This window comes from Nyctereutes procyonoides, unplaced genomic scaffold (assembly GCF_905146905.1).
Source record: "Nyctereutes procyonoides isolate TBG_1078 unplaced genomic scaffold, NYPRO_anot_genome, whole genome shotgun sequence".
NCBI lineage: Eukaryota > Metazoa > Chordata > Mammalia > Carnivora > Canidae > Nyctereutes > Nyctereutes procyonoides.
In genome coordinates, this window is record NW_026575047.1 from 54399034 (window position 1) to 54541239 (window position 142206).

General features: G+C 49.1%; 2 protein-coding genes and 2 long non-coding RNA genes across 6 annotated transcripts; 1 reads left to right on the forward strand and 3 right to left on the reverse strand.

Moving 5' to 3' along the window:
• The first annotated feature begins 31597 nt into the window (after nucleotides 1–31597).
• On the forward strand, nucleotides 31598–75353 carry KLF13 (KLF transcription factor 13). Its single transcript, XM_055326594.1, has 2 exons — nucleotides 31598–32310; nucleotides 73394–75353. Exons 1-2 carry the CDS (start codon nucleotides 31719–31721, stop codon nucleotides 73681–73683), a joined length of 882 nt encoding a protein of 293 aa, XP_055182569.1. The 5' UTR covers nucleotides 31598–31718; the 3' UTR covers nucleotides 73684–75353.
• Nucleotides 52446–57684, reverse strand: LOC129510433 (uncharacterized). Of its 2 annotated transcripts, none has more exons than XR_008664590.1 (3): nucleotides 57305–57684; nucleotides 53484–53612; nucleotides 52446–52631 (listed from the first exon to the last, which is right to left on the reverse strand). It is a non-coding gene; the product is annotated as an uncharacterized LOC129510433 (long non-coding RNA). The 2 variants fall into 2 exon arrangements; XR_008664591.1 differs by having other exon boundaries at nucleotides 52446–52672.
• On the reverse strand, nucleotides 62899–67835 carry LOC129510432 (uncharacterized). The gene is made up of 4 exons (XM_055326595.1): nucleotides 66930–67835; nucleotides 64529–64632; nucleotides 63716–63852; nucleotides 62899–63269 (listed from the first exon to the last, which is right to left on the reverse strand). The coding sequence occupies exons 1-4, from the start codon at nucleotides 67280–67282 to the stop codon at nucleotides 63171–63173; spliced, it is 693 nt and encodes a 230-aa protein (XP_055182570.1). The 5' UTR covers nucleotides 67283–67835; the 3' UTR covers nucleotides 62899–63170.
• Nucleotides 75354–75405: 52 nt separating the features above from the next.
• Nucleotides 75406–83028, reverse strand: LOC129510604 (uncharacterized). 2 transcript variants are annotated; one of them, XR_008664617.1, is made up of 3 exons: nucleotides 82925–83028; nucleotides 82290–82501; nucleotides 75406–80842 (listed from the first exon to the last, which is right to left on the reverse strand). It is a non-coding gene; the product is annotated as an uncharacterized LOC129510604 (long non-coding RNA). The 2 variants fall into 2 exon arrangements; XR_008664618.1 differs by having other exon boundaries at nucleotides 81834–82501.
• Nucleotides 83029–142206: the final 59178 nt, after the last annotated feature.

Below are 142206 nucleotides of genomic sequence, written 5' to 3' on the forward strand. Positions count from 1 at the left end.
TCTCCTCTTTCTTTGCTTCTGCTTGCTTTTCATGTGTTTTCCTCTACTTTGTCACTTTACTAAGGTAGAAACTTAGATTTTTGATGTGAATATTTTTCTTTTCTAATAAAAGCATTAAGTGCTATAAGATTTCCTCTAACCAGTGCTTTAAGTGTATCTTCCAAATTTGAACATATTGTATTTTCAATTTCTTTAAAAAATATTTTTCTAATTTCCCTTGAGACATTTTCTTGTCACCTGGATTATTTAGAAGTGTTAATTTATAAGTGTTTGTTGATTTTCCAGTTATATTTTTGTTACTGATTTCCATTTTAATTCCATTTTTGTCAGAGAATATGCTTTGAATTATTTAAATTCTTTTAAATTTGTTAAGGTTATCTTATGACACAGGACATGCTCTATTTTGGTGAATGTCCCAAGTGCACATAAAAATAAGAATTTGTGTTCTGATATTGCTGGAGTATTCTATAAATATCATTTAGATATCTTTGCTAAATAGTGGTGTTTAATTCTTCTAAACGCTTACTGATTTTCTGTTCTTCTTGTTCTATTGATTATTGAGAAAGGAGTGTTGAACTCTCAAATTATAATTGTGTATGGCCATTTTTCGCTTCATTTATTCAAAGTTCTCTTGTTAGATGCATACATAGTTAAGACTCATATTTTCTTGCTGTAATGATCTTTTATCATTGCTATGATGTCTACTTTCCTGATATTTGTATATACACTCCAATTTTATTATTAGCATTTGCATAGTAGATCATTTTGCATCCATTTACTTTTATCTTACTATAGTATCATATTTAAAGAGGGTTTCTTGTTGGCAGCATATGGTTCTTTTTTTTATTCCATTCTTATAATCTCTTAATTTATATGTTTAGACCATTTACATTTAATGGAATTTTAATAAGCTTATATTTAGGCCTACTATTTCATTATTTATTTTATCTTGTTCCTTTTTTTTGGTATTTCTCCTTTTCTACTTTCATTTGGATTATTTGAATGTATTTTAGTATTTAATATTTCATTTTAATTGAGTTTTTTACTTCATCTCTTTGAACTTTTATATAATGGTTTGCACTATGTATTACAATGTGCATTCTTAACTTTTCAATGTATACATAGAATTAATATTTTATCAATTGAGTGGAATTTTAAAATCTTACCATCATGTAGGTTCTTTACCTTTCTCCTTAATGCTATAGTTACCATATGTATTACATCTACCTACTTAAAAATTTCATAAGACAGTGTTACATCCTATATGCTCAGTGGTTATGCATGTTTTAAAGAATTTAAAGACATTAAACTAGTCTTTTATATTTACTCAGATATTTGCTGCTTCTGTGTTTTTCCTTAATTCCTGATCCTTCAGGTGTTCCCCAGCATCATTTCTGTCCCATTTAAAAATTTTCCTTCAGAATTTTTTCTTTTTTAAAGGCAGGTCTATTGGTAACAAATGTTCTTAGTCTTCCTTTACTTTGCAATGTTTTTATTTCACTTTTGTTCTTGTGTTCTTGAAGGATATTTTCATTAGATATAGAATTCTGGGTGAACAGCTTTTTTTTTTTTTTCAGTACTGTACCACATCCTTCTATTCTCTGTGGTTTCTTTTTTTTTTTTAAGATTTTATTTATTTATTCATGAGAGAGAGAGAGGCAGAGACATAGGCAGAGGGAGAAACAGGCTCCACGCAGAGAGCCTGTAAGAACTTTTTTAAAATTACTGACTGCTGGGAATCCTGGATGGTTCAGTCAGTTAAGTATCTGCCTTCAGCTCAGGTCATGATCCCAGGGTCCTGAGATCAAGCCCCACATCGGGCTCCCTGCTCAGTGGAAAGCCTTTTTTCTCCCTCTCCCTCTGCTGCTCACCCTAGTTATGCACTTGTGCACTCTCTCTCCGTGTCAAATAAATAAAATCTTAAAAAAAAAAACCTATGACTGCTAATTCTATCATCTCTGTTATTTCTTAGTCTGTTGCTATTGAATCATTTTTCTTTTGGTTACAGGTTATATTTCCCCACCTTTTTGCATGTCTAATAAATTTTATTTAATGGTAGACTTGAGATTATTATATTATTTAATATCTGGATTTTGTCGTCTTCCTTCATAGAGCGTTGCATTTTGTTTTGATAAGCATTTAGTTCCTTTGTATACCAACTTGAATCTTTTAAGACTTGTTTTTAAACTTTGCTAAGCCTTTACCCAGGATTATTTCTGCTGTATTCTTAAGATGTGGCCTTTCTGGGGTTTCTATTGAATAATTTGGTGTTCAGTTAAAGACTCCCCACTCTTAACTGGACAGAACTGAAGTGCCTCCCAACTCTGTGTGAGCTCTGGCAACTGTACCTGTACTTCTTCTCTCTTAGTCCTATTCACCTTTGCAGGTCATACTGGTGTTCATCCAAAAACTTTCCTGCTTGGATCCCTCCTACCAAGTTTTCTACCCCCACAAAGTCTAGCTTCCTCAGCCTCCAAAACCACAATTTTGTTTCCTCAGCTCAATGAGACTGCTATTCTCTGCTGGGGTTCCCTCTCTGCACTAGGGTCCAGTAAATGTCTGCAGGCAGGAAGTCAGGTAGATTACAGGGCTCATGTTATTTATTTAGCTTCTCTGTGAGATCACATTGCTACATTGCCTGTTGTCCAATATCTGCAAATAGTCATTTCATTTTTTTCCCCTGGTTTTCAACATGTTTACAGCAGGAGGTCTCAGCTACTGCCTGTTGCTCTGTCATATCAGGAAGTGCAAGCCTGCTTATTTCCATTGGGATTATTGAATTATCTGACTGCTTGACATCATGTAAACAAAGCTTTAGCCAGTTTTTAAAAATGGGACCCGTTAAAGGAGACAGTCTCAGAAACTTGACTATAGTAATTTTTGTGTAGTTGGATTGCATTTTAAGATAGATTTCTGGCATATCCATGTGAAAGTGTTTTATGAAGGTACAGCAAAACTTTTGATTAGGAAAAAGCTACCATACGCTAAGAAACTGCTCTATGATAGTATTTGCAAAGGGGATTAAAAGTAAACTTGTATTTCTATTGTTATTACAAAAGTAATACTCATCATGAAAATTTAGAATATAATGACAAGTAAAAAAAAGTCATCCATAATCCTCATCATTTAGCAATTGTCTTCATTATTATTGTAGTAAATAAGCACATGTATTTTATTATGTATATATTTGTACAAATAATTTTATATGAAAATTGATTCCTAATGTATGACTTGTGCAAACATTATTTTTGAGTTTCCCTAGGAGGATGAATCTGATGGGAGTATTCAGGAGAAGCTTGTCAACAATGCAAATCTACAATGAGCTATCTGCTGCACTGATCTGAGGGGGCTGTCCTTGCATCTGGATGGTGGCTAGATGTATGTCAAGAGTGAATGGATTGATTGAGAAGCCACCAAGGATGGAGGTCATCGGGGATGGCAGGGAGGTGTCTGTTGTCTGCCCTGGGCATGTGGTGAGGTATAGAGAGAATCCATAATCATGTCAGCCCCATCCCCATCCATATCCCCTCAGAGGCAGGAAGGCAGACAGGGACATTAGGGACCATCTGTCCCATTAGTCCGCAGAATCCTCTGGATTCACTCATTTGCAATAAATTTATATTCATTTCACCTTAAAAATAATAATGTGAAGCCAGCAAATAAAAGACACAAATTCAAGAAAGCTATATTGCTCAGATAATTTTTTTAAAGACAAGTTATAAAAGGACAGAATAACTATACTAAGAAATTTTAGACAAAAAATAGTTGCTGTAAATAAGTTTAATTATTTCAATTTGACTTTCTTGGTAGCCAGGGCAAAAAAGGAAAATAAGGTATATTGCAAAGCTCTTGCTTTCTAACACAGTCCCATGATTCCTTATCAGAAGGCCTGAGGGGAGGATGTTTTCCTGAATTCAGAATATTTGAATTTTAGGCCATTAGTAATGTGTATATACTGTATATTAAGTAATATTCTAACAGGATCGGCGGCAGCAAACCATTACCAACCATATTCATTTTTCTGTGGTGAAATATATAAATATTCACTCTGAGATTTTAATTATTCTTATATCTGCCTGGGTCAGGTTTTACCACCAAATGACTTTGCCACTAACTTATGGAAAAAGACTTGGTTTTCAGAAATATTTAGATTTCTGGAATAGTGCATAAGAGACTGTAAGCCTGTAATAGAAGCTGTTAATTAATCTCAAGAGGGAGAGAAATGTTTTCCTAGTTCAGAAATCTAATACCTCATGGACCTTAAGGATATTGCACAACAAAACAGGCAGGTTCACCCATGGATGTTTTATAAGAAATGCGTTGTTTCAGCCAACTCTGTTGAACACTCTGGATATATCTGGTCTGCAGCCAGCACATGGGGGCAGGGGGGCAGGGGGAGCATGGCACTGGGTAAGAGATAACCCTCACCCTCCAGAGATACATGGTGGGGTGCTGAGTGTAACATGGTGGACTAACCCTGGTAGGGCCTGGGGGAACTCTGCAGGGGGTGAGAGGTGCACTTGGCTACGAGTGGCAAAGACCCAAGGCTCAAGCAGCACGGAGCAGCTGGAACAGAGCAGCTCATGACAGAAAGTGCAGGGAGAAGCAAGGGTCACAGCAAGTGCCATATGCCCTGCACAGCCCTCCTCAGGTTGTGGCTTCACCCTCACCTGATAAAAGATGTGACATCCTGACATGGCAAAGTTCAGCAAGAGCTGGTGCTAGAGCATTTCTTTCTATGGGTCTATTTTATCAGGGAGGAAGTCTTACCCAGGGACTCCCAGCAGATTTTTGTTCACCTTTCTTTTTTTTTTTTTTAAATTTTATTTATTTATGATAGTCATCACAGAGAGAGAGGCAGAGACACAGGCAGAGGGAGAAGCAGGCTCCATGCAGGGAGCCCGACGTGGGATCCGATCCCGGGTCTCCAGGATCGCGCCCCGGGCCAAAGGCAGGCGCCAAACCACTGCGCCACCCAGGGATCCCTTGTTCACCTTTCATTAGCAAGACAGGTCACCAGCCCCTGGCAAGGGAGGTGAGGGTAGAATGGCTGGACTGATTCCTGAGTCCTTGGTGAGAGGAGGAGGAGGACCTAAATCAAAATAGACCTCAAACAGCAAGGAAAGAGCAAATGTCAAGGGGTGAGCAACCTATTCTGCTCTCCAGAGGTGGGTAGAAGGGAGAGGTGGGGACAAAGAGAGGAGGTCCCTTCTCAAACCTGGAGGAAGTGGGGGAGTGTAAGGGGACAAGGTGAGGACCACCAAGGGAAATTAATGTGCCTTGCAAATAAGGGGAACAACACAAGGAGGGTTCAGGAGATGCGAGCCAGTTCCTGAGGTTCCTCACTGGAGCTGATCTGTCAGCAGGCACACAGAACCTCGGACAAGCGGCAGGGCCTGACCTCCACCTTAGCACAAGTAGAAGGAGGCAGGGAGACTCATGGCCCCCAGCTCAGGCAGTAATGCCAGTGGAGGGGACAGATCTGAAATCTATGGGGCTAGAGTACCCTTCAGGCCTGCAAGGTGGAGCATCAGGAAGCATCTACCTCTCTGCATCCTCATGGGGGAAAGTGATGAGTCAAGCTGGACACTTTGCTGATGAAACACTTCTATCTATTCACTGTGACTCCCTCGCATCTTCAGTCACCCTGGACCCAGGCTCAGATGGAGCACCCTACACTCCCCTGTAAGCCCAAGGAAGTAACCCTGGCCCAGGCCCCGCTGCTCCCTTTGCTCCCACTCCCCACCACAGAGAAGAGGTGTGCAGTGTGCAGAGGCCCAGGAAGGCACAGGAAGCAGGTGGGGGCATTTGGCAGGGAACTGCCCCATACCTAGTGCCACAAGGCCTAGAAGGGGCAGAGGCTCTGAATGAGTGTGTGAGTGTGTCCCCTGGGCCTACAGACTGCTAGCCTGTGGGGAGGGCCACAGGAGTTTGGGAAGGAGAGGAACACAATGACGGGCATACACACCAGGTCTGGGGCAGAGCCTCTGCTTTCTTGTTTGAATATTTTTTTGTTGTTTGGTTTTTTAGTTTGTGAGGGTCTTCTAGCAGGTCTGTGGGCTCCGGGAAGGAGTTCGTGGACATGGGCAGAGCCTTCTTGCTCTTTTCTGTTTTGTGTAAAAGCCACACGCTTGATGCTCACCTGTGGGTGGCTAAACTCAGGAGTTCAGGGGCTCCCTTTCCTCCCTGCAGCCGGGCAGGCCCAGGCTGGAAGCCGGATGTCAGAACCTTCTTGTGGACTGGGAAGGAAAGGGGAGTGTGTGGGGGCAGGCCCTGGTCGTGGCTCTGCCCCAGTGGGCACCTTAGCTAGAGAGAGCCAAAGCTCCTCTCTGTGCCTTCAGGCCAAGGCTCTGTGAATGCTGGGCTCAGAGGCCCTCTCGGGGAGAAGAGGCCAGTGACAGGGATAAAAGTTGGGGCCTAGGTGCCAGGCAGACCCCAGAAGGAGCCCAGTTCGAGCATGCTGGGTGGACAAGAGACCTTCGCTTGTTTTACAACTCTGTTTTCTTCTGTTTCCATGATCCCCCAAACCCTGGCTGGCCAGGCTCCAGCTGCATGGAGCCCGATGTGAGGATGCAGAGTCCCGATCAGAAGGAAGGCGTCGGGGCACACCCTCCGCTGTCACGTGCTTGTCTGCTGGCGGAGGTCCACAAGGCAGCTCTGTGCAGTAGCTGGCTCGGCACACCCGCGTGCATCTGGGGCAGGCCTGGCCAGCCAGCCATGCTGGCCATGGAGGCCAGAGATGTCTGAGACGGACGATGCACCCTGAACAGCCCCCAGAGCCCCGGGGCCAGGGGCTCTCCAAGAAACACCTAGGCTGGCCCAGCTGCTTCTGATGAAACCTGGGACTGGGAACAAGAGACTGGCTGCCAGACCCCCCTCACTAGCAGGGCCTGCAGGGTGCCCTGGCATCACTAGTCCTCTCTGCCGCCTGACCAACCCAGCCTGCCTATGGGGCCCCTCACAGAGCCCCTGATGTCCATAAAATAAGAAGCCAAGGGCAGCCTGGTCAATTTTTATGAAGCTGAATGTATCCAGTTTTTTTAATATAAGGCTTTTTTTCAGACATAAAAACATCCTTTTTTTTTTTTTTAAATGAAATGATGATAGTAGATAGAGGTTGTTTGGGGGCAACACCCTTAAATGACAAAATGAAATATGGATGTCCCTATTTTCATCCCTTTTCAAAATAAAGTTTGGTTTGTGGAGCCCCAGATCCTGACATTACGACACTGACTGGGGCTGGCGGGGGCCTCGTCAAAGAGCAGGTGGTCAGCAGTCAGGCCCTTGTCATGTGAGATGCGCCAGAGTTTCCAGAAGCTGGTACTGGAGAAGGGGTTTGCCTTCACCCAGGGCCATCTTCCTTCTGGGCCAGGGAAGCATTGCCCGTGGCGGCTCCTCGCTATGACCGAATCACTGAGCAAGGTACAGATGAAATGTGTGCCCAGGAGGGAAGATGCATGTTCTACCTCTCACTCTTACCCCTGGCAGCCTCCAGAACACAGGCCTTCTGCACAGCCTGCTCCCCTTCAGCCCCTGTGAGGCAGAACATGGGGGTTGGGCCAGAGTCAGGAGCCAGGATTTGTTGCAACCCTGGGCAGGGCGACCCTCCTCAGTTCTTCCCTTGGAGGATGAGGTGCTGGGGGACACCTGTGATCACAGTTGCCTGAGCATCCTCTTCAAGTAGAGCACCAGGCGAAGGGAGATGCTTCTCCTCTGAGTAACTTGGCCTGATCAGTGAGAAGCAGAGGCCCCTCAGCCTGAAGGAACTGACCATCCCCTGCCTGGTGGGGGTCGCCACACTGCGTGGACAGGAGGGGACAGCCCATCTGCTGCCACCGCCCAGCTGCACAATTCTTCTGGGACCTTGCAGCCGGAGACCCTGCACTCACATGGTCCGTAGGGACTTGACTGACCTCCAGACCCACTAGGAGATGCTATCAGGCATTCAGCTGGTCCCTACCAGATGAGGCCTTTTGGAGGGAACATCCAGAGCCTGGGGTTATCCATGAAAAGGCCTAATAGGAGCATTTCCTTCATTCACTCAAGTATTCAAGAAACAAATCCTGAGGGATGTCTGTTTTGCTTCTTCTTTTCAATTGACACAGCAATTTAATTAATTAATTTAGGGAAAAGTACTCTCAGATAAGTTTTCTTTTTGAGTTGGATTTACATTAAACTGTTAAAAAAAAAAATGGCAAAAGGCCTTTTTAACCGGGCCTGATCCTCCCAAGACTTTTTTTCTTTTTTTTAAGATTTTACTTATTTATTCATGAGAGACACAGAGAGAGAGGCAGAGACATAGGCAGAGGGAGAAGCAGGCTCCCTGCGGGGAGCCCGATGTGGGACTCAATCCCAGGACCTTGGGATCATGACCTCAGCCAAAGGCAGCCACTCAATCACTGAGCCACCCAGGTGCCCCTGAATCTCCCAAGATTTTAACACGTTTCAGTTCTGTGGATGAGTGGGTGGGAATCATGGCTGAGGTGGACTTGCCTAGAGTGCTGCAGAAAGGCCTCCACCCAGCTCTGAGGACTCCTGACACTCAGCCTCTTATCACGGCTCCACAGGAACTCTCGGGGCTACCTCCCTATTCTCAGGGAAAGGTAAGTGAGGAACAGCTTCTGGGCTTGGAAATCATCTGCCCACCCCTACCTCCTCCCCACTGCCCGGTCTGGGTCTTTCTGTGGGCTTGATGGGAGGGTGGGGGGCACCGTGGGGCAGAGGCAGTGGGCAGACCCTCACCAGATGCTGTGAGCTCTCTGCTGGGTCTCTTGTGCCCAGTGTGGCTCCCAAGAAGTCCATAGCCTTAATAGGAAGCTGGTTGGGCAAATGAAAAAAAAAAAACAGCTCTGCAGGACTGCACAGGTTGCTGGGAGACCAGGAAGGCCAAGCAAGCACCCAGGAAAGAAAAATGATGTCCAGGGGGTGTGTCATGGGCCCAGGCCAGGGAACAGGGTGTGTGAAGGCTGGGAGAAGTGGTACATCATGCCAAGTGCAGCATGCAGTCTCACTGGAGGTCGCTCAATGATCCTGAACCCAGCCTTGAGTCCAGCTCACCAGGAATGAGTTCTGCAGAGCAGGACACCGTGACTCTTCCCCAGAGAAGGGAAGTTATAGTATCAGGTGAGGTCACTTGAGTATCTGGAGGCCAGAGGAAAGGTTGGAGTCAATAGCAGGGAAGTGGCCAGGGAAGCCACCTGTCATCTCTCTGGGCCACTGTTCTTTCTCATCTGTCCAGTGGAGGCTGCTGGGGGAGAAAAGCAGGGTCATGCACAAAGCACTCAAGGTGCAGAGCTCCCTATGCCAGTGGAGTCACTGGCTCTTCTCTAGGAGTGTGAGGCAGCCTGGCCACCCACCAGGAGGAGGTGGGTGGGGTGCTGGACACTGAGTGGGCAGGGGAGCAGTGGCAGGACAGGATTTTGACCAGCCTCGAAGTGGCCAGGCCATGCATGCCAGGGTGGCCATAGCCTCCTCAGCCCAGTTCAGAGTTGGTATTCCTGCCTGGTCCCTGGTGCAGAGGTGAGATGGAGCACACTCATTTCTGGGCCCTGTTGCTGTGGGGTCCCAGGGATTTCTCTGTCAGATGCGAGTGGAGAGGCTTCTGGCACCTTGTTCCCTCTACAATGCCCACTGTCAAAGCAAAATCAGAAGGCCTAGAGCATCATTAGCCCTAGGACTCAGGTGAGAGACAGAACCTGGGGGTGGAGGAAAGACATCAAGAAATGGAGGAAATTCTCCAAGGCTAGTTGGGCATATGGAGCTGGAAGCATCTAGCTGAGCAGGGGTCTCAGCCTGTTCCCTTCGATCTCACACAAGGCCACCGAAACCTGGTTGCACATTTCTCCCAAAAGCTTCAAAGTGCCCGCAGGAGAACAGTGAGAGGGGACACTGAGGATGAAAGAAACATAATCCTTAAACAGGTTCAACCTAAAAATAGAATTGATATCTAAATGACAGAGGCTTAATTTCTTACAATATTTCTGTCATTAGGCCAGGCCAGATATTCTTGGTTTGCTCAAGACCACAGGGGATATATTTGGGATTACTATACAGCATAGAGAGGCCATACCCCTAACATGACTGTAGGCAGCCCCTAAGTCAGGTCCACAGGAATCACTGTGCCGAGGGCTGGCTTATGCCAGGGCCCCAGGGCTCGCACCTTGCCCAGACCCATCTGGCTGGAAGAGGGGCTTTAGAGAATAAGTAGGGGACCTCAGGCTCCTCCAGAGCCTCCCCACTCAAAACCACTCTGCCCAACCCTGAAATCCCTTGGCAGAAGACAAAAGTATGTCTGCGGTGACTGGGGATCATGTGCTAGCACAGGTGTTTGTGCTTGGGGATGCCAATTCACACTATGGGGGGATCTCAGACTTTTCCCCAAACCCACCACCCTCCAAATACCTGAGAGCAAATAAGATCCAAGAGGGCATCCTGCCAACCCACCTGCATAAGGTTCATTTACCTAGAATGTCACATGGGTTTTCTATGCTATTCATCATCCTCTTGTACTTAACCGTTTTTTAAAGGTGCTTTAAAGTAGTGACTGCTGCATACTGAGTGCAGCTCATCCTCCCTGCCCTCCTGCTCCCAGTCTGAGAACTAAGCTGCTGACCACCGGAGCCGGCTTGTCCTAACTGCAGCCCCTAGCACTTGCAGGAGCGCAGCAAGGCAGAGAGAGTGGGGTCTTGAGGGGAAGTGGGGACAGGCCTGATGAGTAAGTTGAGGGGTGTTGGTGAGATTGTGGTAAGGAAGGGGGTGTCGGGGACCACCACCTGGAGTCAGCCTGGCCTGCCCCCTGCCAGGCAGCAAATGAGGAGGAAGCTTAGACAGAGGCCCTTCTGGGCTCCTCCCCTCCACAAAGCTCGCCACCATCCCTGCCTGCTCTTGCTCCCTGTATCCATCTGTAGGCCAGTCTCAACAGGGAAAAAGGAGCCTTGTGCATCCTAGACAGGGGACATGGGGGTTATGGGGGGTGGAGGCCCGCTGGGCTGGGATTGCCACACTTGGATGTCAGGGATCACTTGCTGCCCCTCCTGGCATGGTCAAGTCTGGATGGTGCTGAGCCCACCCAGCGTAGCCACAGATGGCCCTTGGGACCTTGGTTTCACACCCTGAGGCAAGGCCAGTGGTCTGGGCGGTGCCTTCCTGGGGGAGACAGGGGTGGTAGGATGACTGCAGTTTCTGGAAGGGCTGGGGGAGGGGAGCAGGGGCAAGAAGCTTGGAAAGCAGGGGACTGGCACCTGTGTTCTTAAAGAGGACCCCCTGGACCGCTTTCCTGCCCAAAGGAAACACAATCTGCCTTCTTCCTCTTCTGTAGTCATTATTTATCTGGAAGATACTTTGGTGGTAGAAATTCAGAGCTGCACACAGCCGACTCTAAGGAGGGCAATGGTGAACAGAGAGGGGACAGAGCTGTCTCTCTGGGCCTGCTGTGGGAGGCTAACAGCCTTTGCATCAGTAGAGCCCTGGGCCCACACTAGAGCGTGTTGTGCTCCTACCCAGCCTTTTACTCTTTCTCTCCTCCCAGGCATAGAGGTGCAGGTGTGTCTTCATTTTACAGATGGGGAGACTGAGGCCCAGGACTCAAGGGATGGGGCCAAGGACACTCCCAGGGCTACAGAGCTCTGGCCCCAAGGCAGCCCTGCAGGGGGCCTGTAGTTTTTCCCTGGTGTGCTAGGTGCAGCTGCCTTCTGCAAATTACAACTGCTGCTTGTTGCTATGGTGACTGGTTGTGTTACTCCAGCACTGCTGAGCTGTGTAAACCACCTCCCTCTAAGCTGGGTTCGTTTTTTTTTTTTTTTTTTTTTTTTTGCAAGAGTGAATGTCTGCCTCCAGGTGTGTGTGTATGTGTGCATAACTGCCACCACCTGGGGCCCTGCACACCACTCTTCTTGGCACACCTGCCTTTTCCCTGGGCCCAGTGCAGCCGGGGTTCCTGCTCCACTCAACCCCACTCCTTTCCTAGGGTGCTGCTGTGCAGGGTGCCTGGTCCACCCCTCCCAGGCCCTGTGCAGTCCCCAGGATCGGTACATGGGAGCACCCACATTCGTGTTTAAGCTGAGGAGGACTCTGTTATATGCATGGACCATACAACCAACCCTTGCAAATGGACAGTTGGGCCGTTTCTAACCTCTGGCTGCTACAAACAAATCTTTGAAGAATAAGCTTGAACATATGTCATTTTGCACATGGGAGAATATTTGTAGAATAAATCCCTAGAAATAGCATTATTGGGAAATGAGTGTGTGAGTTTATAAGCTTGGTAAATGTTGCCAAACTGCTGTCCATCATCATTACCCATTGCATGCCTATAATGTGCCAGCCTTGACCTGACATCGTGTCTGGATTATCTTGTTTGTCTCTCCACAACCCTGTGCGGGAGGTTATTACTCTCTTCCTTCTGATGAAGTTTTGGAATAAAGGTGAGGTTTGATGGCGTGAGGTGCGGAGCCGAGCCGACGACCAAGAAAGAATTCTTGAGACACATTTGATGCAAAATCATGGTTTTATTAAAGCCCCGGGACAGGACCCATGGGTAGGAAAAGCTGCTGCTCTGGGCCTGTGAGGGGTGGCTGATTATATACCTGGGAGTTGGGAGGGGTTTGGGGATAGCTTACTCTCTAAGTAATTTTGGAAGCAAGGTTTCCAGGACCTTGAGGGGGCTAGCTATTGTTGGGAAAAGGTCACTTATTACCGGCTAATAAAACCTGAGTCATGAGACCCTTCAGATGTATATCGGTAGGCCATGTGCTTGGGGGATGATTGCCAACATGGATCTTGGTGGGTAGAGATAAAGGAAATTTCTAAAGGAATTTTTAAACGTTAAAGTAGGGGCTAAGATTGCCTTTTGCCCTCAGCAAAGTATTAACATCCAGGCAGTTGAGACCATAGAGTAATGTCACTCTGCCTGTTTCAAGGACTTGTCAATGTGCTTTGTCCTCAGCTAGTCCTCTGTTCCCCCTTCACTTCTATGCACGAGGAAACTGAGGCTTGGAGAAATTTGGAAATCTGCCAAATCACTGTAGCATCTGTCTTTTGGGCAGGCAGGTGCAGCCCCGGAACCCCCTTCAAGCTCTGGGTGCCCGTGAACTCAGGGATGGGCCCTCCTCACACCAGCCAGCCTGCCCCTGGAACCAGGGGACCCACAGTCCCTCTGCCACCAAGTCTGTCCAGTCCAGACACTGTCCCCAGCTTGGCCAGCTCAGCCTGAGTGGCGCCTGCTCAGAGGGGCCTCTCCCAGCTGCCTGGTCTCATTCTTCCCGGCTGGTTGCACAAATTGAGGTAATGTCCTTCTGCCTCTGCTTCTTTTCTTTGGTCCTGTCACCTCCTGGCTGGACTGAGAGTCCCCATGAGAGCTGAGTCTAGGCCCACACAGCCCAGGCAGGCTCACCCGGGTTGGTGGGGAGGAGCAGAATGAGTTCTGGGAGGGTGGGTGGGGGCCTGGAGACCTTACTTCATCTGCATCACAAACAGTTAGCAGAGTGGGGGGGGGGAGATTGCTGGGAACCTCCTCCTTTGTTTGCATAACAAAAGCAGTTGCCCCAAGCCTCTCCGCAGCAGCTACCGGCTGCTTTGTTGAGCACTCTCAGCCGCGCTGGGCGAGTCCCAGGAATTGTCCCTAGCACCGATCCTTCCCGGGCTCCACTGCCACCCGGGCTGACAAAAGCCACATTGTGGGGCGAGCAGCAGCTGCCGGCATCTGCTCCCCGTGCCACCGCCCAGGGGCCTTGAGGCTGCTCGGTGCAAATGCTGCCCTTGCTGGGGCCACAGCCAGAGTCACGGTCAGACTCGGATTCCCTGGGGTCTCATGTGGAGGGAGAGGACTGACCTTACCTGATGAAATGAGGTCTCCAGGTCACCTGGTGACTAACGGCGACCCCAGATTTGAAGGAGGGAAGATAACTGCCATGGTATGCGCACCTGCCACGTGGCAGATGCCATACCCACATGGAAATAGCACATTATCTGATGCTCCGCTCACAGCAGGTGTTTTTGCGCTGTTTAGATGGTGAAGCAGCCTCAGAGAGGTTCATGAGATTGCCTAGCATCACACAGCAGAGCCTGGGCTTGAAGGATCCATCCCCTCAAGGTGTGTTTCTCTAGGCCATCCCTGAGGTTCCTCCCACTCCTCACTCCTTTTCCCCTTGCCCTTTCTGAGCATCTCAACCTTCTTTCTCCCTCCTGTGCCCCCTCTGCACCAGGGTCAGCACATCTAGCTGCCTGGGTCAGCACACCGACTCCCCTGGGAGCCCTCCACTCAGGCTCTTGCCTTTGCACCTGTGGCCAGCGTAACAAGACTGCCTGCCGTTGCCCCACTTGGGGCCCATGCCATCAGCAAGCATCAGGTGGGTCCTGGAGCACCATCCTCCACTTGGGAGCACACCTTGCTGATCTTGGGCTGCCTCTCCTATCACACCTGAATTCCCTCTGTCCCCAAGGGGACCCACAAACTCCCACTAACCCTACAAACTCAGCCTTGCACACACCTCAGCTTCCCTGAATGCCCCTTCATGCTCTTCCAAATTTTGCTGTCTTCTGTCTGCACAGGGTTTGGCATTCCAGCCATGAGTTCCTTCTGCATTTTGGCCCCCTGGGTACTTAGCCCAGAAGCACAATCAACCACCTCCATGCCTACAATCAACCAACACTCCTGGACCTAAATTAACTTTATGACTGTACTGCACATGAGAACACTGCAGCTTCTCTGGCTTTCAGGAGAGATGTTCAACTCTGTATGTGTCTCCAGCTAACCTGAAGGGATCTGGGTTACACTGGTCACAAAGGCAAGGGTGCCCACATGCCCACAGGGAGTGGCTGGTGAGGCCTTGATGTGATATGAGCAGCGTAGGGAAACCACAAGGTAAACCAACAGGACAGTAAGAGCACGTGAGGAGCTGGGTGTGCGGGGCTGTGCCTTGAACCAGGAAACAACTATGTACAAAGAGCTTCCCTCTAAGTGATGGCCTGCTTTAGGGTGATCCTATGCAGGACCATTCATCTTAGTGGGATAAGCTAGAAGCATAGGGCATAGCTGGAGGGAGGACCAGAGGGTGTTCTCCCTTTAGTTCCAGGGGATCCCCTGTCTGCCCTGTAAGAAGGCTCTGTGGGGTTACAGCTGCCTCATCCAAGCTCATGGTAAACTTGACAATGCCCGGTCCCCAACAGCTCTCTGACGAACAAGCCAGCAACCTTCATCAAGAAAACCCTGGAAATAAGGGAGAAGAAATGGGTAGGAAATATCAGAAAGAGAGACAGAACATGAAGACTCCTAACTCTGGGAAACGAACTAGGGGTGGTGGAAGGGGAGGAGGGCGGGGGGTGGGGGTGAATGGGTGTCAGGCACTGAGGGGGGCACTTGACAGGATGAGCACTGGGTGTTATTCTGTATGTTGGCAAATTGAACACCAATAAAAAATAAATTTATTATTATTAAAAAAAAAAAAGAAAACCCTGGAAATCTGGAGGAGGGCAGAGGTGGGGATTTGGGAACATTTCATTCTCTACCCCTTCCCACTAGGAAAATAAGCACCCACATATCAGAGCATGCTCATTTGTTAGGTATCCAATTAAACCTCGCAGAGGATGGCAAATTTGAATGAGCTCCCCCGACTGTCCCAAGTTGGCAAACACTCTGAATCAGAAAACAGGATCTGTAACAAGAGGCTGGGGCTGGCTGACGCTGGGCATCCTGGGCCCCTGTCCCAGGCTGCCTCCTGCCACAAGAACAGGGAAGTCAGAGACTTGCTTCCTCAGTCTCCCCTATTGTTGATGCAGCTGAGTAAAGTGAAGCAGAAGTCTTCTGGGAAAGTTGCTACACAGAGAAAACGAGTCATGTGCTCCCAACACCCTCCCCCGGCTTCTAGCCCTAACTGCGGACCTGAAGCTGTAGCCATTGTCTCTACAGTAGAACACCAAAATTGAAGGAGGGCAGACGGTCAGGGAGAAGGAGCTGGGCCCTTGTCAGCACCCTTGAGCGGCTTCTCCCAGCCCTGGGAAAGCCAACCTCCTGGCATCTTGTTGTAGGAGACCTCTATTCTATGTGACTGTTGGCTGGGTTTTGTTACCTGCAGCCTAAGGCTTTCTAACTTTATAAACTGGTCTTGGAATCTGAACAGGGCTCTAACCTAGGCCCTGGATGTGGCCTTCGTGTGGCCCACTGTACCGCTCAGAGATGCCTTCCCCCTGTGCGATGGGGTAATGATTCCAGCATCACAGGGAATCTCAGGCAGCTCTGACTGCTATAACCAAATACCATCAACTGGGTGGTTCAAACAACAGACACTTATTTCTCACTGTTCTGGAAGCTGGAAGTCCGAGATCTAGGTGTTGGTGTCTCATGAGAATTCTCTTCCTGGCTTATAGATGGCCACCTTCTTGCTGTGGTAGTCAGAGTCAAAAAGAACTCTCTGCGATTTCTTCCTCTTCTTCTAAGGGCACTAATCCAACTATAGTCCTTCCCCAGGACTTGCCCCCCACCCCCACCCAGGCCTCCCAAGGGCTCTGCTTCCTTGCAGACAGGCCGTGCCTGGTCCAGGAATCACACTGGAGTGAGTCTGTGTGTCCCAGAAAACTCAACTCAGACTGCTTCAGGAAGAGAAGAGCTCCATTTCCTCTCATAAAAGCAGCTCAGAAGTAAGTAGATATGGGGGCTCCTCAAGCTTTTGGCAGATTCTAAAGAAGGCGACAAGGGTTCACCTGTCCCTGTGTGGGGGTTTCTTGGCCATGGTAGTTCTCTCCATGGGTCCTAAGATCCCATTGGTCCCAATGGAGTCATGAGGCATGCCCAGCACCAGGGGAGGCTGGGAAAGTCAGAGATTTTAGGATTCTTCCCCCCACCTCTGCATCAGAGGCCCTTGGGGTACATTTCCAGGGGGAGCAAGGCTCTGAGTGGGGGTCACTTTCAGCACCTCACTCGGGAAGGGCCATGCAATCTTAGGAGCCAATTCTTCAACCACAGCAATCCCTCCCCTGATGGGCCCAGTTCCACACAGCCCATGTTCTGTAGGGGAAGCATATCTCACCTTGGCACTTGTAAAATTACAGCTTATCTTGAAAAAGAACAAAAATATCCCTTTTTCAAAAAGAACTTTGGTTTCCTGAAAGGAAGGAAGGGGATTGAGCCATGGCATTTCAGGCCTCTCCCATGGCCTGTGAACTGTGGTAGAATGAGATACCTTCTAATTTTAGCAGTGAAGGGCCTCAGGCACACATACTCTCTGTGGTGGGTTGTACTTCCTAAAGAATGCCATGGTAATGTCTCCCATTCCATGTGTTCTTCTAGAACCTTTCTACTTCCCCATCAATAAGTGGAGTCCATGTCTCCTCCTCTTGAATCTGAGTAGGCCTTCTGATTGCCCCAATCCATGGACTCTGGTTGGGAAGTATTGCTGTCTGACTCTGGATGCCAGGTCATAAAAATGAAGGTGACTTGGCTTGTTGAATGAAGTGAGGGTCCTGTGGGGGCGGACCTGGACCTCTGACATGGTGGCAGATTCAGAGCTCCTCTGGTGCAGCCTCTCTCTCCCACAATGGAGCACAGCCACTTCCCATTCCCCGAAGCCCTCCTCCCTAGGCAGAAATCAGCACATTGTTACCTATTCCCAGAGGCCACAGGTGAGTAGATCAGGAGAGGGCCCAGACTTCAAATTTCCCCATCCTTAGGTGACCTATGGCTTAGTCTGACATGAGAGGCTGTGCCTAAATGGATTATTTTGATTATCTGAATCAATCAGTTCCTTCAGCAACTTAACTTACAGATACCAAGAAGGCCACCCAATTTGCAGAAGAACATGTAAGAGGAGGGCCCAGAAATACAATGATGCAAGCCAGGCTTGAAGAAAGAACAATAATGAATTTATTGGTTATGGTCTGTGTTCATCTGTTAGTAAACCTGGCATAAATATCAAGAACTGCTAGTTCCCCTCCCTATAAAATAAGTTCAGCATTAGACAATTTGAGTAAATTATGGGAGGTTCCATGATTGTCACTAGGGATTCAAGTTCCATTTAGTTTTCTCTTTGATTTGTAACATATGGCTTCCAGCATTGGGGTTGGCTCATATTCATAAAATGGCTGCTAGAGCACAAACCATCACATTTACATCCCCAGCAGTCAGCAGGAGGAAGAGGCATAAGGCAAATGCCATCTGTTTCTTCCTATTCTTACAAAACTTTTGGCAAGTCTCACCCAACAACTTCTACTTCCATCTAACTAATCTCCATTCGCTTCAGGGGAGGGTCAGAAATGCCCTCTTTTAGCCAGTTATCTTGCTGCTTAGCATAAAATTGCAGGATGTCCTCAAATTTTTGGACATTTCTCCCTTCAATAGATAGAGCTTAATCTCCACCACCCCTACCCCTCTCCCTTTGACTCTGGGCCCAACATAGCAAGTCTCAGAAGAGCCAATGATCTGGAGATGGCAGAAGGGACTTCAGACAAAGGCTAGCTGTCACTTGGCTCTCGCTCTAGACCCCATGCTCCAGGTTGGGGAAGCTGGCTGCCATGCTGTCAGGAAACTCTGGCAGCCCATGGAAAGGACCCAGTGGGAAGGAACAGACAACTGTTACCGACGTGCCAGCCATGTGGGCAAACCGCTATGAGGCAGATTCTCCAGCCCCAGTCAGGTCTTCAGATGACTGTGGTCCCAACGTTGTGACTACAGTCTCATGAGAGAGACCCCCAGCCAGAACCTCCCAGCTTAGCCATTCCCAAATCCACAGAAACCATGAGTCATAGCAAATGTTCATTGTTATACTAAGTCACCAAGTTTGGGGCTACCTTGTTTCACAGCAAGAGCTGATCAATACAGTAAATAATTAGCAACAGCTGTCACAAGAAGTAAATGTCTGTAGAGGCAAGCATTGGCAGAAGAGCAAAGAAATGGTTCTTTTCCTGGAGAGAATATCAATAATCAACTTTATGGTGTTTTTCAAATTAAATAATGTTATGAGAGGGAAGCTGTGGAAGCATGGAATTTTGGAGAATGTGTCAGAGAGGCCAGGCCTAGGAAGGTCATACTCCCAGTCATTCAGGAGGAGGCTGGACTTCAAGGATCCTAAATGACTCAAGTTCCAGATCGAAGGGTGGCATGGAAACAAGCATCCAGAACAATGGCCTGCACCCATTTTGTCAGGGGAGGCTCTGAGGAGGCAAAGAACTCACCACTTGGGGTCCCTGAATGCACCCACTAGGCAGCTGTGAGCACCAGGCAAGTCTCAAGTGAGCCCCTCAAACATGGAATAAGTCCCATTTTACCATGGAAAACCCTTTACCCTTTACCCTTACCCATAGTCCAGACCTCAGACCTAAGGCTACCATCATTGGTTTCCTCTTTCCCAGGATTGAAAGAGATCATTTTTCTTTGGGCACTAGGTGAGTCATTTCTTAGGTTAAAGAAACCATGCTTGTTCCAGTTACTATTGCTGTGTGACAAACAACCCCCAACATAATGCTCTAAAGCAACAACCATTGCTTTTGTGGGTAAGAATTTTGATGGGTCCTGGAAGGGATGGTTTCTTTCTGCTTCACCAATGTTTGGGGTCTTGGCTGGAAGGTCTGGAAGGTTAGAGGACCTGGGGGTCAGCTGCCAAGATGCTTCTTCACTGACATGCCTGGCACTGTGGTGGGAATCACCCACAGGTCAGGGCAGATGGATTTCTTCTATGGAAGCTGAGGGCTCTAAGAGGGAGCATAGGAAAGTCTTCTTCAAGAGAGCCAAGGTAGAAGCTGACTGGCTTTTATATCTGGCATCAGAAGACACAAAGCTTCCCTTCCACCCTATTCTATGCATTAAAGTAGTCAAGAGCTGGCCAGATCCAATGAGAGGGGTGTCAAAAACTTTGAGGCCATTAAAAAAAAACACAACTACACTCTTGTTGCAATAATATTTAAAACAGCTTTGCAATACTGCAACAATTTCTGCTTTCAAGTGTCAGCTGCCTTTAGCTTGGCTCTGTCCTGGAGGCTCAGGGCATCCCTGGTCCCTCCTGGCTGGCACTGTAGTCCTCTGCAAGAGCAGAGGCAGCTCCTGCACCACGTGGACCTTCGTGTCACCAGCATGCAGTACAGGTGCTGTGGGTAGAAGTGTGTGTGCATCTCTGGAATGGGTCTGCAAATGGGCTGCCTCTCCCACTCTTGGCCAGCCTGGGAGTATGGACTGCAGCACTAGAGCCCAGATTTCTCAGTCCCACAGTTACTGCCTCCCAATGGCATTGAGGCAGATAAAGGTCATTAAGGGGGGACTTCAAGGCAACAACAGAATGTGGATGAGGAACCCCTCCATCCCCTGGGCACCTGTTTCCTGAAGGGCTGTACACCTGAGTACTGGGCATAGAGAGGAAGTAAAGTAGACTACTGTTCAGGGCCATCTTCCTCTGCTTGGAAGGGAGCCTTCAAGGGGCCTACCTCATGGTCACCCACCAAACCCAAGGCACGCTCCTCAAAAGGGCTTAGGCAGCAGATCTCAGTGGAAACTATTTCTGGATTTCCAGGAAGTGATTTCTGGTCAGAGATGGCAGCCTCTTGGCTGCTCTCAAGATACCTTAATGAGATTAAAACAAATTCATCTTCAACTTCTCCTTTCCTTTTCCGCAGGGCGAGGGGGTGCTGGGGGAAGAGCGGGGAGATACATTTCTTTTTTCCTGAAACAGCAATAGCCCTAGTTGCACAGCTATCTGTTTTACCTGTGAAAGAAGTTACATACCAAATACCAAATTAGGAAGCTCAAAGAGGCTCACACAGAAAGAACCAACTCATGCTACAGTTGGAAGACATTTGAAATCAACTAATTTAACTCTAAAACCAGGTATAAAAGCTACCGACCGGGATCCCTGGGTGGCGCAGCGGTTTGGCGCCTGTCTTTGGCCCAGGGCGCAATCCTGGAGACCCGGGATCGAATCCCACATCGGGCTCCCGGTGCATGAAGCCTGCTTCTCCCTCTGCCTATGTCTCTGCCTCTCTCTCTCTCTGTGTGTGACTATCATAAATAAATAAAAATTAAAAAAAAAAAAAAAGCTACCGACCTTCTTGATATACTATCCTACCTAGGAAACCCAAAGCCTAGAAAAAAACCAGTAGAACATATGGCAGGTGTGGATGATGGATGGATATTCCCTGTCCCCTCAGAAGGTGACAACAGACCCATGTGTCCCAAGAGCTCACCTGTGAATCAGGTGGGCATGACCCAGCAGATTGTCTCCAGCCCCCTTTTCTGTGATTTTATGATGCCTAAGCAATATCATCTAGAGTACTAGCATAAAAGAATACTGCTTCATTTTGTATACTGTCAGCTAAACCTTACCACCCTTCTGTTCTTCACTAAGTCCTACATGCAAGCAGCCAAGAATTAAAGAAAGCCTTATCCTATATTGTCTATTGCAAATCCTCCCAATCCCATTAACGAGAATACTCATTAGACAGGATTTCCATGAGAGCCTAGAATGGACCAGCCCTGCTCTAATTTAATTGATTTGATAAATCCCCACATTAATTAGCTAGCTTCCCATAGGCTGGGAGCACCAACTTGTGCTGACACTCTAGGCTGTGCATCTTGCTACACATGTCCTGAAGGATGTCTCTCAAGCTGACAGAGGCTCAGTTTTCTCCCCTGTGAAATAGGAAGGAATGACACCTTCCTTGTAGCATTTCCATGTGTGTCAATGTGTCAGGGGAGTTCTGAAGTGTTCCCAAAGTTTGGGGCTTCTTGTTACTGGCCAGGTCTTGGCAGAAACATCAGACTCATGTCCAAAGGATGAAATGAAGCATTTGACCCTGAACACCCACCCAGGGAGAGGATCACAGATTATGAACAGTAGACGACCAAGGGGCGAGACTGGGAGGGGACATACAGAATAGGCAATTATCATGGCAACAGAGATCCTCCCAGATTATCAGGAAGGAAAGTGGAATCCCATGTCGGTTGCCACGTTTACGAGTGGGAGCCATCTGTTCCAGCAAGCCTGGAAGGGACCATCCATCATTTTAACATGCTTTCCTCCTACATTTGTTGCAGACACTGTAAATATCTCTTCGGTCTTTCGATGGCTGGTCTCAGAAGCATTTCTGGTTTTAATCTTCTGCTGTGTAAGCATGCACCAGATGTGAAGCCAGCTTTCATCATTTAGGACCTGATGAATTATTTTGTACTCAAGGACCACTGGGAGATGGGACATGAAAACAGCTTTCTACCCCACCCCCGTGTCATACAACAGAGAATGGCTTGTTCTCCTTTTCATGCAACAAGCCATCAACGACTATGATGAGGTTTGGGTCAGAAGTTTCTCATCCATCCAACCATCTGATTCTGAAATGGTCAAACTTGAGTACTGCAATGGCTCAGGGTGAAAGTCTCTCTGGAGCAAGAATTCTTTATGATACTGTGGCTAAGTCAGGCGATAGGAGCAGGTGGGAGTCTACGAGTGACCCCTGGGCTGCATGAAGAGGATACTGCTTGCTTTCTATGGGTGGAGGGCCTTAGCATTAGGAAATCAAGAGGCGATCCTGGATAAATCCCAGTCACCCTCAGCCCAGCTCTGGGCCATGGCTTGTGAGTAGATGCAGGACTTAGAGGCAGTGGCTGCCCTGGGAAGAAGTAGGGAAGATGATGGATGCCCAGACTTGGCAACCCACAGCCTGGCTGCCACCAAGAAACCAATCCTAGAGAATAACACTGCAGAACAAAGCACAGCCCTCGCTTTGCCTGGCATCAAACCCCTTCTTCCTATACCTTGTTTTCTTGTTTTTGTTTCACTTCCACGTTTATATTAGTTAGGGCAAGCTCAGCCCCAGTAATAGGTAGGCCCCAAACTGTGGCTCAAATTCAGTCACCATTCAGGAGAGCACTGCTGGTCAGGTTTCTAGGTCCCAATCTCTTCTCTTTGGTGGCTCCATCATCCCCAAGGGCTTTGTTGTCATAATCACCCAGTTGGCAGAAGGGGAAAGAGAACATGCAGGACAGAACCCATCCTCTTAAAGGCCGCAGTGCAGAAGCAGCTCACTGCCCCTCCACTCCTATTCCCTCGCTCAGAACTTGGTCACGGGGTCACATGTAACTGCACAGGAGTGTGAGGAATGTGGTCAGTCACTGCTGTAGAAATTGGGGATAGATTTTATGGGTGTTTTAGTCCATCTGGGCTGCTGTAACAGAATACCATAGACTCGGTGGTTTATAACAACAGACATTTATTTCTCAAAGTTTTGGAGGCTGGAAGTCCCAGATCAAAGTGCCAAGGATTTTGTGTCTTGTGATAACCCACTTCCTGGTTCACAGATACGAACTTCACATAGCACTGGGTCTTCACAACACAGAAGGGGCAAAGGAGCTCTCTGGGGTCTCTTCTATGAGGGTACTAGGCCCATTTATGGGGAGGGGGGCTCCACCCTCATAACCCAATCACCTCCCCAAAGTCCCAACCCTTAATACCTTCACCTGAGGGGTTAGGTTTCAACCTATGAATTTGGTGCAGAGGGACACAAGCATTCAGTCTACAGCAACTGGTAGCTGAGTGCTCGTAGTCTAACACATCTTTAATTGGGATTATTCCTTACATTAAAGTTATATATGCAGATACCTTATAGGCTCAAGGTTTGTTATGAAACAGTAACCCCTCAACTTCCCTTTCTTCCCCATCCCCAGAAATAATCCCTCTTGCCTCTTTCCCCTATTTCTGTAACTCAAATAGGGCATGCATAAATTTTCTATTGTGTAGCAGATTACCATAGGTTTAGCAGCTTGAATCATTCATTTATGATCTGGCAGTTCTGTAGGTCAGAAGTCCAGGAATGGGGGCAGCTGGGTTTTCTGCTCAGCTTCTAATGAGGCCAAAATCAAAGTACCACCCAGGTCATGTTCTGTACTAGAGCCCAGGGCCCTCTTCCAACCCAATGACTGTGGTTGAAGTTTGTTCTCTGAAGTCATAAGGCTGAGGTCCCAGTTTCAATTGGGCGTCATCTGGAGGCCATTCTGAGACACCCATGTTTCCGGCCATGTAGTCTCTCCTCCATCTTCAAGCCAGCAATGTAAAACTTCTCCCACCTCAAATCCCAATTTGAATCCCATGCTTCCAATCTCTTTGATCTCCCATCTCTGACCCCTAGACCCAGATAAATCGGCTCATGTAATTGGGTCAGGCCTACTAGATAACCTCCCCGTCTTAAGGTCAACTGATTTGAGCCTTAATCATATCTGTAAAATGCCTTTACAGAAATACCTGCATTAGCGTTTGATTATGGGGAGAAGTATATGTAGACTGGGGACTAGAATGTTGCGGCCATCTTAGAACTTTGTCTGTCACAGCATGATCATATTGCTACCTCTTGGGCTTTCAGTTTGGGGTGCTGTCAGTTATCGCCCCATATGTAGTTGTGGACTTAGTTTCCTTTCCTCTTGCCTCCTCTGCCCGTGTGCACTCCTCAAAAATCTCCATTAGAGGGACACCCGGGTGGCTCAGTGGCTGAGTGTCTGCCTTTGGCTCAGGGAGTGATCTGGGATCAAGTCCCGCACTGGGCTGCTTGCTTCTCCCTCTGTCTATTGTCTCTGCCTCTCTCTGTGTGTAAAAAAAAAAAAAGGCCCATTAAAGTGACATAGAACAGTTCATTAGAGCAATGCTCCATGTTTTTAAATCTCATGAAAATACCCTCTGTAACTGAGCCAAGTGGTCAACTACAATGGACTCCTTTTGTTTTCTTTGGAGCTCTTGATTGCCTTCTTTTTTGTTTCTATGTACTTACCATTAATTCAACCCCCAAACTCTTTGCCAGTTTTCTTAGTATCCTCAGAAGTCACATTTTGTGGAAGTCACAGGTTTTGTGGCAACTGTTAATGCTTCACTGAATAGCTCTCAGCTCCTTGTCTTCTGGGGACATCTTGGGTTTGCACCTGGCTCCCTGTGGGCCAGCAGTCCTTGTGACCATTATGAACACCAGTGACTGTCAGTATTCCAGGGCATGGCTGTCCCATTGATCTGGATGCTGGGGTGAGACTGATCATAACCCAGAGCAGTCCCCCAGATAACTCTTGATGTACTGAGAATTAAACGTTTGGTATTTGAAGCCAGAGTTTTTGGAATCATTTGTTACTATACCATAACTTAGCTGCTCCGGACTGAGAGAATAGTAACCACGTGTGGGGTGTTGCTGCAAAGAAAATAAGATTTGTGGCATTGGCTTAAGTTTTAATGAGTAGGCAGTGAGACAGTGGAGGCTAGAAGGATGGCCATCATGTGTCCAGGGGTAGAATGTTTGGGAAATCATCACCTGGAAGAACTTGGAAGAATCAGAGAAAAGAGACTTAAGGGTGTTACTATACCGTCAAAGATCAAGAGGCTCAAAGAACTTGCAATTAAGTTTAGAGAGAATAGCATTTACCAAAATGCACCGGAAAGTGGCTATTGACAATGTAGCTGACTGGAATCAAACAGATTCGGTAAGAAGTCAATTATATTTTAATTTAATCAGTTAGTAATATTTAAAATGAGAATACTTTATCTTAAAAAAAAATCAGTGAGTTTCAGCCTTTTGATGTGGGTCAAAATGGTATACCATCAGTGGCAAAGCCCCAGCAGTCAGGCCACTAAGTGTACCCGTGTTGACCCGGGGTGTCTAAATAGCAGAGGAAAGCTACCAGGATTGTCCAGAAGAGTCATGAGATACCACAGATAAGGAGGACACAGAAGGAAGAAATACAAATTAAAATATGCACAAGTTAGTGAACTGACATTTCCAGACCTGTGACTTTGTAAGTTGATATTGTCCCTCTGTATGTTTGGTGTTCTCAAGTTTGAAGGCATTAAAAAAAACCTTTAAGGATATATCTAATGCTGTATAAATACACTATAGCTACTGTTTTACTGTCATTGCAGAATATTTTATAATTCTTCCTTGGTTATAATATTTTCACCAAAGGGTCATGTAGCAGTGAACATCGAAATGTGCATTTCATTGTGTTCTTATATGGTTGGAAATGGTTAAAACTTACTGTTTGCTCTAGAGCCTATGTCTCTTAAGGAATCATATTTAAAATGCCTCTCATATCTGTCCTGGTTTTAAATGACAGACATGGACTGTATTTATTATATTCCTGTTTATATCAATGTTATTTTTTTAAGATTTTATTTATTCATGAGAGACACATAAAGAGAGGCAGATATAGGCAGAGGGAGAAGCAGGCTCCCCATGGAGAGCCTGATGTGGGACTTGACCTGGAACCCCAGGATCACACCTTGAGCCCAAGGCAGATGCTCAACCACTGAGCCACCCAGGTACCCCTGTGTGTATGTGTGTTTTAAGATTTTATTTGAGAGAGAGAGAGAGAGAGAGAAAGAGAGAGAGCACAAATGAGGAGGAGAAGGAGACAGGGAAGATGAAGGTGAAGAACTCCTTAGGGTGAAGTGAGTCCAAAGAAAAATGCACTGGCCAGGCCTTCCTTGATTGCATGGATTCAAATGACTCCAGGAATATTCTCACTTCTGGGTGGGGGAAAATACCTGTCTGGCACAATTTTAGGTTTGCTATGGACACTGTTTACAGGGACTCTTCCACTCCTCCACTTTCTGAATCAGAGTGTTTGTTGTGTTTTTCTGTCCCTTTCTATTCTACCCCCTGTGCATTGGGATTGTGTATTGGGGCTAGGAGTGCTACGCGGGAGTGCGGAACAGACAATTTATCTTTAGGTCATAGGTTTCTAGACTAAAAAGAACTGTATGAGCCAGCCACACATGAACCACACACATGCAAGGACCACTGAGCCTCCTCCAGAGGTCCTGGACCTGGAACTGGACACTGCAGAATCCCCCTCGCCTCAAATCCCTGTCACCCTTCAGGCTCAGATTTCCATGTCCCTGGCCTCTAGGTCCAGATTTAAAAGGCTCCTGAAAGTGGGTCAGGCCCACTTGGGGAGGGGGAAGGTAGATTTTATGTGAGTGACACCTCTGGGTCAGTGCTCTCACTGTCCCTCTGCCATGATGACCACCATGTTTTAGACAGTGGCTGCCCCATCAACCTCCCTGTCCCTGGGTGCCTCACTATGGACTTGTAGCGTGGCCAGAAATAAACCTTTGAGATTTGCAAGTTGTTTGTACTGCAGCATGGCCCAGCCTCTCCTGAGTGATATAGGGATTCTACTTATTTCACCTGGTGGAGAGGTGTCCCCAGGGCGTCTGACTTAACCCAGCTTGGTCTGTTCACCCTCTGTGCTTCTCTCCCTCCTGTGTGGAAGGCTTCCTGGACCACATGCCTCCCTCTTTGTTGACTGAATTCTTCATTTTGGAAGCATTATCTCTGGTAGCTTCCTACCACGAGAAAGGATGTATGGAAGGCATTATTTATTTATTTATTTTTTTTGGAAGGCGAATTTTGTGAGACCTCCCACATCTAAAAATATTTGGTTTGTACTGTCTGGGTAAACACGGGAAAGTAATTTTACTTTAGATTTCCCAAGGCTTTGCCCCTTGCCTGGTCTACCTGTTGCTGTGGGAAAGCCCACAACCACTCTGACTCCTGACAATCTCTATGTGACCTGCTTCTATTGTCAGGACGCTTCTTGTCTCCATTATTCTGAACTTCAACAGCAATCTCCTTGAGGGTAGGACTATTTTTTTCCAATGAGCTGGGCTCCCTGAGGGCCCTTTCAACACACATTCTTCAGTAGTGGAGACTTTTCTTGGATTAATTCATTGATGACTCCACCCACCCCCTGTTTTCTCTGATCATTCATTCCGGGTTCCTGTTATTTCATCAATGGACTTCCTGGATGCTCCTCTAATTTTTTCTCTATTTCCCATTTCTGGCATTCTTTTTTGTTCTACTTTCTTTGTTTTTTTTTTTTTTTTTTTTAAAGATTTTATCTATTTTAGAGAGAGAAAAAGAACACCAACAGGGGATGGGTAGAGAGAAAGGGACAAAAAGACTCCGTCCTGAGCATGCACCAAAATCACCTCAGCTGAAATCAGGAGCCAGGTGCTCAACTGACTGAGCCACCCAGGCACCCCTTGTTCTACTTTCATAGGGATTTCCTCAACTTTATCTTGTTCCCCCTTCCTGAATCCTTTCTGCTATCTTATGTTAAATTTTGTTTGTTCTCTGAATGTTTCTCTATAGGTGTCCTGCCTTCATGGGTGGCAGTATCTTAATTTCTCTGATGACATTATTAGTAGTTTATGTTGACATATATTTCTCTTTGTATAGTCTCTGTTTCTTCCAAGTTGCTTTTTAAAAAGCCATTGGGGCTCTAGATTTCATGCCCCCCCACCCCCGTTTCCTGAGATGCCAGGTCAGCTGTGGCTTCCTGTGAAAGACTGATTAGAAGCTCTGTACACATGTGTGGGGCTCATTATCAGTGGCCTCTCCTTGGGGTGATCTGACTTAGCTGGGCAACCACAGATGCCAGAAAGTTGAGGTATTTCCCTTGGCCCGGTCTGATGCTCCAGAAAAGACCCTTTGTCTCCTGGCCCCTGCAATCTGAAATGCCAAGAGGGGTGCAGGGGCTGGTCTCAGTATCCAATATCTTTAAGTTCATTTAATCCCCCTGTTATGGCATTTAATCCAGCAGTTATGGCACCACTGCTGTTAATTGTGCCTGGTATCTCCCAACCCAAGATGCTTCCTTTTGCTTTCTTTAGGTTCCAGAAGTTTCAGGAGGCTCCAGAAGTTCACCACCTTTACCAGAAACCCCAGCTACCTTTTCAGTCTTGAACCTCTTTCCTCCCAGACACATCTCCATCTACTAGTTCTCATCTGATCTTCCCTACTCTGTTTTTGTATATTCTGTTCCTTCCATCTGACACTTGATCCCCACCCACCCTCATTTATACATAAGCTACCTCTGCCAGAATACCACATAAGAAGAAAAACACGGACTACTCACAGCTCTGGGGAGGAGAAATGCATCTCTCGATACTGGAACATACTTCTACATGGTAAAGGCTGCAGGGTCTGAGGCTTTCAGTGAACGATCATCACATGCTTGAGAAACCAACCAGGGAACTGAGTTTTGCATCCAGAATGCCACAGGGCACAGCTGAAACCCTTAGGGAGACTGCACTCAGCACCCCCCAGAGAAGCCTAAGGACAGCTCTGGGCTGTGGATGGGGGTGGGGTGCATGGCAGTGCAGAGGACCTCGACCCAGGCCAGCCTCCCCTCACCCAGAGCAGGTGTCTTGCCCATGGCTGTGGCCCAGTGCCTAGAATAGTGCATGCTTGTAGGAGGACGGCCAGTGTGTGTGTGCAGGCTGGGGTACTGCAGTAGGAGAGGAACAGGCAGGGGATGGATGCCGGTAAGTCCGGGAAGGGCCAGCTCCAACCTTAACCAAGTGACTGCGGCATGTGGCAGGACCACGGGAACATTCTGAATCATTATTTGGTCAGAACACAAACCTCTTAAATGTCATCAACACAATCTGCCTGGCAGAACGACTCCTTCCCGTCAGGAGACCCTCCTGGAGGGATCTGACCCAGATGGCCCTTACGGAGCCCACCCCAGGGAAGCACTCCTGCGGACTTCCCAGAGGGCACCGGCTTGATCAGGGAGAGAGGTAAGCGGAGGGTGCCAGTTACCAACACCGAGGGCGCTCGCTCTTCACCATGACACGCCACAGAGAACATCTGTCTCAGTTCCTTCTTCGTTACCTGGAAAAACGTTTTTTTTTTTTTTTTTTTCTCACCAGGCCTCAAATTAATTCGGTGGGAAAAGGCCGCTCCTAATTTTGCGCGCAGGATAACGCTGCCTACCCTCCACCCCACCCAGGTCCACGCGGTTCCAGCGTCTCGAGCGTCTCGGCTGCTGCCACCCAGCAGGTTCCCCGCGCGGTCCGTCGGCTGACACGTGCGATCCGTCCACTAAGGCAAACCGCCCAGGGGCTGCAGTCCCAGGCGCTGCCTTCCAGTCCAGGGGCTGCCGGCGAGGGTCCGGAAAGGAGCTTGCTGCGCTCATTCCGAGGCAGTGGGAAGCTGTACACTGGTTCCTCCCACGGGGGCTAGGCCTGTAGAAGGATGGTGGGGCCGAGGGGGTGAAGGCGGGGGCGCCGGGGACGGTCGGGGCCAGTTGGAAGGGCCAGGGCCAGGGCCATGAGGACGCGGACTGGACGGCCCGGAGTATTCGCTCCGCCAGGCCCAGATGGCGGGTGGGTGGGGCGCGGTGGGCGGGGGCCTCGCAGCTGGTGGCGTTTGAAGCCTTCCCACCGCGGTGGGAGGAGGCAGCCCAGAGGAATTGGCAGCAGGCCTGGGGCGAGAAGGAAGGGGCCCCGCGTTCCCCGAACAGCGGCGCCGGCTGCCCCCGCACGTAGTTCACTGCTGCAAGCACGAGAGGCGGTGGGCACGTCACCCCCGCTGCCAGGTTACCCACCAGCCCGGGGCCAGTCGTCAGGCTCCGCCGGAGCCCGGCTCCCCACCAGCGCGATCCCCTCCGCGTCCCCGGCCGCCCGGGACCAGACCGGGACGCCGTCAGTCCTTCCTGCGGGAGCGGCCCCGCCCCAGTCGTGACCTCGCTCCCAGCCGAGCCGCCCCGAGGCCGCGAGCTCAGCAGAGGAAGAGCAAGGAGGGGGCGAGCGCCCGCGTCTCGAGGCGCTGCCACCTAGAAACCCTGCGGCGGCGGGGGTCACGAGGAGTGGCTCCGCCCCCGGGCCAGGCCGGCAGCCCCGCGCCCAGCGGAGCGGACACGCCTCCTCGCCTGCAAACGTCCCTGCGGTAGGAAAGAGAGAAGGGGAGGCGAGCCCCGCCGAGGCGCACCCATCCCTGGCGCCCCTCACAGGCGGGGATGGAGGGACAAAGGGGCGCCCTCCCGAGCGCTCGCTTCCACTCCCGGGCTCGAGGATGTCACCGTAGGGAAGCCCGGCAGGAAAACGTCCCGCGGTCTCCCCGCTGTTGGGGGGGCAGGGTGAGAGCGGTCCCTGCGCAGCCACGCCCCGGCCCGCCGCCCTCGGACGTCCTGCGTCAGCGAGCCCGGCTCCCGGCTCAAATTTCCGCTCCTCCTCCCGCGGGCCACGAGGGCACGCCCACTGGCGCGCGCAGGCCCCGAGGCGGGTCGGCCCCTGTCGCCGCTTGGGTTGGTCCGGCCGCCCACCGACGAGCCAATGGCGTCCGCCCGTGCTGCCGTAGGCCACGCCCCCTCCCCGGGCGTGGGCGCGCGGCCGCTCGCTCCCGACGACGCGCGCTCTGGGGCCCCCGCCCGCCGCCCGCCGCCCCCCGCCCCCTCCGCGCGCGCAGTTCCCCGCGGCCGCCGCCGCCTGTAACCTGCGCCGCCAGGATGTGGCTGGGGGCTGACGTCGGGTCCAGATGTGGCCCCGGCCCCGCCCACCCCGGGGCCGGGCCGCCCACACCGAGCCGCGGCGCGCACGGCGGCTGTCCCGCCTGCCACAATGCGCGGCGAGGCTGCGGCCGCGACTCGGCGAGGGGGTCCCTAACGTCGCCGCTCGGCATCCTTAGGACAGGCCGCCCCTGACGCCGCGCGGGGGGGATCCCACTGGCCCGCGCCCCCCATGCGCTCACTGTTCGGTGCCCGGCCGGGCCGGCGCCTCGCGGACGCGGAGCCGCGCGGGTGACGGCAGAGGCGGCTGCGCGCCCAGCCCAGCCCGCGGAGAGGGCGCGCCGCGCCCCCGCCCCCCGCCGCACGCCGCCCGCCGCCCGCCGCCCGCCGCCCGCCCGCTCTCCGGAGGCCGTGGGTGCGGATGCGCCGCTGACGACTCGCCGCGACCAGCAGTGCCGCCGGGCCGCCGGCCGGATCCCGCAGCATGGCAGCCGCCGCCTATGTGGACCACTTCGCCGCCGAGTGCCTCGTGTCCATGTCGAGCCGCGCGGTCGTGCACGGGCCGCGGGAGGGGCCGCAGGCCGGACCCGAGGGCGCGGCCGCCGCTGTCGCCGCCACGCTGCCCCGCGTCGAGGAGCGCCGCGACGGCAAGGACAGCGCCTCGCTCTTCGTGGTGGCGCGGATCCTGGCGGACCTCAACCAGCAAGCGCCGGCGCCCTCCCCGGCGGAGCGCAGAGAGGGCGCCGCGGCCCGGAAGGCGAGGACCCCCTGCCGCCTGCCGCCGGCGCCGCCGCCCGCCCCCGAGCCCGCCTCCCCCGGCGGCGGAGGTGCGGCGGCCGCGCCCCTCAGCCCCGCGTGGAGCGAGCCCGAGGCCGAGCTCGAGGCGGGGCTGGAGCCCGAGCGGGAGCCGGGGCCCGCGGGGAGCGGCGAACCCGGCCTCAGACAAAGAGGCCGGCGGGGCCGAAGTCGCGCCGACCTCGAGTCCCCGCAGAGAAAGCACAAGTGCCACTACGCGGGCTGCGAGAAAGTTTACGGGAAGTCCTCGCACCTCAAGGCGCACCTGAGAACTCACACAGGTCAGTAGGGCCGCCCGGGCGCCGCGAGCGCGCGGACAGGGACGGCGCCGGCCCCCGGGCCACGCCCCCGGGCCGCCGGCGGGGCTCGAGGGACGGTCGGGCCGGGGGTGGCCGGGGCCGGCCGGGGCCTCGCCCCTTCTCCCGCCACGGGGTCCTGCCGGCTGCCCCGCGCGCCGGGCGAGGCGGCTCCGGGCGCCGGGAGCCGGGAGCCGGGCGCTGGGAGCCGGGAGCCGGGAGCCGGCGCCCGCCGGGCGACCGCGCCCCCGCCGGGCACGCCCCCTCCCCGGGCGCTCTCGGGCGGGGCCGCGGGGGCGGATGTCGTCATCCGGGCTGCGGGCGTGGACCCCGCGGGGGCTGGGGGACGGCGCGGGCAGGTGTGGGCGCGCTGAGTGGGGGCCGCACGTGCTGCTCTGGGGAGGCGGGCGGCGGGGGCGCCTGGGGGCGGCGCGGGCGGGGGTGCCCTCGCCCCGGCCCCTCCCCCGCGGGCGGGCGGCGCGCGCGCGCTCGGCAGGGAGGCGAGGGGAGGGGAGGGGAGGGGGGGAGGGAGGGATCCGCGGGACCCGCCCCGCCCGGCCCGGCTGGGCTCGGCTCGGCTCGGCCCGGGCGAGCGGCGGGCGAAGTTCACGCGGGGACAGGGCTCCCTCCAGCCACTCGGCACATTCTTCGCTCTCCTCTTCCTGTAATTTTTCCAGCGCTCTGAGGTTTAACTTGTCGGAGCCAGAGCCAGCAGCGGCCGACGCGGGGGGCGGCCCGGGTTCTCCGCCGCAGGCTCTTTGTGGGAGCCCCGCCCATCCGGCCGGCGGGGGCGCGCCCAACCCAAGGGGGCTCCTCGGCCTCGGGGCGCTTTCCCCAGAAAGGAGCGCCCCTCCGTCTGCCGGGTCCCGCGCACCGCCCTCTTCTCCGCCCTGCTCTCACCTACCGGCGTCGGGTGCGCGCGGGCGGCACCTGCGCGGGAGCGGGCGGCCCCAGCGCGCCGCCGCCCGGCCTCCGACCCCGGGGCAGACCTCCCCTTCGCACGGGCCCGGAGCCCCGTTTTTGGTGCTTTTTCGTTTTTTTGTTTTTTTTTTGTTTTTTTTTTTTTTTTTTTTTTGTTTTTTTTTTTTTTAAGCACAAACGTGGGAGCTGTGTTTTAACGGATGGCATACCTTTCTCTCCTGGTTTGGTTTGAAGGAAATGTGTCTTTGCTCAGGGCTCGCGCTAACTCTTGTTACACTTGATCTTTCCACATTTGGACCAGGTTAAAAACCCGAATACAGTTACTTTGTTACCAGTGACTTAGGTTTTACATTTAAAAAACAGTAAAGAAGCTGACTAAAAGACTGACTCAAAAATCGCAGTCCTAAGACCCTGGAGCTGAAAGACCCCCTTCTTTTGGCGAATTTGGAACGGAGCTGTCCCGAGGTCTGCAAGTGTCAAGGCCGCGGATTTCAGACCAACCTCTACCTCGGAGGCTGCCCCCGCGGTCTGGTCCTTGCCGTGGCCGCCCCGAATCGCGTGGCTGGTGGTGGGGGGGCGTCGAGGGTGAATGGCGGGGCCTTTTCTGCTCGTTGTGAGTACGAATTAGGGTGTGTGGACCGAGACAGGGGGTGGGGGTTAGTGTAGGCATATTGGTTCTGCTTGGGAACTGTAGCGCAACGGTGGGTGTGGCGGTGAAGGAGGGGCCAAGCTAGGCTAGGATCCTGGGGCTGCCAGATTACGGAGGCGGGGGCAGTGCGTGGGGCGTGGCTTGAGGGCCGCCCTGGGGGCCGAGGCCAGTCAGTATTGGACGGGTAATTGAATGATTGGACGCCCCTCCAGCCTGTTTCCCAGGGGATCCTCCGCCCGGCTGCGGTGTTGGAGAACCACGGAGGGGCTGGCCGAGGGCGGGGCTCGCTGTCGAGGGCGGGGCAGGCTTGGATGGGGCCTGAGCTGGAGGGTAGCCTCTGGGTTGGCTCACCCCCTGGTTCAGGCTCTAGTGTTCCTGAGCAGGTCTAGGCCAGAGGATTGGGCAGAGGCAATGGGAACCCGGGCCTCCCCCAGTGGGGTGGAACCCAGTCTCTCTGGGGTGCTTTGAAACCTGAAACAACAGGAGAGGATGGAAACCAACACCGACTGCAGTGTGCTGTGTCTAAGAGCAAGGAGCCGGCCTCACCCTCCAGGTGTGCAGAAACTCGAGGCCCTACCTCCAGAGCAGATGTAGACCTCTGAGTCAGGAGTGTACAGGTTTCTTTGGGAGCCCTTGCAGATGTAGATTTCCAGTTCCAGATACTGACCATCCGCCCAACAGTTTAAATGGTGCCCCAGGTGAATCTGATTATGAACCACGAACCTGCCTCTGGGGGGTGTCTGGTTCAGCCTCTGCTGGAGGGCTCTTCTAGGGAGCCTGTGCCAGGTGTACAGAACATAATTAGCTGGTGGTCATAGAGGATACAAGGGTAGCCCACAGGCCACAGTGGGGGACTGAGAGGCCAGGCTACCCTGGGAGAACCTGAGCAGCAGACTTTGGTTCTGAGGTAGCCCTGGTTTGGTTTGTGGGCTCCCAGCAGCTTTTGGCGGGGGGGTCTCATGCGAGGCCTTCTACCTCACTGGGAACCTCCACCACCACCATCCCACCCACCCATACTGATCTCATGGCAGGGGAGTGAATATCAAAACCACTTTAGTCAAAAAGGCAATTCACAGCCTGCCCTGTCTAGCCCTGTGGCCAAGGACTGGTCCCCAGACCTCCCTGCAGCTTGGTGATGTCTCCCCTGGCCACTTGGAAGATCTGTGGGAAATGAGGCTGTGAGTTTGAGAACGCTTTGGGAAGTACAAAACTCAACCTTGACTCTGGGGGGAGACTTGGCCTTCCCTGACTCTGCTGCAATCTCCCACACCCACTCCCTGAATGCAAAAGAGTGCCAGTGACTTGGGGACTGATTACCCTGTCACATTTAGGTAATTGTTGATGTTATAGAAAACTCGATGAAACAAAGACTTAACATTTTTGCATTTCAACCCACTTTTTTTTTTTTAAGCCACTTATTATTTGGCTAATCAGAACTTCCCAACCCAGATCTGGAAATTTGCTAAGTCTTGCCTTGGGGAGTCATAAGACCAGGAACCTATTTCCTTGGTGGCTGAAGGGCTTTGATGTGAACATTCAGAACTTTCAGAAAGAAAGGCGTAGGGCCTTCTGAGGGCAGATCATTCACCTAGAGATTCTTTTTTTTTTTTTAATTTTTATTTATTTATGATAGTCACAGAGAGAGAGAGAGAGAGAGAGAGAGAGAGAGAGAGAGGGGCAGAGACACAGGCAGAGGGAGAAGCAGGCTCCATGCACCGGGAGCCCGACATGGGATTCGATCCCGGGTCTCCAGGATCATGCCCTGGGCCAAAGGCAGGCGCCAAACCGCTGCGCCACCCAGGGATCCCCCACCTAGAGATTCTTGCTTGTTGTCTGGTCTGGTGGGGCTTGGCGGGCCTCCAGCAGAATGGCCCACTCAGTCTTTCTTGGCAGAGATGCCTTGAATACATTCCTACCTATTTGTTCCCACAAAGAATTGTTTTCAGAATGCCTTTATGCTCTATTTTCCCTGTAGCCCCTCGAGCTAAAACATCCAATTGTGTGCTTCCTGGGCTGGGCCCATTTTAGCAGCTCTGGGGGGCCCGACTGGATAGGGAGCCACTGTGCTGGGCACAGCCCCTCCTTCCTGCAGGCCTCGAAAGAGACATATCCCTGGTCACCTAGCCCTCTTTGGGGTTGGGGTGGAAGTCGAGTAACATTGCATTCAGCCATTTCCTGTAATAATTCGGGTGGGGTTAGTGAAGTTTATCTTGAGCCACAGAACAAGGGATTTGATCATCAGTGAGATATTGGGGCCTGGTATTTAGGCTCCCTCCACCAACACAGACTCTGATTGTAGAGCCTGGTTTCAGCCACACTGCTTGCCACCTGGACCCTTCCCAGGTGCTCCCCCGTGCAGCTGCCTTGGACCAGCAGCCTGTCGAGTGAAGAGTGAGCTGAGCGACTGGGATCTCCTTTACCCAGGGCAAAGCCAGGTTGGCAGGGAGCCAGCACTTTGTTCAGGATACATTCAGCCCTACTCCCTTCTCCCTCACAGCCCCAGGCTGCCAGTAGGGCCTAGTTGTGAAACTCCTCAAGCAGTGCACAAGTATGTAGACAGAATGTGCCAGCCTTCCCTTCCTCTGGCGAACCACTGTCACCTCAAGTTGGCACGTCTCTTCCCAGACCCTTTTAATGGACTTGCATGTATGCTTGCATGTACATCTTCACAGACATGTGAAAAATACATATGTAGGATCATAGCAAATACATTCTACCACAGGCTTTTGTTCCAGGCAGGGGTTTAATTGAGGCACCTTCGTTCTTTCTCCTGGCTGTGTGGTACTCTAAGGTGTGGCTGTGTGGCTGTAGCATACACAACTTGTTGAGCCTCTGATCTGTCTGAGATGAGAGCTACGTTGCCTCCCCCCCCCCTTTTTTTTTATTATTTAATGCCTGCAGCAGTGCACTCTGGTGTGTGTCTTGGTGCAGAGCAGCTGGCATTTGCATAAGCTCGAGACCTGGCAATGTTACTGATGGTCCTGTAGACAGCGTTTAAATGCCCTGGGAAGTTACTGTATTGACTTAAAAGGCATGTTACGTTTTTAAAGGAAATAGATGGAGGCCTTGGTCTCCCCAGTACTGAGGTTCCTGCTGTGTTGCTGTTTGTTTTTTTTTTTTTAAACTTCTCCCAGTTCTCCTTTTATACGTGTGGGATCATCATATTGGGAACATTTAAAACAACACTAAGAAAATCAGCAGTACTCTCTCACACATCATGCCCGGCTCTCCTGCTAGCCTTCCATGGCTTACCCTCTACCCTAGCCTGGGTGAGGGCTCAGCCCCTGCAGCAGTTAGGTGTGCCCACCCTGCCTGCCACCCTTGTGCCTCATGGCTGTTGGCACTGGGAGGGAAGCTGGTGTGATGCCATTTGAAACCCTCCCTCCCCTGGCTAAAAGAGGGCTGGAGCCCCCTCTGTGTGGACAGGCTGATAGGACCACACTTCTCAGCCAGAGATTCTGTGTGTAGGGGTTCAAATCTGAAACTCAGAGGAGGTGCTGTGAGAGTCCTCTCACTGAAACCAGCTCACGACAGCCCAGACACTGTGAGGGCCTGTCTGCCCTGACCTCACTCTGAATCAAGTTGGTCGTTGGGTTCCTAGATGTAGCAAATCGAAAGGGGAAGGGAGAGATGTGTTGATAGTGGCTTACAGGCAAGGAAGGAAAGAAACCAACAAGTTATTAATATTGTATACATGTGTATATGCCTGTGTATTTAAATATATAACTCAAGAAACCCAACAAAACCAAACAGCACTGAAACAAATGTGGGACTGTTTGTGGATGGGTGTGTCGTCCCCCCCCCCCAGTAGTCCTTGAGGCCTGCATTCTGTAACTGCCCTTTATACCAGCAATCTTGAGGTATCACGGCACTGTTAAAGTATGTCTGGTTTATGCTTTAAGAAAGCACTTAAACTGCTTTTCAAAGTGAAAACTTCTAGAATGATACACTCAGCTCTCATTGTTGTATCTAATACTTGCAGACTGCTTGCTAGGGACAGGCATTGTTCTGTTTGCATTAATTTCCAGTAAGCTATTTAATCTTCACAGGACCCGATGAGATAGGCACTATTATTATTACTAGTCTTCAAAAAAGGATGCCAAGATTCAGATGGGTTAAGAAATATGCCTAAGGTCACACCGCACATGAGAGAGAAGCTGAAGTTTAGTGCCTGGGCAGCCCCACTTCTGAGTTCAGGTATCCCCTCTGCTGCTGGTCTGACTGCTACTCCTGTCTGGACCTGTGTTCTAGGGCATGACAGGTGAGCAGTGCCTCATGGTATTAGAAATATGTGTGTCCCAGCACACAAATTCTTATTAGCTCTCCCCCCCACACACACACAGAGATTCTTATTCTGAAATACAGTGAATGCTCATAACTAGACTCATCAGTTAAATATTCTGTCACTTTTTTTTATCGTTTTTTCCCTTCCTCTTTTTTTCAAGTACTGTATTTTCTCCCTTCCCTGTCTCTCCTCCTTTAAATAGTATGTATTATGTAAGTGTACAGTCCATAATCAGTTTCCCTAATGATCCACAAAATGTCCCTTATAGGATGCAGGGTCCAGTTAATGACACATTGCAGTGGGTTGGCCTGTCCCTTTAGTTTCCTTTAGTCTGGAATATCTTGTGGCCTTTTGTTGCATTAGCATTTTAGAGATCCAGACCAGTTGTCTTGTAGAGCATCGCACAATCTGGGATTTGTCTGGTTGCTTCCCCTTCCCCCTGATTAGGTCCAACTGAAACATTTTGGTGACACAGGGAATGTTGGTCATTTCCATACATGATAGTGGGAGCACCTGATGTCAGGTTGTCTGGTTGCTGGATCACATATGTGGTTAAGGTGGTGTCTGCCAGGTTTCTTCACTATAAAGATAGGACATTCTCCTCTTGATAATAAGTAACCGATAGGGTGACACTTTGAGGCTGGGTTTTTGGAGGGCTAGGGTGCTGCTGGTCCTGTATGTATCGCCAGGTGCCTGGCTGGTGCAGGTGTGGTGTCTGTTCACCTTTATTCAACCCCCTTTGATCTGGTCCACCTGATATGTTTCCGTTTCATCTTCCATTGACTGGACAAGCACTGGAATTTCTGGGTCCTGCTTTAAAGTCCTTTTAAAGTCCAAGGATAGTTCAGCCAAGTCTTAGGTGCGCCTTTCCCAAACAAACAACATACCCTAATTTTACTTTGAATGAAAATGTTTCCAGATAGTATTTATAGCCTGGTTTTGTTTGTTTTAGTTAGCCCACTGGCATCCACCCTGGGTGTATGGCCCCAGATGACCCATCCTCCAGACTTGGGTGGGGCCTGCAGCCAGTGATACCCTCAAGGACCTGGTGCGTCTCTGCTTGCTTTCCAGAAAAAAAAACCAATACTGATCTAAGCCCACACACCTGAGCCTGTTTTACTTCCCTTTCATAGCCGCAAGTGGGATTATTTTCTTGATAAGTCAACTTCCCATTAAAATGGAAAGAAACTTTGGAGTGCTCTCTCCAGCTTAGCAGTTTTGAAGAAGCTGCTGTGATGGGTCTGGGATGGAGGGGTGTTGGGGGTTTGGCTGCCAAGGCCTGCAGGGTGGGACCCTGAGCTCAGGAGGCCCTCTCCCCTGCTCTAAGTCAATCTAATGGAGACCCAGATGCTAACTTTCTACTCTGTTGGCAGTGATTTGGTGCTAGGCACAGGATGTAACAGAAATCCTCATGCAACCAGAAGCTCTGCCATTTGGCTGCACATAAACACATGCATACATGCAGACGTGCTCTCCTGTTTGTTTTGTGTCTAAATCTGGAACATGTTTATGTGAGACCTGTGATTCTGGTTCATTTATTCAGTTTGATCTTAGAGTCCACCCTCAACCCCATCTTCCAGCATTTGTGGATCAGCTGGGTGCAAGTCAGGCTTCTTGGAGACATGGAGTCCCTCAGCTGTAGCTAGGCCACGGCAAAGAGACTGGTCATCTCCCTTGCCACCTGCCTTGCCTCTGTTAATGCCCTAGCACACGTGCGCCTGATACCCATTTCCCGTTCCCCTCCTGACCCATGACCTGGGTGTTGGCACTGTTTGCTGTTGGGTGTTGTGTGCATGGTGGGAGCAAGCAGCCTTGACCAGTACATGGCTTTGACTAACATTCTACACAAACAGAATGTTTGGTTTTTTTGGGGGGTTGTGAGGGAGGCTATGTTGGGGGGTTATCTGTTTATTGTCCTTCTTTTTTGAAGTTCATCACACAAAAACACTTGCTAACCAGGAACTTGGCCACACTCCATGGCGATTGGCCAGTCTGTCCCAAGGTGACCTGTTTGTAAGAGTGCTGAGGCCTGATGCCTCAGATTAAATGTCCCTGTGCTGCTGCCACAGGGGCGTGGCTTTCCCTGAATGGGTGAGTGACCCATGGTCTCTGAGCACAGGGTACAAGCTCATCTCCTTGGAACTAGAGCCCAGGGTACATCATGAAAGAGCTTTGCAGGGAATGGGGGGAGGCAAATTAAAAATCATTCACCAGGGAGCACGTGGCTCAGTGTCTGCCTTGGGCTCCTATCCCAGGAGCTTCTGAGAGTGGAGTTCTGGCACATACCTGTCTCCTGCAAACATGGGCCAATTGGAAGGAAGCTTGGGAATGGGGAGAGGAGGAAGTGGGCTCAGAGGAGCTCAGGAGGCTTCTTGCCCCCCACCCAGGACCACCGTAGAGGCATCATCAGCAAGGCGATGGCCAGTCAGCTTGGCTGGTGGTCAAGGACCCCTTTGTGGCCTCCTGACGCTTTTGTGTTAAGTCAACCTGAGGTCATTATCCTCAAGTATGTGTAGCCTATATTTGTGATATAGCCAGGAATTTCCACCCCTGTAAACTCCTCTGAGCTTTTACTGTCTTCTATGGTATAAATACCCACACACAAAGGATAAAGGGAACTTGGTTTGAGGCTAGAGATAGAAGTTAGTAAATGGCAGATCAAGAATAGAGGTTTCTGCAAGGAAGTGTTGGGAAAGAGAGGAAACAGAAGAGGTGTAAGTGAGCTTAGAGCTCCGCCCTTAGGGGAAAGGAGCAGGACCCAGGTACCCCGGAGTATCCTTAGCACCCCGTGATATTCTGCTTGCGCCATCGCCTGGGCTGCTTGTTCAAAACCGTGTCTGGGATCAGGGGAAGGCTCTGGAAACAAGGCATTGGCACCATGGGTGCACCTTGAATATCTTATCAGTATCAAACTCCAGCATATTCTCCTTGGAAGAGAAATAATACATGTGAGCTAATTACATAGTTGCCATTGTAACAAGTGATGGGAAGTCCTGCTACTTCGCAGTCACTCTGTTGTCTTGGTTTACACTCTGCACTGCCTGTTGTCCTCGTTCCCCTGACCGACCGGCCACCTTTGGTCTGTCTGCTAGTCATTGGTTACCCCATGTCTCCATCTGTGGTCATCTCCTGGCAGGTGTGCCAGCTGGCCTTGGTAGGGTAGGGCCTCTCAACCTATCACAGAGATCTTGCCTGGTTCTCCTGAGGACCTCACTCCCTGGTGCTTGTTCGTCAGTTGCCATCTGAATGGTGTGGTGTGGTGGGGGGAGACGGCCCCTCACAGCAGCGCAGGGACCTACCAGAGACTTCTGGCTCCTTGCAGCCCTGTGTGCTAAGTAAGGGCAGTTTCCTAAGGCTTCCTTGTCTTTTCCAGAGTGCTCCTTTTTGGCTGCTTGCATGGCATGTCCTGCTTTCTAAGATTACCTTGCTGCTTGGCCTTATGCATCAGGGGATTATCAGGAGGGTCCGAGGGGCTTTGCAGGATGCTGTCTTTTATCATGATATGTATTCTTAGTATTTTATGCCATGCCTTCCTTGTGGGCGGTCAGTGGTCCAACTGACCAGCATCTGCTGTCACAGCTATTCTGTTGCCCTGTTGGTGAGCACAAAAGTGGTTGTGCTGAGTTACTATCAGGCCTTTGGGTCTTGCAAGAAATTCAGCTTCCTCGGCTTCTTCTAGGTTCTGATTTGAAGCTGTCCTTCCCTATTGATTAGTGGGTGTTACGTGTTAGCATTTTGCTTTGGACAGGTTGTCTCATTTTAAAGTATGCTAACTTTAAACTTTGAAAAACTTCCACTTTCATTTCCCTTTCCCTGATCTCACTTGTCTCCCTGAATCTGAGCTGAGCATTTAAACTCCTTCCCATACTCAAGCCCTCCCGTCCTACATTCAGCACTGCATGTGGCCTCGGAAGACAGATACTTGTGTGTGTGTGTGTGTGTGTGTACACACACACATGAGCGTGTGCACTGTCAGCCATCTGCCAAAGCTCAAGAGATTGTTCCTTTGGAAGTAAGCCAGTCACAAGGCATCTGGCCAGGTGGCACAAAAGCCATCCCAGGTGTAGCAGGGATGGCTTTTTCTCCATGGCCCACAGTGGGGCTGTGTCACATTGAGGCCAGTGTCTTGCAAGAGCATAGAAGAAAGGAGCACTGTGTGCCGGGCAGGTCTGTCTTTTAGGTAGAGTGGGGACTCTGGTGCCAGGCTGGAGGGTGTGCATTCCTGGTGGAGTCTTCCTTCTCAAGCCATTGTGCCCTTGACCTTTTCCACGGGGGCAGATAGCCTGGGATGGCCGCCTGGCTAAAACCAGGGGAATGGAAGCCATTTAGCTAGCCAGCGAAGTGTGCACCCTGGTGTGCCCTCACTTCTCATACTCTCCTCCTCCTCCCCTCTTCCTCCTCCCCTCCCCCTCCCTCTCCCTGCTCCTCCTCCTCCTTTCCCTCTCCTTCTTTCCCTTTCTCCCTTCCCTTCCTCCCCATTCTCTTGCCCCTCCCCCTTCCTTAGTCTTCCTCTCCCCATCCTCCTTCTGCTCTTTTCCCCTTCCTTTTCTACCTTCCCTTCTCCTTCTCCGCCTGTCCCTTCTTCCCCTTCTCCTGTCCTCCTCCCCCTCCCTTTCCCCTTCTCCTTATCCCTACTTCTCTCCTTTCCCCTCTCCTCCTGTCCCTCCTCCCTTTCCCCTACTTCTCTCCTTTCCTCTCTGCTCCTCTCCTTCCTCCTCCTTTTTCTCCCCCCTCCTCTGTCTCTCCTTTCTTTCCCCTTCTCCTTCCTCTCCCCTCCCCTCCCCCTCTTCTTCTCCCTGTTCCCCCCTCTCCTCTCCCTTCTGCATCCTAGAATTTAAGCATATCTTTCACCTGTCCTCAGGGGTTTCTAGCCCCCAGGACTAAGGCAGGAGGTGTGCTGGGGGTAGGGCCGCAGGGGCTAGAGAGCCGGTGAAGATACCTCTCCCTGGTGTTCTAGCCCTGGCTCAGCCCAGGAGAGCCCGTGGGGTGGCCTTGGCTTCCTCCTCACACCCCTGGGGATGCCCTGGCAGCCTTTCACAGCAAGGTTGCCTGCTGGGCTGTTCTGCTCAGTCAGCCTCCTACGGGATGGGAGGTAAACACTGGGTCACCTTGGCAACTGGCAGAGCTGGGGCAGTGCTTGTGGCAAGAAAAGTTCTCAAGGTCTCAAGTTTCTGGGATGCTGTTCTGTTTTGATTTTTTTTCTTTAATTAGCTGGAGTGACTAAGATACCAAAATGCCTGACCCGGTTCCTATAATTTCTTAATAAACATTTATATTCCATTTACAGGAGGAATGTTTCTTCCAGTGTGATTCATTGACTTTTTCTTTTAAGCTGCAGAGAGGCAGGGCGGGGGTGGCACAGAGGGCCCCCACTGCAGACAGCTGGTCTGCCCTGGGGGACAGGGAGGGGAGCACTGGCACTGGTCCAGGAAGGGCAACTCTTATGTAAATGCCACATGGGGATATCCTGTTGGCTTTGAGGTTGATTGAATTCCATGGAAAATTTGGGGGAGATGCTTGTCTTATCTCCGGGTGTTCAGATCCCCATAACTGGATCTCTGGAAGTTATCTGACAGTCCTGTAAGTCTTTCTGAGCCCAAGCACGGCTCTCTACCCAGTGCCAGATTCTCCTGGGAGGCCAAGGTGTGAACTAGTTTTATGCCTTGGTACAAGGTAACACTTTGGTGTTTGCTGTTAAACAGTAACTGCCATGTAGGTTGGGCTGGATGTGCTAGGTCAGGGCCTCCTGCCACCCTGCTGGCTGTCTCCACGCATGCTGGCCAGGCAGGCCCCTGGGGGGTGGTATGTCCTTTAAGCTGCCCCGCAGTTAGCACCCAGTCCTGTATCCAGGGTCCCTTTTTCATTGTGGGTGCATAGGGCCACTTGGTTCTCCTCTCTCTACATAGGCTGAATTCTTGCTGGGTTGGGCAAGGCTGCCCTGCAGCTCCTCCCTCCTCTGGCTTCCATGTCAACACCTGTTGCGATCACCATGGGGCGGGGAGTCCCCAACCCCAAACTGAAGGGAATATCTTTATTTGTTGCACTTATTTTGTGGTGAGCTTCTGGTGTTACTTGTTCATGCACTGTGCCTTTCAGCTTTTCCAGATTCTCAGTGAGGTGCTGGAGAGCCTTCCTCCCTGGGCACTGAGAAGCCTTCTTGTCATCCTTTCTTCCTTTGTAAGGAACCATTTTCAAGGATGCAGAATTTGATTTTTGTGTGTGTGAAGAATTTACTTTTTTTTTTTATAATGTTGGAGAAAAGACACAAATTAAAGGTATTAAAATGCATCAAAATGCATCAAATGCAATGTTGGAAGTCCAGAGCCCTAATCTGTTTGGGAGTTCTGTCAAAAACCCAGTGCCTCTGTGCCCTCTGTAAGCTGTAACTAACAATTTGGGCTTTGGCCCCGGAGCCCCACCCTATGGTCCTTCTCTCCTCCCAGCCCTGTTGAAGTTTATGCTGTGTTCCAAGCAGCTCCTTCTGGGGCCTCTCAGTGTTTTTAACAGAGTCCTTTTTGCCTGATACGCTTTATGTGTCATTCAGACAGAGAGACAAAATGGAATGTTGTTGAGGAGTGAGGGCTTTGGAGTGAGAACAGATTGAGCCAGTCACTGTTCTGCCTAGAGCAGGTTGGGGTGTGCTTGACCTTGGAGGAGAGGAGGCAAGTGAGTGCATGGGGTGGGGTGGGAGGTGCGGGAGTGGTGTGGTCTGTGCAGCATGTGAATGTGTCCTGTGCTGTATACATCTGGGTTGTATGGGGGTGGGCTTTGTACGTGTATGCGCACGTGCGTGTATGTATGTGTGTGTGTGTGGTGTGTGTCTGTGTGTTGAACCTGCCGGAGCAGAGCTTCACGCACTGCGGTGATGCTCATGGGGACCTGAATGAACATTTTTGTTGCCTTCTCTTTTGAGGAAGAAAAAAAAAACCAACAACAGATCATTTAGAGCTACTTTTTTTTTTTTTAAGATTTTATTTATTTATTCATGAGAGACACAGAGAGGCAGATATACAGGCAGAGGGAGAAGCAGGCTCCCTGCAGGGAGCCCAATGTGGGACTCGATCCCAGGACTCCGGGATCACACCCTGAGCCAAAGCCAGATGCTCAACTACTGAGCTACCCAGGCATCCCTAGAACTACTTTTCTGAAGCAGGTGCCAGCTCATGCTCCCATGCTCTGGCACCACATGTGGGGTGAACCTCCCCAACAGCATCGCCCCAGCCGTGCCCCAGCTTCCACTCCCCCCCATCCCTAAACTGTCCATGTTGGGTTGTGGGAAGAAGAAGTGGAGCTGCAGAACTGGTCACTGCAGAAGGTGAGGTTCCTGGAGCATCTTGTTGCTATGGAGATCTGCAGCTTGGGGTAGCTGTGCTCAGCCTGGGGAGTGGCGGCCCCATTGCAGGTGAGCCTCCTCTGTTACCAGGTAACGGAGCCTTCCCGGGTCCCAGCCAGCTGTACCTGGCCTAATGGTTTTTTTTAAAGTGCAGAAGCAGCTGAACTAGAACCTTGAGGTGAAAGACATTATCCCTGGGCACCAGAGCAGGTCTGGATGGCACAGGGCTAGCAGCTTCTCCCCTCCGCAGTGTCAGACAGTATCACAGTGACCAGGGCTATGCCAGTCCTGCCGCGTGACTCCACCTCAAGGGAAGGACTTTCTGAGTGCAGGTGTGTGCTCTCGGTGAGACTTCCAGAAGCCTGAAGTCTTTGGGGAGGCCCTAGTGCCATGACGTGAGGAGTTGGGTAGCTGACAGCCCAGGTGTACAGCCCGAAGACAGCAGAAATCCTGCTTGCAAGGAGACTATCTTCACCCCATGTTCCTGGCAGCTTCTTCGAGTAGAGGGTGCTGGGCTCTGGTGTCACAGTGGCTTAGGCGCACACAGCCTGGGAATCCCACTCAGGACTCATATTTGCTATTTTTGTAGCTTTCCTGGGCTTCTCTGGTTTCAGCATTCTGCTTCTTGTTTGCAGGAGTAATTGCTTTCATGAGCTTTGGGCAATCTGTGGATTTTTCCCCCTTTCTTTTCTTTCTTTTTTTTTTGGGGGGGGGAGGCAGCAATCCTATGTTTGCAGATATTAGAATTGTTTCCTAGAGGAAAGCATGAAAGCATTCTTGAGGCTGGCTTTTCAGCTGTTGGACCACAGGTTCATACCCCTTTCCTGCTTGCTTTTCATCTTGTGTGAGTGTGTTTGGCATCAAGATGCTTCCTGTGTGGTCTGAGGATTGCTGGTAGGGGTTGGAGGGGTTTGGGCTATGGCACCTTTTATCACTGAGCCCTCCTGGGTACAGTCCACACACCCTGAAGACAGTCCGCAGTGAGATTGGCTGTGTTGTCCCCATCCCCCCACAGGCTGGCATAGGTCCTGCCTCTGTACTTCAGTGACTTGGAGGGGGAAGGAAGCATCATGAATGGGGTTAAGCCCCCAAGGCAGAGGCTGGGTGCATGTTAACCCTTGGGGCTGGGCCAGGGAGTTGGGGCCTCTGGGGTCTGTAGTCAGAGTCCTTTTGCCTTTCAGAGGGGTGCCACCCTACCTGCCCATGCTTTAATCGAGGGTGATTGGGTGAGGGCTCCATGAGTCCAGCAAGCAGAGGTAGTAATGAGACCCTGGCCAGAGCAAGGGGCAGAGTGGGGGGCAGATAAGAGGCACATATGGTCACAAGACAGTGGGCACCAGGGTCTTAACCCACCCTTCAGACTGGCTGAGAAGCACTGGGCTATCAAGAGGGGAGAGAGAAGGTGGCCAGGGGTCAAAGCGATGGGTTGGCAGGTATGGGAGTCGGGTTGGCCCAGCCAGTAGCACACACTGGACTGGTGTGTAAAGCTGTATTTGTGGGGTGTCAGAGGATAGTGTTGGGGTGGAGGATGTGGGGCGTGGGGTTTTGTCACTCATTCCCTGAGTGCCACATGAGTCCTGCTCTGGCTGGTCCTTCTGCCCCTTGAAGGGAAGACTTGGGAATCTGTAAGGCCAGTGCCACGTGGCCCCATCCCCATATGCTTCTCTTGGCCTGGGTTGGGGAGATCTGCTTTCCTCACTCCAACCTCCTCTTCACCCTTGGTCCACCCACCCCACTCGACCAGGTCTTTCCCTCCTTCAGACACCTTCTCAGAAAGTACCGGGGGTGGGGGCAGATCCAGGCCCAGGTGACCACTGTGTGCCTAGCAGTGTGTGACGAGGGGGCACACAGGAAGTGAAAGGAAACACTTTAGTGAGTGTGAGGAGAGTCAGAGAGGTGAGCTGCTTCTGTGGCTGCCTTTCACCAGTGACTGGCTGTACCCCGATGTCCCCAGATGGGCAGCACCCCATTTGGCTGGTGTGTTGGGCCACGCACAGCCCGAGGCAGCTATGCTCAGATGTGCCAGCACCCTATCTCTGTGACTGGGGGTGGGTGGGAATGTCTCTGTCACAGGACTGACCACAGCAGTACTGGACCAGAGTCCAGTTCCACCCCAGGATGTCTGCTCAGCCAACCTGGTGGAAGGTCTTCAAATGTTCTTAGCCACATGAAATTCTACTCACACCACCCATTTATAATGGGCCAGCCTCCTTGGGGTCTCCAGCTCTCCCCACCCTGCCCCCACCAGCTCATCACTTAGGCTGCCCTATGGGTAAAGTTTTCCTCTGCTGACAGTAATAACACTCTGATAAACATGCTCTGATCCCAGTTCTAAAGGGAATAACAGAGGGCAGACATTTCTCATGACATCCTCAGAGCTCAGATGGAGCTTGTGTGCAGAGAGGATATGACACCAGAGTGCCCGTGTGCGCCCAGCATGAACCCCAACCCTGACCCATGTCCCCACTGCCCAGTGCCCCTCATGGGTCTCCAGTCTGGCCCCATGGGAATCCAGACCTGTTCTGCACAGAACAGCGAGTCGATGATCTTGACTGTTGTTTCTGGGAAGATCACCCATCTGTGGTTCTGGTAACCTCCCTGTTCCTTTTTCTGGCACTGGACCTTTCTCTCCCCACCCCAAGTTAAGAGCCGAGCTGTCCTCCCTCCCTAGTGGGCCTGGCCTATCTCTCGAGGCTATGGGAGACCTGCACACCTGGCCCTGCTCTGGCCTTCCCCAAGTCAGTGTGGCTCTGTGTGGTGTCCCCCAGGCGCTGTGCTGGGTGTTCCCATACCTCTGTCCTGCTGGTGCTGATGCCACAGCCCCCTTTCCTTTCTCTTCTTTTTCCTCATGTCCTACCTGGTCCCCTGGCCTCTCAGGGTCTTGGCGGCTTCCAGGATGGGGGCTCAAAGCCTCCCATGGCCTCCCCCACAACCACAGCCTCTGCTCTGGGATAGGCCTCCCATGAGGCAGTGGCCTGCTCTGTCACAGTGGTTTACTTCCATACCTCCTTTTCTCTTTCAAAGACATCATCTTCAACTGGAAGACGAAATGAAAACACCACCTGCGCCTCAAAACCATTCAGTTTCTAGACAGGGACATGCCAAGCACTCGGTAGTTGGGCCTGGCTCACCTTTGCCCCCTGCTCTGCACCCCGGCCCCATGCAGTCAGAGTTGAGAGTCAGCAGCCAGGTCAGGGAGGTACAGATTGGATTGGTGGTCTGGGTGGGTGACCTGGGGTGGGGGGCAAGCACAGGAAGGGCTCTGGGTAGGAATCTCATGTCCCCTGCCATTGGCCTTTAGCTGGGGCTGTGGTGGGGTCAGGTCTGTGTCAGGTTGCCAGGCTCAGTAGGTAGGAGTATTTGTGGGCGTAAGAAACTAGGTTAGTTAGGCAAGGAGGTGGGGCTTGAACACCCTTCTGGGTAGCAGCAGGTGTCCCTGGGGGGCAGAGCTATGCTGTGCTGGCAGCACAAAGGCTTCCAAGGAGAAGGCTTGGCAGCTGAGTCTGGGAACCACCTGGGAGTGTAGGGCCACCAGGGAACTGGTTTCTATGACACTAGGCTAGACTGGTGGTCTGGGAAGTGTCCCTGCTGCTTATGGGTTGTGGGGGGGGGGGGGGTCGTTTCAAGGCTCTGAGCAAGGCTTGTGTAGTGGAGGGGGGACCATGGGTGGTGTGGGAGCAGGGAAGATCTGCCCCATCATTAGGGTAGGGGTGGGGAGCAAAGGTGGAGTCTGAGGGAGGGCTGGGGGCCTTGTCACAGGGAAGGGGAGTGGCCTTGGCAAGGAGAGCCTTGGAATCTGGATTAGGGTGGGGAGCACCAGAAAAGGAGAGGGAGGGAGAGGGGGAGGTCATGTGATTGGGAAATGAAGGGAAGAAGAAAAATTGGTGTCATGGTGGCTGGCACCTCCTGCTCTCTATGTCCCCTAGCCTCTGGGGTGCTGTGGTTGTTGCTTGTCCCCTCGCAGGTGGCTTTGGCAGAACATGCAGGCATTTAGTTGACTTCTCCCAGATGGTACATTCCTGGGGCCGGCACCTGCCTGCCTTCTCTGAGGGTGATGCTGGTCCTCATGTGTTTCCATGTATGGTGCCTCCTGCTTGGTTATTCCCACCCCTGGAGGATCTGGCTCGACTTTGGCAGCAGCTTCTGCTCATCCTGGGCGCCTGTCGTCTATTGATGAAAGCAGGACCCAGCGCAGGTTTTCCTGCTTGTGGAAGAAAGTGGAAGATGCACAGGACTGGCATGTGGGACATGTGGCTTAGCTCTTGTTGAGATGACCACAGAAGTGGTCAAGTGTAAGAAGAGAAAGCCCGCAGCAGAAGCAAACAAGTGACAGGCAGCCCCTCCTACTCCCTTTAACTTGCTCTTGTGTTGAAATGACAGTGGGACTCAAGGGTCTGGATGTGTCAGCCTAACCTGAGTGCTTTCTGGGAAGAAAAATGTCACGTGTGGCACATGCATGCACATTTTTACTGAAAGTGATAAGTTAACTGCAAACAATTCAGAAAATATAGAGAAGCTCAAAGAAAAGATTAAGTGGTATTCGTGGTTTTTACCTCCCAGAGAGCACTGTTGCTGTGGCCCTGTTCTCACCTCCAGTGAACCACTGACACTCAGCCCCAGGAAGCCCCTACTGGCGTCCATGATATGGCAGACCATGAAGGCAGCACACGGCCTGCCTCCCCGGGGCCCTGACAGCTTTGTTCCTGGGAGCTGGAGGCTGAAGCCACATGCCAGGTTCTGTGCCTGGGGCTCTGGGGTGCAGCCTAAGCTACTGATGTTGGTGCTAGCATCATCCAGGGCTATTTGTGGAGGGCTAATGCTGTCTTGGGAAGCGGTGAGTGCAGATGTGGGTGGGGTGGGATGCTGTATTCCCTGTGGGCCCACTGTCCCTGCTTGCTGGGGCTTTCTGAGTTTGGAGAGTCATGGTCTGTGACTGTAATTCTTTCTGGGGGATGCCTGGGACCCGTGGAGATGCTGCCCAATGCTTTCCTTACTTGGGCAGGTCTTGTCTTTGACACTATTTTCCCAGAGCTGGGATGGGCTGACAGCAGCTGGGCTGCCCACTGGCGTGGCCCATGTGGAAAGCATGTGCCTTGCTGGGCTGTAGTGGGAGTAGCGGCTCTCTTGTGGGTTGACTGGTGAACGGTCGGGGGGCCAGGGATCAAAAGTAGACTTGACTCATCCCGGGCCTGAGTCTCCAGGCCCCTGACCTGGTGCCAGCAGTGCCCAGCCTCTGCTCAGCTGCATCATATCTGATATTTCCACAGGCTTCTTGCTATGTGAGTGTACAAGGGGTGCCTACTTTGTGGGGCCTAGCAAGTGGTGAGGAGGAACTGGGTGCTTGCCAGGCCCCTGAGGGGTGGGGGTGGGCTGGGCCTGTACAACTGTCTCTGAACCAGGAGGATGAGAGTCAGGAGCAGGGGTCCTCAGGTGCTTGAGGTAGCCTCAGGTCTCTCTTTCCTGGGGTGCTGGAGGACTCCAGGGGCGGCGGGGCGGTGGTGGTGCCACAGCTTCCAGCACCCCTCCTTCCAGTGCAAAGTTGGGGTGAATTAACAAAAAGCAGGTGAGTTCAGATGGCCCTGGAATTCCACATGAAGCTAGACAGTAGAACAAGTGATCCACCATGTGTCCTTGGAGAGGTTGCTTGGAGAAGCAACTTGGAGAGTTGCTGAAACTGCCAAATTCTCTGCAGACCTCTTGCAGAACTTGCGAACATTTCTGTGGATGATGTGGCTCTTTTCCACCAAGCAAAGCCCCTACAGAGAATTCCCCTGACCTCCTAGAACTTGGAGGGCGGTGTGGTATGTGGTCTTTGTTTTTAAGCCATTATGCAAATTATAAACTAGGAAGGGAAAGAGTCTGCCCAAGTCACAGTGGGGAAGTAGGCATACTAGTCCGGAGATCCTGACTCCGGGGATCCTGGCTCAGGGAGGGGAGAGCAGGGCTAGAACCAGGTCCCTGGACAGCCCACCCACTCCCATCTCATCCCACAAGTCACATGGGCCCACTGTTCAGAACCTGTCCTGGGCGCCTCCATCTGGGTCACAGGGAACTGACCCTGGGAACTTTATCTCATTAAAGATCCCTGTGTGAAGTGTGTGAGGTTCTGGGTAAGGATGCTCCTCTTAGGTTCTGTTTTTGTCAGATGCTTAAACTTGAGGTGTCGGGAACTGTGTCCCCCAGGAAGTGGGGTAAAAGAAATGAGGCCCAGGGCTTGGTGCTTTGCACCTGTTTCACCCACACAGTGTTTAGAGAATGCGGTTTGGTGTGTCAGCCCCCCGCCCCCAGTCTGACATCAAAGGATCCACAGAGTGACTTTGGTCTGGGCACAGCCCCCTCAACAGGCTTCAGAGGAGGCCCTGTGGCCAGGCCAGAACCCTGGCTGACATCCAGGGCCCAGGGTACTTTGGGGCTATAGCAGTTCTGAACAGATGAGGAGCCTAGCTTTTCCTGGCCTTTCTGTGAGAACATGGTAGTGACAGTGAGAATCAGGATGCTGACCAGGGACATTGGTGGCCATCCAAGTGGAGAATCCCACAGCATCTCCAGGGATGACTTGGCTTTCCAGGTGACCCAAATCTGCCATCCCTGGACTGGTGGCAGCTTCTGAGTTGGGCCTGGTCAACAGTCAGAAAATGTGTACTCCACCAGTAGTGTGGCCTGGGTTCAGGTGCTTGGGGATGGGGTAGATGTGTGTTTCTGTTTCTCACCAGAAGTTGGCTTGCCCAAGGACTGATTTGGGTGTACCACATTCATTTTCATTTCTGATTATAAAAGCTGAGCATGTTCATAAAGAGGATTTGGGAAACAAGTATTAAGAGAAAGAGTAAAAAGAAGGAATAGCATTAACTTTCATCTCACCCACCCACAAATACCACGGTTATCACTTTTGTATCTGTGTTTTAGTATAAAACTCAGGATTGCCTCATGGAAGTCATTTTATGTCCTTTATTTTTCCCACTGTAACATTCTGTCACAATCATATCCGTGAGTTGCTGACTGGCTTTTTGACCTGGCCTTTCCCGGTGGTCTCTGGTGTCCTAAATAGGCCCTGGGGTTGGTGGCTGTCCTAGCTCCAGTGACTTGCTCTTCTGGAATATCCCAGGACTGGTTGCCATCTGCAGCGGACCCATCTTTATTACTATCATAGCATGAACTCCTGGGAGCAAGTAGGGGCACGTGCAGTTAAGGTCACATTGCCTTCTAGAAAGGGAGAATGAACCCAACATCCACAGCCACTCCTGAGCGCAGGGAGTCTGGCACCCTGGCAGGGACAGGGTTAGGAGATCCCCAAAAGGGTTTCATCATGAACCGAGGTAGCTGGTTGTATAGAGTAGACAGAACCCAAGCACCAGACCCGCTCATTATCCCGGGACCTTCAAACTGTCCTTTTTTTTTTTTAAACCCTCAGACTGTCCTGAGTCTCCGGGCTCTCAGGGCTATAGGGTGTGTGATGTGGCCTTAGACAGCAAGGGTCTTGAGATCTTCAGGTCAGGGAAAGGTGAGTTTTTCTGTAGCAGCACCTGGCCTGGAAAGGCAGCTGTGGGAGCTCTTCTCATCTTTAGGGCTCCAGCTGAGCCCAGGGGTTCCCATCCCTCTTGTCAGCCCCAGAGTCCACCTGGGGCCCTCCACCTGCCCTAAGGGCCAAGGACAAGAAAAGACAGCCCTGGACTTCACAGTGCTGCCCCCTAAATTCCTATGCTTCCCAGCATCCTCAGTCCTGCTCAGTGCATAGACCTGATGGCTAGGGTGGTGGCCAGCTGGGCTCTGGCCTGAGCTCGCTGGAGATAAAAATGCAGCCAAGGCCAGTCCCCACAGTAGAGTGTCATTCTGAACCTGACAATGAGGAGAGCCTGGTCAGGCTCATGCTGTGCGAATCCTGCTTGGCCTAGGTGTGGCTTGGGGACAGGTCTTGTAGAGCTTTGGTGACTGTTGAGATTAGCGCATATGTGCAGGCTGGTGTCACTTACTGTGGCTCCAGTCCCTGGTCCTTGGCCAGCCCCGTGGAAAAGTCTCTGGGTACCTGCTGTGTCTGGAGACAGGGGTCCCATCCTTAGGGCTTGGTCTCTGGCTCCCCAGGCTCTCTGGGCTCCTGTGTGCTTGAGTAAAAGGCTGTATTAAGTCCTGTGTATCACAAGGCCAAGCTGAACACCCTTAGGAATAGAGGGAGGACGTTTCCAGGTCCCAAGCTATGAGCATCAAGACAGAATCCCAAGACCACTGGGCAGTGGGACCTCCTGAGTGGCTGCTTGGAGTTCTTGGGGGCAGGTGGCCCCCAGACCATGGAGTGGTGTTGGGGCAGGGCCATCCTCCCCTGCTCTATCTGCAGCTGGCCCACCTCCGGGCAGGAAGGAGTCACAACTGCTGTCTCCGTCTGACCTGGGGCCCAGGGCCCTACCTTCGTAGCCACGCCCTGCTGTCGTGTAGTGTCTCCTCGGGAGTGTGTAGGTGGGCCTTCCAGAGGAGGAAGGATTGTAGATGGAGGGGCTAGATTGGCTAGCTTGTCGTGTCACTTGGGGGGTTTTCCTGGGTTATGTTAAAAGGCAAGAGCCTGCAGAACCAGAGCAGAGTCTTGTAGCCCTGGTTATATGGCACAGTTTCTGGGGTTTTCATGACTGCTAATGCTGGCCCTCCCAGGAGTGGAATTCAAAACCAGACTAGTGCCTGGGGAACCCTTCGGAGCCTTCTGTAGCTCGCAGTTGTAGATGTCCTCCTGGCTGGGGAAGGTGAGCTCAAAGGGCAACAGCCAGAAGTCCTGTGGGGGGAGGGGAGCCCTGGAAGGGTCTCTTGGCTGAGCAAAGTCCCTGCCATCTGGCCTGGTCTACCCCCCGCTGACCCAGTGTCTGCCTTGGTCCCAGCAGGGGTTGGGCTGCTTCCAGATTTGTTTTCATTTTCAATTCCCTTTATTGCTCAAACAACCTCAGGGCCACAAAAAAACAAACCGTTATCCTCAGCTGACCTCAGATTCCTGGCCTCAATTGTTTGCCATTTGCTAATTTTAGCTTCTGATCATTTCCACCCTTATCCTCCCCCCAAAGGGAGACACAGACCAAGAATAGCTGCCAGGAAGGGGGGCTGCGGTGTTTGTGGCCAGAGTTCCCACAGTGATCTGGCAGGAGGTGCGGGGCAGCTCAAGTCCTGCCCCGCCCCAGGTGGGGGACCTAGGAGGGCCCTTGGCCAGCAGCAGACCCCCTCTCCCCCTCCCCTTTCTTGCCAAGGGCCCAGTACCCACAGGGTGCTAACTTGCAGCAGAGAAGAAGGACTCTTCTCTGAAGCTCTTTCTCCTTTCAAACAGAAACCAGGCTGCTGCTTAGAAGAAACACCCTAGCAGCCTTGCCTAGTTCACAGCCCCCTGGGAGCCAGGAACTCCCCAGAGCTCCCGGACTTCAGGATCAAGTGGACATGCATAGTCTGGGATCAGACGTGGTGCTTGGCCACAGGGAGGCCCAGGAGACAGAGTCAGACTGGAAGGCCCTGGCCAGGCCCAATCCCTGCCCTGTGCACTCTGCTCCCCAAGCTGTGGGAGCGAGCACAGGGCCCGTGTGGACAAGTTACAGTGGGGAGTCCAGGGCCCTGGCCAGGCCTGCAGGGTGTCAGCCTGCCCATGGGAGGGCAGGCAGAGAGTAGCCTGTGGTATGTTGAGCTGGCTTTGGGAGAGCCAAAGGAGGGATGAGATCCAGTGAGCAGAGGAGCCCTCAGGCTGGGCTACAGCATATGGTGGCACCCCACATCTGTACAGTCAGAAGAGTGTCGGGCTGACACCCCACTTGAGCAGAGCATGTAATAGATGCCCACATCTCCAACATCCCCTACATCCCCCTCAATGTTTTCAAGGAAATCCCAGACACCATGACATTTTATCCATTAATATTTCGGTGCCACACATTTTAAAATGAAAGTCCAGTGTGTCTAATGGCAGAATAACACTAATTAAATATGGAATAAAGAAAGCCAGCCTCAAGTCACCCCAGAGGACTAGTTAGACTTGGGAAGTGGTGTGGGCCACCCCCCACCCCCCGTGGTAGCACTTCATTGCGGTGAAAGAAGGTACCCAGTGCCTGACTATTCTGGACACAAGTTCTTATTAGAATCAAAAGCAGCAGTAACAAAGACAGTCCCAACTGGTACTGGGGCAACAGGAGGCAAGGGAGGAGGCCCAAATGCCCAGTAAGGGCTTTCCTCTGGTCCACGGGACCAGGGAGGAGCAAAGCAGGTGCTACACCCACACCCTTTGGATGCTGGCAGGGCCCACACCCTCACACAGCTCTAAAGGGGCGGTGGGCATAGCAAAGTGGTTCTGCATGGAAGGGCTTGGCTACCACAAATGTTGTCTGTCCCATTTTGCAGATTGTTTTTGAAAATGTATTAGAGTAATGCACCACATAGCACACGTAGCCTAAGGACCAAAGCCTCATGCACATTTTGTGATAAACAGGTGCCTGGCTGTGCCCCTTCCGTCCCGTGCCCTCTGCCAGAGGCAGCTGCTGTTGGCTTTACCCACCTCTTTGGGGATTTACCATCCTAGCTCTCAACTGCATGCTCCTGGGGGCTCTGCTCTGCATTTCAGCTTTGAACATCCTGTGTTGACTTCCCATGGTGGCAGACGAGAAGTGAGCTCCCTGTCACCCCTGCCGCACTAGGATGGTGGGGTATTTTGCATTAGGTCAGCGTTCAATGTTGACAGATGGCCAGGACTAACTGGATGCTAGTTGGTGGTGACCCTGGTGTCCCATTTTTATTTTCCGTTGAATTAATAGTTGTTCCTTTTGCCTGGTTTTCTCAGTGCTGTTGTCCTTCACTTGTCACCATGTGGCTCTCACTGGTGTGGAGGACTGTGCTCCAGACCCCTGGTAGCTTCCTTGACTGCCCATTCCTACTGTCCTGAGACCTCCCCTCCCCCACCTTCAGGCCCCATGTCCTGGAATGCATGCCTCTGCTTTCTGGTGAAGGTGTGGAGGCCGTATCTTGGAGACATAGGTGTCTGGAAGTGTCTTGCTCCTCATCTGATTAGTTGGGGTGGAAGTGCTGGACCCAAGGCTCTGTTTCCTGCAGTGTGCCCTTTGGTGTGGCCACTGGTACCCTTGGCTTCTGGGACTCATTCTTGCACATCCTCTGGTTCATGGCCCACTTTCTGTGTTCTGAGTGCTGTCTGGGTTCCTTTTATTTATTTATTTTTTATTTATTCATGGGGGTGGGGTGGAGCGGGCAGAGACACAGGCAGAGGGAGAAGCAGGCTCCATGCAGGGAGCCTGACATGGGACTTGATCCAGGGTCTCCAGGATCATGCCCTGGGCCAAAGGCAGGGCACTAAACCTCTGAGCCACCCAGGGATCCCCCCACCCCCCCCACCCCCGGTTCCTTTTATATGGACTTGGAATTCTTGGCTGATCCTTCCATTATCTTACCTTCTCCTTCCCATCATCCACTTGTCTTTTGCTCAGTTTTCTGTGAGACTTTCTCCATTTTCTCTTACACTCCCGAAATGGAGATTTTAACCTCTCCCATATCCCCCACTGTGTCTTTACTTTCAGACTCAGGTTTCTGAATTGCTGTTGTTGTTTTTTTTTTTTTTTTTAAGGTATTATGTATTTGAGAGAGAGAAAGTGGGAAAGATAATCTGAAGCAAACCCCACGCTGAGCACAGAGCCTGATATGGGGCTCAGTCCCACTACCACAGGATCGTGATCTGAGCTGAAACCAAGGGTCAGACTCTTAACCAACTGAGCCTCTCAGGAGCCCCCGAATTGCGGTTTTTCAAGGAGCAGTCTGGTTCGTGGGTGCCATGTCTTACCTCTCGGATGACAGATAGCTCTGGAAGTTTTCTTCTCCTGACATCGGATGGCCTCTGCAACCTCTGGATCGCCTTTTTCTGCTTGCTGGTTTGGATCTCTCACCCCACAGCCCTCGTCAGAGGCTGTCCTCTGTCTGATTGTCCCGGTTTCTGGGCATACCGCCCAAAGGCCAGGACTGGTGCACAGACAGGCTCCGTGACTTTCAGTCCCTGCCTATAGGGTGTAGTTCTGGCTGCAGCACTCGGGTGGCCAGGTGGGGAGAGGTGGGGAGAGGACTGGGAGTGGCAGCATGGAGTGGGCAAACTGGTCCTTGGGCCGCCATCTGAGAGGCTGCCCTGCCTGCCATGAGCCATATCTGGGGTCTCCAGCCCAGAGCCTCCACCGCTCTGACCCACCCAACAGTAAGTTATTCTTTGGCAGGTATGGAAAAGGCAGGCAGCTGTCTGTGCAGTATACAGAAGGCTCTGGTATGTCTGTTGCTTCTTTAGTTTGGGTTCTTCCTCTCCTGGCCCCACTGGACCCTCATGAGCCTTTTGGGAGGTCACATCCTCCATAGTAACATGCTTCTTTGTTTTCTCTGCCATCCCTCTAATTTCCAGCTTCCAAATTACTATTGTTCTCTCTTTTCCCTTTCACTTAGTCCTTTAAAATCCCTTTCCTTTCATTTTAGAGGGATCTGGGGATGGGTAGTGATCTGCTGTTTATCCAGAGTTCCTGTTTGGCATGTGGGCCAGTGCAGGGAGGTTCAGGGAGAGGCGAGAGGGTAAGATGAGTACGTCCCTCCTCAGCAGGAGATTCCCTTCCCATGTAGGCTCCTACCTCTGCACGGACTCAATTGTCCAGCCCCCAGGCTTCCAGCAGCCTCCTTTGGTTTTTGTCCAATGATGTGACCCAGGAATTGGCACTGTAGCCAGTGTTACAGTGAGCAATAATCTGGAAGCAACTGAAACTGTGGGAAGGAAGAAGGTCTAAACCTAAGGTTGGTAGGTTTAGGTTTCTTACTCTGGTCACGGGTCCCAAAGTACATATCCGGGGCTGGTGTTGCAGCTTCAGGATGCCACCAGAAAGGCTCATCATCTCTTTCTCTTTAGTTATTGTATACATTGAATTAGACTGTGCTTTCCACCCAGGATCACATGACAGCTGCTGCTCCTACAACCTGGGAGCACTCTCCAGGCAGGAAGAAGGGCACCAGGCACATAGTCCTCTTTATCATAACAAGGTTTATCCCTTGACATATCCAGAACTCATTGGACATAGTTCACAAAGCCAATCCTAGCTGCAAGGGAGTCGGAAAGGAACCGTCTTTACCTGGCGCATTGCCACTGCAAACATAAGTCATGTTGTCTGGGGAAAGAGGACATGAAGAATGGGTGCTGGACCAGTTGACACTCTGTTGTCACTGTCACGGTTGCTGAGTGACTTCTGTGCATTTGTCCTGCATTGATCAGAGAAGGGTCCAGCTGGCAGAGGTGACCACCACATGAGCCAGTGCTCCCAAAGCATTTGAGGAACCTCAGAAATCATGTGCTTTCTCCATCATTTACTTTTTTCCCTAACAAGTGAGGCTGTATCAGCCACTTCTACTAGCTAAGCAGTAACTGACTTACTACTTAGAAATGAGCTGCATGATCCCAGCTGTACTGATCACAAAATGTGAATGAAATGGGTTTTCTGTAATTTATTACCTGAACTATAGTTGTCATGTCTTCTCAGGCTCCTGTGGTTATGACAGTTTCTTAATATTTCCATGACCTTGATGGTTTTGAAGCATAGTGGCTAGATATTTTGTAGACTGTCCCTTAGTTTGCATTTGTCTGATGTTTTTCGCATGATGACACTGGGTTTATGGTTTTTGGGGAGAAATAGCACAGAGGTGAAATGCCCTTCTCATGTCATATCAGTGGGAGAACGTTATCCACATGATTGCCAGTGATACTTCATTTTGCTGCTCAGTTGTTCTAGCACTGGCCAGGAATCCTGGCAGGTTGGCTCCCATGTGCCTTTGACACATCTCAGTCAGATTGGTTTTTTGTGCACTTCCTTGCTTTGTGACATTAAGAAGTCAGGTTTATCTTGTATTTTTTCCTGCTCTGGTCCTAGCATCATCCATTTCTCTAAGGAACTCTGATTTCCTTTTGCTTGAGAATGCTATCTAGAAACCATGATCTGGGTTCTGGGTGTTCTCCCTGCTCTTGGGATGTCGCTACTTCTGGCCCCTCACGGTGGATGGACCCAGGAGACCTGTGTCCCAGCCCGTTTACACACACATAACTTTAATACTTTCTCTCTTGGGCCTTCTGTGTGGAACTATACATGCATTCATTCATTAAGCAAAGCATGCATTCACACAGATGTCTCAGGTTCTGGAGCAGCCGCTGAAGAAGGACTCCTTTCCCCTCCCCACTGATCTATAACCTCCCCTCTCCAGCAGTGAGATGCCAGCTCCCACCATCCACTATGTGGCCACCTGTTCGTTCAGTCCCAGCAAACACGTGAAGCAGTTTCACAGCTATTTATATCTCATGAGAAACTAGAGCAGTGTTTAAGTACAGTTACTTATGTCTGTAGTCTTCGTTTCCAATCAAAACATTTTCCCAAGTTACTTAGGTCAGCTGCTTTTGCCCACCCCCTTCCCAGAGGCCACATCATACATTTGTGATGTGGTCAGAGTGTGTGGTCACGGTCTGCATTCCATGCTGGGATCCCCCAACCTCCTTCACATGCTCAAAGTTTGCATACAGTATAGTGCAGTCTGTGATGTACAGTTCTATGGGTTTTGACCAATGCAGAGTCTTGTATTCACCAACCCAGTACCAGGCAGACAGTTCCATAGCCCTAAAAGTTCTCTTTTGAGGTCAGCCACTTCTGTCCTTACAGTTTTGCCTTTGACAGAATGTCACATGAGTGGAGTCACACAATATATAGACTTTTGGATCTAGCTTCTTTCTTTTTGTAAAATGCACTTAAGATTCAACCATTTTGGTGTCTGTGAATTAGAGGCTCCTTCTTCATCATCATTGAATAGTATTCCATTGTATGGGTATACTGCAATTTGTTTATCCATTTACCTGTAGAAAGAGCTTACTTCTAATTTTCTCTGAGTATGAATAAATCTGCTATAAACATTTGTGGATGGCTCTTCCATTTGGTAGATGCCTAGGGCTGGGGTTGCTGGGTTGTGTTTTTAACTTTGTAAGAAACTGCTGAACTGTCTTACCAAATGACTGTGCCATGTTCTCAGCAGCAGCGAACAAGAGTTCCAGTGGCTCCACCAGCTTTTAGTACTGTTGGTTTTTTGGGAATTTACCTATTCTCCTAAATGTATGGTGCCACCTCATTGCTTTATTTTGCATTTCCTTAATGATGATATTGAGCACCTTTTCATGTAGTTGTTTGCCCTCTGTATATCTTGTTTGGTTGAGTACAGATCTTTTGCTTGTTTTTAAAATCAGATGTTTGCTTACTCTTGAGATTTAAGAGTTCTTTATATATTCTGAATATGAGCGTCCTTTACTTGTGATCAGTCTCAAATGAAGAACATTTTTATCAAGTAAATAAACCTGAATCCTTAATTGTAGGTTCCAAACTCATGTCCTTGTCCTTGTTTGAGGAAACTTCAGAAAAAAAAAACAACTGAAATGTCATCTTTGGTTGTCAGCAGTTGTCACGGCTGTGTGTGCAGTAGATCACATACTCCCAGAACAGAGCAGGTGACAGCATTCTGGCTCCCAAAGCAGGGGAATGCTCCCTTTGAGATGGCAAAGGAAAGGGAGGGCCGGGATCAGGGAGCTTGACAGGAGTCACTGTTAAGTCCATGGAAAGTCCCCTTTGGAGACAGTGATGTGACCATCAGAATAGATGAGAAACCTTTGAGGCACCTCACTTGAGTCCACTCATCACATTTGGTCACCTGGGACTGTTGAGGTACAGGATCTGGAAGTGGGAGTGGGAGCTCATAAGCTCATATACCTCTCTATCCATGTCCCTTTGGGGGGGGGTTGTGTGTGTGTGTGTGTGTGTGTGTGTGAAGGGGGTAGGGGACCTCTAGAGCCTTTGTGTGGGGTGGTTTCTGGCTGCCTGCTGGCAGAAATTACTAGTATTTTATTATTGCTGTTTTAAATGGGACCCTGGGAACGGAAATTTTCAAATGTGTTTTGTAACCCTAAGCAAAAGGGGGAAAACACCTTTGTGAAATTTCTGGCATGTGCTCTTTTGACCTTTCTAGGCTCATGCACTCATGCATGTCAGTTAGTGCTACTCCCTCACCAGAGGCCAGAGGTGCTGAGTCCTATGGAAGCATGTCCAGTTCCTGAGCTGGACCGTGGGTGAGCTGTTACTATTTTGTGACAAAGGTTTATAATATGACCGTGGGTGAGCTGTTACTATTTTGTGACAAAGGTTTATAATATGTCTACTTAAATACACCTGTATAGAGAGACATGTACACATCCCATTTCATGAGATAACATGAAATGCAGCTCAGTTGGAAAGTACAGGAATGCAGAAAGGACTATCACACATGAATCCCATCTTCTCATGATAATGGATGTGTTTCCTTCCTGCTGTTCTGGCTATGTAGCATGTGCATTTCCTGCAGGCATTGGGAACAGTGGGGCTCAGTGGCTCGGCAGTTTGTTTTCTTGGTTGGTGTGTGCTAATAGGACTACTTATATGTGGACCCCTGTCTGTGGCTTCTGAGACTTCAGAAAGGGACAGCTAGGCAGCCTCCATGCTGACCCATTCTTTGTCCCCTTACCTTTTGACACCTGAAGCCTGGTTCCGGTGACCTTAGGGGTGACAGCAAGGAGCACCAAGCTACTGACATCCCACCTCAGGATCTCCCTACCCTGGGCAGCTTGTTCCAGCTTTTGCTGGCCCTCCCTTGGCATCAGGCTAACCCAGGGTAGCCCTGGGTCATAGAGTCCCCTGCAGAGCTGTCACTTGAAGAAGAGGACACTCTGGGAGCCAGTAGGGATTAGAGTACAGAGTGGCATCTGCTTCCCTTCCTGGACGGTACACTCCGGGTGAGCTCCCTTAGTGACCTGTTCAAGGTTAGGCAGAGGAACGGAGTTGAGCATGAGACAGGACGGGTGGAGGAAGGGATCGGCTCAGAGAAGCAATGGGCAGGCCCTGGGATGGGGAAGGGGCTGGACTCTGTGCCCTGAACCTGAAACAGCCCTGGGGATGTTCTTCTTTCTACACAACAGTGTGGGTTTCTGCAGTTGAGGAGAGGGCTGGCTGGTGAGGATGGCAAGTGGTCACCTCCTTTCTGGCAACATTACTCAGATTTACTGAGGAGCAAGGCCTCTCTGGCTTACTGTTGTAGTATCCTGTTCTCTGCAGGTGGTTTTTTGAACAAAACCGTTTTCCTAGAACATACCGGGTATAAATCACTCCAAGTGGCAGAAGCTGTAGTGGGTCTAGTGACCTGGGCTACTGATGGAGAGGCCCCAGGAGCTTTCTGGGCTCCTCCCTGAGTGTCTGAAGCAGTTACTTGGCATTTTCAGCTGTTCTAGAAAAGGTAGGTCAGTGACTGGCTTTTTTTGCCTTTTTTTTTTTTTTTTTTTTTTGCCTCAGCTCCCTCAAAAACCAAAAGCATTTTAGGACTAGAGAAAAATGGCTTGTTTTTATTCTGATTTATTTGCTTTATGAAACCAGCTCTGACAAATACCTTGTTTTGCTATGTTCTCTTTGAAACCTTGTGACTTTTTTTCTTTTCCCCCTGAGGGAAACTGGCTGCTGCTTTGGGTACCAGGAGCAGGCCAAGTGTAGGTGCTGGTTTAGGGGAAGAGCCTCTGCTCCCCAGGGCCACTTCTTAGCTCCATTATTTTGAGTCTGCTGCCTCACAGTGCTCAGTCCTTCTCAGGCAGGTAGGCAGGCAAGCAGGGCCTCTTGTAGAAGAGCTACACGGTTCCTCCACGTGTTAGGTGTGGCCACATGCCACAGAAGGCTGGTGACTACCTGTCAAGGCCCCCAGCAGGTAGAGTGGCCCAGTGCTACTTGACTGGGTAGGGGATGATGCTGGGGAACTCCCTTCCCTGGGAAGCTGGGAGCCTCCGGGTACCGAGGGTGGCACTTCATTCACACCATTGTGTGCTGGGCATCAGGGCCTTCATCTGTGAGATGGGCCCTTGGCCTTGATGCTCCCTCTTCTGCTCCTCCCCACCCCCACCAAGGACCCAAGGACGCTAATGGCTGGGGTCAACCTGAGCAGCTTGCCATAGCAGTTCCTGCTCCACAGCAGGGAGAGACTGTGGTAATGTCTTCCTTCTAAGTGAAATTTAGACACAGAGGCCCCAGCCATTCTGGGTGTGTGGCCTTGGTGAAGTTATTTTGACATTCCACCCTTCTGTCCTTCAGGATAGAGTTACATGAGCTTGCGTCTGTCCAAAGTCAAAACTGCGTACCTGTGAAGCTCTCTGCTTGCAGATGCCTGTGCTGTGCATTTTCCTCGCCTCTGGGGCAGCTGTGGCCAGGCTGGGTCCCTGTGGGCCAGGCCCACCCAGGAGGCAGCGGGGAGAGGTAGAGGGTGAGGAAATGAAGGCTGGGGCAAGGGTGGTGGGGAGACACAGGAAGAGGAAGTGGAACAGAATGGTTGCCCAAGGCTCTCCAGAGAAGGGCCCCTCCCTTGGTTGCCTAGAGAGTCCTGGGTGTGGGCATGGGGCCTTGGGGTGGTGAGTAGGGCAGCAGTTCTCTCTGCCCCGCACCCTCCCCTGGGGCCCTGGCTGACTTTGATGAGTTTCGTTTCTTTGGGGAGGGGGTGGTGTGCGTGGCCTCAGGTTGGATTGTCTGTATCTAGGAGCACCTTGGCTTCTCCATGAGTCCCTGCAGACCTCCCTGGTGCCACCCCAGACGTCACAGCTCCACACAGCCTGCCTGAGGCTTTTTTGCCCCGGCCTCCCACACACACCCAGCCCCCGGTCTTTCCTTCCTCCTTCCCTCCCTCCCTTCTTTCCTTCTTTCCTCCCTCCCTTCTTTCCTCCTTTCCTTCCTTTCCTCCTTTCCTTCCTTCCTTCCTTCCTTCCTTCCTTCCTTCCTTCCTTCCTTCCTTCCTTCCTACCTTCCTTCCTTCCTTCTTTCAGTCCAAGAGCAAACCCTTTCCTAGAAGCCCACACCGTCCCCTAGTTCCCACCTCCTTACCAGCCCCTGGCAGAGGGGACCAGGGCGCTGGTTCTCCTGCCTTGAATGTATGGCCTGCATCCTGACAGTGGCTAACTCACCTGGCGCACCTGGCACATCCTTGGAGGGCGGTTCTCTGCCGTCCAGTCGTAGGAGGGTGGCCCCGGGCACGTGGTATCTAGGAGGCTGGAGGGGCCTCTCACACCTACAGTTACAGATCTGAGTCTGCTGCTGCTCACCTTCTTCCCCCTTGCCTTCTAAGTCACACCAGGTCTGTGAAACTATCAGGGAGCACCCTCCAACAAAACAACTGGCAGTAAAACCCATGGACTTGAGCCCTGGAAGTCCTGCCCCAGAAACACCTTCCAGCAAGGTAGATTGGGCCTCCTCACCAGTTTTGAGTTTCCCCTCTGCCAGGGAGCTCCCTTGCCCCCTCCCCCATTCCCAGGAGGATCTATTTTAAGGGGAGCTCTCAGGATTGCATTTGGAATATGCTGAGGGATATGCCAGGCCCCATGTGATTTGAGTGTGCCTGGCCAGGAAGGCATAGAATATTGTTCCTTCAACTCCTGTTTGAAAATTTGCATTATTTGTGTCTAGTGTTTCCTAATTTGCTGTGGATTCTTGTTTTTGATTTTTTGAATGGGTAATAAATATGTTAGCGTGTTTTGAAATCCAAGAAATTGAAGCCGTTTTCAAGATTTCCCTCCAGCCTCCCAGCCCTCTGTCACCAGGTCATCTCCATTCTGACTTTCTTATGTATGTTTCTGCACAAATGCGCAGGCACATAGGTGTACACACACCGTTTATTCTCCTATTTTACACATTCTGCTCTAAACCTCACTTTCTTCCCTCAACAGTACCACTTTAGAGATCTCCCCCTGTCAGTTCAGAAGGAATCCATTCCACTTGTTCAGAGTATTCCATTATATGGGCATTCCAGAATTGACTTATTAACAGGCCCCCGTGGAAGGACGGGAGTTGTTTTGAGGCTTTTGCTGCCTTGAATAATTAGGCACATATTCCATTTTGTAGCTGTGCAGGGATGTGTATAGAATAGGTTCCCAAAAGTTGTTTTGTGGCGTCAAAGGTGGCACACATTTGTAACTATGAGTAGTATTGCCAAGTTGCCCTCCGTAGAAGTTGGGGCAATGTGTATTTCCATTGGTGAGTGTGAGAGTAGTTCATGTTCCTGCAGCTTCGCTGCCTAATAGGTAAAAAAATAGGGTTTCAGTGGAGTTTAGTTTGCATTGGCATTCTGATGGGTGAGGCTGAGCATCTCTGCAGATGCTGGGAGTCCTTTGTGTTCTTTTTACCAACTACCTTACAGCCTTTGCCCATATTTCTGTTAGGTGTTGGTTTTTCCTCTTCTGCACCTTCTTTATGTATCAGAAAGTAGGCCTTCCTGGTGTGAGCTGCAAATATTTTTTCCTTGGATTGTCATTTATCTTCTACCTTTGCTTCTGGTGGCTTTGTCCTTGGAGAAGTATTTTATACTTTTGTAGTCAAATTTATCAGTCTTTTCATTTATGGCTACTGGAGTTTGATTCATAGAAAGAACTTCTACCTAGCGTGGTCCTTACTTTCTTTCCAGATGCTACTTAGCTGTCCTTAAACATATTTTCAGACCCTCTCCCCTCCACCCATATGATATGTTCATTTACACTAAATGTTTCCCACTGTTTTAGGGTTTAGTTCTGGCATTTCTGCTCCTGTCCACTGGTCAGTTATCACCTTATGTGGCAGTATGTTGAATATCTGATGGTCCACATCATTCTTTATTAGTTTTCCTCGCTATTTCTATTTGTTTGTTTCTCTGTAGGAATTTTAGGATCAAATTACCCTACTCCAAAACAAAGCAAGGCAACACCAAAAACGCCTACTTTAAAAATACACTTGTATCGATTGTAGAAAGGTAGATTTTGTTTTAACTATGTCCCCAAGGCTATATGTCATAGTCTTCAACCTCTCCTTATATCTTGCCAGCTCTGGCTCCTGCAAGAGTGAGTGTAAGGCAGCATGTGATTAGCAACACTCCTATACCCCATAACAGCAGCAGGAGACCAGGGTGCCCTGGGGCAGGGGCAAGGCCAGGGTGGGGGGGGGGTGTAGTTCCAGCAAAGATGAATACTCACTGGTGTGGGGCTTCAGTGTGTAACCAGTGGTTCCCACCATGGTCATTTGCCAGTGGCTTGCTCATGAGATCCCCTCTCAGGGGGCTCAGGGGCCCAGGAGCAACCCCCCCTTCCAACCAGTGATAACAGTGTCTCTCATTTGGGCAAGTATGTGCTCCCACTTAAACCTTAGGGTAACTGTAAGAAGGAACAGACAGGATGACAGCCCCTGAAGCCATCAATAAATGAGCAGGGATGTGGGGTAGGGCAGGGGCTGACCACTTTAGCAGTGGCTTCCATTCAGAAAGCACCTCTCCTGCTACAGGCAGAGTCCCAGGGAAAGAGGGGTCCCCACTGAGTGGCACCTCTCCCTCCTGCTGGGCCTCACCTCTCTCCTGCAGTACCACCGTGGGTAAGGGCTTCCAGCTGGGGCTTCCTAGAAGGTAAAGCATCTTCACGACAGCTCCATGGGGGTCTGTAAACCACGGACATTTTCAGTAATGAGTGGAGTAGCCAGTGGCCTCTGGATGAAAGGAAAATCTGCTTTCTGCCACAGGGGACAAGCCTTTCTGCTGACCTGGAGTCTGCCTGTGGACCTGGTTTTCCTTGGAGGCTGGCAGCTGATTGGCTCCAGTGGCTGGCCGCCTGCCAAGCTGCCCCAGAGTGGGAGGGTAAGCAGGAGGGATTCCCTGAAGTGAGAAACATGGCAGTGTTGAAGTAGGGAGCTGGAGGTGGCCACATGCCAGTGGCCGCAGATCAGAGCTATCTGTTGATGAATGACAGCCCATTTGCTGGCAGTGAATAGCCAGGACCTGGGTGCTGGGGCCTGGGAGCCTGGGAAAAGCTGTATCTCTGTGGAAACCTCTGTTTGTGCCTCCCTCTGACTCTCTGACCAGCCCTGCCCTTCAGAACCATCAACTCCCCACACACATACCCATGTGGATTCCTTGTGCTCACTGAGGTCCATTCATGTGATTTCAGTCGATGGATCCATCTGCCCTTCTCTCTGGGGGCCTTCCGTTCAGAGCTGCATCCCCTCCCTTCTTTCTCCCACAGAGGGGAGCTCAGCAAGCCTTCCTAGAGCCCTGGCTGGTATAGCCAGCCTGAGCTGAGAAGAGCCAGCAGGAGGCCGGGGGGCCAACAGGGCAAGGCACTTAACTGCCCACAGGCAGAAAAGGCTTTAGTCTACAGACTTTATTCTGGCCCTGGCTCCATGTGAAGCACTGGGAGGCAATGCAAAAGGACCCCCCAGACTGCCCACAAGAGGCCCCCAGACAGAAAAGAACTGCCTTGTGCAGGTGCTGTTGGAGCCAAGAGGGACCCACTCACCTGTAGGAGTTGGCAGTTTGGCCAGAACTGGTTGGAGCAATTGAGATAATTGGGAGCATGCCCTTTGGACAGGAGTCAGAGCTGGATGGAGTCTCACTGTGGCAGGAGCCTGAGCTCAGGGCATGAGCTAGAACATGCACACTTCCCAAGCAGTACCTGCAGGCTGCCTGGAAGGGGGCGGGGGCAGGGCCCAGGGCTAGGTGCCCAGTCAGGGGCTCAGGCTGTAGGAAAGCCCCTGTGCTCCCAGTCTGGCCTCTTGTAGCTTCTGGGAGGAACAAGCTGTCCCAGCCCAGGCCTGTGGCTTGGGCAAGAGGAGCATGTGGGACACAGTGTTCCCTGATAAGATGAAGCAATCACTCTCACAGCCTCACTGCAGCGCCAGAGAACATTTATGTAACCCCTGCCCTGCACCCCATGAGCCCTTGGCCTTGGCGCCCCTGCCACACAGCTGCCCCTCCCTTACTACACACCAACAGCACCATGCCCTGTATTCCCCTCCCAAGGCCCTCTCACCGTTCAGCCCCACAGCCCTAATCCTGGTCCCGTGCAGCCCTCCCCTCATTGGAAAGAGAGGGCCAGGGGACTGGAGGGGGCCCATGCCAGGCTTAGGCTTCAGGCAGGAGGCTGCAGGGGGCTGAGCTCTTATCAGGGTTCTGGAATCCTCCATCAGGTCACTTCTGAGCTAGACTGAGCACTCCCCTTATGATGACCCTGTGGTACTATTGCTGCCTATCTATCACATGCCCAAGAGGAAGCAGATGCAGAATTTAAGCCCAGCAGAAGGGATGCTAGGGTTCATTGAGTCTGGGCCAACTTCTCGTAGGGCCTGGACCTGCTCCAGTCTGGGTGCGCTCCCTGTATACTAATTCAGCCCAGTCACACCAAACTTGAGGTCGGTCCTTAGAAGAGTGAGGCCCAGGGACACCTGTAGGTACCTGAGAGCCCTCTAGGAAGCCATAAGGTCAAAACTATTTTCAAAACAACATTATTCTTTTTTCTCTAAAAGAATACAGTGGAATATTCCAAAAGCTACATGATGTGTGATGACATCATCCCTCTGACAGCTACTGGAATAGCTGTAGTTCTTAGTTTAAATTGTTTTGTTTAATTTCTAGTATGATAAATATCAATGGATATAGTCCACATAAATAGTCTTTGGATCCCTCTCTACAAATACGAGAAACACCGTCATGGATGACTGTTTGCCTGGCTGGCTTGCTTTCCCCCACCTGTTCTCAATTCTCCTGGCTGTTCCTCATTAGCCTCCTGGGTGCTGCTTGCATGTCACCATGTAGAGGCCAGCCCAGCCAGACCCTGGTGCTGCTCCTTACCAGCATGAATCATAAGTGTTTTCTCCATCTGTTTGTAGACCAGTTTATTGCCATCTGCCCTCCTGGAATGGGCTGACAGAGGTATAAAGGATGAAACAGGGAGGACCCTGTCTGCATAATGACCCAGTCCCCAAGGCCAGTCATTGGATCCATGTTCAGTAAAAGTGCCAAGCTACTGATGCCCAGACAGACCAAGAGCCGTGAGTGGCCTAGGGGTGATCCCGAGCTTTCCCTACCTTCTGCTGCTCTAGGCTCCTTGGTACCAGCATCCCATCCTACTGGATGCTGTAGTTCTCTGCGGCCCTGACATCATTGTAACTAATCTATAATTACACCCTATAATGCCTCCCAGAGCTGCAAGCATAAGGACCCTAAAAAGGATAAGCCCCCCTGTGAGGGCCCAGGGCTTATTAGAAAGCAAAGGTGACTTTGAATTTGGGTTCATCCTCCCCTACTCCCACCTCAGGCCTAAATTTAAGAAGACACAGATGACAAAAAGAATGGATAAGAACAAACATAATAACTTAAACATTTCAAGGGTAAGCATTTGGCATGTGCCAGGCACAGTGCCACGATCTGGTTGCATGTGACCCCATGGTACAATCACCATGTGTACCCCACTTTGGGAATGGGGTAGTATATTCATTTCCTATGGCTGCCATAACACATTACCATAAACTAGGTGACTTTAAACAACAGAAATGCACTTTCTCACTGTTTTAGAGGGCAGAAGTCTAAGATCAAGGTGTTGGCAGCTCACTCCTCTGCTGACCTCTGTTCCTTCTGACAGCTCTCCTGGCAGGGGTGGGCGGGGGGAATCCATTTCATGCCTCTCTCCTAGTTTCTGGGGCTGTCTACAATGCTTGGTGTTCCTTGGCTTTTGATGTATCACTCCAATCTCTTCTGTCATTGCTTGGCCTTCTCTTCTATGTCCTTTCCCCTTCTTTTCTAAGGACAATTGTGATCTCATTAAAGATCCTTACCTTAATTATATCTACAAAGACCCCTTTTCCAAATAAGAAAAAGGATTTGAGGATTCCTTGGTTCAAAGCATTAGGACTTGGATGTCTTTTTAGGGGGGCACTCTTTACCCCACCACAGAGGTACTTCCCTGAGGCTGGGTCATTAATACACTGTGAAGATAGGTCTACGCCTCATCCGTCAGACTTGGCACACCAAACTCTTCAATTCAGCACCCAGTCACATAGAAATGAAACCACTGTATTTAATGCTGGACTTTTCAAACATTTAGTGACCGACCATTGTGAATTGTGAAATTCCTAGAGTGGACTTAGCATGCATCATTTCTCAAAACTTTTTTGTTGACAAGATTTTTTCCTCTGAGAACCGATTAACAATGTATTTAATTCTAAAAAGACACATAACATAGAAGAGCTTTTAAAACAACAAAAATCCTGTTCCCAGTGCAGCCTCACTCCACAGCATTGCTCTGATTTTAGTTGTTTTGGTGATTACTGACATAAATAACCTATACGATTTTTTTTACTGTTTCTTGATGTATCACATTTAGATTTGATCTGTTATCTCCCTGCCATGAAATTTAAGGATTTACCTCATTCCTACCCCTCCCCTCCTCCTGAATTGATGGATGTATTATTCAATTTTTTTTATTATCCTATAATTTTAACCTAAACCTCATTTAGACATTTCCTTTGTTCATATGTGTGTTCCTACCATTTTCTTAAATCTACATTCTCTACTGGGGCCATGAGTCAGTTGTATGGGTTTTGTCTTTAACAGTGATTCTAAACACTGACAACTAACTAGTGTGCTAGGGTTCACATGACCATGACTGTGAAAGGATTGCTTCCATATGCCAGGGCCTGTGCAGGGATTTCATTCCCTCCTGCTGCCTCATGGGGTTGTTGTGAAAGATAAATAACATAACATACAAAAAGCCCCTTAATCAATGTTTGGCTCAGAGTTCTTCCCTGATTGCTCATAGTCTTGTAGCATTTTAGTTTGCTTCAAATTTAGACCCCAGTTTTTTGCATGTCTTCTATTTTTCCTGGAGTTTCTAATTGCCTCTCTTTTTCCTTTTAACCAAAGAATTGTATGTGCCTTTACTGTGTCCTGAAGTTTATTCAGCCTCTTAATCATACCTCTGATGCATGGAACTCACTTTCTTCTTAGAACTATCCCCCTGTGAATCCTGCCTCGGTGGTCCCCAGGTCTCTGCTTCACTCTCCTGAATGCTCTTCATTTTTCACTCACTTCTCTGACTTCTTGTTTTTTTTGTCTTTGTTTTTGTTTTTGTTTTCCTCATTTTTGCTGCAGTTTGAGAGCTAAACTTAGAAGACTCTATTTCTTTGTCATCTAGAATCCTGTGTGATTTATGAGAAGTCTAGTGTGTGTCCCAGCCTTATTCCCTTACAGGTAACTTGGTGTTTGTTTCTCACCTCTTTAAGAAGTTTTGTGGTCTCTTTTTACCCAGTGTTCTGACATTGCAGAATTTCTCACAGCAGGAGCCTTTACTCACTACCCTGCCCATCTCTGTGCTAGCCCATTCCATGTTAGTCTCCTGTGTTTTTTTATTCTGACATATACCATTTTCTTGTTTCTTTGGTAATTTGTTCTCTTCCCTCTTTTTCTGTTGTTTTGTTTTTTAAACGAACTGAAATTAGTTAAATATTGTATCGCCGGGATTGGTTCCCTATAACTCTGAACTATCATTTGTAACTTTTAGATAGGTTTGGGAAATGATGGTGTCCTCTCTTACTTGATTTTGAATCTCCCCCTCCAACAAACACCCTTTCTTCCTCCCAAAAAAAAAAAAAAACAGAAACAAAAACAAAAAAACAGAAACCTGTAAAATGAATGAGAACATACACAATCACACATATAGCTCTTAGTTTCAGCATTACTAGGAGACAGAGAACACAGCAACATTCATGTTTTAGAGCTTTTTTGATGTTGTTCCATTTTTCTGGGATATTTACTTGAGTATATTTCTAGCTTTTCTGTGGAATTTTTGTTTGGGTAACAATACTCTCCATTTCTAAATACTATTTTTTTGTTCTCTGCACTTCCTTTTGATGGTGTCATGTTTGCTTTATGCATGAATTTTGTCTGAAATTTCTCAGAATACTAATTAAAATTTTTAGGTTGACATTCTCTTCTGTCTCCTGACTTCACTCTTTTTCCTCTGGAGTAAGCTTGTTTTGTTGCTCATGGACTTTTCCCTTTCATGCTGTTTGTTTTCATTGGCCATCTGGCCATCCTTGGGTGTTTATTTATATTTAAGGTTGATGTGCTCATTTAGGGTGGGTGGTATGGATTTCCTCTTCCAGGTAAAGGTGGGCCAGCTTCGAGGACTGGCTTTAGGGCCAGAGTTGGGGACGGAGTGGAAGGTAAAGAGTTGAAAGGGTGTCTGTGTGGCCACCCTCAGTGCCATAAGGGCTGCATTCTGGGATGCCAGGAGCCTCTGCTGGTTCTCTCTGATCAGCTGATGTTTTTTTTGGAGGTTTTGTGTGTGTGTGTGTGTGTGTGTGGTTTAGAGTTTGCCAAGGTAAATGCTGGCCCTGTTCCTTGCTCTGAGCAAGGGATGGGAGAGAGGTAGGGAGGTCCTGATTGCAGCCTACTTTTGTTATCTCCCTCTCATGGAGTGTTCTAAGTAGCCATCCTTGTCTGTCTCCAAGCTTGGGTCTGCAAGAGCCTGTTGTAGTCTCCTGCTCTGCTGTTGCCTGTTGGCCGCATTGGAACTTCTGTAAGAGAAGGAAATTACCTGGTCTTGGCGCGTCCTGTTATAGATGAGGAAACTGAGGAGGAGTGAGAATGGTGGCAGACCATTTGGGTTTGGGAATTGTCTCTTGGCCCTCGAGGGTGTGGGGCTCTGGAGTGTGGTTCCTGTAGGGCTAGTGTGGGTCCTCTCCCACCCTTCAACCGTTTAGTCCTGGTTCCCAGTCTGATTCTGAAGATGCGCCTGAGCTCCCTACAGGCCAGAGCCAGGGGATCTGCACAGGCTGTTGGGTGGCATGCTCCCTGGCTGGCACCACCACCACCAGAGGCCTTGGGCCCTGCCACCACATTACCTGAGATGCTGGCAGGGCATTCCTTTGCCCCATGGGTTTGTCGCAGAGGGAGGGGAGGCAACTGGGGTGGGCATGGGGGAGCGGGCTTGCCGGAGGGCAGGGCCAGGCGGGTACTGACGCTCCGCCCCTGTCGCCCGCAGGTGAGAGGCCCTTCGCCTGCAGCTGGCAGGACTGCAACAAGAAGTTCGCGCGCTCGGACGAGCTGGCCCGGCACTACCGCACACACACCGGCGAGAAGAAGTTCAGCTGTCCCATCTGCGAGAAGCGCTTCATGCGCAGCGACCACCTGACGAAGCACGCGCGCCGCCACGCCAACTTCCACCCGGGCATGCTGCAGCGGCGCAGCGGGAGCTCGAGGACCGGCTCCCTCAGCGACTACAGCCGCTCGGACGCCAGCAGCCCCACCATCAGCCCAGCCAGCTCTCCATGAGCCCGGCCACCGCCCCGCCCCCCGGCAGCAGCACAGCCCCGCCCAGGGCCCCGCCCCCTCCCTGGGGCTGGCCGAGGACCCTCCACCCCCACTACAGCCATGAGCAGATGCTCACCCCTCTATTCCTGATGCCGTGTCTTTCCCTTTTGTAAGAAGAAAGAAGAGAGAACTTTATGAAGTCAATAACAATAACACAACAATTTCTTCACCTCAGGTGTCAAAGTAAATTTGTAAAAAAAAAACAAAAAATTTTCAAAAAACACCATTCATAAATTGCACAATAGGCATACCCACAAAGGTGAGATTCAGTGGTGTTGCACCCGCCCCCCCTTTCTCAGGGATGGACATGTTCCACAAGGTCAGTGAGGACACTCCCTTCCTGCCGCCTTATTCTGTACATAGATTTGCACTCTGGAGTTTTCTGTTAGGTTCAGGGACACACTGGGGACAGAGACAAGCAGTACAGGTGCAGCTCAGCATCCAGCTTGTGGGTGAATTGGTCAGTCCGTCCTGCATGGATGTGGTCACTGACACTTGCTTTCAGGCCATATTCCTAAGCTGAGGGCCTCCCCACCAGCCTCTGCCCCAGCAGCCTGGCCGGGCTCAGGACATACATGTTCAGAGGGATGCCTTAAGCTGTACCGAGCAGAAGAAGCACTCCACCTGGGGAGCCCATTTCCCTCTCCCTGCCTCCAGGAGCGGCCTTCTGGGCCTCTCAGAGCCCTGGAAGCAGAGATGCAAGCCCTGATTGATCAGCCTGCTGCACCACCTAAAGTCCGTCGTGAAGGGGACCTTGGGGCCACCACGTTCACCCTGCCCTTGGCCTGCTTGAGGTATGTGCTCCATGGAGGGACACCTCCTATCCTGTGTCCTGCAGAAGACACATGGGGACCTCTCACTATTTCACATTCTCTGACTGGAAAGTAGAGCCTGGGAATCCCGGTCTTCTTCAGAGATGTCTGCAAGTGTCTCCAGTCCCTGTGTTCTCCTGGACCGGCCCTGCTACCAAGACACCTTTGTTTGGAATAGCAGGGAAGGTTGTTGGGCCCCCTGGCCAGAGGCCCAGTGTGTGTGGCCGTGCATGTGGCAGTGCTTGGTGCTTCACAGAGACTGTTCTGTAGCAAGAGACCGGAACATTGTGACTTGGAACTTTTCGGGAGTGGTAAAGCAGATGTAGTGGGAAATGCTGTCGGAGAATGTGCATTGTTTCCTCCCCGGGGAACACCAGACAGAAAGTTGTGGGAAATACTTTGCTTACACCCACCATGTTCCCAGCTCAGAATTAGCAAACTTCCAGCTTCTCCATGAGGTTTGCACCCCCTGGACTTCTCCTGTTCCCTCCCATCATTCTCCTGCCTGGGCGGCCCCAGCCCATACCTATCTGTGGCGACTCAGGGCTGTGGGTGCTCCATCACCAGGTTCTGCCGGGGAGAGGAGGAGCAGAGAGCTAAGCACTTTGTCTTGGAGCCCCAGCCTGAGCCCAGCTGGGGTCTGAGCCCTGGCAGAGCAATCAGGCTGGGCTCCAGCGTGCTGCTCCTCTGCAGGCATTTGGAGGTTCCTCCTCAGTACTGCTGTCCAGGCACTGCCCTTCCCTTCCTCCTCAGAGTTCGGGCCTGTAAATACAAGCCCCCAGGACAGTGTGTGTGTGTGTGTGTGTGTGTGTGTGTGCGCGCGCGCGCGCGGGGGGGGGGGAGGGGGGAGGGGGGTTTGGGGTGGACTCGGGGTATTTTGCAGAGACCTCTGTTCTTTTTGGTGAGGAGGAATGACCCTTGGGATCTCAGAGGGCTGTAGATGGGCTTCCTGGGCCCAGAGTGCCTTGGTTGTGGCCATCCTGCTTGCACCCTGACCTACAGGGCATGGGGTGCAGCACAGAGAAGCCCAAGGGACCCCGGCCTGGCTGGTGCTAATCGCCCTTGGCTGCAGCTTTAGGCCAGCACCCTCTGTCCATAGTGACCACAAGGATGGCAATCTGCTGTCTGTAACACTTGGATGCCCCTTTCTAACTCTACTGTGTGTCACCTAGGATTAGCCAGTGGCATGGTGGTGGCTTCTGAGTAGCATGTTAGGTACCAATAACAATGCAGTAGCATTGTTATTGCTGTGGATGGAAGCCCACAGAGATGGGGGTCAGATGCAGGGCTGACTGCCCTGGCTGCTGTGCCCCATTTGGGCTGCATGACAGCCCTGCTTGCGTTTGGTCTGGGAGAGAGAGTAGAATATCCTATAGAGACCTGGACAGAAGAGCACCCTGAGTGCTTGGGGTGAAAGATCTTTATGCCCAGTTCCAAAGTGAGGCCTGGAAGGCCCTCGGAGGCCCCTCCCAAAGTTGTTTCTGTGTGAGGCATAGAAAGCCACACTGAATACATTTCACGTCTCAGGAACTCACATTCCAGGTTCAGGAATTTTATTCCAAAGTCCTTTGGTGTGCTCGCCGTCCATGGGTCCCCGAAGGCAGGGAGAGGGAGCTGTGTGTCTCTGGGAGGCCACACAGTGCTATCCCCTGGAGAAGCCAGGTTTCTCCTTGTGATCTGCCCACTGGCATCTCAGAAGGAGGGTTTCTAACCCCACATCTGTCTGCACATAGGAAGGGGAGTAAGGACTCTATAAACCCAGTCATCTTGGAATAAAAGAAGAGCTGGTTTGTTTTAGCGGCGGGGTGGGGGGTGGGAGAGGGAACACGGGTGTTTGCTGTTTCCAAAGAGAGCACTTAATTTAATTTTTCCTCTGAATGACCCAGGGCTGTTCCGTCTGATAGATGGAAAGGTAACATTGCCTTAAAACAGAAATATGCAGGCATTGGCTATTTTTGGCAAATGAGTGTGTCTTCATTCCCAAAGTGGTTCTGATCTAATAGCAGGGTGCAGTCCTTCCGCTCTGGGCCTGGCTTGGGAGGTGGGGCACCTGGAGGGAATTCCCTTCTGGCATCCCTGGGCACTTGGCCTGGAGCTTCCATCAGACCATCCTGACTCATCTGGGGCTGATATTCATCTCACTTGAAGGGTGGGAAAAATCCATGAGCCTCCGGCGAAGTTTACATGGGCTCTCACTGGCATCTGATCATCATGAAATGAGTGCTCGTGGAGGGGGGCGGTGGGCCGCGGAAAGCCACCTCCCTTGGGCCCTCACTGAAAGCAGTTATGTGGGGCAGACCTTCCTGAAACAGCCTGCATTTTCTTCTAAGATGTAGAATGTTTTCCCAGCCTGGGTCTATTTCAGGGTCTTTCATTTTTCTGGTTAATGGCCATCCTTGCTGGCTTCAATGTGATTGAAGAACCCATAGGACTCCTAGACATAATAGAGAAAACTCAAACCTTTATTTTGTAGCAGACTTGTTCTCACAGGCCAAGGGGGCAGAAATCTCAAAATGAAGGTTTCCTGAACAAAGGGAGAGTTTCCTCCAAAAAGTCCTAAAACCATCCCTGGACTCAAGCATCAGGGGCTGCTGTTTAACTCACATCCCAAAAAAGAAAGCCCCTTTTTGCATCAGCCACATTTGTGGACCAGTTGTCGGCTCCCCCATAGGCCCACTGAATCCTACAGCCATCCAGAAAGAAACATGAACACAGATGTTTCCACGAAGGACCCCGGGGTCCTCTTCTGTAGGGTGCTATGTAGGACCAGGCAGTGATGCCCTTGATGGGAATGTAGTCCTGGAGGTACCCTACCTGCATCCCACCACACCCCCACAAATGGCACTGGAGGTGCAGGACACCACCCACCCTTTATTCTGAGGGCATGCAACCTGGTAGGTGCAGCCACCAGGTGCAAACGTCAGTGGGACTGGGTCCCCAGATCTCACCTATGCCCTGGGTCACATCTTAGACCAGTGGAGAGTGACTTGGAGGTAGGGACAGGCAGGCCACAGGTGGCCCCCAGCCCACTTGTTGGGACATGAAGAGAGGGTTGGTGGCTTTCTGTGGTCCCAAGTGAAGTGTGGCAGAACTGGGGTCTCCAGTCAACTTTCTGCCATCCAGCCCAGAGTCTACAGAAGACCCAGCCTCCTTTCTTGCCAGAAGCAGGTGCTAAGATGGACTGCACGGGGTCCTAGCACACTCCCTAGGGACTTCATCCGTAGTCTCAGCAGGAGTGCCACCTAACAAGAAAGTGTGATCTGAGCAATAGCCTCCCCTTGTTATTTTGACTCCTGGTTTGGGCTGTTTACAAGGATCCTTGATTATTTTGGCTTCTGGCAGGTATCACTGATTTTTTGTTGTTTTTAAACCCTTTTGCAAAAACTCAGTCAAAAACAGTGCTGGACGATATAAAGGGTCTGATGTAGCGGTCACATCGAAGACAGAGATGCTTCGTTGGTCACCCACATCTTCCGCTACCCAAAGATTCCATATGTGAGTCTAGTGACCATATTTTCCAAACCTAAAATCAAGGATGTGGGTTGATGCTTTCTGAAAGCAGGATTGCTCTGGGAGGAGCCAGCTCCTCCAGCTGACATTCCCAGTTCTGAGGCTCGGTTTCAAAGGTTTGTCCAAGACACATTCCAGAGAATTTTGTACCAGAATTTGGATGCACAATCCAGCTTACTACTACTGATAAATGCCTGAACGTCATTTAGGGCAATGCCCTTTCCCCACACACTGTCATGTCCCTTGTTGGTTTGAAGATTGGATTTGGTGGGAACTGTGAGCTCCGGATCCGTGAGGGCAGAGGAGTGTACCTGTATGGCCTGCACTGACCCCCTGGAGCAATGTTGGCCTTGTGGTGTGGCCAGCTGGCCCTGCCAACCTCTCCACTTCTTATGCAGCTTTAAAACCTTACTCCTTTTATTTAAAGATGAACAAGAGGAGAGTGGACCACATGTACAGCTTGCTCCAGGGATGTGGGGGCCTTTTCCTAGTGACGTTGACAGGATGCTGTACATGCTCATTTAGAAACCCAAGGATGTGAGCTGAATGCCTGCAGGACAACCACAGGTCTGGCAGGAGATCATCCCTCCCACTCAGAGCACAAGGCCTGGGTGTACTAGCTGGATCTGTCCCCAGCCCGCCCTGTGTGGGAGGTGATGGGGCCACTTCCCAGTGTGGGGAGCGGTGTGGCAGCTGTACCCACTCAGGGTGCTGGTGTGCAGGCAGGCGGCTTCGCTCCCTAGCCTCACCGTGGAGAGTCCTTGTGCCTAGTGCTGAGGATCTCAAGGGCTCAATGGTATCAGTGTGAGCTATGCATTGTGGGGTATGGGGCTTGCTGTGTTTCCACATGATGGGGAATAGCTTGTGGGGGTGTGCCAGGTGCATGAGTCAGATACTCTCAAACCCACACAAATGACCCCTTCCTCATCCAAAGCCACTGACGGAGCTTCTCTGGAATCGTTTGCCAAAATCGCAAGGCAGACTCCAAGGGTCCAAGACCATTTCCATGGAGCATACGTTTTCCTTTTCTGTAGGAACTTTTTTTTTTCTTTTTAACCAGCACCACACCATGCTTCCAAAGGCCATGTTTCATCTTTCCTGGATCACTACAGTGAAGTATTACAGTTGTACAGTTCCCAATCTGGCCTTGGCTTGCTCGGATAAAACTTTGTATGTATTTTGTATGGCATAGATTCTATATTGTAATGATGTCCTATGCAAAAAAAAAAAATAATAACTAAATTGTAAATTTTATTGTTTTAACGTGTATGCATGTTTAGTGACGTTTACATTTTGAAATAAAATTTATGATTCATTATTTTATTTGCCAGAGTTGGTTCCTTAGAGAGGCCCAGGGTGGGGGAGGGGAGTGACCAAAATGGACCACATCAAGCATCTGTATATGTATTTGGCTGAGGGGGCAGAAACCAGCCTGGAACTCTGCAGGTCTTCTACAGAAGAGACTTTGCAGAGAGTGGCTATCCCCGCCCACCTACTCGGCCTATTTCGGCTTGTCACAGTCCCATTCCTCAACTCTACTCCCTCCCCCCACCCTAAGAAAGCTCAACCTGACAGTTGCATCCCCAAGAGCATCAAGGAGAAAGGTAGACCCTCAGAGAGGCAGTGATGGTGAGTTTCTGAGCAGGACATAGTGACTGTCCTTGGAAGTCCCAATAAACACCTGAGCTTCTCTCCCTGGGCAGTAGCCCCATTTGTCAGCCCCAGTCACCCTAGGAAGTTCTGAAAGTCTGTCAGGTGCCTACCAGAGGTTGGCCTGCTCCCCTTACCCCTCTGCACAAAGTCCAAAGAATGGCCTGTATGCAGCCATTGCAGTCCCTGAGGGTGGCTCTGGGAACTGATCCCAAAGCACGCTGCCACAAAGTGCCAGCCCAGAGCTGTGGGGACAGGTCTGGGGGCCCCGGGGACTGGCATGGTGTGTGTTGGTGCCAGAGCTTGTTTACATCTCCTGTGATCATTAACCATCTCTGGCTGCTCCCCTCAAAGGGCATTTCTGCAGCAGGCAGTGTAAAGCCTGCAGCTAGTGGGAAGAGATGGGAGATGGGGTCCGAGTATGGAGAGAAGGTACAGGTGCTGCCTGACCCTCGCAGCCCCAGCCAGGTGCAGATGAGGGCTCCATCCGGGGATGGATGCAGATTCTTACATTGTCACCTGTCGTTTAGAGAGCACGTGAAAACACGGAGAAATGTAAAATAGTAGTAAGAGACTGGCATTGGAGTTTATCAAAGGTGATTTTTCCTAGAGCTACATCTACCCTGGCAGGCATTTCCTGATAAAATCTCTTCTGTATCATAGACTAGGAGGAGGGGATGCAAAGTGAATGCACTGAAGCACAGTGGAACTGTCAGGAAACTGTCAGGAAAACAAGAACACGTTTTCAAACAAGAGTCTTTTGGTGCTTACACATTCAGAGCCCAGTCTCGGTTGGAGCAATTTTCCCAGGAAAGCCGTCATTCCGCCTTCTCAGAGGCCATTTCTTTCTGCTCAGGACCTCCCTGATCGCACGCAGCAAGCCGGATGGATCCACTTCCATAAATAGTTGTGTGTTGAGAGGAACCCAAATGCTTTAGAAATCCTGATGGGACGGGGGAAATGCAGCCATCACTTGTGACATCGCTACTGAAGTTTGCAAGAAGTTTTGGTTTCCTGCTGGGGTTCCTTTCCAGAAGATGGGGGCCTGGTATTCAAGGAGCCTCCATCTCAGGGCCCAGGAGCCTCCTGAAACCTTGAGAGGCCCTCAGTAGTGTAGAAAGAAGAAAATGGTCAAGCAGTAGGTTTTCCTGTGTTTAAAAAACACATGTATTAGTTTGTGTGGCATAACATAGCACATCAGCAGTGGGGCGGGGGAGGGTCTGTGCTAATAGGATCTCAGAATTGAGCAGGGACTGGGTGTTGCAGAGTGGGCAGCCAGTCCCCAGGCACTCCTTGCCAAACACTCTGCATTTTTATCAGAACCTCGCCTTACAGAGTCAGACTTGGGGCAGTTGTGTGAAGTATGCAGTGTGGGGAGGGTTTGCACAGTGACGGGAATGTAGCAGTTAATGTACTGGAGAACAAAGGATTCAACATGGCATCAAAGGCTAGTAGGATGACAGCAAGCCCCTGACCGTAGCCGATGAGATGAAGTTTGCCTGCCCCAGATGAGACGGGCCCATCTTACCACCAATCCGGAAGACACCCAGCCTCTGGCTGGCTGGTGCTGACCTGCAGCAGGTCCTGGAGGGCTCAGGGCCTGGGAGCACCCTGGGAGTGCTGTCTTTGAGCAGGTGGCAGGAGGGGTGGTTGAGAGAGCGCCCAAGGGCAGAGGCTGGCCAAAGCTAACAAACTACAGCAACTTACCATCATTTGGCACCAGCCCTCTAAACAGTGACCACCGCACTGCTGGAGGTATTCAAGCAGAGGCTGAAATGCTACCTGTCACACATGCCACCAATCGATTCTGGATGGGAGCCCAAATAGTATGCAGAACTGAGGCCACAGCATCTTCTGGGGGGACCCAATGGGGCATAATCCTCTAAAGCTATCTCTTTGTGGCCTTGTCAGCCATCTTGGGGGTGTGGCTGGTGTGTGGTGGGGTGTGTGGTGGGGTGGGTGTGTGGTGGGTTGGGCTATAGAGGGCCTTGAATGATGGGTTAGGCTGTGTAATTCATTCTGAGGACTTGGGTGGCTCAGTTCCCCCTAATCAAACCTCATGCAGCCCATGATAAAATTCCTGCCATTAGCACCACTCCCAAGGCCTGAGTGCAAAGTGGGTTGGCCCAGTGATAGCACCTGGCTTCTACTGGCAGCACTGCCACCTCCATGCTGACTTTCCACCATCATGGATCAGAGATGCCACAGCAGTGTCCACAGGAGAGGCTGGTTTGGATGGAGCTGATGTTGGGAGCCTAGGGCCCATAGTAGTTTCTGATTCCTGCTGTACCAAACCACTGCCAACAGAGCAGCTTAAGGCAGGACATATTTATTCTTCAATAGCTCTGGATGCCAGAAATCTGAAATGAGTCTGATAGGGCTAAATCCAAGCTGTCAGCAGGACTGGTTCCCTCTGGAGCATCTGTTTCTTGCCCTTTCCAGCCTGTAGAGATCACCTACATTCCTTGACTCCTAGCCCCTTCCTCTATCTTCAGAGCAACTTCTCTTTGACTGCCCACCTGCCTCTTGCAAGGAAGGGCCTTTGTGATTCCATTTAGGCCCACCTGGCAAGTCCAAGATCACCTCTCCACCTACCCCAGCCCTGGTGGCCTTCCTGCACCCATTCTGAGCCCTGGGAGAGCATGGTGGCAGCACAGGTGACAGTGGAGAGACACAGGGCTTGACCGACTCCTATATGGTAGGAGCACCCTGCAGTCACACGGGAAATCAAATCGCATGGAGCTCCTGTCACCTGCATGACCTGGTAGTCCTTCACAGAACTTTCCTTCAGTGGTCAGCTCTGAAACCTAGAAATGACAACCATGCAAATGTTAGTCACCGCACTGTAGTTCTTTTTAAAGAAGTGATGGGTCCTCTAAGAACTGCAGCCCAGCTGACCTGTGGCGCCTGGGGGGCCTCAGAGGCATCTCTGAGCCTCCACCCCAGGGAGGTCCCTCCCTGAGCCCTGCCTGCCTTGGGGAAACAGGCTTGGCAGGGTTCCAGTCACACTCGTGAAGTTTGCATGGAGTCACCAGATGTCAGGCGCCAATTCAGTGGGAATTGTGTCTGTGCCCAGACACCCGGCTCCCTCGGTCTGGCCTCTGCTCCCACTCGCAGCCTCCAAGGTGACCCGGATGGTCGCAAAGCAGTGAGGAGGCTCAGTCCTCCTGCAGATCCCTTTCCCGACCGCCCGCTCCACACCCTGGATGCAGCTGACAGAGCAACATTACCCTCATTCGCCAGCAAAGCAGCACTCAGGGACTCAGTGTGCAGCTCTACCCCTGTCCCCGTCACAGTGTCTTGCACTCCCAGCCTCACAACAGGGCAGTTAGTCATTTATTAACTCCCCCGGAGCACTGGGTGAGTATCAACAATAAATAGCAGTATGATTTGCATAATCAATAGGCTTCCTCCTCCGGGGAGTCAGCAGCACCCAGAGCCCCCCAATGAGGTATGCTTATGGATCCATTATTGCTTTTGGGAAAGGGTTACTGACAGCTGGCTCTGATGAACACCAGCTGCACCCTGTCTTCTGTCTGTCTCCCGGCCTTCCTAGCAACAAGCACAGTCTGGAGGTTTCATGGACACCGATCCAGATCCTAAGCTGGTCAGGGCAGGGCGCCCAGAGCAGGCATGGTGGCTCCATCCAGGCCTCTGCAGCTCTTTCCCGGCCCTGGTCCAGGGAATTTCTTACATGAACATTTCACCTTGGGAGGGAAGGTCAGCTGCTAGGGCTTGAGCCTTGACTGTAATGGAAGCAAAAACCCCACATCGAGGAGAGTGGGTGTCTCTAGTGCAGAGGTCCCAGGCTGGGTGAGGCCCACAAGGCCAATGACAGCAGTGATCAGCTCTGCCTGGGTGGGGGTGGGGAGATCAGAACTCACCATTCCAGGGGCACCTGGGTGGCCTGGTCAGTTGAGCATCCAACTCTTGATTTTGACTCCAGATGTGATCTCCAGGTTGTAGGATCGAGCCCCATAAAGGGCTCCTCACTGGGCATGGAGCTTGCTTAGGATTCTCTCTCTCTGCTCCTCCCTCCTCTGTGCTCTCTCTCCATCTCTTAAAAACAAACAAACAAAAAACACCTCACCCCTCCATTACATATATTCTTGTGAATGCAGCGAATATTAAGTAATGAAACACTTAGGAGTAAAGTGGGTAAAGCGTCTGCCTTTGGCTCAAGGTCATGATCCCAGGGTCCTGGGATCGAACCCCACCTCAGGCTCCCTGCTTAGTGAAGAACCTGCTTCTCCCTCTCCCTCTGCTCCTTCCTACCACCCCCACCCAGCTTGTGGTTTCTCTCTAATAGAAATTAAAAAAAAAAATACTTAAAAGAAAATAATTTGTTGAAAACACCAAAATGTTTAACATGGTGTAAACAGGGATAGGGGATTGGCTAAGTGAACTATGTAACATTCACTATTTCTAGTACCCAATATATTATTAAGTAAAAAAGGGCAGGTAATAAAACAGTTTGCAAAGTATATCACATGGTATTTAAATTTTTTTCTCTATAGTTATATAATTGTGTGTATGTATATATGCACAGAAACATTCCTGGTAAAAGACAAGACTCGAGCAGTTTTATCTTTAAGCAGTAGAAATGACAATATATTTTTACATACTTCTCTTGTATATTTTTAAGTTTTCTTTTTTTTAATTTTTATTTATTTATTCATGAAAGATACACACACACAGAGAGAGAGAGAGAGAGAGAGAGAGAGAGAAAGAGGCAGAGACATAGGCAGAGGGAGAAGCAGGCTCCATGCACGGAACCCAACGTGGGTCTCGATCCCGGGACTCCAGGATCACACCCTAGGCCAAAAGCAGGCGCTAAACCAGTGAGCCACCCAGGGATCCCATATTTTTTAAGTTTTCAAAACTACTCAAGTATAACTTTTGTAATTAAAAACCACATAGCACTTTTGTGAGGTGAGGGTCCATGACTGCCCGAGGGAGAGCAAAACCCAGACACACCTCCAAAGGCTTCTAAACACCCAACCACGTGAGGAGGGACATGCCCAATAGCTGCTTGCCCATCCATGCAAAGGTGCAATGCAGAAATGAGTGCATCAACTTTAGTCCTGAAACAGTGCTGCATAAAGAAGGCGAGCTGCAAACAGGAAGCACTGCCATAGAGCGATGTGCTTGTGAATGCTGGAAAACACAGGGCAATGCCATGTGTTCCTGGCGCATGCATCCCCATAGGCCAAGTGCACAGAACCATGTAAGGGAAGTCAGGGCAGGTAGCTCTGAGGTCTTCACCTGTACCTGCTAGGTGGTGGAAGCTGTGGGTTGTTTTTTCTTTCTCCATATTTGCTCTAGGTGTGAAATGTTCCACAATTTTACGTGGCCCAAGGATTCAGTTCTTGCATCCGGGCTCATCCTGGCAGGCCTGCAACTATCCTCAGACTGCACAGCCTAAAGTGTGCTGTGATGGCTTCGGGCTGCCCTCCACTCTAGGCAAAACATGGCACCAGGAGCATGGCTGCCGGCTGGGACATAAGCAATGCTTCACAAGAAATAAAAATAAAACTGCTCCAGTCAGAGGGAAGTGCCTGGGGGCGGAGCGGGGGTGGAGCAGGCGAGCTCCTTGCTGGGGAGCCTCAGAAAGGAGAGGAGTGTCCATTGATCTGAGAGGATGGAGGCCAGGAGGGGTCCCAGTTACCTGCTCTGGTACCTGGAGATGCCATCTGGGGGTGGAGGTGGGGGACTCATTTTTCCTCACCCCAGCTGGCACTGTACCCTTAGGTAAATGTTTGAATTTTTTTTTTCTTCTTGTATGCAGATACAGCGAGGAAAGCATGCTCTGTATACATTTGGTGATGGTTGTAAAACGAATTGAGAAGGTGCCAGTGAAATGCTTTACAGAGTAAAGCAGCAAAATATGTTGACTTTGCTTTATGGAGTGTTGAGTCATGGTGTTCAAGGACTTTGGGAGTAATCCGATCATTGGTTTCATTTTTAACATTTGCAAATTTTAATCAAAGTAATACATGTGAACAAGGTTAAAAAAACAAATAGCAGAAAACCTAGTGATAAAATAATCTCTTTCCTCCTGCTCCCCACCCGGACCAAAGTTCCACCACTCCTGGGATAACCCTTTTCTTTTTCTCATTTCTCTTTTTAAATATCTTGTTAGTTATTCCCTTAAGCTTCAGTGAAATGCTTGTCTGCCCTCCTGTTTTGCGACTTATAAGCATTTGACAAAATATACTGGCTTCCTGATGTGAAACAGGATTGAGTAATTCCACCTATCCGCCCTGTAGTTACACGACGAGGAATGCTTGAACTCTGTAGGTTCCCTCTGAAGCTTTACGAACTGCTGTTCCTCTCTCGTGGATGCTACCTCACCTTTGGCCCGTGTCTTTATTTCCCTTTCTGGAAAGTGAGGATCCCATGGCCCTCGCCATCCACCCTTCTGCCCCCCGCCACCACCACCACGGCCCCTCAGTCATGTACTCTTGCAAATTCTGTACAGTAAAGGTGGATTCAGGTGGTACAGTAGCAAGGGTCTCTATCTGCCGGGGCTATGAGCATTTTGGTGACATACCTGTTACTCACTGCACAGCCAGGCCCTAGGCTGGGGGACATTTCCTTCTCTGTGAGCCTACAGAAAGATATTCTTAGCATCCAGGGCAAACTGGGTGAACACATTTATTCCACCAGTAGCTTAAAGTCATATTTCATTTTAGTTTGCTTTATATTTGGAACTTAATTTTGTTATATACATTTTTTTCCTCCGTAGCTTTGAATCACCTTTCTTCCTTCTTATTAATAAACCAATAAGGTTCCTCTGCCATAGTCTCAATTTTACGACTGTTTTACTCCCAAGACTTCCTCCTCAACACTGTTCCTGCTCCTGCCCCTCTCTGGCTGCTTGCTCCTTGGCTCTTGCACAGCTGTTACCCTGGGAGGGTCACTCCTTAGCTCCAAAGCCATGTCTTTCTATCTCTTAGTTTTCTTTCTCACTTTGCTGCATATATCCTGTCCAAGAAAGGATATGTGTGAAGTGTATATGTATTTTGGCATCCCTGAAGGTGTGAAGATATCTTTTTTCTGTCTCATACTTTGAGTGATAATTTGACCAAGTATAGAAAACTAGGTTCAAAATTACCTCCCAAGTGTCTTATGTCCATTGCTACGAATGGGAAGTCTGAGCCACTGTGATTCTCACTTTGTTGCAGCAAACATTTTACTTTCACCATTTTTGAAATCTTTCCAGCATTTCTTACTCCGTTGTTTCCAGACTTTTAAGCGGGTATTTCTAAGGGCAGGTCATTTTTCCTTCCTCCCCCATCCCACGGATCTCTTGAGAACTAGAGATGTTTTCTTTGATGTTTCATTGCTAATTTTTCTCCCGTCATGGTCTCTCCTTTTTTGTTTCCCAGTAGCGGAAGTTAGACTTACAGAGTCAGCCTTCTGTATCTCTTATCTCTACTTTCACTTTTTCAGTCCTGGATTATCCTCCTATTTACTTTCCTTCTTATCTCCTGGCCAGCTCTCTGAGCTGGATGGAACAGGCTTCTTGACTCAAATCTTATACATCCTCTAAGACCCAGGCCACACCCCTGTCCTTTCCAGCCGGCCCTGGCATCCTTGTCCCCAGGCAGTGCCCATGCCCCCTCAGCTGGAAGCATCCTGTCCTGACCTTTACTGGCTGCCCAAGCAGGAGAGATGTCAGAGTCTTGACTGCGTGAGCCTTCTCTACCAGCTGGAGAGTTGTGGGGGGCTTGGGCGGGGGGACTGTGGGCTGGGTCTGTAGGGGCAATTGTGAGGGGCTGTGGGGTGGGGCTGTGGATGGGCCTCTGTGGGAGCTGTGGACTAGGTCTGTAGGGGGAGTTGTGGGACTGTGGAGTGGGGTTATAGATAGAGCTGTGGGGGACAGTGGGATGGGTCCTAGGGGGACCGTGAGATGGGGCTCGGTGGGACTGTGATGGACCGCAGGGTGGTGTTATGGGTGGAGCTGCGGGTGGGGCTGTTGGTGGAGCTGTGGGTGGGGCTGTGCACGGGGCTGTGGGTGAGGCCCTGGGGTGATGCTATGGGACACTGCACTGTCCAGACCTTCGGAGGCTCCTAGAAACGTTCAGGGAGAGGGAATAAGAGAAGGAGTAGGAAGGAGGGAGAGAAGGCGGGGCCAGACTGGGAAGCCCTCCTTGCTTCCCAAGGCTCCAGTATATTCCTGAAATTCAAGAACCGCTTCCAGTGAGAGGGTCTTCTACACAGTGGGACGGCTCGGCTCCCGTGGGGGCCGACAGCTGTGAGTCAGCACGTGGAACAGCGGGGCTGGAGGCAGGGGGGCTCCTCACCAAGGAGGCGGGGGGCTCAAACCCAGCCTCTGCCTCCTCACCACCGGCCCGCACCGTGCGCCCCTCCCAGGGCTCTGGGCCCCTCACGCTTCCCCTCGGCTCCACGGGAGCCGCCGTTCTGGCTTCGGTCCCAGGCCCCAGGCCCCAGGCCCCAGGCCCCAGGCCCCAGGCCCCGCCAGCCCGTGGGCCTTCCCACACCACGCGTCGGTGCGGGCACCCCCAGCGTCTACACCTGGCCGGGGTCCTCGGCCGCAGCCCGTGTCCTGGGGCGGGGCGGGGCGGGGGGGGGGCAGCCCGCAGCCCTCTGCGCCCCAGGAGGCCCAAGGACACCGAGGCGCTGCCCTCCCCCCGGCGGGCCCAGCCTGTACTCCTAACCCCACGTGGGTCAGGCCTCCGTCCGTTCAGCCCGCCCCGGGACCGCGCCGGGACCCGCTGGCACACACACTGCTTATGTGATAGAAAAGCGACGCCTAGTCTCAAGGAATAATGACGATAATCATTACTTGCCTTCTTCTTTGCAATTTGTAATTTTAGGGTCCTTCTCACTCTCATAAGCTCATTTAATGCTGCTGCTGATCCCCAGGGAGAGAGAGAGAGAGAGGGGAGACTCCATCCTTCTCTACCGAAGGCCCAGGGAGGCTCTGCAGGCCGCATCCGGGCTCTGGCCACAGCGAGTGAAGGGCCGAGCCTGGCGCCCTCTCCGGGTCTTGCCATGCTGTATCTATGAGGCCAGAGGCTCCAGCCTTTTCCCCTGCCCCCCATTCTGTAACCAGAATCCCTAGGTTTCTCTGATCCACAACCGCATGTCCTTTGTCCTCTACCTACTGGAGAGGTTCCTAGGGGTGCCTCAGTGGCTCTGTCTCTTCTGCACCCTCATGCCTGTCCTTTGGGGCCGCTACAGCTCTGCTTCATCCCATGGGGCTCCTTCCTCCATGTTCTGGAGCCCTTGGGGCCAGAGTGTCCACAGGACCCCCAAGGATATATTTGGGAGGACCCATAGAAGGGCCAGAAAGCAGAGTGGCTTGGGCAGGCGTCATCTGGGAAATTCAGTGAAGAGTCTGCTCATGTAATTTCAATAGTGTGGGCTTTCCAAGGACCCCACACATGGAATCAAGTGGGAACTGGGGCCAAGAGCCCCATCTGGGGACACACCGCCCCCCCACCCCACCCCAAGCTTCTGGAAGGTCTCTGCAGCAGACATAGACTTAACAGACATAACAACTCTAGACACATGCCCAGGGCCCATCCAGGCCCTGCTGCCTATGAAGATGGATAGATGCAGATTCTGTTGGCCCCATCAACAAAGTAAATCCTTCTCTGAAGGTTTTGCAGCACCTCCATGGCTTCCGCTCTGGCTCCAGACCCCATCCTCTCTTGCCTGGACTGAGATAGCAGCCACCCCTGACAGGCCACATACAACTTCTGTCTCAGCCCAGACCTTGCGGGAGCTTTAAAGTCTAGAGGCAGAGGGATGGATCCTTTTCTTATCAGACCCCGAAGATGGCTTCTCTTCCCACTCACATGTAGCCAGACCCTTCTTGACTTAGCATCTGCCTCTCCCAGAACTCTGCCTCGCCTCTACCTTCCTGCCAGCCCCCACCCTGCTGGAATCACATGGGCTTCTCTGCAGAGTCTGGCATGCAGCAATTGAGCCCTGACCAAGGACTTTGAAATTTCAGACCCAAATATCAAGGTTTGTTCCTCACTCTGTGCAGGTCTCTACTCAAATGCTCCTCATGAGAGGAGCACACCTGCCCCATCACTCTCAGCCCCTCCCAGAATCACTCCCAACAGTGGGATGCACCTCCAGGGCTGTCACCACAGTCACTTCCTTGCACCCTCTGTTCCTCTATTTGAAGGTCCTGTCTCGTGTCCTTACTCGTCTGCCCCCGTGACTGTACTCAACCTCGCTGTGCTCTGGGATGAGGCTGTAGCTGCTTCTGCTCTCAAAGAGGAAAGAAGAGGCACCGGGCCAGGTGGCAGGCAGAGCTTCCCAGCCAGACGCTGGTTTGCTTGGCCTTGAAGGTGAGGGTAATCATCATAAGAGTTCCCACTTAAAGCATAATCATTAAGTCCCAGACACTGTTTTACGTCTTTGACCAGTACCAACTTGCTTGACTCCCACAACAGCCAGTTTACAGGTGAGAAGCCAGAGGCACTAAGGACCAGCTCCACAGCCGGAGGGTGAGCACAGCAGCCCCTGCCTGGGAGGAGAGTCCACAACACCCACCAGCAAGTGCTCACGTGCACTTGGATCCAGGCACCTCTTCCGGTGAATCACCAGGACAGAGATGGAGTAACGAGGAGTTGGCATGGATGCTTCCCCAAACAGGCAGTACAAGTGCACCCACTGAGAAGAAGTAGAGACCTGGAAATAGTCAGCATAAGTTTATAAAAAGGTAAGGTATCAAATTGTACATAAAAGACACCACTACTTTTCCAAGAAAATAGGGGATATTTAAAGACATACACACACACACACACACACACATCTGTACAGGTATATATATATATATATATATATATATATATATATATATACACACACACACACACACACACATACACATGCCTATACAGGTATGTATGCACTTCACTTCCTTTTGCAAAAAGAAGTCCTGTGGATATAAGCAGAGAGGATAGGAGAACAAGGTTTCTCCAGGCACACATTTTTTGCTATAACAGCTTTATTGAGATATGGTTCGTATATCATATAACTCACCCATTTCACAGATACAATTCAATGAATTTTGGTATATTTGGAGAAGCAACCATCCCTGCAGTCAACTTTAGAACATTTTCATCACCTTAAAACATACTCTATACTTTCACCCCACTATTCCCCTTTCCGCCACCCACCACCCCTCCCAGCCCTAAGCAACCACGAATCTCCTTTCTATCTCTGTAGATTTGCCTACTCTGAATATTTCAGGTAAATGGAACCATAGAGTATATGGCCTTTTGTGTCTGGCTTCTTTCACTTACCATATTTTCAAGATTCATCTATATTATAGGGTATATCAGTACTTAGTTCCGTTTTATGGCTGAATAATAATCCACTGAATGGATATAATGCTTGTTTAGTCCATTCATCAGTTGATGGACATTTGGGTTCTTTCTACTTTATGGCTACCATGAATGATATTTCTTTGAATATTCACGTACATGTTTTATGTGGACACATGTCCATTTCCTTAAGGTCTGTGTGGAGGAGTTAGAGTTGCTGGGTCACTTGGTAACTCTATGTTTAACCATTTGAGGAACTGCCATTCTGTTTTCCATCTGTACCACTTTATACTTCCAATTATTCCACATCCTCACCAACCCTTGTTATTTCTATGTATGAAGACAGTGGGGTGGGTGGGTGGGGTTGTGGCAGAGAGGCTGGTTCTGGGGGGGGGTGCCCATGGCTGGGGCTTGCTCCCCTCACAGATTAGTACTCCAGATCCAAAAAGGGGACTGGGACACCCCTGTCTGTGCTGCTGTCCATGCTGCTAGACATCTGTCTGGGATGGGCTGGGGCCACCAAACAACACAGTCTACTTGAGGCCAATACGGTCTGGTTAGGAAAAGATGGCCAGGGAATAGAGGACATTACTGAGCAGTAGCAGTCAATAAGGGATTGGCAGTGCAACCGTGTATCAGACACAGTCTGCCAGGCAGGTGGGCACCGGACAGGGCCTCTCCTGACAGTGGCCACTCTGCCAGCCAAGAACACAACCTGATATTCCTTGGAGAGGTAACTCTGATATCATTTTGGGTGACAAAAGGCCATATACTCTATGGTTCCATTTACCTGAAATATTCAGAGTAGGCAAATCTACAGAGATAGAAAGGAGATTCGTGGTTGCTTAGGGCTGGGAGGGGTGGTGGGTGGCGGAAAGGGGAATAGTGGGGTGAAAGTATAGAGTATGTTTTAAGGTGATGAAAATGTCTAAATGTCCAAATCTCTATAAAATCCACAATTTTAACATTGTTTATACATATGCTTTTGGTCTTTTCAGCATTTGTCATGTTTAAGATAATCTTGGCTGTGAGAGTCATAGATCAGCTTTCTAATTAGAATTTAAAGCCATAATTGAGTAATTAACTTAGGCATGAGATTTTTAACTAGAAATCTAAGTTCTTATACTGTATTAGAATACTCAGATAATTTTAATACATTTAAAGGGGTGTAATTAACAAAATATGTGGATGGGCCAAACATAAATTAAAGCCCTTCCTCCACAAAGTGATGGTTAAAGTTTGCTTGGCTTCTGTATAAAATAAGTTCAGTAAGAGAATGTAAAAGCTTACAGAAGAACTAGTCCTTTGTATCTGGGGCTTTGATAAATTGAATATTAGTCTTTAAATGTTTAAATGAAATAAGGTCAGAATTTTATTTATAAAATGTACCCTCTGAAGATTTCAAACAAATCTCCAGTTGCATTGGAGTGAGGTGAAGGGCTCTGGGGTTTTAGAGAATCCCTTTCACTGCTTTGGCACATGGGGGCCCAGAAGGCTCTGCAGGGTGAGCAGAGCTGCCCTGCCCACAGCATTGGCCCAAAGTGGTCTTGTCTACAGTGGTCAGTCCTAAATCTATCTTTACCACAGCCAGAGGGACCATCTAAAAGTGTGACCCCTGCTTAATCCCACAGATGCATTCCTATCATCCTCAGAAAAGACCTTAGCTCTGCATGCTGGTCCGGCTTCCCTCTCTGGCCATTTGTCACCTGCTTTCCCTCCCCAACCATCCAGCCTCTCTGGTCTCCCATTTGTCCCTGGAATCACTGAGGGGCTGCCATCCAGAGACTGTGCAAGCTGCTCTGTCTGCTGGACGCTCCCTCCTCCTGCACCCACCAGCTCCTTCTCAGCTTTCTTCTTCTGGGCAGGTGCACCCCTGACCACCAGGTCTGAGGGAGGCCCTTGTAGCTTCTTTTCCTTTTCCTACTGTCCAGCAGTTCTTGCCTCTTTTCTCTGTTGTTCATTGTCTCCTCAATCAGAATGTGGAGTATATATGTAGATACTTCTTGGGTGCGCGAGGCAGTGTCTGATACATTACCAGGTGCCAAATACATATTCAGCCAGTGCCCAAACGAATAAGAAACGTGTTGGGAGGCTCCATTTTACAGGTGAGAAAACTGAGGCTCACAGGCTCACTTGGCCAGTTTCACTCAGATCATGAGGAGCAGAACTGGGATTGGAATGGGGTCTCTCTGGCTCATGCATTCCCCATGTGCCTGGACTGGGGGCAGGGCTGGGAGGGCGTACAGATGAGTACAAATTGGATGGAGGAACAGATCTGCCCTTAAGGGACAGAGAGCTTTGTCAGGAAGATGATGGGGATACCAGGTGCTACTCCAAATGTCAAGACAGGAGATGTGTGAACTTGGCCCTGGAGAAGAGGAAGGACCCTGGTGCAGTCTCATGGCAGGGCCCTTCCAATGGTTGGTATGGCCTGGCACAGGGATTCAGAGAGGATAGGTAAGGTGGTAGGGCTGAGGAAAGGAGGTGTAGAGTCCCAGTCCTGAGATTTGGAGAGTCAGGTGAGGCAGCCCGACTCAGCCCTCACTTGTGGCCTGGGATGAGCAAACTTCCCTCCATTGGGCCATGAAAGGGCATCCCATTAGCATGTGCTCTGGTTACTGGGGCAGTAGAGGAACAGTGAGGGTGACCTGGAAGGCTATGGTGGCTTCTTGGGGTACAGGTTCTGGTGCCTTTCTGTGAAAGACCCCCCTGCCCCCATACTTCCTTTGTGTTCTTTATCTCTCAGGCAGGCTGGGCTTGCACAATGTTCTATTCTTTCCTTGCTCAGATGCTTGTCACTGCCTTTGAAGAAAGGAGACCAGACACTGAGATGGGTCTGTAACCCCTGGCCTCATTGGAAGGTGACCTCCATGGGACAAGGGCTTCCAGCCTGTAACTGAGGAGGGGATCTGACCTCCAAGCCTCCCACATGCCCCAGTTCCACTACTGGTGAGAGGAACGTTCAAACAGATTAGGAGTTCCAGGCATTAGCAGGGGTGTGGTTTTTAGACAGAAAGAACTGGGAGGAGCGCGGTAGAGGTATTTCTCTAGAGAGCCCTTTAGGGCTGGTGGGGTCCTAGTCAGGAAGAACCAATGGAGGGAATTGATGGGGGTGGTCATGTCCGAGGGTGGAAGAGGGAAGTAAGCCAGGAGGGCTCACACTGTAGCTGGCCCAGGCCCCTCGTGTGTGTGTGTGTGTGTGTGTGTGTGTGTGTGTGTGTGGTGCGGGGGAAGGGACGTATTAAAAACACAATGCTGGCCTCACCCTCAGAATTTCTAGTTCAGGAAGTCTGGGGAGGGCTGGGGTGTTTGCCAAGCGTGCTGCTGCTGTAGTCCCGCCTGTGTTCTCAGGACCATCCTTACAAAGCAAAGCCGTGCCCTTTTGCTCTTTTTACTGAATGAAAAGAGAAGGAATGAAAGGAGATGGTAAGGCCAGGTTCTCCCCTTAGGTCCAATTGAGAACATGATGTGCCTTGGCCTTTTCTCAAAAGACCCCAAGCCTGTGGGGGGGGGGGGGAGGGGGAATGGCGGGCTGCAGCTGAGGGAAGCACTTATAGTTTCCTACTGTCTCCTGGTGGCCCCCAAGGGACGGACCCTTTGTCTTGCGTGTTTGGCTCTGTCTTAGCCTCCTTGGGCCCTGCTGTGGGTGTGGATGAGACCCCTCCCTATCCTCCAAGCTTTGAAGCCCTTGGGGTGTGCGTAGGCATTGAGGGATGGGTTGGGCTCTGGAGGTTCTGAGCTAGCCAGGCCTGTGAGTGTGGCATCCAGTGCTGTGACTGGATGTGGCAGGCCTCATGTGTAGAGGGACGGGCAGCATTTTGGTGGGTCATGGAAACCTTGGGGGACAAGGTGGTGCTGGGGCCCCACCTGGCTCCCAAGGGCCTGGTGGGCACCCTCCTTCTTCATGTCCTTATTTTTCCTTTAACTCTGCCACAGGGGCCAGTGCCAGGGGTCATTTCCCAAGCCCCTTGAATTTGGCAAACTGGTAGGTGTGGGAAAGGATGTTAGAGGGAGGTTGGGGCTGGCGTGTCCAGGTAGGACAGGGGCATGCTGGGTGCTGATGTCAGGGATCACCTGACCTGGAGCTGCTAGCAGCCGGCCCATCTGCTGCCCACCTAGCATCTGACATGCTGGGGCCTGGGCCTGGCATCCTCCCTCCCAGGGACTTGCCTGCTGGCTGCCAGCTGAGAGGTGAGGAGCTGCCTGGGAGCATGCAGGGGACTGGCCTCAGGGAGGGGCGCTGGTCTCCCCAGCATGCCACTTCCTACAGGCTTATCTATTCCAGGAAGTTCCTGGGCCTGCTTACCCTTCTGGGCTGGGGCTGCTTCTTGGTTCCCTGCTCAGCAGTTGGTAGAAGCGGCCTAACATCTCTGGGCCTCGGTTTCCCCATCTGTGAAAAGAGGATGGCTTTACTCTGAGGATTAAATGAGCTAATTTGTGTACAGTGCAAAGCCAATTTTATTAGTAACATCATTATCAACCAAGCCCAATGGCCAGGAATTCCTGGCACATCATGTATGTGGAGGGATGAACTATGACAGATAAGGAAGTTGTTGTTGGTGGTGGTAAGGGGGCTGTTAGGCAGAGTTCATAGGCCAACTCCAGACCCCTTGGCTCTTTCTGGGGTCCTCCACCACATCACTTCTTCCATCTTTCTCCCCTGGGCCTCAGCCAGAGGACTTTGGCAAGCATTCCACCCAAGGAAAATACCACCTTGGAGAGTGGTGCTTTAGGCCAGCCCTGAGTTTATTTTCCATCTTACATAGTATCGGTGGGCCAAGGAGCCAGCCCATAATTAGTCTAATAAGGTGCCTGCTGCACACACGTCTGTGCTTAGGCTCCATTTTGATGGCTACCCAGTAATTTTCCAGATCTCTCAGATAAGGCCTTGCCTGGACAGGTTCCCATCACAAAGTACACGGTGCTCAGGGTGGGGCCTAATTGTGTTTTCCATGCTGCCCCCCTGCCCCCTGAAGCTGTGGGGGCCTGGTCCCTGCAGGCAAGACCATTTCCCCAGGCAACACATGCCAGGGCACAGGGGCTGCAAGGGGCCTCAGCAGGCCACAAATGTGAGCTTCACTAACAGATGTTACGAGAGGGAGAAACCTTCAAAGCAAAGACAGTTCTCGGTGTTTTAGTCGAGAGGCCAGTGGGAGTCACAACAGCAGGTATAGCCCTGTGGTGGGTGCAGCCTTGCGGGCACACACCCCCCCGCCCCAGTGCTCAAGGTTGGTGCCTATTCCAGGGACTTGTTCAGTGCTCTTGTCCCCCCTCTTCGATGCAAAGACCAGCTTGCCATCCAGGAACACCCTGGAGCAAGGTCTGCCTGGGCTCCTGGGCCCCATCCCGCCGAGAGGAGCCACCCCAAATCCCCAGGGCTCAGCACCAGGGCCCTTGAGCTGCCTTCACCTGGGGCCACAGTCACTGGAGCAGGACCCCAGGCCCCGGAGCTATGGAGCAAGAGGGCAGAGCTCCCCGCAGTGCCCCTTGCCCCTCCTGCCCAGTGGGCAGACACGGGCCAGCCAGGCCAGGAAGCCAGGGGCCAGCCCTACTGCCCATGGACTGGCCACACAGGGCTCTTTGATCTACCCTCTGGGTGGGGCTGCATCCTCAGGGAGGTTTGCCCTGGAGACTGTGCCTGGAGAGGCCCGGCCTTCTCCTGGCCTGAGCACCCTGTGTCTGTCGCCAGCAGAGTCTAAGATCTCCCTCACTGCCTCTCTGGAGAGGATGATGCAGGCCATCCTGGAGGAGGTGCTTACTGGCCAGAGGTGGAGCCAGATGCCCTAGGCCATGCTTATGAGAGATCCCTCTGTGGGGGAACTGGGATCCCTGGGGAAATGGAGAGGGCCTCTCCACCTGGCAGCTTCGCAGGAGCCAAACCACCAGATAATCCCCTTGGCTTCCAGGAGCCATCAGGCCTACGCAGGAGCTAAGCTAGCCTCCGGGGGTTCCTTGACACCCACTGCTCTAGATCCAGGCTCAGGCCTGCTCCTGTGTTCCCAGATGGGTTTGGGAGCATTGAAAAGCACCCAGCCACCATCTATGGGCTGGGTGCAGGACAGTGGGTACAGGCTGAGTCAGAGCCAGCTCATCCTGGATGGGTGTGCTAGGGTGGGGTTGCTGCAGGGCACAGGGCACCAGCCACTGCCAGGGAGGGTTGTGTGGCCCAGGAGCTCTTTGTGCACATGTGGGCCTCAGGTCTGTCCTGTCTCATACATGTCTTGCCCTTGGTCTGCCAGTGGGGAGATGAGAGCCTGGCTCTGGGTTCTAGGCTTTCTGCTGCACTGGGTCTCATACCTCATTGCCTTGTCAGCTCTGAGGCCCTTTGCTGGATGACCCCTCACGGCTTTAGTGGCCACCTTTGAACTCTGCTTCTGACCCTCAACCAGGAGTTTCCCACTGCACTGCTCGTGGGGAGGGTGCCTCTGACCCCCAGGCTTCCCTCAGTGCCACTTGAACCCACAGAAGCTGCAGCAAGTGGTTCTTAACTGCCTGCCTGGACTTGGTCACACTCCCTACTGTCCCATCTGTCAATGGGAAAGGGGCATTCCCACATGAATTTACTCCCAGGAATCCCTGGAGGGAGGGCAGCAGAGCGGACAAAGATGAAGTCTTGCCTTCACTTCCCTGCTTATATTTGAATTAGGTGAGGGGCAGTCAACACCTGAGCATGTGTGGCAGGTGGTGGTAGTGGTGAATAGATAACAATAATGAAAGGAAGAGGACCCCAAGTGGAACCAAACCACCAGATAATCCCCTTGGCTTATCCCCTTGGCATGGTCTGCAGTTTTATTCATTTATTATTATTTTTAAAGATTTATTTATTTATTTATTTATTTATTTATTTATTTATTTATTTATTTATGATAGACATAGAGAGAGAGAGAGAGAGGCAGAGACACAGGAGGAGGGAGAAGCAGGCTCCATGCCGGGAGCCTGACGTGGGACTCGATCCAGGGTCTCCAGGATCGCGCCCTGGGCCAAAGGCAGGCGCCAAACCGCTGAGCCACCCAGGGATTCGCTGGTTTGCAGTTTTAAATGGATTATCCCGGAAGGCCTTCTTGAGTAGGTGACATTTAAATAAACATCTGCAAAAGGTGAGTTAACAGGATTTACAGATATCTGAGGGAAGAATTTCCAGGCAGAGAGAAGGGCAAATGCAAGGATGGAGGCGTGGGCAGGACAGCTTCTAGGTCAAGGGACAGAGGAGAGAAGAGGGGGAACTGGCCTTGTGTTGTATGAAACGTATTTGATCTTGTCCCTGGCTCCTACCACAGAACTCCTAAAACCCTTGGAATTTCCTGAGTGATAGGAGTGTCTTTTGTTACTTGAACACACCTGAGTTTATGCTAATGATGTGGCTGGGGGTGAGGCCCCTGCATCTTGCAGGATGGGGCTGGTTCACTAGAAAGACCAAAGGATTAGAGAGTTGGAACTTTCAGCTCCTCCCACTGACCTCTGGGAAGGAGAAAGATGGGGGCGCTGCAGATTAAGCTCCGTAAAACCTCTTGAACAATGAGATAGCATGAGCTTCCAGGTCAGTGAATACCTCCACATGTGGGGAGGATGGCACACCCCAGTTCCTCAAAGACAGAAGCCCCTGCAATCGGGACCCTTCCAGATCTTGCCCTATATACCTCCTTATCCCAGCTTTCCATCTGTATCCTTTGTAAGGAACTGGGATTTGTAAGTAAGTGTTCTCAGAGTTCTGTGAGCTGCTCTAGCAAATTAACTGAACCCAAGAAGGAGGTCGTGGGAACTCTGATTTATAGCCAGTTGGTCAGAAGCACAGGTAACAACCTGGACTTGTAACTGACATTGGAAGTGGGGGATTGTCTTGTGAGCCTGAACTGCTAGCCCTTGGGATCTGAAGCCATCTCTAGATAGGTGGTATCTGAATTGAGTTAAATTTGTAAGATATCCATCTAGTCGATATTTGCTGAGAATTGGAGAGTTGCTTGGTAGTTTAGGGAAACATGCCAGAGGACCCAACTTGGGTTTTAAATAGATCACTGTGCTGTGTGGAAAAAGGAGGGGTGGGGGAGCAGGGAGCAGGAGACCAGCCAGGAGGTGGATCCTGAGAGAGGTGGAGGTGTCCTGAGGCAGGGCGCATGGTGGTCTGTGTGTGTGTGTATGTGACGGTGGTTGGATGCTGACCATGTTGCAAAGGGACCAATGACTGGATTAGTGGATATGACTATGAAAGAAAGAAGGAGGATGAGTTGCCTCCAAGATTTTGGCCTGAGCACCTGGCAGCATAGAGTTTCGATGGTCCTACTGATGCCTCCAGGTGACCTTTTGAGGGAAGTGCTGTAATAAGTCCCAAGCCTGACCTTGGACGATGAAAGACATGTCTTTTGGCCTACAAAGGTATGCTCTCTTCACTAAATCACTCATCTGCCAATCATTTCTTTTTTTCTTTTTTTTAGTTCTGCCAATCATTTCTGATAGGAAGAGTTATTTGAGTGTGTTGCCCACCTGCATAGGAAGGTCCCTTGGGGTGAGGGTGTGGCCCCTCCAAGCTGGCCTGAGTGAGACAGGGCATGGGTCTGGGGAGGTGAGGGAGGTAATGGGCTGCCTGCTGGGACCTTCACCTCTCCTTTTGGATGTAATGGTGTGTGCCATGTGTAAGAGCATATGATCAGGAACAGTGGCGGGCATTGAATGGTGCTACCTGTGCTGTTGGCCCGGGCAGAGACCCTCCCGTGGGCATTTGATCCCCTTAATGATAACCCTGCAAGGGGAAGACATTATGCTATGGTCTGAATGTTTGTGTCCTCCCCTAAATTCATATGTCAAAATCCTAAGCCCCAGTGTGAAGGTATTAGAAAGTGGGGCCTTTGGGAGGTGAGTAGGTCATGAAGGTGGAAGCCTGGTATGTGGGGATTAGTTCCCCTAGAAAGGAAACCCCAGAGAGCTCCCTCATCCCTCCCACTGTGTGAGGGCACAGTGAAGACACCTGACTATGAACCAAGAAAAGAGCTCTCATTAGACACTGAATCTGCTGGTGTCTTCATCTTGGACTTTGGGTATCCAGAACCGTGAGAAATAAATACAGAAGGGGCCTGACTCAACTTAATGATTTTTTTGACTTTATAGTGGGGCTAAAGCAACACATATTTGGTAGAAACCATGGTTTGAATTTTGAATCTTGAACTTTTTCTGAGTTAGCGATCCACAATATGTTGCTCTCTTGTGATGCTGGGCGGTGGCAGTGGCAGCTAACAATTGGAAGGATAAGCAGCTGACACCCTCACAACCATTCTGTTCTTCACTGTCAGTGAAGAATCAATAAATGATTGAGGCAGCCAACACTTTATCATATGTAATTAATAAATTATATGAGACAGTCCACACTTGATTATCGATAAGCGCTGTGTAAGATGATTTTACCCAACTGTAGGCTAATGTAAATGTACCAAGCATTTTTAGGGTGGGCTCAGCTATAATGTTCTAAACCCAGATAGCCTTGATGCTTAAGGCCACTGCCCCCAGGGGCTGGCCCAGAACTGGGGCGAGCCCATCTTGCCCTAGATCTGGTCAGCAGCATAGTCTCCTGGCACTGAGAGCTTCTGGAAAAGTAAAACCGGGTAAGCCCTGAATTGAGAGCAGCTTCTCTAAGTTTGCTGGGAAGGCCATGAGATAGGACAGGGAGAAGACAAGGACCCTGGAGTCTACAGTGTTCAGTCCATAAGCAAAAACCTCCTCTGAGCCAGGCACAGCACCTGGAACAATGTGTATGTGTATCAGTCAGGATACAATATGCTGTAGTGACAAACATCTCCCAAATTTCAGTGGTTGAAAACAAAAGGCTGTTTTTTGCTCCTGTCACATGTCCAACATGACCCACAAAGACAGCATTTCCACATCTTCCAGAAGTACTGGCAAAGAATGGAACCCAGCAATGAGACCCTGTCACATATTGTTTGTCCTCAGATTGTGTTGCTGACAGCAAGTCGCATGGCCATGTGTGATTTCGAGGAGGCAGGAAGGATGATGTTTCTGTAGAGAAAGGATGCGGTTTCTGTTGCTGATAATGAGTTACCCCAAACAGCAGCTTAGATCATTCTATTCTGCTCCTGAATATGTCAGGATTTGGGCAAGAACACAGCAAGGGAAGCTGGAATCTGTTCATGGCATCAGAAGCCTCACTGAGAGGACTCCAAGGCTGAGAGGACCACTGGACTTGGGGCTGAAGGTGACCCTGTGTCACCTGGTCACATGCTGGGTTGGACTGTCCTGAATAACTGCCATGTGGCCTCCCTACATCCACGGTGGCTGTATTTCAGGGCCAGGCTGAAACTGTCTCATCATTTGTGACCTGGCTTCATAAGTCAAAGTATGTCACTTACCCCAGAGTGGCACATCAGCCCTATACCTCTGTACAGGAGGATAGTCAGAGCTGGTCATGCAAAGATCAGAAGGTCAGTCGGTCAGAGATTCCGTTTGTTGCTAACTTTGGAAAATGCAATACACCCTAGAGGAGAGAAGGGAGACAGATGAGCAGCACTATGTCTCCTGTGGGAATGTGTAGTATGTCCAGACATAGGCTCTAATCTCACAGCATGCGGTGGTTTCCTTCAAGATAATGCTTCAAGCTGGCAGGGGGGACAGAAAAAGGCCAAGATGGCCACACTGTGAAGCAGGGTATGGGTTTTACTCTGCTGTTGTGTACTCTGTGGATACTAAGCCCCCTTGCAGGAGGGCCCTTGGGGCCCAAAGACATGCCTCTGCCTCCTCTGAGAGGAGGTTTAAGTGAGGAGGGGAGACTGGCTGGGACCTGGCCCACAGAGGCATTGCTAAAAGGGGGGGTGTGGAGGAGGGGAACCAGTGCCTTGGGACACTTCATTGGCTACAGAGATGAGGCTGGGCCCAGACTTTTGGACAAGGTCCCCCAGTCAGCCCCAGCTGACAAAGGCCGGGGAAAGACAGTGTAGACAGGGAATGGGTAACAGAGATGATGCAGGAGAAGATGGGACTGAGCCTGAACATCCCCATCTGGAGCAGAACCCAGTGATCACCTTGTGCCTGAGTCTGAGCAGGTACTAGACCCAGGGCTGTCACGTGTTCCCGACTGCCAGCGTGGGTAAGGAGCCGTTTCCCCGGCAGCAGCAGCCACAGGAAGCCCAGGGTGGAGCTTGGGAAGGCAGGCTCAGTGTCCTCTGCACGCACCTCACCAAACATTTATTTCTTCAGCTTGTTAGTCTGGAAGGCCCTCCCCTGGGATGTGGAGACCATTTTGGCTCCCCCAACAGCAGTAAATGGGGCCTTATCCAAACAAGAGATGCAAAAATGTGGAAAAAATACTTTGGAAAATGTTTGCATTGGAGGGACGGGCGAGCACACTCGTGAATTGTTTTCTTCTTTCAAAGCGGCCCTGACCATAACGGGCTCCAGCAGAACTGACTGATGCGCAGGGCACAGGTCCCTCGGGATGTGGCAGGAAGAGTGGAGCAGAGGAAGGGCGGGCTACTCAAAGGCCCCGGGAAACGAGCTGTTTGTTGACTTTCACTCCACAGCCCTGTCGCCAATTCAAACCAACAGTCTCCCTTGACCCCCAAATGGTTTGAGGACAGATATGTCCTGGATTCTTTTAGTGTCTTTGTGACGGAACCAGTGTGGGGCAAGAGCTTTCACTCTAGGCTGGGCAGCGCTGGGTGATGTATTTAAAATCAAGGACCACACCAAAACTGGGTATCTGACAAGTAATTAATAGAACATTAACTCTGGCCCCAGAATTCCTGTCTCCGGACAGAGAAAATGTTGCACAGGTCTTAAAGGCAAGGGTGTCTAATGTGTGTCCCAGCTGCTAGAACAAATGAGTGCAGACTGGGTGCTTATGAACAATAGAAACCTATTTCTCACACTCCTGGAGACTGGAAGTCAGATCAGGAAGTCCGCATAGTTGGGGAAGGGTCCTTTTCTGAGATGTGGACATCTCATTGTAGGTGGGGCCTCTTGCATAAGAGCTCAAATCCCATTCAGGAGGGCTCCACCTTCATGACCTAATCCTCTTCCAAAGGCGCCACCTCTTAAGACCATCCCATTGGCGTATGGTTTCCAACATGTGTATTCTGGGCGGGCACAAACGTACGGGGCCACAGCAAAGCAGGTGAGGAGGGAGCAGACCACTCTGAGCCATGGACAGTCCAGCTGGCTGACTTCCTGAGTGCCCATCCATGATGTGCAGGCCCATGAAGAGAGTAAAATCATGTAAGGGACACGGTGCTTGCCCCCAGCAGGCCCCACCATATGTCTTTCTTCCTTAATAATAGAACTCCCAGGTTCAAGTTTGGCACACAGCTATCTGGACCAATTCTGGCCAGTAGGATGTGAGTGGTGGCATCATGAACAACTTCCATTCTGGGAAGTAGCTTTAAAAGGAGCAGATGAGCGCTTCCTCCCTTTTTCTTCTGGAGAGTGGACCCCTGGAAGCCTTCACTAGAGGGTGCCAGAGGTCCTCACCCCACATAAAGACCCAACTAATTAGCATTTTACTCAGGTAGGTACTAAGCCTCCTCCCAAGGTCATTTCTTTTTTTTTTCTTTTTTTTATTTACTTATGATAGTCACAGAGAGAGAGAGAGAGAGAGAGAGAGAGAGAGAGAGAGGCAGAGACACAGGCAGAGGGAGAAGCAGGCTCCATGCACCAGGAGCCCGACGTGGGATTCGATCCCGGGTCTCCAGGATCGCGCCCTGGGCCAAAGGCAGGCGCCAAACCGCTGCGCCACCCAGGGATCCCCCAAGGTCATTTCTAGGTGCAAACACAGCACTGCTAGCCTCGTAGTAGACATGATGACTGGAGCTGCAGCTGTCCTCTTGGACCATGTGGCGATCTAGGGAGTGAAGCCACACACAGCCAACCATAGGAAAGATAGAGCCTAAACCTCGACATGCATCCTCCCCAGAAGAACCACAGATAAGAGTAAGCTCTTATCTTTTAAAGTCACAGTGTTTTAGAGTATCTTTCACCCACAGCCAAAGATAGTCCTCATCCATATGCCACTTGCAGAGTGTTTATAGTCACTTGTGTTTCTCATGCCAAAAGTTAGCCAGTGGTTATAAGTAACCTCATTAGGCTAGAACACTGTAGCTAAGCTAAGGCAATTCAGCAGTGGGATGGCCCTGGTTTTGTAGGGAAGAGGCTTCCTACACACAGACATGTTACCACAAGTATGGTGACATTGCGTGTGTCTAGTGACTACAGACCTACCAGAGAGCTCTGCTAGCTTAGGTGTCCCAAGGGCAGACTGAGCATCTTTTCACTCCCTTCCCTTCTCCAAACCCCCTGGAAATGGCAACATGACATAATCCCAAGCAGACTCGAGAAGAGGATGAAGGCATAGGTGAGTATCAGTGAACCTGTGACTTGCGTAGATTTTTAAACATAGAAATCAGGCATGAAATCATACTGATTAAAACCATGTCCAAGGAGACTGCAGCCTACTAGGTATGCAAGAAGCAGCCTGGGTAGAGGTATTAGCCTCCCTGAGCACCTGGAAAAGCTGTGAGCTCAAAGTCTGAAGTTTGAGAACAGGAGTTGGCCAGGGGTTTTAGGGCAGGGGAAAGGAGGGTTGGTGCAGGGATTGTCCATAGAACTCTGCTAGCCTCTAACCCCAGACTCCACAAAAAGGCTAGCACTGCTGTGTTTGCATTTAGAAATTACCTTGGGAGGAGGCTTAGTACCCACTAGAGTAAAACCCTCATTAGTTGGGTCTTTTTTGTGGGGTGAGGAGCCCCAGCACCCTCTAGTGAAGGCTGCCAATTACTATGTGTCACCCTGCGTGCAGGACTCAAGTCAGCCTTCTCGGGAAGGGGTGAGGCCTGCTAAGTAAACAGTCCCGGGAGCCACAGACGGAAGCCTTGCCAGCTGTCTATATGCATTAGTCTTGTATTTCATTTTTACATGTAAACAGGCAACCAAGGAAAACAGTCACCACAAGAGAGAAAGACCCCTATGAACAAAAGTAACAGCTGTTCCAGGAAGATACAGATAACAAAGGCAATGAATAAATCAAAAAATCATGATTTATACCTCTGAGACACATTAAGAGGTACTGCATTCACAAAACAGGAAGAGGAAGTTAGAGAGAGGAAAAATCAGGGAACTAGAAAAAGTTCATGGAAATTAAAAATATGACTATAAAAAAACTCAGGAGAAGAATTTGAAAATGCAGTCAAAGAAACTTCCCAGACACATAGGGCAAAAAGACAAAAGGACAAAGAACATTCAAAGAAAATTAAGAGATGTGCAGCATCAGTCCTGGGAGTCTGAAATGTGTCAGGAACAAGGAACGGGACAAAAAGTGGAAGGTAAATGTACTGGTTCCTTTGTTGCTGTGACAAATTTAATGACTTAAAACAACACAGATATATTACTTTATGGTTACAGAGGTCTGAAGTCCTAAACTCAAGGTGTCAGCAGAGTTGCATTCCTTCTAGAGGCTTTGGGAGTGAATTCATTTCTCTGCCTTTTCCAGCTTCTGGAAATTGCCTGCATTCCTTAGCTCATGTCCTCTTCCTCCATCTTTAAGACCAGCTATGGAGCATTCTCAAGACTCTGACTGGGACCCCTGGCCCCATCACTCCATTGCATTTTCTCCTTCTCCTTCTGCTGTCATATTGTCTTCTCCAACTCTAACCCTGTGTCCTGCCTCTTCTGAGAACAATTGTGATGACATTGGGCTCATCCAGCTAATCCCAGAAAATCTCCCCTTCTCCAGATCCTTAATTTAATCACATCTATGAAAATCACATCTATTTTCCATGTAAGAAAACATTCACAAGTTCCAGGGATTAGGATATGGACATCTTTGGAGAGACCATTATTCTGTTGACCATGGTAAGAAAGAAATGAAGGGAGAAAACTTCCCAGAGCTAAAAAATGGGGAAAAGTTTTAAGATTAAAAACTTTTCTGAGTTACTTAATAGAATGATTGAGATAAGATCAACACCTGGGAACTCTATCACGCATATTTAAAAAAATAAGGAGAAAAAAAAATAAGGAGAAAATCCTAAAGCCTGCCTGAAGAGGGAAGGGGTACATGCCAGCCACTGGCAGAGGAAGATCGGCACCGTAGTGTGCTAATGAGAAATAGAAGACATCCTTCAAGGCTTAAGGGGAAATTACCTTGACGCTACAATGAAGATATGTATGTATATATATTTCATGCAAGAAAAGACTCTGGTAGTTGACCTCCCATGGACTTATTCTGAGACCATATACCTTGGGGCATACTCTGGCCACAAGAAAAGAAAATCAAGAAAAAGAAAAATTAGAACTTCCCCAAACTGTAGAACTACATCAGTACTACAGTGAGAAGAAATTCCATACCAGCTACACAAAGATGATTCAGTAGTAGGAAATCTACCATTAAAATTGATCACTTTTATAAGCTGAAGGAGAAAAATAATTATATGATTATCTCCACACATGCCAAGAAAGCCTTTGAAAAAATTCAGCACACATTTGTACTTAAAGTCTTGCAAAAAATGAATGGGTTCTTCCTTAATTAACAGGATGAAATATATACACCTCACTCCTAAAGCTGGTGATTTACTGAATGGGAAAACACTAGAAGCATTCCTATTAAGGTCAGGAACAAGGCAAGAATACTGCCACTATTATTTAACATAATTGCTTAGGCAATCAGGTAAGAGAAAACAATTGGAGGGATAAACATTGAAAAAGGAGAACTAACTCCATTTGTAGATGACAAGACAGTATACCTAGACAGAAAACCTAGAGAACTGTTGGTAAAACCACCTCAAAGAATAAAAGAATTCTACAAGAAAACAGGTTGTAAAATTAGCACATAGAAGTTAATAGAGTCCTATGTTACATATAACATATAATTCCTACAAATAAAGTTAAAAATTGAAATGAATCCTATCAGATACTCACAGTGAAGGCTGTGGAGACCCTGAAAAGGCTTCCTAGTAGTGCTAGCTGCTTCTCTTCTATCGTCTCCACCCCTCCCCTCCCCCTTTACCCCTACCCCAATGGGAAAAGAGTCTTAAACTACAAGAATGGAGAAGGGCAGCAAACAGTGTCCCTTACAGTACTGAAGAAAACTGATCACAGTTGGGGAAGGAAATAGAAACAAACCCTCTGCCCCTTGGGAAAGGACAGGTAACATGCGGCCCAGGACTACAGCTGGAGAAGGCACATCCCTAAGACACAGGGACCCAGGGCCTGCCTGGTACTGAGGCTTAATAAGAATGTTGGAGAAAGTCCCCCTCCCAGCTAAGAGATATCAAGTGAAAACAGCAGTGGAATAAAGCTGGGAAAGCTGCCCCAAGAGGCAGAGGTCTCTGCAGTGCAGGACTAAAAACTCACTGCTGAGGGTGTAGCAGACAGTGAAGTCAAACCCCAGCAAAACAGCCCCCACCCTAAACACAAGGTCTCACTAGGGAAATTTAAAACCTGTTATGCCGTGAAAACAATGATGGTAACAGTAAAGCCTAAATCCAGCCTGGCTCCTGACTACATTAATGGAACCCTTAGCAGAAGGACCTAGCAGAAGAAGGAAAGATGTGCCCATTTCCAAGCATAAAATGTATTTATCTCAGCCTCTACCATCTAATGTCTGTGTTTTAACAAAAAATTATGAGTCATATAATAAAGCAAGAAAAAAATATACAACCCCAAGAGATAAAGCAACTCACAGACCGTACAGATATGCTTACAGATGTTAGAACTATTTCATAGGGAATTTAAAATAACAATGATTAAGATGTTAAAGGCTCTTAAGGAAAAATTAGCTACACTCAAGAGCAGGTGGATAGTTTTAGCAGAGAAATGAAAAGTATATGAAAGACTGGATGGAAATACAGACATGAAAAGCACAGTAATAAGGATGAAGAATGCCTCCAACTGGCTCATCAGTAGAGAAGATTCAGCCAAGTAAGAATCAAGGTGAAGTTGAAAGTAAGTCAATGAAAACATAAAGAGAAAACAAGAGGAACAAAATAAAACAAAACAGTGCATCAAGAGCGGTGTGTCACAATACCAAATGGAATCCTAAAAGAAAGAAAAGAGAATAGGAGAGAAGAAATATTTGAAAAACAGTGGCTGAGGGATGCCTGGGTGGCTCAAGTGGTTGAGTATCTGCCTTGGGCTCAGGGCTTGATCCCAGAGTCCCAGTATCAAGTCCTGTATCCGGCTTCTTGAATGGAGTCTGCTTCTCCTGTCTCTGCCTCTCTCTCTGACTCTCTCTGTGTCTCTTATGAATAAACAAAATCTTAAAAAGAAAAATAGTGGCTGATATTTTTCCAAAATTAATGACAGGCACCCAACTGTAGATCCAAGAAGCTTAGAGAATGCCCAATAGGATAAATGAAAGAAAGGAAAAAGGCAAGGGGGATGAGAAGAGAGAGGAAATGAGAGATGCGGTGGAGGAGGAAAGAAAGAAGAAAAGGAGGAAGGAAAAGAAACCACTCTTATGCATATCATATTCAAATTGCTGAAAACAGAAAAACAAACAAAAAAGACCTTCCAATGAAGAAAATGTTATGCTCAGATGTGCTTGCTGATGAATTCCACTAAATATTTAAGTAAGAAATAATAATACAGATTCTACACAATCTCTTCCAAAAAGCAAAAGGGAAGGCACCATTTCCCAATTCGTTTTATGTGCCCAGTATTACACTGACACCACACTACAGAGTAAGTACAAGAAGAGGAAACTATATGTTGATATCCATGATTATAGAGACAACAATCATCAGTAAAACGTTAACAAATTGTATCCAGCAACATATAAAGACAATAGTACACCACAACGTAGAGGAGTTTATCCCAAGAATGCAAAGGTGGATCAACATTTGAGGTTTAATCAATATGATTCACCTTATTAAGAAGCTTTTTTCAAAAAAAGAACCCCCCCAAAAAAATTTAAGAAGAAAAAGAAAGAAGAAAGAAAAAGAAGAAAGAAAGAAAGAGAAAGAAAGAAAGAAAGAAGAAAGAAAGAAAGAAAGAAAAAGAAAGAAAGAAAGAAAGAAAGAAAGAAAGAAAGAAAGGAAGAAAGAGAAAGAAAGAAAGAAAGACAAAAGAAAACTGTATGGTCCACTCAAAAGTATATGAACCGCTTCCTGGTATTCAGCTTCTGTTTATGATGATAAATTCCCAGTAAACAAGGAATAAATCGAAACTTTCTTAACATGAAAAGTGCATGTACAAAACAAACAAACAAGGGCACCTGGGTGGCTCAGTGGCTGAGTGTCTGCCTTTAGCTCACTCAGGTCAGGATCCTGGGGTCCTGGGATCAAGTCCCGCATCAGGCTCCCTGGGGGGAGCCTGCTTCTGCCTTTGTCTCTGCCTCTCCCTCCGTGTCTCTCATGAATAAATAAATAAAATCTTTAAATACAAACAAACTAAACCACCCAAGCTAGCACATATTTAATTGCGAATAATTGAATGCGTCTACCCTAGGATCAAAAACAAAGCAATGATATATATGTTCCCTTACTACGAGTACTAGTCAATATTATACTGGAAATTCTGGCCACTGTAATATGACAATAACAACAACAACAAAAAGTAAAGAAAAGAAAGAAAAGACATGTTTGAAAGGAAGAATTGCCTTTATTTGTAGATGACACACTGAATATGTAGAAAAATCCAAAGAATCTACAAAACCAACAACAGAAAACCAAAACCATCTAGAATTAATACGGGAGTTTAGCTAGAGTGTAAGATACAAACTCAATATACAGAAATCAGTTGTATTTCTGTATTGTACTCAATTATATTTCAATTGTATTATATACTAGCACTGTACAATTGAAACTAATTTTTTTTTCAAGTTACCATTTCAAAAAGCACACACAAAAAAAATGAAGTACTTAGGCCTAAGAGTGCCTAAATACATGCAAGGTTTGAATACTGAAAACTACAGAATATTGATGAAATAAATCAATGAAGACCTAAATGGACAGTTTTACCGTGTTTATGGTTTGGAAGATGCAATAATGTTAAGCTTGCAATTCTCAACAAATTTGTATATACATTTGGTGAGATCCCAATTAAATTCTCAACAGGCTTTATTATAGATATTGGGAAACGGATTCTAAAATTGAATGTAAAGGAACTAGATTAGGCAACATGGCTTTGTAAAATAAGCACAGGATTAATGAAATTATATTACATGAATCTAAGACTTATTTTAGTGACATAGTAATTAAAACAGTATAGTATTGGAATAAAGATGAAAAAAAATAAAGTAGAATAACGTAATAGAATAGACAGTCCAAAAATAAAACCATATATATTGGGCTCAAATTTAGTAACAGATGGAAAGAATTCTATACCAACACCAACTAAGGCTTATCTCAGGGATGCAAGGTTGGTTTAATGTCTGAAAATTAATAAATATAATGCATCATATTAATAGACTAAAAAATAAAATCACATGAACATCTCCAAAATCATATGGCAAAATTCGACACCCTTTCATGAAAAATCACTCAAAAAACTAAAAACAGAAGGGAACTTCCTCAATCTGATTAATTCATCTATGATACACTGACAGCTAGCATCATATTTAATAGTGAAAGACTGCATGCTTTTCCCCCAGGATCAGGAACAAAACAAGGAAATCTGCTGTAGGCACTTCTATTCAATATTGTACTGGAGGTTCTAGCCAGGAAAATTGGGTAAGGAAAAGAAATAAAAGGCATCTAATTTGGAAAGGAAGAAGTAAAATTATCTCTGTTTGCAGATGGCATGATCTTCTATGTAAAGAGTCTTAAAGATTCCAAACACACATACATAAAACCCCTTTAGAACTAATGAATTCAGCGAAGTGGCAGGATACGAAATCAACACACAGCAATCAGCCACATTTCTAAACACCAAGAGTGAACAATCCCAAAAGGAAATGAACAAAACAATCCCATCTACATTAGCCTCAAAAATAATAAAATACTTAGGAATAAACTTAACCAAGGAGGTAAAAGACTTGTATACTGAAAACTACAAAATATTGTTTAAAGAAATTAAAGAAGACAAAATTAATGGAAAGACATCTTACATTCATGGACTAGAAGACTTAATATTGTTAAAATGTACACACTACCCAAAGCAATCTACATAGTGATTACAATTACTATCAAAATCCCGATGCAATTGCTATCAAAATCCCTATTTTGGGGATCCCTGGGTGGTGCAGCAGTTTGGCGCCTGCCTTTGGCCCAGGGCGCGATCCTGGAGACCCGGGATCTAATCCCACGTCGGCCTCCCGGTGCATGGAGCCTGCTTCTCCCTCTGCCTGTGTCTCTGCCTCTCTCTCTCTCTGTGTGACTATCATAAATAAATTAAAATTTAAAAAAAAAAAAACAAAAAAAACAAACAAAATCCCTATTTTGGAAATAGAAAAAAATTTCTAAAATTCATATGGACTCTCTAAGGACCCTTGAATACCAAAAACACTATCAAGTAAGAAAAATAAAGCTGGAGGTTTCATACTTCCTGATTTCAAAACATATAGCAAAGTCACTGTAATCAAAAGAGTACAGTACAGACATATAGGCAAATGGAACAGAATAGAGAGCCCCTGAACAAAACCTCCCATACATGGTCAAATGACTTTCAATAACACTGCTGAAGTTACACACAGTGGGGAGAGGATAATCTCTTCAACAAAGTGTGTTGGGAAAACTGGACATCCACATGCAAAACAATGAAGCAAGACTCTTACCTTACACCACATACAAAAATTAACTAGAAATGGATTAAAGACCAAAATATAGACAGAAAATTATGCAATTCCAGTAAACAAAACATAGAGGGAAAGATTCATGACATTGGACTTGGCAATGATTTATTAGATATGATGCCAAAAGCATAGGCAACGAAAGCAAAAGGAGACAAATGGGATTGCATCAAACTTAGAAACTTCTGCACAGCTAAGGAAAAAGTCAATGGAATGAAAAGGGAACCTAGGGAATGGCAGAAGATATTTGCAAATCATTTATCTGATGAGGGCTTAATTTCCAAAATACATAAATAACTTCTACAACTCAACAACAACAACAAAAAAAAAAAAAAAACAAAAATAACCTGGCTAAAAATGGGCAAAGGATTTTTTTTTAAGTTTTATTTGAGTAATCTCTACACCCAATGTGGGGCTTGAACTCATGATTCTGAGATCAAGAGCTCTATGCTCTTCTGACTGAGCCAACCACATGCCCCAGGCAAAGGATTTGAATGGACATTTCTCCAAAGAGGATATACAAATCGCCGATGAGCATATGAAAAAATGCTCAGCATCATTAATCATCAGGGAAATTCAAATAAAAACCATGAGATAGGGGATCCCTGGGTGGCGCAGCGGTTTGGCGCCTGCCTTTGGCCCAGGGTGCGATCCTGGAACCGGGGATCGAATCCCACGTCGGGCTCCTGGTGCATGGAGCCTGCTTCTCCCTCTGCCTGTGTCTCTGCCTCTCTCTCTCTCTCTCACTGTGTGCCTATCATAAATTAATAAAATTAAAAAAAAAAAAAAACAAAAACCATGAGATACCATCTCACACCTGTTAGGATGGCCACTACAAAAAAAAAAAAAAACCCAAAAACCAAAAAACCCAGAAAATAACAAATGTTGGAAAGGATGTGGAGAAATTAGAACCCTTGTGCCCTTTTGATGGGAATGTAAAATGGTGTAGCCACTGCTGGAAATGGTATGGTGTTTCCTCCAAAAATTAAAAAAAAGGATTACCATACAATCCAGTAACCTCAGGCAGCCCCAGTGGTGCAGCGGTTTAATGCCGCCTGCAGCCCAGGGCATGATCCTGGAGGCCCTGCATCGAGTCCCACATCAGGCTCTCTGTATGATGCCTGCTTCTCCCTCTGCCTGTGTCTCTGCCTCTCTCTCTGTCTCTATGAATAAATAAATAAATAAAATCTTTAAAAAAATTTTAAAAAATCCAGTAACCTCACTTCTGGATATATATTAAAAAGAATTGAAAATAGGATCTCAAAGAGGTATTTGCACATCCACATTTACTGCAGTATATTATTCACAACGGCCAAGACTTGGAAGAACCCAAGTGTCCACTGACTGATACGTGGATAAAAAAAATATGATATAAATACACAGGGAATATTGTTTCAATGAAAAAAATCAAATCCTATCATATGCTACAACTTGGATGAAACTTGAAGACACTGTGCTAAGTGAAATAAGCCAGTTGCCAAAAGACAAATACTGTATTATTTCATTTACATGAGGCATCTAAAGGAATCAAACTGTTAGAAAGTAGAATGCTGGGGCTCCTGGGTGGCTCAGTTGGTTAAGGGTCTGCTTTCAGCTCAGGTAACGATCCTGAGGTCCTGGGATCAAGCCCCACGTGGGGAGTCTGCTTCTTCTTCCTCTGCCACTTTTCTTGATTGTGCTCTTGCTCTCTCTCTGCCAAATAAAATAAAAAATAAAATAGAATCTTAAAAAAAAAGAAAGTAGAATGCTGGTTTCTAGGGACTGGGAAGAGGAGGGAAAGAGAAGCTGTTCAATGGGTATAGAATTTCCATTTTGCCAGGTGAAAAAGCTCAAGTGATCTATTGCGCAAGAATATGCACATAGTTAACATCATTGTACTGTATGCTTAAAAATGGTTAAGATGGTGGGCGCCTGGGTGGCTTAGTCAGTTAAGCATCCGCCTTCAGCTCAGGATCTTGGGATTGAGCTCCACGTTGGGCTCCCCACTTAGTGGGGAGTCTGCTTGTCCCTCTGCCTACCCCCCTCTCTCCTTCTCTCTCAAATAAATAAATAAATAAATAAATAAATAAATAAATAAATAAATAAAATCTTTAAGAAAAATGGCTAAGATGGTAAATTTTCTGTTATGTGTTTTTTACTACAGTAAAAAATCAAGTCCCTTGGATACTTGTACAATGTATAGGGATGAGTGTAAATTAAAAAAAAAAAAAAAAACTGTTACGAGCAATCCCCCTGAGTCCCCTCCCTCTTTAGGAGCTTTGTACTATTACTCAATAAACTTTGCTTTACTATCACTCAAAAAAAAAAATGTTAAGAGAGCTAATTATTTTGAGGAATTAACCAAGTTTGTGGATAGGAAGACTGAGTATTTCAAAGACTAAATCTCCATAAATTGATCCACTGATTTAATGTAATCTTAATCAGAATCCTAAAATTTTTGTTGTTGTTGTTGTTGTTGGAACTTGAGAAGCTCGTTCTAAATTTATATAGAAATGACACGAACCAAAAATAGCCAAAATATCCTTGAAGAAGTATTAGAAGAAAGTGGGAAGATTGAATCTACAGACTTCAAACTTATAAAACTCTAATAATTCTGATAATATGTTATTGGCAAGACTGGCTATATAATTTGCAGGACCCATTGCAAAATAAATATGCAGGATCTCTTGTTAAAAAATTATTAAGAATTTCACGACAGCAAATAGGAGAATTTAAAATCAAGTGCAGACCACTTCTGAACATGGATCCCTGTGTGGCTGCATAGGTTGCAAACCCACAAATTTAGCCCTGGTTATTGCCTCAAAAATATAAAAGAAACCAATAGATTAGAACAGGGAGCCCAGAAACAGGCCCAGGCATATAAACTCATTTGACTTATGACCAAAGGTGGCACTGCAGAGCAGTGTAGTCAGTTATCCAAGTGGAAAAAAAAGTGTAAACTTAAAAAAGATGAAAAATCCTTTAGAAGAGAGGAACCTGACACCTGCTATAACATGGATGCACCTGGAGAACATTACGCTGAGTAAAATAAGCCAGTCGCAAAAAAGACAGATATTGTATGGTTCCACTTACATGAGTCACCTAGAATAGTCAAACTCTTAGAGATGGAGGTAGAATGGGAGTTACCAGGGGGCTGGAGGTGGAGGGAGGATGGGAGTGGGGGGAATGGAGAATTAGTTATTATTATTCAATGGGTAAAGAGTTCCATTTGGGAAGATGAAAAAGCTCTGGAAGTGGATAAACATGTAGGTTGTTGAACAATGTGAATGAACCTAATGCCACTGAATTGTACATTTAAAAATGACATTAATGGTAAATTTTATGATATGTATATCTTAACACAAGTTTTAAAAAGGTGAAAAGCAAACAATATAGCACAGAAGAAAGTACAGAAGAATAGATTCATTATCTTGGCTTAGAGAAAGTTCTCTTAAACACTTAAAAAGCACTAACAGTAACAGAAATGTTGGATTATTTTGATTTATTAGAATTAAGAAGCTTTTCTTTATCAAATGATATCATCAAGAGAGTAAAACATTAAGTCAGAGAGTGAAAGAAGATATTTGCAACATTCGTAACTGGCAAAAGTCTCATACCCAGAATATATAAAGTACACCTAAAAATCAGTAAGAAAAGAGAGAACAGTGAGTGAAATGAAAAATGGGCAAAATGTTTGAACAGGCACTTCAAAAGCAAGGATATCCAAATAGTAAACATATAAATGTTCCTTCACCATGCAAATTAAAATCACAGTGAGCTAGCTCCATATACCAGTAAGACTGATCATACCATGTGTTGGTAAGTATGTGAAGTCCCAGCAACTCATAACACTGCTGAAGGTATAATCACTTTGGAGAAATGGTGTGTCAGAGTCTCTGAAAGTTGAAGATTTGCACACCCATGAGCCTGGAATTCCACTGGGGCTACATACCTACTAGTATGTGTGTGTGTTGCAGCCAAATGCATATACAAATATGTTGCTAGCAATATTTGATCATAGTGCCTGCTATGGGCTCACTGTTTTTGTCTCCCAAATCCTTATGTTAAAACCCTAATCCCCAATGTGATGGTATTTGGAGATAAGGCTTTTGGGTGGTGATTAGGTCACGAGGGTGGAGCCTACATGTGGGATTAGTGCTCTTACACAAAATGACGGGAGAGCTTGCTTTTCCTCCCTCTCCTCCCTCTGCCAAGTGAGATCACAGGGTAAAAGACAGACACTCATCTACAACTCAGGATGATGGCTCTCACCAGAACCCCACTGCAGGCACTCTGGTCCCAGACATCCCACCTCCAAAACTGTCCAAATAAACATTTGTTTTTTGAGCCACCTCGTCTGTAGTTTGTTTTTTAAATTTTATTTTATTTATTCATGAGAGACACACACAGAGAGGCAGAGACATAGGCAGAGGGAGAAGTAGGCTTCCTGCAGGGAGCCCGATGAGGGACTAGATCTCAGGACCCTGGGGATCATGCCCTGAGCTGAAGGCAGAGGCTCAACCACTAAGCCACCCATGCGTCCTTATAGTTTTTTTGTCATAGCAGCCTGAACTGAGATAGTCCCCAAATTGGAACAATGTAAATGTCTACCCATAGTGTAATGGACTAAAAAAAAGTGTATACTCACACAACAGATTTTATACATCTGAAACAAAATGAACTACAGATGCATGCAGCAACATGGTTAGATCTTTAAAAGCATGTGATATTGAGAAAAAGAAGTTAGCTCTAACATCATATATACCCTGCATGAGTCCACCGATACACATTTCACAGACATGAAGATCTCACGCTTATAAGAGTTCCTGCATTTGCAACAAACTATGATGCAGGTTCAGGTATAAATCTTCCTGGGAATGCCAGGTAGTGGAGATCCTAGGAAGAGACCTAGGAAGGATTGGGATGCATTAGATCTGAGTGGTAGCTACAAAGGGATTTGCTTTGCGATAACTTGCTAAGTTGAATATTTATACTCTAAACATTTTCTGGATTGTATTTCACAATCGGTAGGAAAAATAGAAAAGAGGAGAGAGATTAGGACAAGCATGAAAGCCTTTTCATGTACTTTTGCTGAAAAAGGCATTTTCCTGGAGGAGGAAGTGGAATGGGACTGTTTCCCCCCTGGTTCTTTTGTGTATTTAATAGCCTCTTGCCTTGTCCCCACCCTTTGTCCTCATGCTCTTCCAAGGAGCTCCTGCTCTGACCAGGAGGACCCTCTTGACCACTGCTCATGGTTGCTTCCCAGGCAGCAGTGCCCTCTGATCTACACAAAAGGCCTGGATCAGACTTGGTTCTTTTCTTTAGGGGATGTGTTTTCCTGCTTCTTTGTATGCAAGGTCATTTTAAAGATTTTATTTATTTGAGGGATGGGTGGGTGAGCGCGTGTGTGTGCGCGCGCGCGTGCACACACACACGAGTGGTGCTGGGTACAGAGGGAGAGGGACAGACAGGCTCTCAGCTGAGCAGGGAGCTCGATACGGGGCTCAACCCAGGACCCTGAGATCATGACCCAAGCAGAAGGCAGATGCTTAACCACCTGAGTCCCCAGGCGCCACTGTATGCAGGGTCAGTTTAATTGGCTGCCAAGTATTGTGACTTTTACCGTGTCGATGCTTGATATTTTTTTTTATTCTTGCAAATATTCTTAAGCTCATTTTTGTGATGCAATTAGGTTATTTGGAAGTCCTCTGGCCTTTTTGCGTCTTGCTTTTATGATGTGTCAGGTGGGTTTGGCGCTGTGCTCAGTCTAGGCAAATCTCTGAGTGTTGTAGCCAGTGTCTGGTGGATCCTGGGTCCGTTCTGGCTGGTGGGGGCCCAGGGTGGGGAGCAGGCACAGCTGCCTTCCCTCCTTAGGGTGGGCTTCCTAGGCTGAACTCTGGAGCAGATCTCCTGCAGATTGCCAGGGCTCCGTCTCGGCAGTAGTCTCTTCTCTGGTCCTCTGTCCTTGGTCTCCCTGGACTTCCAGTCCCATCTCCTGAATGAAGGGAGTCCTCTCTATTCTGCTCTGCACCTCTAATTCTCTCAGGCAGTGAGTGGCCTATGGTCGGGCTGACCTCCTCTGTTTTCCACCTCCCGAGACCACCGTCCTTCCTCGCCGGAAGCTGTCACTCATCTGGCTTGTCTGGTCGTGTTATAACTTTAAGAAGAAGGGTAAATCTGGCCTCGCTACCCCACCCTGGGTGGGAGGGGAAGGCCCAGAGGGTTGCTTTAAAAATGGGAGTAATGACAACATGTCCCCAGATGGGGTGATGTGGTAGAAACAAAGAGCTGAGGATGCAGAGGAGGGAGAGTCGGGGAGGAGGTCCCTGGGTGGAGAGTGGGGGGAATGGGTGCCCCAGTGGAGCTAGGCTGAACCCTGTGGTGGGACCTCCCACTCTTGGGACAGGAGAGAAGGCTCTGGGCACAGGGCAGGCAGATGGAGCTTTCAGGGAGGAGGAGGCCGGAAGAGAGAGGAGATGGCCAGGGCAGAGGAGAGCTGGTTGGACCAGGGGATCCTATGTTGATGCCCAGCAGCACAGAGGCCCAGAGGCCCATGTGATAGGGAGCACGGTTCTAGCGCCACTCTGGGATTCAGGCCCCAGGCTGCCGCATGGGGCCCATGGCAGGGGACCAGGTCCTGCACACATGATCACCAGGGAATTACAGTTCCCTGGCCTCACCCTATTGAGATTCACCTTCAGAACACTTCTGTCAAAAGCACCAGTTTTCTCAGGGCCGATGCTGGGCGAATGTGTCTGGGGCCTGCCCTGCTGGTGTGCTTGGGCCTGGTACCCCCAGAGCCTCCCTGTTTAACTGGCCTGAGAACAGTCCATTTGTTTGGGAAAAGCCAGAAAACCTCAGCCAGTATCTGTGTCCTGAAATTCTCACAAACAATGTGTCCAGACTGAGGAACAGGAGCCTCTGCTGGGAAAGTCGAACCATGCTGTCAGCATCCACAGACCATTCACGGAAACAGTTTGAACGGAGCCACTTCTCTCCCCTTTTCTCGGCCCTTCATTAGAAGGCTGTCTTAAAAAAAAAAAAAAAAAATAGAAGGCTGTGTTGCAGAAGCCAGAGGATAGGCCCCCCAGGGCGTCCGGCCTACCTGCTGCTGGTAGCTTGGCTTCTGGTAACTGGATGCTTCCATGACCTGGGGAAGGGCTCAGCCTGTGTCCCAGCCTTTCCTCCCCTGGGACCCATGTGTCCAGGCCACCTCTCTCTCTAGACCACAAAGGGGCCCACTCACCCCTCATCAGGCCAGGCCGACCCCAGGTCCTCTCAAGATTTCCCTTGGCCTGAGCACAGCACGGGGCTGTGGAATGCCCACCTTTTCTTCTCTTCCCCTGGTGCAGCCTGCGAGCTCCAAAGGCAGGGCCTCTGAAAGCCCTGGTGAATGTCAGCTCAGGCACACCCGCACTGGGCGCTCAGCCTGTAAGTTCTTCCTGAGCCCTTGGTCTGGTGGCACCCCTGTCCTGCATGGTTGGAGGAAGGCCAAATCCCTCTGACGCCCGGGTTCTGAGCAGCAGACCCTGGCCAGTCCCAGCAGCCTCGCCATGGCCACCCCTGTGCTCTTTGTCCCTTGCACAGGGCTGCTTTCTGCCACGCTCTGGCTCTGAGGTGATGTCCACCACGCAGGGTCCCCTGACCCCAGATCACCCAGAGACATAGCACATTTCTTTTTTGAGCACCTGCTGTATACTGGAAAGGTTCTGTAGGACAACTGACTAGTCCTACTCTGGAGAGATTACTATCTGCGGGGTGTGAGAAGCATGTTACCATCACGACAGTTGGTACACACGGCGTCCAGGATGCTGACAGGGCCAGTGGTACTGTGTGCCAGGCTCACACTTCATAGCCATGATCTCGTCTCAGCTGGCAACTCTGATTATCCCCATTCTCCAGATGGGGGAAGGAGGCACAGAGATTTAGTGACTTGCTTAGGCTCACATGGCTGGACCTGTAGCTGCTGACATAGTACAATGCCAGATCGGGATGCCTGGGTGGCTCAGTGGTGTAGCACCTTCCTTCAGGGCGTGATCCTGGGGTCCTGGAATAGAGTCTTGCATCAGGCTCTTCACAGAGAGCCTGCTTCTCCCTCTGCCTGTGTCTCTGTGTCTCTCATGAATAAATAAATAAAATCTTTGAAAATGAAATAAAATGCCAGATTAGTGACAGCAACAGAAAGGTTGAGAAGGCACATAGAGGAGGTGGTGTTGAGCTGGGGATGAGCAGGACTTGCAAGGAGGACAGGAAGGCAGGAGAGACAACAAAATGCACAGACCAAGGGACCTACAGATTGGAGAGCTCACCGCTCTGAGCCTGGACCTGGGGCTGGAGGGCTGGAGAGCAGCGGATGCCGCTGGCTGGGGAAGGATTGGGTCCTGTGGGTAGGCCATCAAGGGTCACGACAGCATGGAAGGGACTTCTGAATCAGGGAGTGACATGCCCAGAGCTACCCTGGTTCCACAGGGCTGGCTCTGCGGGGGCCTGAAGCTGGTTCTAACCAGAAATCAAAACCAGGCTTGCTGGTGAGTCAGTAGCCGGGAACACACACAGCAGCAGGCTGCTCCCCCAGCCCTGCAGACTGGGCAGCCGCCCACGCCTCCCTGAGCGGGACCGCAGGCCGGGGACCAGGGTAGCAGCCTCGCTCACTGGGCTGCCCGCTTCCAACCCAAATGCCATCAAGCAGCAGTGGGCGGGGTGCCTTCCTGCGGGGTCCGCCCTCCCTGCTGTGTCTCCACAGTAGATGCTCTGGTCCCGTGGGGGGTCAGGGAGGGGGCACTGGCCAAAGCTACGTCTGAACTCTTGTTCAAAACCACAGTCAGGGCGGGCTTGTCGGAAAATATGCCTTTCCTTGAGACAGCGAGGCCCTGCCTCTTTGAATCAGCCTGGCCACTTCCTTCCTGTGTGTATCTTACGCACCCGAGGGCCAGGGTGGGTTCAGGGTGTGTGTTGTCACTTCTTTCAAGTTTTAAATTCACATTTTGTTCCTTTGTGAGTCGTAGGCTGGAGGGTGGGGTTGGCTTTAAGGGGCCTTTGTCACTGGAAAGGACACTGGGGACGCCTTGGGCTTTCTCTGAAAGTTGAAACCCTCTGGCTGTGATGTGACAAGGAAGAAAAGGCTCCTTGGGGCACCGCCCCCTTCACTGTGGTAGTGAGCTTAGTCTCAGAAGGGCCTCAAGAGGCACAGAGGACCTCAGAGGTTAGGGGATGAGGGACCAGGGGAGCTGAGGTACTTGCCAAGGTTTCCCGCCTTCCAAGTCCAAGCTCTCCCCTGGACATCACAGGCAGTGGTCAGCCGCCTGATGCCTGTGGCAGGTGGGGGCACTGTCTCCAGCCCCTGACCTTCAGAGCCCGCCCTAAATACATCTCTCGTGCATTTCCTGAGAAGTCAGGGGAACTTGGGCTTGCTAGGTTTTCTTTCTTTTTTAGGTAGACAGAATGCAGGACTTGCTCAGACTTCTTTGGCTGTGACTCACAGCCGATGGTACAACTTACATGGCAACTCCATACGCACATGTAGATGCATGTTTACACATGTATGTATATATGCAAGTACATGTATGTGCACATGCGTATCTATAATGGATACAATTTTCATAAAAACACTGATCCTATGTATGACACACTCACCTCACATATGCTACCCTCACAGTTTCCTATGTGTGCATACATGTATAGATGCAACTTTTACAACTCTCATTCTACGCCAAGCGTGGCACACTCTGCATGGAACACGCTCTCATTTTCAACTGATCGCGCCCACCCCCCCCCGCCCACTAAGCTTATGTCCACACATTAGTGGGTCTGATGTTTGGCAGACACTGGAAATAAAGGAGTTGTGTGTCAGGGTTGGGGCACCCATAGTCCTGGCACTCGGTCGGAGCTCAGCTGATTGTGTTTATCAGACACCTTTTGCAGCAGGCAGCACAAAGCTTGGAGGTGCTTGTATCTAATTCTCTTGGGAACTTCAGGCCTGGGGGGACTCTCCCAGCCCCCTGGCCAGGCCATTGTGGGGTTGCAGCGGGGTGAGACAGTGTCAGTTCACCCAGGCACCTGCCAGGCTCTGGAGGTTCCGTTCAGGGAGACCTGGTAGAGGGCTGCTGCCACTCCGTATGGCTATGCGGTCCCTCTATTTCACTTCAGGTGACAGTGTTACTGGTCTGGGAAAGAACCGGAGGAGTCCCTTTTAATAGCCACTACCCTGCAGGCACTTTGGGCAGGGGTGGAGCTGAATATCTAGCCTCCACCCTCCCTGAGCTCAGCCTGCCCAGGTGATGGGGACCTTAGCTTCAAGCCTGCCATACACCAGGGCTTCTGATGGGTTATGTAATCATGTGGGGGTGGGGGGCACATAGTGCAGGCTGCTGGCTCAGTTAGGCCAGCTCTGTGGGTCACCAGCCCTGGTTCCCAGGGCCATCTGTGGTATACTGGCTTTCTCCTGAGCCCTTTCATGGATTGTGGGCAAGGCAAGAGGAGGTGAATGCTTGTCATCTTTCCATGGAAAGACAGTCACAGGACCAGGTTAGAGACACACCCCAGCAGTTCAATACTACCAGGGCTGCTGTGAGGTTCCACACATCATTGCCCAGAGTGAATGCCTGGCAGGGGAATGAATCTTGGAGTGCTGGTCCAAGGGGCCTGGAGGGTGACCAGGGTGGGGAATATGGGTGGGTAGCTTAGATGCCTCTTCTCTCTCTTGCTTCACTCTCTTGGTGCTTGCTCTGGGTGCCCCTGCAGCCCTCTCGGAGTGGGGTGCTGCTGGCCTAAGGGATGCTTCAAAGTCCTAGTGTCTGTGGGATGCAGGCAGGCAGGGATATGTCCCAGGAAACAGCCAGCAAGAGGCAAGCTCTGGGATTCCCCCATTCACCTTAGCCTCTCTCCCTGCAGATTTAATAAATAAAAATACAAGATGCCCAGTTATATCTGAATTTTAAAGGAACAATGAACAAAGTTTTAGTATAGCATATCTCCAGTGTCCCCTGGGTGTCCTGACTTTTATCTGGCAATACTACCGTCTAGACCTTGGGCTCTGTGGTTGGGCCTTTCCATCTGAAGTCTGCAGGGGCTGGGGGCTGAGGCTGTAGGCCCGGGACAGCCAGGATAGGCCACCAGGCAGCAGAGCCCAGGTGCAGAGAGCAGACATGAGAAGACCAAGCCAGTGGAGTGAGAGCCTGCAGGCCTTCAAAGGAGCCTGAAGGGTTAAGCTCTGTGAGCAGCAGAGAACCCATAAGCCCTCATGTTGGTATGTCATGATTTCCTGTGGCCTTCTAGGAAATACCCTCTACCCGTGCTTGCTGCAAAAGGTCTTTGTTCCCCCAAACCCTCTTCCCCACTAGCATCCTGATCCTGCAATAGGGCATTGGTCACCAGGTGCTCTCTGTGGGAGGGAAGGGGCCGGGAGCAGAAGACTTTCAGCAGCTGATCCCTGTGCACTCTGTAGCAGAGGGGATGGGGCTCTCTAGTTGTCTTGGGGGGCACCTTATTTTGTCACATCCTGACCTCTAGAACCTCAGGACAGGAGAATGATGGAAAAGGAAAGGTTGGGTATAGGAGGGAAATCCCAGGGATAAGCACAACACTGATAGAAAGGTCTGTCTTTCCTGCTCCCACACTGGGGCCAGGTAACCTGCTTTTTTTCACTAACAAGTTGACCTTAGGAAAAAGGAGAGCCCCTCAAATCCTAGCCTCAGCAGAAGGAGGGACTCTAGTGGTACTGCCCAGTTTAAAGGAATTCTGTGTTGGGGTCTGCAGCCAAAGGCCCTTTAGTGATTGTATTATTCAGGATTTTTTTCATTTGCAATTGCTTGAAGGTACAGTCCAAATTAGTGGCAACAGAAAAAGGAAATAATTGGCTTGTTACTGGGTGGTTAGCTTCAGGTATAGTTGGATCCAAGAGCTCAAATTGTATCCATAGTCTATTCAATTTTAATCTCTCTGTGTGTGTGTGTGTATGTGTGTGTCTGTCTGTCTCTCTCTCACTCTCCATAATTCTGTTCTATTTTCCCCTCCTTCTGGCTGCTTCTTCCTCAGGCCAACTCTCCCACATGGTGGCAAGCTGACAATCGATCGAGAGCTTCAAGTGTAGACCAACTAGAGCTTTCAGAGTAGAGAGCTCAAGACAAAGTCCTTGAGGCCGCTCTGACTTCCCCCTGGGTTAGGTGCCCAGCCCTGGATTGATCCCGTGGCTGGGGATGCAGAGCTCTGGCCAGTCCGGGGTCACGATCCCACTCCTAGGAGGGTAGGAGGTCCATATACTAATGGGGAAGGGGAGGTCTCAAGGGCAGCTGTGAACCCCTGCAGGTTCACTCTTATGCAAAATCCTTTGCTTACCATCTAGTGCACGTGTTTCTAACAGGAACCTCAACAGGGAGGGGGGTGGTTTGTCTGAGGGTGGATTCAGCTAGTCTTTTACACAAAACTATGTTAATACGACTTCCAAGGCAATCACAAGACTACAATCATTCAAGCGACAGCTGATTTGGGCATAGCCTTGGGTACCAAGCTAGCTACCTACCGAAACAGAGTGCAGGCAGAGCTGGCCCTTGGAGCTCGGGTCCTCTGATACTGGAGACACTGGTAAGGCTGCCCCATGTGATTCTCTCCTCTCAGGCCTGTGGGAGATGACACCTCTGGTCCCTCCCAGTCAGTGGGGTCACGTGACTGGGTCTGACAGTGCACTGTGAGCAGAAGGGTCATCTGTTATATTCAGGGGGAAGCATTTTCTGGCCAGTCTGATTCTCTGGGCCCCTCTTCCCTACTGTGATGACCAGCTGGGAGGTCTAGGTGGATACAGAGCCACAGAAGGAGAGCAGCTTGGATCCCCAACTAACACCTGGACGATTGATGGGTTTTCAGAGCGTTTCTCAGGTCTGAACTGTACTGTGTGTGAGGGAGAAATAAACCTTCGCCGTGCTCAGACTTGAAAATTTGGGGCAGTCTGTTGCTGCGGCATACGGTGCCTTCTCTGGACAAATACACCTTGGTATATTTTCTTGGCAATTTTCAGGCCTTGCTTTCCAGCGAGATGCCCCCCCCCCCCCCCCCATCTATTGGTCCTTAGTCTCTTGGGATCTACAACCCTGCCTTCCTTCTCTATCAAATATTCCTGGGCTAGCTGACAGAGGCCCTAACTGGAGTTAATGGCTTATGTGGGTTAATGTTGCCCACCATTCTCTTTTCCTTAAATTATAACCTAATTGAGCCTACTCCCGGGGCCCTGTCCCCTGGGCCTTGGCGGCGCCGTTCTCGGCGCAGGGCCTTCTCCCCGGAGCCCGCGTGCAGCCGTGCGGATCCCCGTCACATCCCCGGCCCAGGACCTCTCCCAGTGTGCGCCCCCCCCCCCCCCCCCCCCCGCCGCCGCAGGCTGCACTGGCTGCCTCACCGGGGCTGGCTCCCGGCCTCGCCCGCTCCCCCGCACCGGGGGCCCTGGGGGGCAGGTGGGGCCGCGCGAGCTCGGGGCCTGGGATCTGCGCGCCCACCGGGCTTCCGCAGAGCCTCGACGCCTTCCCACGCGGCGAGTCCCGCGGGCCTGAGTCCCGCCCCACCGGGTCTGGAAGCCCCGAGGGCCCGGCACGCCCTGAACCGCGCGCGCACGCGGTGCCCCCTGCGGCCGCGGAGAGGCGCTAGGCCGCGCGGCAGCGAGCCCCGCCGCCGGCGGGCGACCCGGGCTGACCCGGGGCCTTTCACCCTCTGGGGAAGGGGGAACCGCCCCGCGGGGCGAGCGGAAAGCGCGAGTCCGAGAGAGCCGAGCGGCCGCCGGGTCCCCGGGACCTGCCCCCGAGGGCGGCGCCTGCGGCTGCGGGAGACGCCCTGGGCGCGCGGCGGGCCGTGCCCCTCCTCGCTCGCGCTTCCCGCCCCCGGCTCCCGCGTCGCGCAGGCCTTGGCTTTACCCAGAACCTATTTTTAAGCCTGGGGGCTGGCCAGAGACCCGTTTTGCAAAGAAAGGCCCTTAATTTTAAGAAGAGGTGTAGGAGTAGAAGAAAAAGCGAGGCACATCAGCGCAGGGACCACACTGACCACAGAAAACCCTTGGTGTCTTTTCAGTGGCTCCAGGGCCAGGGCGGCTGATTCACAGGTAACACCACTGGCTGAGTACTTGGATGTTGGTGACGAAGATGCCAACGCTGTCTGCTGCTTGAGCACCTACTGTGTGCCGGGCCCTTTGCCAACCACTTTACCTACATCCTCTGTCCTGACAGCAGCCCCAGGGGTATAGTTATTATCCCAACAACATCTTAAAAAAAAAAAAAGATTTCATTTATTTATTTATTCACGAGACACACACAGAGAGAGGCAGAGACACAGGCAGAGGGAGAAGCAGGCTCCATGCAGGGAGCCAGACACGGGACTGGATCCTGGAGTGCCAGGATCCCGTCCCTGAGCCAAAGGCAGACACTTAACTGCTGAGCCACCCAGGCGTCCCCCAACAACATCTTTTTAAACTGAAGTATGAGGGATGTCAGTCTTAGGTCCTCCGGTACCAGGAGATTTAGCCTTGCTTGTCTTCAATTTCGTCCTTCATAGACCTTCTCAGTCATGATGGCTGTGAGCAAGCCACCCCAAAACTTAGTGGCTTCACAATGACAACATTTATTTTGCTTATGAATGTGTATCCCCCTGGGGTCTCAACTGGGAGACCTGTTTTAAAGATCCCACCTGCCCAGAACCTTCTCTGCCCATGGCTACGTGGGCCTGGCTTTTGAGGCTCTTGCTGGCTGCCAGGGCCTCCACAGCCCCTTCTGTGTTGGATCATGCTGTGCCCTAACCCTGGAGGGGGCTGGGATCAGGAGCCTGAGATCCACAAAGAACATATGAGCAAATCCAAGTCACCCCAAATTACTCAGTGGTTACATTAGCTAGAGGGCCGACTTAGAAACTGGACAGATTGGTACCAGGGGCTTCTTCACAACATGCTTGCTTTGAAGGGCTCATGGCCTTGGTGTGGGGCCCTGGTCTACAGTGTTCTGATTTACATTCAATCTCAAACAATCCCAGCTGGCCCCCCAGAGTGGGAAGAAGAGGCAAGGCTCAGAGAAGCCCTGCTGGATGCCAACAGCTGGGAGGGGAACCCCAAGGTCCCAACACCCACCTGCCGGTGATGAGTCTCTCCATAGACTCGATTTATCTAGAGTTGATTTTTTTGCTTCTAATTCATTTACTTTTGTTTGCATTTTTATGTGTGTGTGTGTTTAAAAACATAGTCCTCACATTTTATTTCCCTTTTTCTAATTTCTTATGTTGATGACTCATCTCATTTATATTAATTCCTTCTTGCTTTGTAATGAAAGCAGGCTGTAGCTGTTCCTCTGTTTTGCTGGGTAGTGTTCTCATCATTCTTGTCTATGTAATTGCAGTTAGGATCTCTTCTGTTACTTCACATTCACTTAGGAGGGTATTTTTAAGTTTCAAGTGGTATGATTTACACAGTGCATTTAAAAAATTAAGCTGTAGTCATTAACTTGTACATTTATTGAACTGAGGTTTTAGACTCTCGATAAACTTTCTGCTTTTTAGTATTTATTGAGCTTTTCTCTGTGGCCCAATAAGTAATCAATGTTTATAAATATTTCTTGGATGCTGGGAAGGAAAGAGGTTTGTTTTTATATAAGATTTGATGTGGACATGGGTCACAGGGCATTAGCCTATGACCACAACATAATATGCATATTCGTCTTATGCCCAAATTATACTCAAATCATGAAGGTACACCTGCTCCCATGTCCCACTCCACTGACAAGGGCAGGACCTCCACTGAACATGGCCCATCTCCCCATGGGAGTGGAAAGAGTGCAGGGCACTTGCCTGGCCCTAAACCACACTTTGTCATCTGAGCCCAGCAGAAGTCCTTTTGTGCTCCAGTCTGGACTCCGAGACTTTTTCCTCAAGGGATGGGTGGTCTCTGGCTGTCACTCCACAGCCCAGAAATGTACCAGATTGCTCAGGAAAAATTTATTATTTAGTTGCAGTCTTCACTTCTAACTTCAGGAGCTAAAACGCAGTCCCAGGAACCCAAGAGGGAGCATCTTCGGCCTTGCTGTCTCTTCTACCCCATCCACTCACCAGCTTCCCCAAAAGATTCCTGGTCCCCCAAATAGACTCCTCCACTTTAAAAAAAGTTCACATAACAATTGCTACTGTGTGCATGAAGCACATGCCACACCTTGGCTTTAATTGTGTCTCTTAGAACAGCACGTGACTCCATCTTGTTTTTTTTTTTTTTTTTTTTTTTTTACTTATTTATGATAGGCACACAGTTAGAGAGAGAGAGGCAGAGACACAGGCAGAGGGAGAAGCAGGCTCCATACACCGGGAGCCCGACGTGGGATTCGATCCCGGGTCTCCAGGATCGCGCCCTGGGCCAAAGGCAGGCGCTAAACCTCTGCGCCACCCAGGGATCCCTTTTTTTTTTTTTTTTTTTTAATTAAACTAATAGTTTATGTCCCATTACAGAGGCATTTGACCTATCTACATTTATCATTATAACTGATACCTTTAGTCTTACTTTCACTATTTTGTTTCATGCTTTCTGATTTTTATGTTTTCTTGCTCTTTCTTTTGCTTTCTGTGTTCATTACCTGGGTTTTGTTATCTTTGGTTGCTATCTTTGGTGGTTACCCTCTCCTGTGTTTTGGAAAGTCATCTCTGCTTTTTATTTTTCTCTCTGTAGGTAGGGTTCTTTTAGATTATTACCTATATCCATAAGGGTACATTTAGAAAAAATGTCTCCTCACCTGATCTCTTATCCACTTACTTCTTGGCCCTTACTAGAGTAAACTGGTGTATACATCTAGATGGTTGGCATGGAACATTATTATGTTAAGTATTTTGGCCTCAAGAAGAATTTTTAGTATTCATATTCAATTCTGTAATTAGACTCATAGGGATGATTTAGGTTGACCTCGTCTTATAACTGGTTTATGTGCTTATTGTCACATAGTGACAACTATTTTTCTCATGTTTTTAAAACATTAAATTGCTTTTTACCTTATTCAACTGGAGCTATGCCTACAAGAATTTTTGGTGGTATGTTTTCTGAGAAAGCACTTCTGTTTTGCTTTTGCACATGAGATACAATGTAGTTAACCATATAATTTCTTATAGATTGAATGTTTGCAACCCTCCAAATCCATATGTTGAAACCTAACTTCCAGTGTAATGGTATTAGGAGATGGGGCTTTTGGGAGGTGATTAGGTCATGAAGTGGAGCCCTCATTAGTAGGACTAGTGTCCTTACAAAAGAGACCCCAGAGAGTTCCCTCACTCCTGCCATGGTAGGACCCAATGAAAATATGGCCATCTGTGAACCAGAAAGTAACCCCTTAGCAGATACTGAATCTGACTTCTAGCCTCTGGAACTGTGAGAATAAAAGGTAGGTCTCTTGTTTAAGCCCTCCAGGCTATGGATTTTTTTTTTTTTAACTTAGGTGTAACTCTTTAATTTTTATTTTTTAAATTTAATTTTATCTAAATTCAATTTATTAACATATAGTGTGTTATTAATTTCAGAGGTAGAGTTCAGTGATTTGTCAGTTGCATATAACACCCAAGTGCTTATTACATCACGTGCCCTCCTTAACGCCCAAATGCACCAAGATATTCTTGGGCTATAAGTATTCCTTGAAAATTTTTAGAAGTAACATTACTTTTTCTATGTTGTAAAGTCTGAAGCCCAAGGCATTTTAATTTTTTATATGGAGATTGTGTTATTTTTTGTTCCTGCCTAGATATATTGAAGGATCCTAGAGGTGGGAATGTAAAATAAATAGCCACTCTGGAAAGCAGTTTGGCAGTTTTTATAAAACTATATGTGCTAGTGTCTTATCAATGTTATTGGTTGTTTTGACTAACCAGCTTTTTGTCTCATTGGTTTTTTTAATTGTTCCTTTATTTTAATTCATTGACCTTAAATACAGCAACTTTACTGATTATTGATACATCATTCACAGGCCCATACAATTCATACATTTATTTTTTTATTTTTTAAAGATTTTATTTATTTATTCATGAGAGACACACACCCAGAGAGAGAGAGAGGCAGAGACACAGGCAGAGAGAGAAACAGGCTCCATGCAGGGAGCCCGACGTGGGACTTGATCCCAGGACCCTGGGATCATGCCCTGAGCCAAAGGCAGATGCTCAACAGCTGAGCCACCCAGGCATCCCCAATTCATACATTTAAAGTGCACAATTCAATGCTTTTAGTATATTCACTGAACTGTGTAACTATCAAATGTTCATAAAATGAACATTTTCATTTTATGAAAAATGAAACCCAAAAAAGAAATACTATACCAATGAGCAGTCACACCGTTCTTCCCATACCCCAGCTTAAAGAAAATGGCTAATCTTTTTAGATTTGCTTATTCTTGAATTTCATATAAATAGAATCATACAATATGAGGTCCTTTGTAACTGGCTTCTTCCACTTAGTATAATAATATAAAATTCGTTCATGTTGTATCCTGTATCAGTACTTGATTTTTGTTAGAAAATAATATTCCATTGTATGGACATACCACATTTATTTACATATTCTTTTTTTAAAATTTTATTTACATATTCTTCAATCAATGGACATTTAGTTTTTTTCCACTTTTTTTTGCCTATTATGAATAACATTGTTATGAACATCAATGTACAAGTTTTTGTGTGGACATATATTTTCATTTCTTGGGGATAGATGCAGGAGTAGAATTGTTGGGCCATATGGGATCTCTGTTTAACCATTTTAAAACCTGCCAGATTATTTTCCAAAGTGGTGACATCATTTTACACTTCTGCCAGCAGTGTATGAAGATTCTGATTTCTCCACATCTTTGCCAACACTTGATTTGGCTTTTTAATCCTAGCTCTCTAGTGAATGTGAAGTGGCATCTCATTGCAGATTTGATTTGTATTTCCCTGATGGTTAATGATGTTGAATATCTTTTCATGTGCTTATTGGCTATCTGCGTATTTTCTTTGGTGAAATATCTATTCAGGTTCTTTGCCCATTTTTAATGAGGATATCTGTCTTTTTGTTATTAAGCTGTCATGGTTTTTTATGTATTCTAACTATAAATATCTTATCAGTATATGATTTGCAATTTCCCCCCTCCTATTCTGTGGATCGTATTCTGACTTTCTTGTTGGTGTTCTTTGAAACACAAAGTATTTAATTTTGGTGAAGTTCGATTTACCCGTTCTTTTCTCTTGTTGCTTTTGCTTTTGCTGTCATATCTACCCTACCCCATTGTACAGAAAATTTATTCCTACTTCCTTGTAAAGGTTTTATAGTCTTAGGTATTTGATTTAGTTCTGTGATTCATTTTGAGTTAAGTTTTGTGTATGATATGAAGAATGGGTCCCACCTCACTCTTTTGCATGAAGATATATCTAGTTGTCCCAGCACTATTTGTAGAAAAGGCTGTTCTTTTCCCTTTGGAGTTGTCTTGGTACTACTGTCGCAATCTATCATAAATGTAAGGGTTTATTTCTGAATCTAGTTCTATTTCATTGATCTATATGCCTATCCTTCAATCAGTATCACACTGAATTACTGTAGTTTTAGGATCAGATTGTTAACTTCTGCAAAGAAGTCAGCTGAGATTTTGATAGAAGTTGGATTGAATCTATGGATTAATTTTGGGAATATTGCCATTTTAGCAATAGTATTTTCTAATCCATGAACATAGGATGTTTTCCCATTTATTTAAATCATTTTCATTTCTTTTAACAATACTTTATAATTTTTGGAGTATAGGTTTTGTACTTCTTTTGATAAATTCATTGCTGAGTATTTAATTCTTTCTGATTCTGTTGTAGATGGAATTATTTTCTTAGTTTCATTTTCAGATTGTTTGTTGCTAATGTGTAGAAGAAATACAGTTGATTTTTGTGTATTGATCTTGTGCCTTGCAACCTTGCTGAACTCATAAGTTCTAATAGATTTATACTGGATCCACGGAGGGGGACACTTGATGGGATGAGCACTGGGTGTTATTCTGTATGTTGGTAAATTGAACACCAATAAAAATTAATTTATTAAAAAAAAAGATTTATACTGGATCATTAGAATTGTCTATACATAAAATCATGTCATATGCAAATTGGATAATTTTACTTCTTTTCCAGCCTCAATGCTTTTATTTTTTTGTTGCCTAATTTCCTAGCTAGAACCTCCAGTATAATGTCAAGTAGAAGTAGTGAAAGCAGATATCCTTGTATTGTTTTTGATCACAGGAGAAAAGCATCAAGTCTTTCACCATTAAATATGATATTAGCTGTGGGGTTTTTGTAGACATCTTTAATTAGATCGAGGAAGATCTCTTCTATTTCTGGTTTGTTGAGTATTTTTAATCATGAAAGTGCATTGGATATTGTGAAATTTTTTTCTGTTTCTATTGAGATGATCACATGTTTTTTGTCCTTTATTCTATTGACATGGTATATTACATTAATTGATATTCAGATGTTAAAACACCTTTCATTCTTGGGATATATCTCCCTTTGTTACTATATAAGTTCTCCAGAGAAGCAGATAATAGGATGTCTGTATGTGCAATATAAATATAGACCTAGGTCTGTCTCTCTCTCTCTCACCTTTCAATCTGTTTATCTATGTTTTTGATGTTACATATTATATATATTTTTTACTTTGTATATCCCTTAACTAACTATTGAAGTTATTTTTACTACTTTTGTCTTTTAATCTTCATACTAGTTTTAAAAGTGATTAACCCTTTACTATATATTTATCTTTTATGGTGAGATTTTTATGTTCATGTTTTCTTGTTACTAATAAGTGCCTTTTCTTTTCAACTTAAATACATCCCTTTAACATTTCTTGTAAGTTTTTGCTTGTTTGGAAAACCCTATTCCTCCTTTAATTTTGAATGATAGCCTTGCTCAGTAGAATATTCTTGGTTGGAAGAGCACTTCAAAGTTTCTTCTGAGGAATTTGCTAGTTGTATGGGTTGGGGGTGGTGGTCTCACAAGTAACAAGGTGATTTTTTCTTGCTGCTTTTAAGATTTTTTTTTTTTTTTGCTTTTGACATTTTTATTATAATTGCGGTGGGTTGTTTTGTGTTTATCTTATTTGGAACTCATTGGGCTTTCTGGATCTTGGCGTCTGTTTCTTTCCCCAGGTCAGGGAAGTTTTTGGGCATTATTTCTTCAAAAAGTTTTCTGCCCCCTTTCCCCTTTCTTCTTTTCAGACTGTGAATGTTATTTGACTTACTTTGTCCTATCAGTCCAATAAGCATTCTTTGCTTAATTTTTTTCTTTTTCTCCTTCCTTTTCTTTTTCCATTCTTATTGAGTGAGTTCCACTGTATTGCAACTTGCTGATCCATTTTTCTGCTTCATCTAGACTGTTATTGAACCCCTCTGTTTTTCAGTTCAATTATTGTATTGTTCAGCTCTGTAACTTCTGTTTGGTACTTCTTATATTTTCTGTTTATTGAAGTTCTCACTGTGTTCATCTATTCTCCTTAGTTCAACAAGCATCTTTATAACCATTACTTTGAAATCTTATAAGATAAATTACTTATCTGCATTTCATTAAGGTTTTTCTGAGGTTTTATCTTGTTCTTTTGTTTGAAAGGTATTCTTCTGTTTCTTTATTTTGCTTAATTCTCTGTGTTGTTTTTTTACACCGTGGCTGAAACAACTACCTATCCCAGGCTTGAAGGAGTAGCCTTGTGTAGGAGATGAAACTTACTGTTTAACTTTGCCCTGGTTCTTAGTTGTCTCTTGAACTTCTGTGACTGTCTAATCAGCCTGACTTATTCTTAGTTTGTTAGGAATTACTGAGTTATTGAGGGTGTGCCAAGATCTGTGAGTGTTCCAGAGGGAGGTATCTCAGCACCTTGCTTTTGGCTGATTGAAAGCTAGACGTTCAGGCAGCAGCTTTTAAGACATGCAAATAAATACAATCCTTTGGGATGACAACTGTACAAAGCTGGCTTCCAGACCAGGCAATCTCGAGGTGTTCTCTTGGCAAAAATTGGGATCTCAGATGAGTGTCTGTGTCCCTTGGCAGAAGGTAAATGTGATCTGACCTGTACTGAGGCTCTCTTTATCTCTCACAACAGTTTTTTTGTTTTGAAGTATAGCTTGCCTGATATTAAGCTAGCCATACCAATTTTCCTGAAGTTGCTCTTTATGTGATTTTTTAAAATCCATTTACTTTCTTTTTTTTTTAAAAAAAAAAAAACATTTTAAAAAGATTTTATTTCTTTATTCATGAAAGACACACAGAGAGAGGCAGAAACTTAGGCAGAGGGAGAAGCAGGCTCCCTGCGGGGAGCCAGATACAGAACTTGATCCCAGGATCCCAGAATCGCGGCCTGAGCTGAAGGTAGATGCTCAACTGCTGAGCTACCCGGGCACCCCTATCTATTTACTTTCAATCTAGCTTTATCTTCGAATCTAAAAGGCTTGCTATTATTATTTGAATGTTTATTTGTTTAGTGAATGGTTGGATTATTTTTGTAGAATTTATTCCCCCCTACAGTGTTAAGCCTTTGATATTGCTCTAACAGAGTGGGGGACAGCCTTGGGTATGCTCAAAGTCACTATGTAATGACCATGGGCTTGGCAGCGCTCTCTCTGTCTCTTTCTCTGACAACACCCAGTTATTATGTTCCACTAGATGCTGGCTAATTGCTATATTGTTCTCAAGAATTACTCTATAGACTAATCCAATCAAATTATGGCTCCTTTCAAAGAGTGGTTCTGGAGGGGGGGGTCAATGTTTATTTTCATACCAGACGGACTCCTCCTGGGGTTTCTTTCTCAAGTTCTCTGCTTTCCCCCTAGGCAAAGCAGAGTCTTAGCTATTGAGGTAGGATGGGGAATGATGTACTTTTCTTCAGGTGCTATCCACATTTTGGAACGTGGGCACCTGGTAGATGGGTTTGGGCAGGGGCCTCTGTTTCTGTTTACCTTTCCTAGTACGGAATCACCGCCTTACAAGGGGGGGGGGAAGAGGTATTTGGGGTCCCTATATTCTCAGTGGTACACTGTCTAAAGTGGAAAATTTACCATAAGTGGTGGCTGTGCAGAAGGTCTCTCCCACCTCTCAGCCACCTAAAGCTTAGCCTAAGGCAGCTGGAGGTAGGATAAGAAGTGCTGACCTGTCCTTCCGGGGAAGATTCTGTAGGTCTCCAGCTGTGAGCCCCAGGGAGAAAAAGCAATGTGTTCTTGGCTGCACCCAACTGGAATGGAGATTCTGTCTTCCTGAGTTGAGAGGGAAAAGGGATGAAACAGGTTTTGTTTCAAATACTACAAACTCCCACTGTCCTTAGTGAATTATAGTAGATTTTCTTGAATACTTGTTTTTTCACTTGCTGTATATCCTTGGGACCACTACCTGACACTAAATAGTTGTTTTTTATGCTTTTCAGCAGTTTCACTGAGGAGCAAGTCTACAGAACTCCTCATGTTGTCATGCTGGAAGTCCTTTACCTCTTCTAATATAAGATTTTCGTGCAATAAATTTCCCTCTCAACATTGCTTTAGCTACGTCTTGCTTCTTTACATACGCTGCTTGCTTGTTTTCCTTCTTTCTTTCTTTTTCTTCCTTTCTTTTTGTTTCTTTCTTTTCTTTCTTTCTTTCTTCTTTCTTTCTTTCTTCTTTCTTTCTTTCTTTCTTTCTTTCTTTCTTTCTTTCTTTCTTTCTTTCTTTCTTTCTTTCTTTCTTTCTTTCTTTCTTTCTTTCTTTCTTCTTTCGTATTAGTCAGGGCTCTCCAGAGAAACAAAACCAATAGGGTATCTATATACTATATCATCTAACTAAAGGTAGACCATGGGCAGATCATATATATCTCTGTATCTCGATATTCTCTATCATCTATATCATCTATCTATATCTATCTATCTAATCTATATATCTATCTAATCTATTATCTATCTATCTATCTATCTATCTATCTATCTATCTATCATCTGTCTATATCTATCATCTCCATATATGTATAAAAAGATTTTGTATATGGTATTGACTCAGGTGATTACAGAAACTGGGAAGTCCCATAATCTGTCATCTGCAAGTTGGGAGACTCAGGACAGTCAGAGGTGCAGTTGGAAGGTCTGAAATCTGAGAGCCAATGCTACAGATTCCTGTTTAGGGGCGCCTGATGGCTTTGTTGGTTAAGCATCTGCCTTCAGCTCAGATCATGATCCCAGGACTCCCCCAGGATCAAGCCCCATGTCGGGCTCTCTGCTCAGGGAGAGCCTGCTTCTCTCTTTCCCTCTGCCACTCCACTTGCTTGTGCTCTCTGTGTATGTATGAAATAAATAAATAAAATTCTAGTTTAACTTGGAAGGCCTGAGAGCCAGGAACCAACAAGGGCAGAAGATTAACATTATAGCTCCAGCAGTCAAGCAGAGAGTGAGTTCAACCTTCCTCTGCCTTTTTGTGCTATACAGGCCCTCTTTGAATTGGATGGTGCCCACCCATGTTAGGGAGGTCTTCTGCTTTATTGAGTCCATCACATCAAATGCTAATTGCTTCCAAGGACACTCTCATAGACACACCCAGAGATAATGTTTAACCAGATGCGTGGGCAACTCTTAGCCTATTCAAGTTGATAGATAAAATTAACCATCACAATTTTTATTCAGTTCTGTGTATTTTAAAATTTCCTTTGAGATTTCCTCTTTGATTCATGGATTATTTATTTATTTATTTATTTATTTATTTATTTATTTATTTATTTAAAAGATTTTATTTATTTAGTCATAGACACACAGAGAGAGAGGCAGAGACACAGGCAGAGGGAGAAGCAGGCTCCACACAGGGAGCCTGATGTGGGACTCGATCCCGGGTCTCCAGGATCACACCCCAGGCTGCAGGCGGTGCCAAACTGCTGCACCACCAGGGCTGCCCCAATGCATGGATTATTTAGAAGTATACTATTTAATTTTCAGTCTTTATAGATTTTCCTGTTGTGTTTTTTGGTTTTTGGTATTGATTTCTAGTTTGATTTCATCATGGGCAAAGAACATACTTGTGTGATTGTATTCAAATTTTAACAAAGCAGATTATTCATCTTAATGACTCCCTCACTCTTTGAATGTACAACAGAAACTCATGTACTGTGGGAGGAAGTTTCTGGGTGGGACACAGCTGCTTCTGTGTGAAGTTCAAGAGCTGTCATTGTGTTCTGTGTAAGCAGCCTCTGGGCTGCACCAGGATGAAGACAGAACCCAGGGCAGAGGGGCCCAGACCAGGCATCTGGTTATCCACTTGGGGCCTGAGCCCCTGAGTCTCAGGACAGGGTCCCTCTTCTGGCACAGTGTGTTGGACTCATGGTTGTTCAGGTTTGGCCTACACCAGCAGCACACACTCAGTAGTGAGTATGGGGGTGGAGCCGGTCCTGAAACATTGGGAAACACTCACCCACAGGCCAACAAAGCAGCAGAGGATTGGGTCCTGGCTGGAGGCCTCAGCTCCCTTCTGAGTTTGCAGGTGGGTTTCAGACCTCTGGTAGCTGAGGAATCCCACCCATGGTAGCCCCCTGTCCTGGGTAGCTTGGCACAGGCAGGGTATGGAATGTGAGACACAGAAGACGGACGTGGCAAAAGAAGAAGAAGAAGAAGAAGAAGAAGAAGAAGAAGAAGAAGAAGAAGAAGAAGAAGACTGATGTGGTTATGGGGCCAGCTTGGGAGGGATGAACTGGAACTCAAGGAGAATGGGGCAGAAATTGAGGAATCACTCTTGAGTGGGCTGCACATTTGCTCTGCCCTTCTCTTAAGTGCAGAAAAATACAACTTCTTATTCCTATTCCTGGAGCAGCTTGTCGTCATCAGCTACATCCTGCTCCTTGAGCCATAGGGTCCACAGGACTTGGTGCCCCTAATGGTCCTTTTAGCCTGATCCTAATGAGAACCTGGTGAGAATCCACAGTACCTCATCCGGATGCTGAGTGTCTCCCCTATCTCCCTCTGTCCCTTCAGTCGGTGTTGGGTGTGGGCAGCATTGGTCACCTCTTCAGGGCATACTTGCCCTGCTCCTCTGTCCCCCACTGGGGCTGAAGTTGGTGGCCATGTGGTTTGAGTCCAGCCAAGCCACTCTTGGCTCTACCCACCTCCATTCCGTCTGGATTAGCAGCGTCACTCAACGTGTGTTCATATACACATGACTCAGTGACTCCATCTGTGGGATTTAATCCTGAAAATGTACTCACAATCAAGTGAAAACAAAGGATGAAGGTATGACAAAAGTCAGGAAACACCTAAAGCTCACCAAACATGGCACAGTTTAAGAACAGCTTCATCCATTCACACAATGGCATGTGTCTGCCACTGGAAAGCAGGATTCCGTGGATTAAGATGTTTTCTACGTGCTCAGTGAGCTCCACATGTGGAGAAAATGCTAGTGTAAGAATCCCCACACACGCTCACATATGCCTGGGCATCCGGAAGACACATGGCACATTGCAGGCAGCAGCCATGGCCACAGGGTGTGGGTGTGTGCACCCTATTTCGTGCATCACATTTTCTTTAACTAGATATGGATTCCATCCCCTTTAAGCCTGCTTTCCATGTCCTTTTATTATATGTGTTAAAAATCCATTTACAAGGGGCATCTGAGTGGCTCAGTGGTTGAGCATCTGCCTTTGGCTCAGGGTGTGATCTGGGGTCCTGGAATCGAGTCCCACATCAGGCTCCCTGTGCCTCTCCCTCTGCCTGTGTCTCTGCCTCTCTCTGTGTCTCTCATGAGTAAATAAATAAGATCTTTTTAAAAAAAATCCACTCACAATTTATAAAAAACATCTGTTTGGGGAAAAAATGAGCCTGGGAAGAAAGTGTGAGTTAAGAATCTTGTTTTTCCTAAAGACTATCCACTTTTACCCTACTAGATACAAGTCATTTTCAGGAGCCACTTGGGAATTTCCTGTTTTTTTTTTTTTTTTGTTTTTGTTTTTTCCTGGGGATTCCAGACAAGCCAGACTGCAGCTCTGCTCAGCATGGCCAACAGCAGTCTTGGCCCATCTTGCTGTCTGAGCCGGAGCTAAGAGCAACTCACCTCCAACCTTCCCACACTGCCTGCTCCTGCCTGCTGTGGCTCCAGGCAGCTGCGAGGAGAGGCACCAGGTGCCTCAAGACCAGAAGGACATCCCCTCCCCCCACAACAAGATGTTTTCTAGAAAGAGGGTATCTCATGAGAGTTTCAGCCTGCACCTTGGAGACCCATGAAGATGGCCCACTTTCCCCCTTGGCCTCTCCCTGGCAGAGAGGCCGGTGGGCTCTGAAGAAAGAAATGTTCCCCCACACCTGAGTACAGACATGCATACCCTGGGAAACCCACAGACACCTTCACACATGGAGACGCACTGCCAGGCACAGAGACACAGGGACACACGGACAGACACATACACAGACTAACAGACATTCACAGGTACTCACCGGCACCCCCCGCCGAAGAAAGACAGATACACATACCTACAGACACTCAACACAAGCACAAAGCCACCACAGACGCACCCAGGACGGATGCACACAGACATACAGATACACATGAATAGACACGCATAGGCACACACAGGCTCACACACTCCTGTACACCTGTTCCCTCAGAGCCAGGCTTGCCGCTGCCCTGCCCCAGTCCCACTGTGGAGCATTTTCTCTTGGTGGGTGGACAGGTTTGTCAGATGTGCTCATCTCACACCCACTTCCACACCTGGGGCAGGTGTGAGGGCTGGCTTCCTCCCTGCCTGCTCCTGGCTCTCAGTGCAGGGGGTCTCCAGGGACTTGCCTTAGATGCTGCTTGTGAGGCCTGGGGCCCAGAAAGGTTAGTGCTGTTCTGACCATCGACCATTTTTCAGACCTAAGTAAATCGTTTCCCACAGCCAGAGGGGAGTAGCCTCCATGTTCCAGGGTTATGAGGGTCAGAGAGTTGGAGTGGTAGACGGTCCCCCTGGAGCACAGAACCACTGGACCCCTCAGCAAATGAGTCCTGGGCTGCTCAGCCCCACAAAACCCCCTCTGCCAGCAGGTCTGCCAGAGCAGATTGCACATCCCCTTCCTTTTTCCCTGCTTTGCTTCCCCATTCAAGAGAAGGCCCGCTGCTCAGGCAAGTCAGATTTGAGGACACTAGGTCATGAATTCAGGGGATGCAGTTTCCTAATAGTTTAATGTCACCAGAAGTGGGGAGTGCCTTACTTCTACCTCTGCACATAGCTGTGGAGGACACCTGTTCCTCCGGAGTCACCCAAATTAGGGTCTCTAGAGAAAATACTGGATGCCCACTGTTTATAGCCTGAATGCTTATGTCCTCCCAAAATTCGTATGTTAAATCCCAGTCCCAATGGGATGGTATTAGGAGATGAGGCCTTTGAGAGATGGTTAGGTTATGAGGGAGCACTCATGAATGGGATTAGTGCTCTCATAAAAGACCCCAGAGAGCCAGCAGGCCTCTTCTGCCACTAGAAAACACAGCAAGAAAACCGCTGTCTCTGAACCAGGAAGTGGGCTCCAACCGCACACGGACTCTGCTGGTGCTTGATCGTAGGACTTCCCAGCCTCCAGAGCTGTGAGGAATGGGTGTCTGTTGTTTATAAGCCACCCAGGCTGTGGTGTTCTGTTAGAACAGCCTGAATAGACAGACACCAGTTAAATCTGAGCAGAAATTCGATGGAAAATTTTTTAGTATGTCCCAAATATTGTACACGACACATTTAAACTAAAAATTGTGTTCGATGTTTATTGGTAATTCAGATTTAACCGTGCACCCATACTTTATTTCTTCTTTCTAAATCTGGCATCCCCACCCAGACCCTTCACTTGAGGCTCCTTTTTCTTAACAAAGTAGCTGACTGGGGAGAGATTGGTGGCTGCATGCTTGCTATGGAGGCAGTGTGCCCTCTTCTCCACGGGATCTCTGCCCTGCTAGGGCAGAGGTGTGCTCCCCAGAGTTGCTGGTGTGCTCCCCCATCCCTGGGCACTCCCTCAAGTGCTCTGCGTGTGCTACAATTCCATCCTCCCAACAGTGGCACTTTCAGTTCTGCCCAGCATGGTGCTCTTGAAATGAGCCTGCTCCAGGTACTCCTTCTGTCCCTGGCCTGACCTCTGGCTCCTTCACCCTCTCTCTGCAGATGTTCATGGGCCACTTCCTCGACTCCAGCCCAGATGGTGGTAGGAGGCAGGGCATGGGGAGCCCTGTCCTGTCCTCAGGGAGCCTGCGTGCCAGGGGGAGCTGGGCACTGCATAGTCATGAACAGGGTGCTGTACTGAGGTCAGAAGGTGTAGAAGGCCCCCAGGAGCACCAGCCGGCCTGGCAGCTGGGCTCAGAGCTAGTGCAGGGGGAGGATGACTCAGCAGCATACCTGCCGGATCTGACCCCTGAGGACCACTAACTACCCTTTGCCCTTCATGCTGGACCTGGTGAGCTGATGAATAGCTGTTTCTCCCAACTTTTTCTTTTATTTTGGGAAGCCATCCTAGAGCAGGAAAAGGCCACAGGGTGTGGCCGGTGAGGCTGGGATTGAATCTAGGGCTATCCACAGGTGTATTCCTGGTCCTGGGGAGGCCAAGCTCTCGTAGCCTTCCGAAGATGATCCAGGAGGAGGAACATCTCAAACCCTAATGGCTGCTTCTTGCAAACTTTTGATCAATTAGGTGCCCTGATGGTCTGTGCAGACTAGTGTGGCTGGCTTTAGGTTCTCGAAGGCTGATGAGGAGATGGGGGAAGGGGACATCAGGGCAGCTCTGGTCCTATCTTGTCAAAATCTCCCTGATGCCAGCATATGCAGATAGAGTCGCTGGCTTTGATGGGACGGATCTGAGTTGAAGTTTTACAGCATGAGCTTTGGCCAGACCCAGAGAAACCTCAGGGGCCTGCATGGAGGAATAGAGAGGTAAGGGCACCTGGTTATAGAGGACCAGAGAGCCACAATTCATCAGGGACCACTGGGGTGGGCAGGGCCAGAGTTGAGCTTCTACCAGCATGCTTAGCCATGGAGCTCCTGAGAGTATTGTGAATGAGGAGTCCCCAGACCTCGGCTGATCCCCGATCACAAAGCATCTCTCTGGCCCTGTCTCCTCCTGTCTCTCCCACACCCCAGGGACAGAGGCAGACAGATGTTATTATCACTGCTGTCCCCAGGTGAAGAGCCTCTATCCAACTGTTGGGTGGTTTGTCCAAAACCCCAGAGGAAAATGAAGGGACTGGCTCCTGACTGCCAGGCCTGGGGGTGGAGGTGGGGAACAAGCTCACCTGGCTCCTTACTGGCAAATCCTGGTCCTGGGGTCCATCCCTGGCCTCCATCTGCTGTATCCTTCCATACTTTTCCAGAGGACAAGGAGGTCTCTCAACTGAGCACTCACACAGTATACTGGAGGCATATACCCTCTCCAAACGGATTCAGACCCCACATCTCAGGCCTACATTTCAGCTCAGGTTCTCTCTTCAACTATGACTAATCAGCACACACTTTCTCTTTCTCTCTCTCTCTGCCACTCTCTCTCAGAAGCAATTTTGAGTATTGGTTAGAAAAGTATAGAGAATTTAAGGGGTA

What these genes read in the sequence shown, in the direction of transcription:
- KLF13 (XM_055326594.1), top strand. Translation starts at nt 31,719, where the DNA reads ATGGCAGCCGCCGCCTATGTGGACCACTTCGCCGCCGAGTGCCTCGTG. An exon ending in GCACCTGAGAACTCACACAG is followed by an intron (nt 32,311 to 73,393) that starts GTCAGTAGGGCC and finishes TGTCGCCCGCAG; the next exon opens with GTGAGAGGCCCTTCGCCTGC.
- LOC129510432 (XM_055326595.1), bottom strand. Translation starts at nt 67,282, where the DNA reads ATGTGGCCACCTCCAGCTCCCTACTTCAACACTGCCATGTTTCTCACT. An exon ending in GGATGTGCCAGGTGCGCCAG is followed by an intron (nt 63,853 to 64,528) that starts GTGAGTTAGCCA and finishes CCCTTGCCCCAG; the next exon opens with CCTTCATTTCCTCACCCTCT. An exon ending in GCAAGCAGAGAGCTTCACAG is followed by an intron (nt 63,270 to 63,715) that starts GTACGCAGTTTT and finishes GGGCCTTGACAG; the next exon opens with GTAGTCACCAGCCTTCTGTG.